Source organism: Loxodonta africana, chromosome 4 (genome assembly GCF_030014295.1).
Source record: "Loxodonta africana isolate mLoxAfr1 chromosome 4, mLoxAfr1.hap2, whole genome shotgun sequence".
NCBI classification, from domain to species: Eukaryota; Metazoa; Chordata; class Mammalia; order Proboscidea; family Elephantidae; genus Loxodonta; species Loxodonta africana.
In genome coordinates, this window is record NC_087345.1 from 143,409,571 (window position 1) to 143,553,749 (window position 144,179).

At 38.5% G+C, this 144,179-nt stretch overlaps 1 protein-coding gene and 2 pseudogenes across 2 annotated transcripts; 2 read left to right on the forward strand and 1 right to left on the reverse strand.

Moving 5' to 3' along the window:
• Positions 1 to 18,097: 18,097 nt before the first annotated feature.
• Positions 18,098 to 69,394, reverse strand: LOC100659993 (prostaglandin-E(2) 9-reductase-like). 2 transcript variants are annotated; one of them, XM_003410602.1, is made up of 9 exons: positions 69,311 to 69,394; positions 64,325 to 64,492; positions 62,456 to 62,572; positions 61,763 to 61,840; positions 57,879 to 58,001; positions 50,378 to 50,487; positions 49,566 to 49,731; positions 20,197 to 20,279; positions 18,098 to 18,140 (listed from the first exon to the last, which is right to left on the reverse strand). In XM_003410602.1, the coding sequence occupies exons 1-9, from the start codon at positions 69,392 to 69,394 to the stop codon at positions 18,098 to 18,100; spliced, it is 972 nt and encodes a 323-aa protein (XP_003410650.1). The 2 variants fall into 2 exon arrangements, with proteins under 2 accessions (XP_003410650.1, XP_010589071.1); XM_010590769.1 differs by lacking the exon at positions 61,763 to 61,840.
• LOC100660282 (ADP-ribosylation factor-like protein 2-binding protein) lies at positions 23,923 to 24,719 on the forward strand (annotated as a pseudogene).
• Positions 69,395 to 125,070: 55,676 nt separating the features above from the next.
• On the forward strand, positions 125,071 to 125,612 carry LOC100658770 (ADP-ribosylation factor-like protein 2-binding protein; annotated as a pseudogene).
• Positions 125,613 to 144,179: the final 18,567 nt, after the last annotated feature.

The following is a 144,179-nucleotide window of genomic DNA, read 5'->3' on the forward strand; positions in this document are numbered from 1 at the left end:
CTTGTCTTTTTATGTATGAGGTCTATTATTAGTTTTTTGAGGAACTGCCACAATGACTGTACCACTTTGCATTCCCACCAGCAATGGTTAAATTTCCTCACATCCTCGCTAATATTTTTTATTTTCTGTCTTGTTAATTTTAGCGATCCACTGGGAGTGGGATGGTATCTCATTTTGGTTTTGATTTCATCTAACTGATCGCTAATGAAATTGAGCATCTTTTTGTGTGTTTGATGGGCATTTGAATGTTCTCTTTGGTGAAGTGTCTATTCCAGCCCTTTGCCTATTTTATGATAGGGGTTTTTGTCCTTTTCTTGTTAACTTGTTGAAGTTTTATATATATTTTTGTTTTGAGGTTCTTATTGGATATATGGTTACTATTATTGTGGACATGTGTAATCTAGCTTTTCAATGCTGTTAGAGTTTGCTTTATGTGTTTTGACGCCCTGTCACTGAGTGCATAAAAATTTATTATGGTTATGTCCTCCTAGTATATTAACCCTTTAATCACCATACAGTGTCCTTCCTTATTCTTTGCAGTAGATTTAAATTTAAAGTCTAATTTGTCAGAAATTAATATTGCCACTCCTGCTGTTTTTTTATTGTCGTTTGCTTGATATTTTCTCTTTCCATCCTTTGAGTTTTAGTTTGTTTGTGTCTTTAAGTCTAAGGTGTGTCTCTCGTAAGCAGCATAAATATGGATAGTGTTTTTTTATCCGTTCTTTTTTCTCTTTATATCGCCTTGACTTCCTCTCCATATGAAAGGTCTATGACTACATTTTTTAGTCCCTCTTTATTGTTTTAGTGTTGTCATCTTTTACATAGTGATATTGCTGTTTTCCTGTTCTGAGCATTTTCTTATCTTGATTTATTTTTGTGATTTCCCTATCTGGGTTGATATCTGGTTGCTCTGTCCTGGGTTCTAGTCTTGAGTTGGTATCTGATGTTATTGATTTTCTAACTGGAGAGCTCCCTTTAGTATTTCTTGTAGTTTTTGATTGTTTTTTTTTTTTTTTCAAAATCCCTAAACTTCTGTGTAACTGGAAATGCCCTAATTTTGCTATCATATTTGAGAGACACAGTTTTGCTGGATATAATATAATTCTTGGCTGGCAATCTTTTTCTTCAAAGCTTTATATATATCATCCCTTTGCCTTCTTGCCTGCATGGTTGCTGCTGAATAGTCCGAGCTTAGTCTTATTGATTCTCCTTTGTAGGTGATTTTTTTTTAACCCTACCTGATCTTAAAATTCTTTTTTTATTTTGGAAAGTTTGATTAACATCATTTTATATATAACCTTGTAGATGGGAAAATTAAAATGATAATCTTTATTTTAATTTCTGCTTTTGATTCTTTATTGAGAGTCAGAGTCTTGAAAATAACTCATGAACCATTTGTTTAAATTGTGTGCATGCCTGTGTACTGGTGTGTGTGTGTGTGGTATAAGATATTGAAAAGTTTCGAATGGTGCACCATTAAGATGGTACATCACCATTAGCAAAAAAAAAAAAAAAAGTTAGTATATGGAGGTTTCTAATCTAACAAATGATCGGTACATATTCAGTGAATATCTTCTAATAATTTAGGATAATGCGTGGTAGATCTGAAGAGAAAACTTACTAACCCAATATATTATGCATTACAGAACAATTAAGAATTTATTATTACAGAACAATTAAGAACTATTTTTAAAAAGAAAATTAGTCAAGCAGGGGCAATTCTCTTTGTACTCCATGGAATACTGTTTAACCTTGGCTACTCCTACATGCCATTAGATAAGAGCTGACTGGGGCAGTTGGAGAGTTGTCTTCCTGTCGCTCATATCTCAGGGAAAGCAGAAGAAAGAAAACAGGCTCTGCTTAGTCAGGACATTAACAGAAGATGGATGTCAACTGTCATTGCATGAAACTAAATGATAGCCACTTCATTCCTATCCTGGGATTTGGCACCTATGCATCAGAGAGGTAAGGAGAGGGGTCTTCGAGTTGAAGATTCAAATGAGAACAGCCCCAGGGTGAGTGGGAGCTGACCTGGTTGTCACATCCCCAGTTCCTGTGTGATTCTGGGGGACTCACTGGGGTCTCAGTTTCACCAGGCTACAGCTATCCCATGGATAAAGTGAGGTGAACAGGCTTCACTCAGTGCTTCTGGGCCTGATGTGTGGTCAGCTACAGATCATTCTGGGGAAATACCCTAAACTTCTGCGAATCTCTAAATGTCCAATTTTTGCCATCATCACTTTCAGTGAAGGACAAAACATCCAGAAAGGAGCTCAATAAAGACATGGAAGATCTAAATGCCACAATCAACCAACTTGACCTCATAGACATATATAAAACACTCCACCCAATCTAAGATGCAGCAATTGGTCTCAACCCAACTGGAGCAAAGGAAAATGAAGAACACCAAGGCCACACGACAACTAAGAGCCCAAGAGACAGAAAGGGCCACATGAACCAGAGACCTACATCATCCTGAGACCAGAAGAACTAGGTGGTGCCCGGCCACAATCAATGACTGCCCTGACAGGGAGCACAGCAGAGGACCCCTGAGGGAGCAGGAGATCAGTGGGATGCAGACCCCAAATTCTCATAAAAAGACCAAACTTAATGGTCTGACTGAGACTAGAGGAATCCCGGCGGCCATGCTCCCCAGACCTACTGTTGACACAGGACAGGAACCATCCCCGAAGACAACTCATCAGACATGAAAGGGACTGGTCAGCGGGTGGGAGAGAGATGCTGATGAAGAGTGAGCTAATTATATCAGGTGGACACTTGAGATTGTGTTGGCAACTCTTGTCTGGAGGGGGGATGGGAGGATAGAGAGAGAGGGAAGCAGGCAAAATTGTCAAGAAAGGAGAGACTGAAAGGGCTGACTCAAGAGGGGGAGAGTAAGTGGGAGTAGGGAGTGAGATGTATGTAAACTTGTATGTGACAGACTGGATTTGTAAACGTTCACTTGAAGTTTAATAAAAGTTATAAAAAAAAAAAAAAAAAACACTCCACCCAACAGCAGACAAGTGTACTTTCTTTTACAATGCTCTTGGAACATTCTCCAGAATAGACCACATATCAGGTTATAAAGCAAGGCTTAAGAGAATCTAAAACATTGAAATATTACAAAGTATCTTATCTGACCATAAAGCCATAAAAGTAGAAATCAATAACAGAAAAAGCAGGAAAAAGAAATCAAACACTTGGAAACTGAACAACACTTTGCTCAAAAACTACTGGGTTATAGAAGAAATTAAGGACAGAATTAAGAAATTCAAAGTACCCAGTGAGAATGAAAACACTTCCTATCAGAAACTTTGGGACATAGCTAAGGAAGTCCTCGATTTATAGCAATAAATGCACACATCCAAAAAGAAGAAAGGGCCACAATCAAAGAATTATCCATAAATTTGAACAAGTAGAAAGAGAGCAGCAAAAGAAATCCTCAGGCACCAGAAAAAGGCAAATATAAAAATTAGAGCAGAATTAAATGAGATCCCAGTACCCAGTGCCATCAATTAAATGAGATAGAGTACAGAAAAACAAATCAAAGAGTTAACAATACCAAAAGCTGGTTCTTTGAAAAGATCAACAATATCGATAAACCACTGGCCAAGCTGACAAAAGAAAAAAAGTATAGGAAGTGAATAATCTGAATAAGAGATGAGATGGGTGATATCACGGTATCAATTGTTCTACCAGTGCCATGCTGTTTTGACAACTGCAGCAGTATACACTGGTAGTGTGAGGGCTCCCACTTTGCTCTGTTTTAGTAATGCTTTACTTATTCTTTTCCATATGAAGGTGGCAATTTGTTTCTCCATCTCATTAAAAAATGCCTTTGGAATTAGTATCAGGATTGCATTGTATCTATAGATTACTTTGGGTAGAATAGGCATTTTCACAATGTTGAGTCTTCCTATCCATGACGAATCCAACTGATTTTTGAATGTTTATCTTGTATCCTAATACTCTGCTGAACTCTTCTATTAGTTCCAGTAGTTTTCTCGTGGATTCTTTAGGGTTTTCTGTGATTAAGACCGTTATCACCTGCAAATAGAGATACTTTTACTTCATCCTTACCAATTTGGATGCCCTTTATTTCTTTTTGTAGCCTAATTGCTCTGGCTAGGTTATCCAACCCAACGTTGAATAAGAGTGGTGATAAAGAGCATCCTTGTTTGGTTCCCATTGTCAAGGGGAATGCTTTCAGACTCTCTCCATTTGGGATGAAGTTGGCCATTGGCTTTGCATAAATGCCCTTTATTATTTTGAGGAATTTCCCTTCTATTCCTATTTGGCTGAGAGTTTTTATCATGAATAGGTATTGAACTTTGTCAAATGTCTTTTCTTTATCAATTGATAAGATCATGTAGTTCTTGTCCTTCGTTTTATTTATATGATGGATGATATTGATTGTTTTTCTAATGTTGAACCATCCCTGCATGCCTGGTATGAATCCCACTTGGTAATGGTGAATTATACTTTTTGATATGTTTTTGAATTCCATTGGCTATAATTTTGTTGAGGAGTTTTGTCTCTAAGTTCATGAGGGATATTGGTGTGTGTGTGTGTGTGTGTGTGTGTGTGTTTTGTGGTGTCTTTACCTGGTATTGGTTTCAGGGTTACAGTGGCTTCATAGAATGAGTCTGGGAGTATTTCATCCTTTTCTATGTTCTGAAATATCTTTAGTGGTAGTGGTGTTAACTCATCTCTGAAAAGTTTGGTAGAATTCTCCAGTAAAGCTGTCAGGGCCCAGGCTCTTTTCTTGGGTGTTTTTTAATTATCTTTTTCATCTCCTCTTTTGTTATAGCTTAATTTAGTTGTCCTGTCTCTGTTTGTGTTGCTTAGGTAAGTAGTTTGTTTCTAGAAACTTGTCCATTTCCTTTAGGTTTTAAAATTTGTTAGATTACAATTCTTTATAGTAATCTGATATTATTCTATTAATTTCATTTGGGTCTGTTGTGATATCTCCCATTTCTTATTTGGGTTGTTTGCTTCCTCTCCTTCTCTTCTGTCTTTTTAATAACCTCTTGGTTTCGTCATGTATGATGTTCTTGACATCATTCCACAAATCATCTGGTCTTTGGTCATTAATGTTCAATGTCTCAACTCTATTCTAAAGATGCTCTCTAAACCCAGGTGGGACATACTCAAGGTCATACACTGGCTCTCGTGGACTTGTTCTAATTTTCTTCAGTTTAAACTTGACTTGCATATGAGTAATTGATGATCTGTAGTTCATTTGATTCCTGTGTATTCCACTTGCTGTGATCCATGAGTATAATCACTGTTTATATTGGTGAAAAAAGGTATTTGCAATGAAGAAGTCCTTGGTCTTGCAAAATTCAGTCATGAGATCTCCAATATTGTTTCTATCACCAAGGCCATATTTTCCAACTACCAATCCTTCTTCTTTGTTTCCAACTTTTGCATTCAAATCACCAGTAGTTATCAGTACATCCTGCCTGCCTATTCTATCAATTACAGAATGCATAATTTGGGAAAAATCTTCAATTTCTTCATTTTTGGCCTTAGTGGTTGGTGCATAAATTTGAATAATGTAATGGTTGTATTAACTGATCTTCCTTCTACACATATGGATATTATCTTCTCACTGGCCTCAAAGATTGCTGTGCATCATGTCTCCTTGATGGGAGGAAAGATTTCTTGCCTTATAGAGCTATACAGAGTAATCCCTCCCATTGCAATCAGTCTCAACACAAGGCACCTGCCAGGTAGTGCGCTTGGCTGCTGAGGTTCATCTCTTCTGACAAGCTATGACATTGATGGAAACAGGAAGAAAATCTAATGCCCAGAGTAATCTGTAACTGACCACACATCAGACCCAGAAGCACTGAGTAAAGCCTGTCTACCTTCTCACTTAATCCATCGAATAGCTGTAGCTGTAGCTGTGAAACTGAGACTCCAGTGAGTCCCCCAGAGTCACACAGGAAATGGAGATGTGACAATCCAGGTTGGCTTCCACTCACCCTGGGGCTATTCTCATTTGACTGTTCGACCCCAAGACCCCTATCCTTACCTCTTTTGGTGCGTAGGTGCCAATCCCAGGACAGAAATGAAGTGGACATCATTTAGTTTCACATAATGACATTGGTCATCCATCTTCTGTCAGTTTCCTGACTAAGCAGAGCCTGTTTTCTTTCCTTTGCTTTCCTTGAGACATGAGCAACATGAAGGCACCTCTCCACCTGCCCCAGTCAGCTGTAATCTGCTGGCTTGTAGGAGTGACCAAGGTTAAAGCAGTATTCCATAGAGTACAAACAGAATTGTCTCTGCTTGACTAATATTATTTTCAAAAGTAATTCTTAATTGATCTATAATGATATATTCTTAATTGTTCTATAATGATTAATATCTTGGGTTAGTAAGGTTTCTCTTCAGAGCTATCACACAGTATCTTAAATTATTAGAAGACATTTGCTGAATAAGTGTTGACCATTTGTTAGATTAGAGATCTGCTTATAGTAACACTTTTTTTTTTGCTGATGGTGAATCCCTTTATTGATCGTGCATCATTCAAAACGTTTCAATATCTTAGACCACACACACACCAGTACACACATGCACACCATTTAAACAAATGGTCCAGGAGCTATTTTCAAGACATCAACCCTGTATAAAGAATCAAAAGCAGAAGTTAAAAGAAAATTATCATTTTAATTTTCCCATCTACAAAGTTATATTTCTTTCTGCTTTCTTTATTCTGCAATAAGAATATCCAGTCTTGGTAAACCTTCAACAACAAAAAAAAAAGGAAGTCTAGCATGGTGCTTTCTGAATTATAAATGATTAATATCATTTTGCATTCTGGAGTATAAGTGATTAACAACATTTGCAATATGCAACCAGAGCCCTAGAGTTTTTTAATCTTTCACCCAGTTACATAGCTTCTAGAAAAGTATCATAAAGTAGCCAAAATGAAGACAAATATTGTGTGTAACTTATGATCTTGCTTTGCAGTATTCACAAAAGAAAAAAACTGGAATCAACTGAAATTACTATGAATTTGGGGGAATGCTCTGATGCACTGATATAAGGGAATATCAAGAAGACAATAAAAATGAAAAACATAAATATTGTATCCAGGAAGAATTTAAAAATATAGAATGAAAAGATATTATTGTGTTGATGAGAAAAACAGAGCATGGGCTGGAGGCAAAGCAAGATGACACAGTAGTCAGACACTTCCGGTCTTGTAAGGTATCTCAATGGGCCTATACGCTGGTATTTAATAGAATGCATTATGGTTTCATGGGGGAAGCTAACGCTAAGGACTCTGTCCTTTTGTAGCAGACTATAAGCAAGTCTGTTCCCCTCTCCCGAGTGTGAGCAGTCTCATAGTTGTCACACTATAGTCATTTTGACCCATGTAATCCTTTGTAACTAGCTACAAATATGTCTCAGGGTCAAAGGTTAGGTGTTGAAGTCTAGCACACTCAGCAAAGACATGCTAGGAGCTCTGGGCCGAGGGAAGACTGCCTCTCCCAACATCTCCCCTAGAGCCTACTTTTTGCTTTCAACCAATATCAATTTTTATATCACAATAAGAAAAAATTGATGCCACACTTAATCTGCCACAGAAGATGAGAAGAAAGGGAATTTTGAAATTCCTTCTCTCAAGAAATAATATAGGAAACATTATCTCTTTCAAAAGCTTGAATATATTTCATTTATATCTATCTCAGTTTTGTTACCTTCATGAGAGTTTTGTACTTTTCCTTATATAGACCCTGTACAGTCTGTTTCTAATTCATTCATTTTTTGAATGCTAATTTAGAAGGCATTGTGGTTTTAATTTCAAATTTCAATTGTTCATTGCTAGTAAACAGAAAAACAAGCGACTTCTGTATATTAATCTTTTATCCTGCAACCTTGTTATCATTATTTTGAAGTTCTAGGGATATGTTTGTGAAGTCTTTGGTGTTTTACACGCAGGTAATATATATTTTTTTTTTAATCAAGTCATCTGTGAAAAGTTTCATTTCTTGTTTTCCAATTGTATACCTTTCTTAAAAATTATTTAGTTTTAAAAAATTTTATTGTGTAACAAATTTTATTTGTTATATAATAATATAACAAATTTTATTTGTTATATAAAATTTTATTTTATATAACAAATCACTTGCCATCTGAATTTTTTTTCAGTGTACAATTCAGTGACATTAATTCCACTCACCATCTTGTGCAACCGTTACCAGTATCCATTTTTAAATGTTTGTCATCACCCTAAATAGAAACTCAGTACCTTTTAAGTAGTAACTCCCCATTTTCAACTTTCTCCAGGCCATGGTAACCGCTACCGAACTTTAGTCTCTATTTTTTTTTTTTTGCCTCTCTCTTTCTCTCTCTCTCTCTATTTTATGTCGGAAACCCTGGTGGTGTAGTGGTTAAGTGCTACAGCTGTTAACTAAAAGGTCAGCAGTTCGAATCTGCCAGGCGCTCCTTGGAAACTCTACGGGGCAGTTCTACTCTGCCCTATAGGGTTACTATGAGTCAGAATCGACTCGACGGCAGTGGGTCTATATATTTTATACAAGTGGTATCATATAATATTAATCCTTTGGTATCTCACTTATTTCACACAACATAATATTTTCAAGGTTCGTCCATGTCTTAGCCTATATCAGAACTCAATTTCTCTTTGTGGCTGAATAATATTCCATTGTATGTTTATGCTGCCTTTTATTTATCCATTCATTTGTTGTGGGCATCTAGGTTGTTTCCATCTTTTTGCTATTGTGAACTATGCTGCAATGAACACGGGTGTGCATATGTCTATTCATGTGATGACTCTTATTTCTCTAGGATATATTCCCAGAGGTGGGATTGCTGGATCATATGGTATTTCTATTTCTAGCTTTCAAAGGAAGAGCAATATCGTCTTCCAAAATGGTTGTATCATTTTGCACTCCCACCAGCAGTGCATAAGAGTTCCGTTCTCCTCACAGCCTCTCTAACATTTGTTATTTCCTGTTTTATTGACTCATGCCAGTAATGCTGGGGTGAGATTGTATCTCATTGTGGTTTTGATTTGCATTTCTCTAAAGGCTAGTGATCCCAAGCATTTCCTCATGTATCTGTTGGCCACTTGAATGTCTTTTTTGGTGAAGTGTCTGTTCATTTCCTTTGCCCATTCTTTAATTGGATTATTTGTCTTTTTGTTGTAGAGGTGTTGGATTTTCTTATAGATTTTAGAGATTAGACCTTTGTCTGATTTATAACAGCCAATTTTTTTTTTTTTTTCCCAGCCTGTAGGCTCTCTTTTTGGTGAAGTCTTTTGATGAGCATAAGTGTTTAATTTTTAGAAGATTCCAGTTATCTAGCTTATCCTCTGGAGCTTGTGTGTTGTTAGTTGTGGTTTGTATCCTGTTAATGCTGTGTGTTAGGGCCTCTAGTGTTGATCTTATTTTTTCTTCTATGAAATTCATAGTTTTTGGCTTTATATTTGGGTCTTTGATCCATCTTGAATTAGTTTTTGTGTATGGTGTGAGGTATGCATCCTGTTTCATTTTTTTGCAGATGGACATCCAATTTTGCCAGCACCATTTGTTAAAAAGACTGCCTTTTTCCATTTGATGGACTTTGGACTCTTGTCAAAGATCAGGTGACCATAGGTGGATGGATTTACATCTGGGTTCTGTTCCATTGGTCAATGTATCTGTCGTTGCACCAGTACAAGTCTGTTTAGACTATTGTAGCTGTATAATAGATTCTGAGATCAGGTAGTGTGAATCCTCCTACTTACTTCTTCTTCTTAAATAGTTCTTTATTTGGGGCTTCTTCCCTTTCCATATAAATTAATGATAATTTTTTCCATCTCTTTAAAGAATGTTGTTGGTACTTGGAACAGAATTGCATTGTATTTGTACATGACTTTGGATAGATTGTCATTTTCACAATGTTGAGTCTACCTATCCATTAGCATGGTATGTTTTTCCATTTATGTAGATCTCTTTGGGTTTCCTGCAGTAGTGTTCTGTAGTTTTCTTTGTATGGGTCTTTTACATCCCTAGTTAGATTTATTCCAAAGTATTTAATTTTGGGGGTGCTGTTATAAATTGTATTGTTTTCCTGATTTTCTTTTTATCGTTCTCTCTATTTGTGTACAGGAATCCAACTGATTTTTGACTGTTTATATTGTATCCTGTTACTCTGCCAAATACTTCTATTAGTTCCAGTAGTTTTCTCGTGGAGTCTTTTGGGCTTTCTATGTATAGTGTCATATCATTTGCAAATAGGGAGAGTTTAACTTCTTCATTACCAATTTGGATGCCCTTTATTTCTTTTACCTGCATTATTGCTCTAGCTAGGACTTTCTGCACAATGTTAAATAAGAGGGGTGATAAAGGGCATCATTGTCTTGTTCCTGTTCTCAGGAGGAATGTTTTCGGCCCCTCTCCATTAAGAATGATGTTGGCCATTGGTTTTGCATAGATGCCATTTATTATGTTGAGAAATTTTCCTTATATAGCTATTTTATTGAGAGTTTTTATCAGGAATGCATATTGGACTTTCTCGAATGCCTTTTCTGCATCAATTGAGATGATCATGCAAATCTTTCATTTTATTTATGTGTTGGATTATGTTGAGTGATTTTCTAATGTTCAACCATCCTTGCATACTAGCATGAATCCTACTTGGTTGTGGTTTATTATTTTTTTAATATGATGCTGAATTCTATTGGCTAGGATTTTGTTGAGAATTTTTGCATCTATATTCATGAGAGATGCTGGTCTGTAATTTTCTTTTTTTGTGGTGTCTTTGCATGGTTTTGATATCAGGGTTATGCTGGCTTCATAGAAGGAATTTGGAAGTATCACTTCCTTTTCTGTGTTCTGAAATAGTTTGAGTAGTACTTGCATAAGCTCTTCTCTGAATATTTGGTAGAATTCTCTAGGGGAGCCATCTGGGTCAGGGCTTTTTTTGTTGTTGTTGGAAGTTTTTTTTAATTACTTTTTCAACCTCTTTTCTTGTTATGGATCTGTTCAGATTTTCAACATCATTTTGTGTTAGTTTGGGTAGGTAGTGTGTTTCTAGAAATTTGTCCATTTTCTTTAGCTTTTCAAATTTTTTGGAGTATAGTTTTTCATAATACTGTTATGATCCTTTTTATTTCAGCTGGGTCTGTTGTAATATCCCCCATTTTATTTCTTATTTGCGTTATTTGCATCCTCTCCTGTTTTTCTTTTGTCAATTTGGCCAGTGGTTTGTCGATTTTATTGATGCTTTCAAAGAACCAACTTTTGGTTTTGTTGATTCTTTCTATTGTTTTTCTATTCTCTATTTCATTTATTTCTGCTCTGATCTTTATTATTTCCTTTCTTGTGGTGGCTGTCGGCTTCTTTTGCTGTTCCCTATTAGTTCAAGTTGTGTAGTTAATATTTTGATTTTATCCCTTTCTTTGTTGATATGGGCATCTATTGTTGTAAACTGACCTCTGAGCACTGCCTTTGCTGTATACCAAAGGTTTGGTATGATGTGTTTTCATTCCCATTTGATTCTAGGAATTTATTTTAACTTCTCTGATTTTTTCTATTACCCAGTGGTTTTTAAGCAGGGTGTTGATCAGTTTCCATGTAATTTTTTTTTCTTGCTCTCTTGTTGTTAATTTCTACTTTGATGGCATTGTGGTCAGAGAAGATACTTTGAATTATTTCAGTGTTTTGGATTTTGTTGAGAGTCACCTGTTGTCAAAGATGTGGTCTATTCTGGAGAAAGTCCATGCAGGTTGGAAAGAATATGTGCTTTCCACCTGTTGGGGGGAGTGTTCTATATATGTCTATGAGGTCAAGTTTGCCAGTTGTGCCCTTTAGCTCTTCTGTATCTTTGTTGACTTTCTTTCTAGATGTTCTGTCCTTCACTGAGTGTGGTGTGTTGACATCTCTTACTACTATTTTGGCACTGTCAATTTCTCTTTTCAGTGCTGTTAGAGTTTATTTTATGTATTTTGGAACCCTGTCATTGGGTGCATAGATGTTTATCATGATTAAGTTTTCATGGTGGATCGTCCCTTTAATCATTATATAGTGCCCTTATTTGTCCTTTGTGGTGGGTTTTGTTTTAAAGTCTATTTTATCTGAGATTAGTGTTGCCACTCCTGCTCTTTTTTGGTAGCTCTTTACTTGACATATTTTTTCCATCCTCTGATTTTTAATAAATTTATCTTTGTTTCTAAGGTGTGTCTCTTGTAGACAGCATATCCATGAATCCTATTTTTTTTTTTAATCCATCTGTCACTCTTTGTCTCTTTATGGGTGTGTTTAGGACACTTACATTTAGTGTACAGGAAAAAAATGCCAAAATAAATTCACAACTAAAAATCATAGAAAAACAACAATTAGACGTTCAAAAGGGAAAGATCCTTCATGTCCTTCCAGTTTCTGTTAGTTCCAAGTGTTCCTTGGCTTGTGCTAGCAAACTCCAATCTCTACCTCCTTCTTCACATGGCCAGTGCCTTTTTTGTGTGTTGTTTCTTTTCTTAAAGGAACACTTGTCATATTGGATTAGGGTCCACTCTACTCCAGTATGAGCTAAAGTTAAGTAATTACATCTGCAAAGACCCTATTTCTAAATATGGTGCCCTTCACAGGAACTGAGGGTTAGGATTTCGACAGCATTTGGGGGACACAATTCAGCCCATAATATGAATCAAGGGCATGAAGGGGGAGAAAAGTAAGTTATTTCATTGGTTAATTTTTCATCCCAAGCCTCGAAGAGGAGCAAATCCTCTGAAGAGCCTTCCCATCATGCCCTCATTTTCTCTTTCTTCCCTCCATAAATGTGAAAATGGACTGTGGTAAGTTGGGGTGGGAGGCTTTTTTGGTCCCCCAGGTATTTCAAGACTCTGGCAAAATAAGTAGGGGAATCAGCCTATATAATATATGCCCTTTAAACATTTTAGAAAGGAGATGGCCAGAGCGGTAATTTTCAGTTTTTCCCAACAATATGTCATGCTCATATTTGGCATGGTCAGATTTTGAAGTTCAAGCTGAAGTGCAGACCACATGGTCTACAGGTGCCATGAAAACACTGCTGTGGTGTCATGGATTGAATTATGTTCCCCAAGAAATGTGTGTATCAATTTGGCTGGGGTATGATTCCCAGTATTGTGTGATTGTCCACCATTTTGTCATATGGTGTGATTTTCCTGTGTGTTTTGAATCCTACCTCTATGATGTTAATGATGGGGGATGGGAAGCAGTTGTGTTAGTGAGGCAGGACTCAATCTCCAAGATTTGATTGTATCTTGAGGCAATCTCTTTTGAGATATAAAAGAGAGAAACAAGCAGAGAGACAGGGGGATCTCATAACACCAAGAAAGCAGTGCCAGGATCAGAGCACATCCTTTGGACCCAGAGTCCCTGCGCAAAGAAGTTCCCAGTCCAGGGGAAGATCGATGAGAAGGCCAACAGAGAGAGAGAAGACATTCCCTTGGAGCTGACAGCCTGAATTTGGATTTCTACCCTACTTTACTGTGAGAAAATAAACTTCTCCTTGTTAAAGCCATTTACTTTTGGTATTTCTGTTATACCAGCACTAGATGACTCAGACAGAGGGTAAGTATTTTAATTTCAGGAGTCATACCTGAGTCTGAGTGCATTCCTGAATCAGGGGCATTTAGGATTGTACTCTTAGATATGATTCTTTTATCCACAAAGGCCATATGAGCTTGAGAAATTAATTGTCTATGACTTAGAACCCTCGCCACATGGATTCCCTAATAATATTTTGAAGAAATGTGGACATCACCAGCTCCCTATTCCCCATTAAAGTATTTAGCCACCTCACTATCCACCTCACCTTTCTTCTGCTTCAAAAGAGGTTTAAAGTCACTTAAGTTTTCAAGTCATTTAGGTCTGTGCCAGGTAGGTGAATGCATGTCTTCCAGATTAAGATGGCATTGTTATTGGTTTTGTTATTATGTGTTGTTGAGTCGATTTCAATTCACAAGGACACCACGAGAGAGGAGTAGAACTACCCTATTGAGTTTTCTAGGTTGTAATTTTTATGGGAGCTGATCACCAAGTCTTTCTCCTGTGGAGCCTCTGGTTGGATTTAGATCATCTGCCTTTCGGTTACCTGCCGAATGCTTAACCATTGCACCGCCAGGCATCCTTAAGATGGCATTAGGCTACTCTATTTGTTTTGGAGCAATTTCCTAACAAATTACTAGAAACTGAGCACTTAAAACAAGAAATTCATTCTCTGACAGTTCTGGAGGCTGGAAATCTGAATTCAGGCTGTTGGCAGGACCATGCTGTCTCTGAAGGCTCTAAGGGCAGTGACTTCCTTGTGTATTGCAGTTTTTGGTAGCCTCAAGTGTTGCTAGGCTTGTGACAGCACCCCACCAAAGTCTGCCTTGCTGTCACATAGCTGTCTTCTCTCTGTGCCTCTGTGTCTGTTTCTCTTCTCTTCCTTTTCTAAGGACACCACTCATAAAGAGATAAGTGCACACCACAGTGACATCACCTGAACTAATTACATCACAATGACCATATTTCCAAATAATGTCACATCCACTGGTCGTGGAGTTAGGACGTTAACGTATCATTTTGGGGGGAAAAACAATTAACCCAAAACAGTAGCAAACTTTGATAAATACTCCCCTGACTCTTCATTTGCACTGTGGTGTTGGCAAAAAGTATTGAATATACCATGGACTTCCAAAGAGTGAAGAGAGGATTTTTAGAATAAATACAATCAGAATGCTTCTTAGAAGCAAGGATGGTAAAACTTTGGCTTACTTACTTTAAACGTATCATCAGGATAGGCCAATCACTAGAAAAGGACATCATGGTTGGCAGAGTGTCAGCAAAAAGGAGAGAATCATCAGTGAGATGGAATGACACAATACTCAAATTAATGGACTCAAATATAGCAACAATCATGAATATGGTACAGGGCTGTGCTACACTGCATTCTGATACTCATAAGGTCACCGTGAATCAGAGCCAGCTTGATGGCACTGTTATAGATGGAATTGTGTCTCCCCAAAATGTGTGTCAATTTGGCTAGGCCATGATTCCCAGTATTGTGTGATTGTCCACCATTTTGCCATCTGCTGTGATTATCCTATGTGTTGTAAAACCTGCCTCTATGATGTTAATGAGGCAGGATTAGAGGCAGTTATGTTAATGAGGCAGGACTTAATTTACAGGATTAGGTTGTATTTTTGGTCAACCTCTTCTAAGATACAATAGAAAGAAGCTAGCAGAGAGACAAGGGGACCTCATACCACCAAGAATGAAGAACCAGGAGGGGAACATAAACTTTGGACTGGGATCTCTGTTCTGAGAAGCTCCTAGACTAAGGGAAGATTGATGACAAGGACCTTTGCCCAGAGCCAACAGAGAATGAAAGTCTTCCACTGGAGCTGGCACCCTGAATTTGGACTTCTAGCCTCCTAAACTGTGAGAGAATAAATTTCTGTTTGTTAAAGCCATCCACTTGTGGTATTCCTGTTATAGCAGCACTAAAAACCCAGTGCCGTCAAGTTGATTCTGACTCATAGTGACCCTATAGGACAGAGTAGAACTGCCCCATAGAGTTTCCAAGGAGCAGATTCAAACTGCTGACCCTTTGGTTAGCAGCCATAGCTCTAGCCGCACTAGATAACTAAAAACAGGCACCTAACAACAAGTTTTCATTAGGGAGAATAACGAGTCATGGATAATGGTGATGTTTTATCCTCATGCAACAAACAAAGGTTCATAGCTAATTGTTTAAAAGAATATCAGTGAAATTTTCTCTGGAACAAATATAATTTTACTTGATTAAGAAACAGTCATCTATACATACGGCAACCTTGAAGAGCACAGACATCAGGTTGAGGAGGTGGATGTTCTGTGAAGTTTCCTATAATTCCCAGTGCAATTATATTGGTTGTCTGAGTGGTATCTTTCCTGTTAATGCTCTCTTTATTAGTTTCCTTCTTATTTCTGTCTTACTTCCTTATCCCTTTTCTGGTGTTTTCTGTTATTATCTCTTGAATAAACTACTTCACTTAAATTTTCATCTCTGGGTGTGCTTCTGGGAGAACCCAAACTAAGACAAACATTTTTACAGCAACTGGAGACACTGACAAGAGGACTATAGCCTAGGTGATACTATTGTATTCTTGAGTGTCATAATGGTATTGTGGTTATGTCTTTGCTCTAGGGAGATTCTGAAGCATATAGAGGCAAAGTGTGATTTTGTAACTCATTTTCTGGTAGCTTATCAGGAAAATGGAGAGAAAAAATATAGCAACATATTTACAAGGGTAAATCAAAGCGAAGACTATATGGCCATTCATATCAGTCTGCTTTCAACGTTCTGAAAAATTTGAAATATTTCAAAATAAAAAGTTGGGAAAAGATGCAAAAGTTTCTGTGGGTATTGAGGTGAACACAAAATTTACTTGTAAGGGGGGAAAAAAAAGAAAAATAGAGCTGGCATCCTGTCCACAGTCACATGGCCAAAAAAAGAGAAAAGCATGGGAAGCAGTGAAGGAGCATGCAGGTACCTCTGCATCTATATATATATTTGGGGGGGAGGGGTGGAAATTTCTTGAACATAGCCAATTTTAAGCCTGAAGTGACTCAATTAACTAACTGGGCTGGCTAAGCCTGAATTGGCCTGATTGAGCTTTACACTGTGGAGCAGAAATGGGTGCTCATGAAGAAGGGTAATAGAGGCAGAAGAGCTAAGAGTGACAGCCCTGCACAAAGAAAAGAGACTGAATAGTGAAAACAGTTATATAAGAGTGAATCCTAAATATTTGGGCCTATTTTGTGATCAGTTCTGAATTTGTCTGACAGGATAGCCTCTTGAATCTTACATCTTCTCCTTATCTCTTTTCTGCTTTAATTAGACCTCAACTCATGCATCTGGATCTTTCCCAGGGGAGCAACTAAAGATGGGTTTTAATTGACTAAAACAACGTCCAATGGCCTTAGAAAGCCCAGGTGATGTGACAGACAATTGTGATCATGAGAAGAAGTAACAGTTACAACCTTAAGTATTGAGAAGTATATCCCGGTCCTGAACAAGTGAGTGTCTCTAAGGACATTGTCCCAAGTTTTCAACAAAGTGTCTGACATAAAAATTCAGTTCTTAATGATTAGATGATTAAATTTGCACCCTAAAGTTATGGAAGATAAATGTACATTTTTGTGAAATGTGCTCCTCTTAATAAATTTTGTTAGCATTATGCTATTTTGTATACACTGCTCTTAAAGGATGCTTGAAAATATAAGAGAATTGGATTTACTAACTGTATTAGCTATTTTATTATTCATTTTATGTACAATATTGAAATGCTTAGGACCATTTTGTGTTTTGTATCAGACAGTCAAATATATCAAATTAATAGTATTTCTCACAGCCTAAGATAATTTAAGAAATAACAGTGTTAAATGTTCAGGGAATTCAATCTGTCAGTGGTTTCTTTGTTATCCTGCACTCGTGAGTTCTAACCATCCAAGCTGGCTGGTTCCTTTCTCGCCTCCCTAGCCAACTCTGCGACAGTAATCTCTTGTTCTCAGTTTCCTGGAGCTCTGATCCTCTGCACCGCTCAGTGGGAGCCCCTGTGTTGTTGATCATTATTTTGATATGTGCCTCACCTTTCCAGCTATATGCAGTGAGTTTTCCTGGACCTCAAAGTGTTAACAAAGGAATCACTGACTGACACATACCTGCCCATTATTACTTTTCTAGAAGCTGAAAATTCCTCCCTCAGGACCATCTCAGGAATGTCTATAAAATAGTTTTCAACTTTCTCTCACTGCCTCCAAACCTCTAGGCCAATCAGAGTTTTTGGCCTCAAAGAGACAAGGAAATAAAGTATGTAAGCAATGGAGACCAGAATTGATAAGAATCTTTAGGGGGAAATTTTTTTTTATTCTTTTTTCACAAAAAGACAAGAATTTAGTGCCTTTCCTTGATGAACTACGAACACAACTCTACCTGAGTGTGTATTGCTAAGCAGCGTGGATTCAACCAGAGGTGTGCCTCTCATCCCCAGCAACTGAGACATTTCTTGCATCCTATCCACATGCAGGAGCTTCTGAAAGGAGTCTCTACAAAAGCCTTCTCTTTAATATTCTTCAGAAAATGGATAATTAGGATGGCCAATACCACTAGAATGAAAAAGAAAATATATAACGTAGACTGAAAGACTCTTTCAATAACATCAGAGGTTTCTAAGAAGCTGGCATTAGTATGAAAGTTAAACATTTTATTTCCTGGCTGCTTGTAAAGTCTGCCTTTCACACCTTCATAAGCATGACTTTATTATAAGTGTTTTTAGAAAATAATAAATAATTAAACAATTAAAATTATATTCCCATGCTTGGAACTTAACACACAGATAGAAATCTACAAATATATTGCCCTCCCTTAGCTACACGGGACACTGGTGGTATAGTGGTTAAGAGTTAGGCTGCTAATCAAAAAGTTGGCAGTTCGAATTCACTAGGCACTCTTTGGAAACTCTACGGGGCAGTTATACTCTGTCCTGGAGGGTTGCTATGAGTCAGAATTGACTGGCGGGCAATGGCTTTGGTTTTTGTTTTTTGCTACATAGGGTCACTATGAGTCGGAACTGACTCCGCGGCAGTGGGTTTTTTTTTTTAATCAACAAAGAGATGTCCCGTGTGTTTTCGTTTGAATTCTCAGGAAACGCAGAAACTGATTCTCCCTTGTTTGGAACAGGGGTAAGTCCAGGTTTATGCTTAACACTAATAAAAATTTTAGAGCGATACAGATTGTTGATAGCAATTTTACTCTACTTCACTAATTCATTCATTTCCTACCACATGTCACCTATTGCATTATTCAGAAATGGGTACAATGACATATAGAACGTATGGTACCATCTCCAAGGAGCTTCCTACATAGTGAGACCTCTCTGTATACTAACAACAGAAAGTATAAAGTGATAGAAAATGATTAATTATAATTAAAATATTTAATTAATGATTAGAATTACTGATTGCTTCCCACTTTCTTTGGCATTTTTTTCCCCTAATTTTCAGTACCTTAATACAAATAAATATTACGAGTCAAATAAATATTACCAGTCCTAATAATATACCTACTCATTTTTGAGTACTAATGTTGTGTCATTGTGCTAGTCCCTTTTCACACATGATCACATTATTCCTATTATGACTGAAAATCCCTACAACAGAGGGAAACACTCCCTGGCTTTCTCTCATTTGGAGTTAATGCCCTTTCTCAGAATCCTATAATTTATGGCACGTAGGAACAGTAAAGAATTTTGTTGGCTAAAAATGATCTCCAACATTGAGGTTTTGCTTCCACACTCTTTCTTTGGTTTTAATCTCCGTTCTCTTAACCTTCTTCATCCTTTTCATTGACAGTTCCATATTTCAGAAATCAAAGTCATGGGTTCTTATCCAAAGGCCATTCTTTGAGGACATATGTTTAGGATTTGGGTCCTGAACAAACACTGGGTGAAATGGTGGGCACAAATTTGAAAACTATTAAGACCTAAAATTTACAAGGTCTAATGGAGGTGATGGAAACCTCTGGATTGGAACAGAGGGTTTCTGGAGATGCCTTTGATTGAGCAGGCTTGAGGAACTGAGCAGGTTTGGGGAAACAAAACGACAAAAACCGTTTTGGACACATTTCATTAAGTGATATCTCTAATATCTGAAGTTTATGTAAAGTAGTTTGTTGTAGAGGTGAGAGGCATACGAAAAACAAAACAAAAACGAAAACCAGTGCCATAGAGTAGATTCCGACTCATAGCAACCCTATACAACAGAGTAGAACTGCTCCACAGGGTTTCCAAGGAGCACCTGAGATTCAAAGAGCCAAGCTTTTGGTTAGCAGCCATAGCTCATAATCACTACACCACCATGAGCCTACATGGAAGAGGTAAAATCATCAATGATGTTGGGTTTCTGTGGAAAGTATACAGAGTGAAGAGAGCAGAGTGTGGGTGAATGTTCAAGATGTCCTCAAAGCATTTTGCTGATTCAATGAAAGAAACTTTAGAGTAAGCCCAGCCTGAGAGTTTTGGGTAAGCTCATGTCTCCTGAAACTGGCCACTATCTTTCTGGTATTGATGTAAATTTTAACAGCTCTCCTACTTTCCTCAGCTGACAATTAATTGAAGCAAATATCTTTACCAACAATATTGACTATTCAGGGAACAATACTTACAATTCAGCAGTAATATAGCGAACATTGCGGTTTAGGCCATCGAGGAGTCTCATGTCTTCTGAAGTCAACTGGAATTCAAAAACCTATCAAGAGAGAAAAAATTTTTTTAATTACTTTTAGATTATATAATTCCCAGTCTTGGAAAGTCCAGGTAAATCATCAGTATAACCAACCATATGGCTGGGTACAAAAATCAATGAACTAAAGCCACTGCATTTTCCTAATACTAACAAACACCAGTTAAAAACTAAAAGAGAAGAAAAGATTTCATTTATACTAGCCTAGTGAGAAGTGTCAATGACTCTAGACTTATTGTGCTAGATGGTGGGAAATTAATCTGAAAAAATATCAGGTGCCTTCCAACTCAGTGAAATTTCTAGGGGTCCAGTGCTGTGGGGCAAGTCAAGGTACTCCTTCTCAAGTGAAGAATAAGTTGTTACATACAACAGAAAAGGAGGCACAATGCCTGGTGGGTCTCTGCATTTTGGAGACAATTTATCCCTTATTTGGGTGTGCTACTCCAGCCTATTTATCAAGTGATTCAAAAAGCTGCTAATTTTGAGTGGGGCCCTGAAGAACAGAAGGATCTGCCACATGGTCAGGCTGCTATGCAAGGTGCTCTGCCAAGCGGGCCATAGGATCTGGCTGATCCAATAGTTCCTGATGTGTCAGGGCAGTCCCCTATTAGTGAATCACTAATTTTAGAGCAGAGCTCTGCCATCTTCTGCAGATAACTACTCTCCTTTTGAGAAATAGCTTTTGTCTTATTATCATGAATTGTGTCCCCCCAAAAATTGTATGGTTGTCCTTCATTCTGTGATTATAATTTTATGTTAAGAGGATTAGGGTGGGATTGTGACACCACCCTTACTCAGGTCACCTCCCTGATCCAATATAAAGGGAGTTTCTCTGGGGTGTGGCCTGCACCACTTTTATCTCTCAAGAAGTAAAAGGAAAGGGAAGCAAGTAGAGAGTTGGGGACCTCATACCACCAAGAAAGCAGCACCAGGAGCAGAGTGCGTCCTTTGAACCCAGGGTCCCTGCACCTGAGAACCTCCTCAACCAGGAGAAGATGGAGGAGAAGGACCTTCCTCTAGAGCCAAAAGAGAGAGAAAGCCTTCCCCTGGGGCTGACCCCCTGAATTTGGACTCCTGACCGACTAGACTGTGAGAAAATAAATTTCTTTTTGTTAAAGCCATCCACTTGTGGTATTTCTTTTATGGCAGCACTAGATGACTAAGACATCTTGTTCTGAGCCACAGTAGAGACTGAATGCTTAACCATGGACCATCAAGTCACCATGTGGCCTGTCTTAGGCTCGATTCTGTGGAGGAGAAAAAACGGTGAACTGTATATATATGTAACAGAGAGGTTTATTTCAAGGAAATGGCTCACACAGTTGTGGAGGCTAGCGAGTCCCAAATATGTGGGTCAGTGGCAGGTTGGAGGCTTCTCATAACTCACAATGCTATAATGGCTGGTAAACCCAAAATCTGCAGATCAGATGGCAGGCTGCTGCCTCAGGTCCCAAGAAATGGAGGCCAGGGAATGATGAGTTGGATGTAGGATCCAGAGAGGGTGAACTTTGCTGGAACATTTATATATATATTGGATGCAGGCACCCCTCTCAAAACTCCCCTTCCAACTCGTTACTTGCTCACAACAGATAACATTACAGATGATGATTACATCATATGGGCAGAATCACTGAGAATCACAGACCAGCCAAGCTGACACATAATCTTAACCATCTACATGACCTGAACTATCCACAATGAACTAAATGTTGTTTGACCCACAGAGTCATAAAATCTTATGTCCACCTCAGCATTCCATCATTAAATGAGGTAGTATATAGGAGATCAGGCTCAAGCAAGACCTGAAAGCACAAATACGTGGCATGAGGAAGTGGATGAAAGCTTCATCATCTCCAGCCCTGTCATATTACCTTCCTTCTCCCTCTCTGCACCTAAGGCCTCATGAGGAGTTCCTTATGATTAGTTGACTGAGGAAGAGAATTCTTATGCCTGGTTTATAAATGGTTCTGCAAGATACGCAGGCACCACTCAAAAGTGGACAGTGCCAGCTCTGTAGACCCTTCCTTGGGCGTTCCTGAAGGACAGTGGTGAAGGGGAATCCCCCCAGTGGGCAGAACTGCCAGCAGTGTACTTGGTTGTCATTTTGCTTGGAAGGACAGGTAGCCAGATGTGCAATTGTATACTGATTCCTGGGCTGTGGTTTGGCTGGATGGTCATGGACTTGGAAGAAGCATGATTGGGAAATTGTTGACAAGGAGGTGTGGGGAAGAGCCATGTGGATATACCTCTCTGAATGGGGCAAAGAAGTGAAAATGTTTGCGTCTCATGTGAATGTTCACTGTCCTAGTTATCTAGTGCTGCTATAACAGTAACATCGCAAGTGGATGCCTTTAAGGAACAGAAATTTATTTTCTCACAGTCTAGGAGAATAGAAAGTCTAAATTCAGGGTGCTAGCTCCAGGGGAAGACTTTCTCTGTTGGCTCTGGGGGAAGGTCATTGTCATCAATCTCCCCCTGGTCTAGGAGCTCCTCAGCCCAGAGACCCTGAGCCAAAGGACACCCCATTCTCCTGGCTTCCCTCAGGGTTCTTCATTTTTGGCGATAGGAGGTCCACCTGTCTCTCTGCTGGATTCTGTCTTTTATATCTCAAAAGAGATTGACTCAAGATACAACTTAATCTTGTGGTTGAGTTCTGCCTCATTAACATAACTGCCTCTAATACCACCTCATTAACAGGATAAAGGTAGGATTTACAACATATAAGAAAATCACATCAGATGATGAAATGGTGGACATTCACACAATACTGGGAATCATGGACTAACCAAGTTGACACTCATTTTTGGAGGACACAATTCAATCCATTACACTCACCAAAGAGTAGCCTCAGCAGAGGGGGATTTTATTAATCAAGTGTATAATATGATATATTCTGGGGGTACCAGTCAGCCTCTTCTTCCAGCCAATCTTCTCATTGCCCAATGAGATCATGAAAGAAGTGGTCATGATGGAAGGGATGGAGGTTATGCATGGGGCTCAGTAACATGGACTTCACTCACCAAGGCCAACCTGGCTACAGTCACTACTGAGTGCCCAATCTACCAGCAGCACAGGCCAACACTGAGTCCCTGATATGACACTACTGCTAAAGGCAATCATCCAGCAACCTGGTGGCAGGTTGATTACACTAGATGGCTTCCATCACAGAAAGGGCAGCATTTTGTTCTTACTGGAATAGACATTTACTCTGGATATGGAAACGCCTTTCCTGCATGCAGTGCTTCTGCCAAAATTACCAACTGTGGACTTACAGAATGCCTTATGCCCCACCATCATTCCCACACAGCATTGCTTTGAATCAAGGAACTCACTTCACAGCAAATGAAGTTCAGCAATTGGCCCTTGTTCATGGAATTCACCAGTCTCACTACATTCTCCATTATCCTGAATCAGCTGGTTGGTAGAACAATGTAGTGGTCTTCTAAAGACACAATTACAGGGAGGAGCACACAGAGTGGCCTGGATGGGCATGAAGGCCCCACTGGTGTGTGGCCACAGCCCAAGTAGCCTGAGGCCTCAGTGGTAGGGTCTCCTCCAGGCTGTCCACTGTGCACTTGATGCCAGTTGGAGCAGTGTGAAGTGGAGTGGAGGCTGGGCCCAGGCTGCCAGTGGGGTGGGAGACCAACAGGCTAGCTAGTCCAAGGCAGTAGCTGCAGCAGTGATGATGAATGTCTTAGAGGAAGAGAGCTCCCTGTTGCCCATTTCTTCTGCCTCTGGTGCAGAATTTGATGCTGTGGTTGGATATTTAGAGGACATTATCGTGGATGACGAGTTCTACTTACTACAGAGAAATTTCATGGACAAATACTACCAGGAGTTAGAAGACACAGAAGAGAATAAACTCACCTACATGCCTATTTTTAATGAATATAGTTCTTTGGTAGAAAAGTATATCGAAGAAGAACTGCTGGGGCAGATCCCTGGATTTAACATGTCAGCTTTCACAACAACATTACAGCACCATAAAGAGGAAGTGGCTGGTGACATATTCGACATACTGCTCACATTTATGGATTTTCTGGCTTTTAAAGAAATGTTTCTGGACTAAGAAAGCTGGGGACTAGATTTAAGCAGTGGTTTAGTGGTGACTTTGTTGTTCAAATCATCTTCTAGGCCAGCTTCCCAGAACAACCTGCAGCACTAGTTTGTACTTCCAGGCTATGGGATCCTGGTGGACAACACCAGCCCAAAAGACTGGGAGAGGGTAATGATGACAGGAGAATTTATCTTGGAAAGACTGACTCTGTTGCTGTCTTCTGCTGCTCTTCATTAATGTTAAGTATTGATGGGTCAACAAGAACATTATTTGACCCTCCTGGGACCTTTCTCCTGAAACACCTTTTTATATTCAGTAACCGTACTGCTCCTTCCAGAGTAGACACCTCTCAGGTATTCTGAGTCAGACCCCTCTGGATCAAGACCATGTCCAGTATCCCACGTGGATGCTCCTTTCCTTACAACAGTTGGTGTGTCAACAATGTAAAGCAAACCCATCATCATAAACCCGCTTTGTTCCAGCTAGCTTTGCAGGAATTTGTATACACACAGCTCTCTGACTTGGGTCCATTTTCAGTCCTGCAGCCTCAGTGGACCAGCTCTATGGGTTTTTGACTGTTTGGAAGCTTGTATGTAGGCTGTTATTCAAACCAATTAACTGTCTTGAAATTTCTGAAGCTGGTATTAACACAGCCAGTCTTGGCCTGGGATTGAACTGAGAAACTGTCCTTTACCTAAAGCTACATGTGAAAATCACCTCCCAGTCCTGTATTTGTACTCCTTTTGTCATTCTCTTCTGCTAGTCCTGGTGTAGTCCCACTATCATTTCTAAGCTCCTTTTAAGCATTATTTTGGAAAAATATTTTTGTAGATGAATAATCAGGCTCAATTAGTGGATCTACTCTCGGAGAGTCCATGATTATCCACTTAAGATCAAAGTATTATATGCTATGCTTCTTAGCTGTTAGTGCTATGAAGGCAAAAATGGATTCTGCATTGCTGTTCCTATTTTCCTGGGCACCAATGAATGTATGCTATGCAAGAAGTAGACTACATGTATCCTTTTAATATAGCATGTTAAGTCCTGGCCTAGCTCAGCATGAGTGGGAGGTAGCAAATGGCTTTAATGGTCGTGTTTGGCTCTGGGTTAGTCCAATGCTTGCTGTAACATTTCCAACCAGAAAACATGTACATCCCATCTCTAGAAAGAAAAAACAGTAGTTTAATATCCAATGTCTACATTTGATTTTTTTTTAATAAAAATAAGAATCTGTTTAAAAAAAAAAAAAACACCATTTCAGCACCAGATAGGTGGCAATGTCTTGCAGGGTTGGGGCAATGTTCTCCAGGTGGCTGTATATGCTCTAAATCAGTGTCCAATATGTGGTGTTGTTTCTCCTGTAGCCAGGAGTCATGAGTCCAGGGACTAGGGGTTGGAAATGGGAGTGGTACCAAGCACTATTATTACCCCTAGTGACCCACTCACAAAATTTTTGCTTTCTGTCTCTGTGACTCTATGCTTCATGGGTCTAGGAGTCTTGCTTCCAAAGGGAGAAATGCTCCCACCTGGAAACACAACACTGATTCCATTGAACTGGAAGTTAAGCATGCCTTCTGGCCACTTTAGGCTCCTCATGTTTCTGCATCAACAGGCAAAGAAGGGAGTTAATGTATTGCCTGGTGTGATTGATCCTGATGACCATGGGAAAATCGGATTGATATTACCTAATGGAGGTAATGAAGGATATGTTTGGAATACAGGATATCCCTTAGGACACCTCTTAGTACCGTGCTCTGCGATTAATATCAATGGAAAAATACATTCTGACATGACTACTAAGTGCATAGACTCTTCTGGAATGAATGTTTAGGTCATCCTGCCAGGCAAAGAACCACAACCAACTGAGGTACTTGCTGAGGGCAAAAGAAATATGGAATGGTGGCAAAAGAAAAAAAAAAATTTTTTTTAAGAAGGTACTTCTAAATACCAGCTACAACCACATGAGCAGTTAAAGAAACAAGGACTATAATAATTTTTAGTATTTCTTCCTTTTTTTCTTATACTTGTGTGTGTGTGTGTGTGTGTGTGTGTATACACGGAGCCCTGGTGACACAGTGGTTAAGAACTTGGCTGATAACCAAAAGGTTGGCAGTTCGAATCCACCAGCCACTCCTTGAAAACCCTATAGCACAGTTCTACCCTGTCCTATAGGGCCACTCTGTGTCGGAATCGACTCGATGGCAATGGGTAATATACACACACACATATGTCTGTGTGTGTGCATACATACCTATCTATCTCTACCTCTATTTCTATCTTTATCTCTATCTGTATCTTTATCGCTATCTCAGGCTATCTCAGGCTATCATCTAAATCTATATAAATCTACCTAAAAAATCTGCCTAAAAAATCTACCTATCTATCTGTCTATCTATCTATCTATCTATCTATCTATCTATAATCTATCTATCTATCTATCTATCTATCTATCTATCTATCTATCTATCTATCTATCTATCTATCTATCTATCTATCAGTTGGTAATGTAGAGGGTGAGTGAAAAAAAGGAAGACCCTCAAGATGATGGATTGACACAGTGGCTATAACAATGGGCTCAAGCATAGAACAATTGTGAGGATGCCCAGGAATGGGAGGTGTTTTGTTCTATTGCACATAGGGTTCCTATGAGTAGGAACCAATACGACGGCAGCTACCAACAACAACATATCTATGTATATATATTCGTTTAGTTCCCTTCCTTATTCCATTATTTATTATAAGATATAAACAGGGCTAGTGAGTTTCTGGACATATGCATGTTGGTGGTAACATATTAGGCACAAGTATGACTTTATAACTGTCTTGCTTTAGAGATTTTTTAAGGTTTAAGGTGATGTGTACAGGTGCCAAGTTGACGGGTGGGGGGTGTTCACTGTTAATGGTTAAGTTTACTTGTCAACTTGGCTAGGCCATGATTCTCAGTAGTTTGGCAGATTATATAATCACCCTCTATTTTGTGATCTTATTTGAGCAGCCAATCAGTTGAAAGAGGAGTTTCCTTGAGGGTGTGGCCTGCAACCAATATATATAGATTTTCTGGCAAAGCACACTGGATCCTACATCTGACTTACCATCCTCTGACCTCTGGTTCTTGGGACATGAGCCAGAGCCAGCCATCTGATTTTGGATTTACCAGCTCCTGCAGCCCTGTGAGCCAGCAGCCTACCTCCTGACCTGTAGATTTTGGTTCGACAGCCCCTGCGACCACAAGAGTCAGGAGAAGCCTCCAGCCTGCTGTTTATGCAGGATTTGGGACTTGCCAGCCTCCACAACTGCATGAGCTATTTCCTTGAAATGAATTTCTCTCTATGTATTGACATGTATATGCTTCACTGGGTTCCTCTAGAAAACACAGCCTAAGACAGGTGGTGTCTGTAGGAGCCTGACGTAACTCTCTCTGGGTCCTGGAGAATCATACATTCATCTATGGCATCAAAGGGCACCACAAACAAAATTAAGAAGAAAATGAGGAGCTCACAGGTAAAACTAGCTAAACATGTATGGAAATAAGTCATCATAAATGAGAATCTATAAGCAACAGCAAAATAAACCCACTAGGATTATTAATACTGGCATTTGTAGACTGTAAAATAACTGTGATGCTATATTTAAGAAATAGTCACACACAAAACTATATAATGATTAAGAAAATTATTTTTAAAATTATACAAAATTTTTATACATAAAATTTGATATTAAAAACACTAAAGACAGCTTTATTACTATATTAGAAGTGACCTGCAAACTCATAAAAAGAAATTCATAATCATTAACCCTTAGAGAGATTCAAATCAAAACTACAATGAGAAATCATCTCAACCCTGCAAAAATGCCACCATTAAAACAGATAAATAGAACAACAAATGCTGGCAGAGATTTGGGGGACTGAAACCCTTAACCACTGCTGGTTCAATTGTAAAATGACACAATCACTATGGAAAATGGTATGGCTCTTTCTCAAAAAGGTAGAAATAGAAATGCTTTATGATGCAGCAATCCCACTCCTAGGTATATTCTCCAAAGATCTAATAAAAGAGACAAGGACAAACATATGCACACATATGTTCAATACAGCAGTATTCACAATAGCAAAAAGGTGGAAATAACCTAACTGCCCAACAATGGATAAACAAAATGTGGTACATACATACAATGGAATACTACACAGCCATAAAGAATAATGATGCGTCCTCTTATATCTTATATCATAGATGAATATGGAGGACATTATGCTGATTGATATAAGCCAATCACAAAGGCAAATGTGGTATAATTACTTTTTAGAAGAAGTCAAGGATAGATATATAGAGAGAGAGAAAGAGACCAATGCTCATTGGTGGTTACCAGGGATGAGTGGAGAAGGGGATAACAGGAAGCACTCTCAAGACAGTAGACACTTGTTATTTTTGGTGATGGTAAAGATAGCATCAAATGTGGGTGAAGTGCACACAGCTTGACAAAGATAAATGATGTCACTGAAGTGCACAAGAGAAAAGGATGTTTTTGGTAAAGGATATGACAAATAGGTTTTTGCAACAACACCAACAACAACCAAAATATATGAGTGTGGTTACACAAATATGTATATAGGCATATACATGTATGAGCGTGAATATGTGAGTGCATATGTATGTGTGCACAGATAGACATATCTATGGGCATATGTAGATACAGGTGTGTGTGCATGAATGTATATTCATGTATATGATAAACTACATAGAGGGCACAGTTATGGATACTCCTTAGATATAACCAAACACTTCATAAAATTAGTTTTCTCAGTTTGAAGCCTTAGGACCATAGTCTCGTGGGTTAGCTTAGTTAATTGGCATAATACAAGTTAGAGAGTGTTTGTTCTACACCCCAACATGGTGAGTATTGTCTTGGGTCTGAAAAGCTAGTAAGCAACCACCTAAGTTACATCTATTGGTCTCTACTTATATGGAACAAAAGAGAAGGAAACTAAAGACTCATAGAAATAACTAGTCTATAGGCCTAATAGCCTGTATAAACCATGGCCTCATCTAAGCTGTGACCAGAAATCGATGTTTGCTGGCTACCACTACCGACAGTTATGATCAGGGCCAGAATAGCAGGATCCTGATAGAAGGGGAGAGAATATGGAAAAGAACTCAAGTTCTTCAAAAGTCCAGACTTACCGGACCAATTGAGACTAAAAGACTCCCCAAGACTATAACCCTGAGATACTCTTTAAATTTTAAACTGAAATTATCCCTTGAGGTCACCTTTTAGCTAAATAACTGGGTTATAAAATAAAGAATACCACCCATAAGTAATGAGCTGTTTTTGAAAATATCTATAGGAGATCACATGGTCAAAAGTTACTTTAAAGCAAAGATGAGAACCATAAGGGGACAGGGAAACTAGAGTACTGGAAATGGTACACCAGAGCAGAATGAATGACAATGACACATCGTGAAAATCTCTCCAATATAAGTGAGTAATCTGTGTAAAAATTGTTAAATGGGAATCTAATTTGCTGTGTATACTTCCACCTTATATACAATAAAATATTATTTAAAAAATAATATATTAGACACAGAGGAAGAGAAGTTAGTCAACTGGAATATAGAGCTGAAGAATTTATCCAAAATATCATAAAAATAAACCAACGGATGGAAAAATAAAAGAGGCTGAGAGACATAGAGGGTAGAGTGTAAGGTTCTAGCTCATGTCTATTCAGAATTACAGAAAGTGGAGAGAGATTGAATGGTAGAGAGGAAACATTCCAAAATAACTTTAGACGGTCTATAAGGTATTAAAAACACCCATCAAAATATTCAAGAGCTTAATGAATATAAGGCAAAACAAAATGACAAAAACATTATTAACCATTTCTAGAAACTGCAGAACTATAAAGACAATTAGAAGATCTTAAAAGAAATTGGAGTAGAAACAAAGGAGCTATTATTCAAAGATGATTGGGATATTTATGTAGAGGATGCAGAGGAATCTAGAAGTAATTTTCTTTAAATATACGATATATTTTTGTAAATTTAATTGATATGTTTGGATTCCTAATTCCATCAATTAACACTTAGAATATGAAAAAACAGGAAGCAGGGCCAAGACAGGGGAGTAGTCAGATGCTTCTTGTGGTCCTTCTTACAACAAAGACCAGAAAACACAAGTGAAACAATTATATATGACAATTTAGGAGCCCTGAACACCAAAGGCAAAGTTGAGGAACTAGACCGAGCGGCAGGGGGAGGGAGAGATGGTTCAGCAGCAGCAAGGAGTTGCCAGACCTGACCCGGAGTGAACCAGCACCCTGCAGGCCAATTCCACTGGCACAAGCACGGTGAGAAAAGCGGTGGCATTCAGGATGGGTTTTCCACTTCAAGAGAGACTGAGCTGCAGAGAGTTCACTCATGTCTCCAGAATCAGCGAAAAATGGTGCTCTCCACAAAAGGTAAGTACTTGCATCTAATCTACCGCACGGACTAAAAACACCCCTTTGGAAAAAACTCTCTCCCATTTAACTGACCCCTGCCCACTCGGACCTGGTCCAGAGCCAGCCTAAGTGATAGCTATTTTCCCTGGGCTGGAAGTAGGACCTCTCAAGTTCTCTGTGCCATTCTTCTAGCCTTGGACAGGGAACAAATTAACAAATGTGGAGAAAATAATCTACTGGCTCCCCTAAGATGGGAACTCAGGAAGAAACAGCTCCTTTGCCTAGGCATAGGAATAAGCGGTACACAGGCTTTGAATGCCTTTCACCTTTGCATAGACCTGTGTGGGCCCATTTTAACAGCTTATGCCCTCATTAGCACAGTACAACAGGGTATATACCTGAAGTCTAACTTCAACTGTTTTAGCTGTATGGTGGAGAGGTAGGTTTGTAACATTTGACACCACTCTGCCTAATTAAGCAGGGTCCTCACCTACCCACATCAGATGCCTGAGGACTGGTGGCTTCACCCACGCCACCTAGCCACCCTCGACAGGGGTCCAAGGATAAGTGGTGCCTCCCAGCCCTTACAGCCAACAGCACTGGGTGCCCATAGTCCGGCTGTAAAACCCAGCCACCAAGGCACTCCAGAGAACATGGATATGGTTTTCTCATGGACACTCACGGGTGATTGTCAGTCCCCTGTCTTGCTCAGTGTATGACCCTCTACTGCAGCCAGATACCTGTGCCTACATCAATCACCACTGTTCATCTAGGTGAGAGCCTGCACCACACACTTGGTGACCAAATGCCTAGACACTTTAGCTGAATCCATACAAGAAAAGTAAACAGACTCATGAGCTCATATACTTAGTAACAGCTCTAACCACCTGGTGACAAGATGTCAAAACTTTAAAGGTATCAATGATCTAACTAGCTCACTTGAGCAGCCTATTTGGGCATATCAAAATAAAACAAAACCAAAGGCTAGGACACAGTAAGCAAACATAAAATAAATAAATACAGCAACTTATTGATGGCTCAGAGACCAAAGTCAATATCAAATCACATAAAGAAGTAGACCATGATGACTTCAGCAAGCTTCCGAAACAAAAAATCAAGAAATATTCCAGATGAAAAGAACTTCCTGGAACTACCAAAGGTAGAATACAAAACATTAATATACAGAACTGTTCAAGGGATCAGGAAGCAGATCAGGCAAAACATAGAACAAGCCAAGAAATACATAGACATAGCATTACAAGAACTTAAGAAGATTAGAGAAGGGCGTAATGACAAATTTAATATGCTGCAAGAATCCATAGAGAGACAGCAAACAGAAATTCAGAAAATTCAATAAATTTTCAGAATTAGACAACACAATAGAAAGTTAGAGGAGTAGAACTGAGGCAATGGAAATTAGAATTAGTGAGATTGAAGATAAAGCATTCGACACCAAAATATTTGAGGAAAAGTTAGATAAAAGAATTTTAAAAAATGAAGAAACCCTAAGAATTATGTGGGAGTATATCAATTATTCAAGAGAAATAACCTATGAATGATTGGAGTACCAGAACAGTGGAGGATAACAAAAAACACAGAGAAAATTGTTGGAGGTCGGTTGGCAGAAAACTTCCCTGATATCGTGAAAGATGAGAAGATATCTATCTAATATGCTCATTGAACCCCACACAAGGTAGATTTCAAAAGAAATTCACAAAGATATAATCAAACTTGCCAAAACCAAAGACAGAGAATTTTATCAGCAGCTAGGGATAAACAAAAACTCACCTACAAAGGAGAGTCAATAAGACTAAACTCACACTACTCAGCATTAAACGTGCAGGTAAGAAGACTATGGGATGACATACATACAGCCTTGAAGGAAAAAAATTGCCGGCCAAGAATTATATATCCAGGAAAACTGTCTCTCAAATATGATGGCAAAATTAGGATATTTCCAGAAAAACAGAAGTTTAGGACTTTGCAAAAATCAAACGAAAATTACAAGAAATACTAAAGGAGTCCTCCGGTTAGAAAATCAGTAACATCAGATAACAACCTAAGACTAGAACACAGGACAGACCAACAAGATATCAATCCAGATAAGGAAATCACAAAAATAAACTGAAGCAAAAACACTCAAAACAGGGAAACAGAGACATCATTATATACAAGATGATAATATTGAATCAAAAAAGAGGGACTAAAACATGTAGCCATAGATCTTTCATATGGAAAGGAAGTAAAGGCGAAATAAAGAAATACAGGTTTGGTTTAAACTTAGAAAAATAGAGGTAAATTTTTAGGTGATCACAAAGGAAACTAACAGTCCTACACATAAAAATAAAAAAAAACATAAAAACATAATGACTTTGCAAATACAAAAGCAACAACAATGAAAAAGAAGAAAGACAATATAATAAAGAAACACTACTCAGCACTGAAAATTAAGTGGAAAATAGAAACAGTCAACAACACAAAAAAGACATCAAAATGACAGCACTAAACTCATACCTATCAATAATTACACTCAATGTAAATGGACTAAATGCACCAATAAAGAGACAGAGAGTGGTAGAACGGATTAAAAAACATGACTTGTCTATATACTGCCTACAATAGAAACATCTTAGACTTAAAGACACAAACAAACTAAAGCTCAAAGGATGGAAAAAAAAATACATCAAGCAAACAACAATAAAAAAAGAGCAGGAGTGGCAATATCAATTTCTGACAAAACAGACTTTAAAGAAAAATCCACCACAAAGGATAAAAAAGGACACTATATAATGATTAAAGGATCAATATACCAAGAGAATATAACCATAATAAATATTTACACACCCAATGACAGGGCTCCAAAATACATAAAACAAACTCTAACAGCACTGAAAAGCAAGATAGACAGCTCCACAATAACAGTAGGTTACTTTTGGTAAAGGACAGGACATCCGGAAAAAATCTCAACAAAGACACAGAAGATCTGAATGCCACAATCAACCAACTTAAAGTTACAGATATATAGAGAACACACCACCCAACAAAAGCCAAATCTGCTTTCTTTTGCAATGCACATGGAACATTCACTAGAATAGACCACATATTAGATCATAAAGCAAGACTTAACAGAATCCAAAGCATTGAAATATTACAAAGCATCTTTTCAGACCATAAACCCATAAAAGTAGAAATCAATTTCAGAAAAAGCAAGGAAAAAAAATCAATCATATGGAAACTGAACAACACCTTGCTCAAATACTACTTGGTTATAGAAGAAATTAAGGACAGAATAAAGAAATTCATACAATCTAATAAGAATGAAAATGCTTTCTACTAGAACCTTTGAGACACAACAAAAGCAGTGCTCAGAGGTCAATTTATAACAATAACTGCACACCTCCAAAAAGAAGAAAAGGCCAAAATCAAAGAATTATCCCTAAGACTTGAACAAATAGGAAGTGAGCAGCAAAAGAAGCCCTTGGGCACCAGAAAAAAGTAAATAATAAAAATTAGAGAAGAATTAAATGAAGTAGAGAACAGACAAACAACTGAAAGTGTTAAGACCAAAAGCTGATTCTTTGAAAAGATCAATCATTGGCCAAAATGACAAAAAGAAAAACAGGAGAGGAAGCAAATAACCTGAATAAGAAATGAGATGGGCGATATCACAACAGACCCAACTGAAATTAAAAAGCCCTGGCCCTGATGGCTTCACTGAAGAATTCTACCAAATTTTCAGGGAAGAGTTAACACCACTACTACTAAAGGTATCTCAGAGCATAGAAAAGGATGAAATACTCCCGAACTCATTCTATGAAGCCACCATATCCCTGATACCAAAACCAGGTAAAGGCACAAGAAGAAAAGAAAATTACAGACCTATATCCCTCATGAATTTAGACACAAAAATCATCAACAAGATTCTAGCCAACAGAATTCAACAACATACAAAAAAATACCTCTAACCAAGTGGGATTCATACCAGGTATGCAGGGGTGGTCTAACATTATAAAAATAATTAATGTAATTTTCATATACATAAAACAAAAGACAAGAACCACGTGATCTTATCAATTCATGCAGAATTCTTGCACCCTTATCAATTCATGCACCCATTCTTGATAAAAACTGTCAGCAAAATAGGAATAGAAAGGAAATTCCTAAACATAAAAAAGGGCATTTATACAAAGTCAACAGCCAATCCTAACCCTAAGACTAATGGAGAGAGTCTGAAAGCATTTCCTTTGAGAACGGGAACCTGACAGGGACGCGCTTTATCACCACTCTTATTCGACATTGTGCTGGAGGTCCTAGCCAGAGCAGTTAGGCTAGAAAAGTAAATCTAGGGAATCCCAATTGGAAAGGAAAAAGTGAAAGTATCTCTATTTACAGATGATATGATCTCACACGCAGAACCGTAAAGAACCCACAAAAAAACACCTCGAACAAATAGAAAAGTTCAGCAAAGTATCAGCAAGATAAACACACAAAAGTCAGTTGGATTCCTCTACACGAACAAAGAGAACTTTGAAGAGGAAATCCCCAAATCAATACCATATACTAAAGCCTCCAAGAAAATAAAATACTTAGGAATAAATCTAGCCAGAGACATAAAAGACCTATAAAAAGAGAACAAAAAGACACTACTGCAAGAAACTGCAAGAGACCTACCTAAGTGGAAAAACACACCTTGCTCGTGAATAGGAAGACTGAACATTGTGAAAATGTCTATTCTATCCAAAGCAATCTATAGATACAATGCAATGCCAATCCAAATTCCAAAGGCATTTTTTGATGAGATGGAGAAAAAAATCATGAACTCAATATGGAAAGGGAAGAGGCCCAGATAATTAAAGCATTACAGAAAAAGAACAAAATAGGAGTTCTCACACTACCTGAGTTTAAAACCTATGAAAACCCCACAGAAGTTAAAACATCAGTTACTGGTACAAGTGATACATAGAACAAAGGAATAGAATTGAGAATCCAGACATAAATTCAACCACCTATGAACAGCTGATATTTGGCAAAGGCCCATAGTCAGTTAAATATGGAAAAGACAGTCCCTTTAACAAATTGTGTTGGCATAATTGGATATCTAACTGCAAAAAAATTAAACAAGACCCATATCTCACACCATGAACAAAAACTAATTCAAAATGGATCAAAGACCTAAATATAAAATCTAAATCGATAAAGATCATGGAAGAAAAAATAGGGACAACATTAGGAGCCCTAATACATGGCATAAACAGTATATAAAACATTACTAACAATGCAGAAGAAAAACTAGATAACTGGGAGCTCCTAAAAGTCAAACACCTATGCTCACCCAAAGACTTCACCAAAAGAATAAAAAGATTACCTACAGACTGGGAAAAAGTTTTTAGCTACGACATTTCTGATCAGAGACTGATCTCTAAAATCTACATGACACTACTACATGATACATGATTGCCAAAATGGGCAAAGGATACAAACAGGCACTTCAGTAAACAAGACATTCAGGTAGCTAACAAATACATAAGGAAATGTTCGTGATCATTAGCCATTAGAGAAATGCAAATCAAAACTACGAGATGCCATCTCAGTCCAACAATGCTGGCATTAATCCAAAACACAAAATAATAAATTTTGGAGAGGTTGTGGAGAGACTGGGACACTTATACACTGCTGGTGGGGATGTAAAACGGTACAACCACTTTGGAAATCAATTTGGTGCTTTCTTAAAAAACTGGAAATAGAACTACCATACGTTCCAGCAACTCCACTCCTTGGAATATATCCCAGAGAAATAAGAGCCTATACATGAACGGATATACGCACACCCATGTTCATTGCAGCACTGTTTACAATAGCAAAAAGATGGAAGCAACCAAGGTGCACATCAACGGATGAATGGATAAATAAATTATGGCTTATTCACACAATGGAATACTACCCATCGTTAAAGAACAATGATGTATCTGTGAAACATTTCATAACATGGAGGAACCTGGAAGGCATCATGCTGAGTGAAATTTGTCAGTTGCAACGGGATGAATATCGTATAAGACCACTGTTATAAGAACTAGAGAAATAGTTTAAACAGAGAAGAAAATATTCTTTGGTGGTTACAAGAGGGGAGAGGTAGGGAGGGAGGGAGAGGGGCTTTCACTAATTAGACAGTAGATAAGAACTGTTTTAGGTGAAGGGAAAGACAACACATAATACAGGAGAGGTCAGCACAATTGGACTAAACCAAAAGCAAGGAAGTTTCCTAAATAAACTGAATGCTTCAAAAGCCAGTGTAGCAAGGGTGTGGGTTTGGCGACTATGGTTTCAAGGGACAGCTAAATCAATTGGCATAACAAAATCTATTAAGAAAACATTCTGCAGCCCACTTTGGAGAGTGGCATCCGGGGTCTTAAACGCGGGCAAGTGGCCATCTAAGATGCATCAATTGGGCTCAACCTACCTGGAGCAAAGGAGAATGAAGAACACCAAAGACACAAGGTAGTTATGAGCCAAAGAGACAGAAAGGGCCACATAAACCAGAGACTACATCGACCTGAGACCAGAAGAACTAGATGGTTCCCAGCTACAACCTATGACTGCCCTGACAGGGAACACAACAGAGAACCCCTGAGGGAGCAGGAAAGCAGTGGGATGCAGGCCTCAAATTCTCATAAAAAGACCAGAATTAATGGTCTGACTGAGACTAAAAGGACCCCAGAGGTCATGGTCCCCAGACCTGTTAGGCCAAGACAGGAACCATTCCCAAAGCCAACTCTTCAGACAGGGATTGGACTGGACTATGGGATAGAAAATGATTTTCGTGAAGAGTGAGCTTCTTGGATCAAGTAGACACATAAGACTATGTAGGCATCTTCTGTCTGGAGGGGAAATGAGAGGGCAGAGGGGTCAGAAGCTGGCCAAATGGACATGAAAATAGAGGGTGGAGGAAGGAGTGTGCTGTCTCACTAGGGGGAGAGCAACTAGGAGTATATAGCCAGGTGTATATAAGTTTTTGAATGAGAGGGTGACTTGATTTGTAAACTTTCTTTGAAAGCACAATAAAAATTAAAAAATAAAACACCATGGTTTGGGTCAGGCACACTTTAGTCTTCAAGGTGACATCTTTGCTTTTCAACACTTTAAAGAGATCTTTTGCAGCAGATTTGTCCAATGCAATAAATCGTTTTACTTCCTGACTGCTGCTTCCATGGGTGTTGACCGTGGATCCAAGTAAAATGAAGTCCTCGTCAACTTCAATCTTTTCCTTGTTTTTCATGATGTTGCTTATTGGTCCATTTGTGAGGATTTCTGTTTTCTTTATGTTGATTTATAATCCATTTTCTTTATGTTGAGTTATAATCCATACTGAAGGCTGTGGCCTTTGATCTTCATCAGTAAGTGTTTCAAGTTCTCTTCACAGTCAGCAAGCAAGGTTGTGTAATCTATATAACAGAGGTTGGTAATGAGTCTTCCTCCAATCTTGATGCCCCGGCTTTCTTCTTCATATAGTCCAGCTTCTCACATTATTTGCTCAACATACAGATTAAACAGGTATGGTAAAGGGTACAACCCTGACGCACACCTTTCCTGACTTTAAACCACCCAGTATCCCCTTGGACTGTTCGAACGAATGACTTTTGAATCCATGTACAGGTTCCTCATAAGCAGAATTAAGTGTTCTGGAATTCCCATTCTTCTCAATGTTAGCTATAATTTATTATGACCTACTCAGTCGAGTGCCTTTGCATAGTCAATAAAACACAGGTAAACATCTTTCTGGTATTCTCTGCCTTTAGCCAAGATCCATCTGACATCAGGAATGATATCCCTGGCTCCACATCCTCTTCTGAATCCGGCTTGAAGTGTAAGTAGGTAAAATAAGGTTAGAAAAAGTTTGATATTACTTTAATGTGAACCTGCTCCTGCCCTGTTTCCATTCAGTTTCATTCCTATTTCAAGGAATATATCCTATGGATGCTCTGCTCTGTGTGCACCAGCATATACATACAAGAACATTCCTCTCAGGATTATTCAAATGCCAAAAACAAATAGACAAACTATTAAGTAACAAAAATTGCCCCAACAGTATTTGAATAAATTTTTACGTATTCATGAAATGGGAGACTATGAAGAAGTAAAAATGAGCAAACTGGGCCAACATGGCACCATAGAAACACCACGTTGTCCCCAAATAGGAAAGACCCGAAAAACTAAGTAAAACAGAGACAATCATCACTCTTGCAACCCTAAATGTCAATTGAAGAGATAAAGAACTCAGCCAAGCACTGAATGGAATAAGAAACTTACAGAGACAGAGAGTGAGGAGAGATACATGCAGAGCTTCCTTATCAGCTAAAGCAGTACAGATTCACCATCTTGGACTCCTGTCGGAGATCAATGGACATGGATCATGGGAAAGCAACTTCACAGAGCTCCCAGCAGGAGACAGGGTAACCAGCAAAACACACTTTTTAGCCCCTTATCCTCTCCCTGCTGCTCTACCTCCACACTTCCTGGCTAATAGCAGTGGCTCCACCAGCTGAGAAGCTCATTGTTCATGCTGCTTGGATTCACCCCACCCACATCAGAGATCAGCGGACAGGGAGTTCAGGAAAGCAGCTTCACAAAGTTCCCAGCAGGAGACAGAGCACACAGTAACCAGTGATATCTGCTTTCATAGCCCCCACTCTTCTTCCCCCCTCCCAGCCTCCCCTGCTTCCTGCCAGCCACAGTCTCTTAACCTGGAGGCAACTGTTTCTGACTCAGGCTGCTTGAATTCACCCTGCCCACACTGCTCAGCTACCTGAATGCCATTTGTCTGTTGCTATTTCTTTTGGTTTCTTCTGTGCCTCCTACTACCTCCCTGCCCACTTTCTCTTGAACACATGGCTCCACATGCCATCTTTGTTTGAAAGGCTGTGAAGTGCCGCTAAACTGAGGAACCACTCCCCCAGCCCAAGACACCATGCCGGTGGGATCACTGGGACTTTTCCTTTTTTTTTTTTTTTTTTGCTTTGTTTTGTTTTGTTTTGCTTTGTTGTGTTCTGTTTTGTTTGTTTTCTTTTCACGGCTTGGGAGCCCCTTCTGGCTGGGCTGCACTGCATGGCTTAGGAGCCACTTCCACAGTTGGTGAGATCTCTGGCGGGGGCATCCCTTTTTTTCCTTCTTCTTTCTTTCTTTTTTTTTTCTCTTTCTCTTTTTTCCTTTCTGTCTTTCTTCGGTTCTCATCTCTCTATACTTACCTTCTCTTCCTGTCTCTTGAATACCTATCACTGCATGACACCTATACCCCCTTTAGTCAGGCTATACTATACTGTGCAGACTGGAAGCCACTCTCTGGCCTTAGTTGCCAAAATGGTAGGACACCTGGAGGCTTTTTTCTTTTCTTTCTTTTTTCTTCTTTTCAAATATTAATCTAGTTACTTTTTTTCTTTTTCCATTTCTTGGTTTCTCATCTCTCCACTCCAACATCAAGCTTCCTTAGCACTCTTTTTTTGTTTGTCTTTGGTTCCTGGTTCTGTCTCCACTCTCTCATCTTTCCCATACCCATATTAGCTCCACATATCACAACCTACCCCCCCTTCCTGCCTACCTGCACCATGTGCTGAACATCACACCCCCGAGCAGCATTAACATGGACTCCTGGAACACCCTGTTGGCCCTAGTGTGTGCCACAAACAACCCAACCCAGAGCCCCTCCCCTCCAGCTGGACCTGCCGTGCTACAATGTAGCCGAGCTGCTGAACCTGCCCATTGGACAAGGAGGTGAAAAGTATGACCACAGACAAGCAAAGAATGCACAGCCCATCTGCTCAGACATAACTAAATAAAACAAAAAGGCAGGACGAAACAGATCTGCAAGCAATAAATGAAGAAAATAACCACTAAATGTCCCAGAGACAGCAGACAATATCAAAAAAAAAAACAAAAAAAAAAACCGACAGAATGGTTCCAGTAGGCATCCAAAATAAAACACCAGATGATTTCCCAGTAGAGCAAAAGACACCAGAACTACCTGACAGGGAATTCAAATCCCTAATATTCACAGCTAACCAAGAGCTGAGGCCAAAAGCAGACAAAAGTGAGGAAAAAGTAGACAAATATATGGAATAGGCAGAAAAATTCATGGCAAATGCAGACCAAAATATGGAAGAATTCAGGAAAATAATACAGAAGCAAAATGCCAAAACAAATTCACAGCTAGAAATCATACAAAAAAAAAAACTAGAAATCCAAAATATAAACAACAAGATTTCAGAAATGGACACACTCATAGAAGGGCTGAGGAGCAGGTTTGAAATGATGGAAGACAGGATCAGCAAAATAGAAGACAAACACTTGGATACAATTCTGTTTGAGGAAAAATCAGAAAAAAGAATGAAGAAAGATGTGGAAACCCTGAGAATTATGTGGGGTACAATCAAAAGCAATAATTTGCAAGTGGTCGGAGTTCCAGAACAGGGGAGAAAACGGAAAACACAGAGAGGACCATTGAAGAGTTGCAGACAGAAAACTTCCCTAATATCATGAAAGAAGAAAAGCTGAGCATCCAAGAACCTCAACAAACGCCATATAGATAGACTGCAAAAGAAAATAACCAAGGCATATCATAATCACATTTGCTAAAACCAAAGACAAAGAAAAAGTCCTGAGAGCAGCTCAAGAAAAACAAAAAGTGACATACAAAGGAGAAACAATATGACTAAGTCCTGATTACTTGGCAGAAACCATGCAGGCAAGAAGGCAATCGGATGACATATATAAAACCTTGAAAGAAAGAAAAGAACTGCCAACCAAGAATAATATATCTTGCAAAACTCTTGTTCAAGTATGGTGGTGAAATTAGGACATTTACAGATAAACAGAAATTAAAGAAATATGTAAAAGCCAAACCAAACTTACAAGAATTATCAAAGGGAGTCCTTTGGTCTGAGAACTAACAACATCAAACCATAGCCTGAATCTAGGATGCAAGATTGTACCAGCAAGATATCAACCTAGGAAATGAACTCTCAAAGACTATTCGAAACCAAAAAAAATACAACAGGGAATCAGAGAGGTTAATCTGTAAATGACAACAATGTCAGAATAATAAAAGAGGGAATAAATTGTATAAGTATAAAACTTTCCAATGGAGAGGAAGGCAAGGTGATACCTGGTAATAATAGACTAGTTCAAACCTAGGAAGATAGGGGAAAATTTCAAGGTAACCACAAAGAAAGTTAACAAACCTACTCATCAAAATAAAGAAGAAAAACATAAAGTCTCAATAAAAACAAAATCTACAAGCACAAAAGAAATGAAAAGGAAATCCACAAACAAAAGGAACTCAGCACAGGAGAGTAGGAGGAACAAAGAAAATGTCAGAAAAAAAAAAAAAGAAGTACAGAATGATAGCAATAAACTCATACCTATCAATAATTACACTAAATGTAAATGGCCTAAATGCACACATAAGGTGACAGAGTGACAGAATGGAAGAAAAAACAGGATCCATCAATATGCTATCTACAAGAGACACACCTTGGAAACAAAGATGTAAATTTCTTAAAAATCAAATGATTAAAAAAATATATCAAGCAAACAACTTCCAAAAAAGAGTAGCAGTGGTAATACTAACCTCAGATAAAATAGACTTTAAAACAAAATCCACCATAAAAGACAAAGAAGGGCACTGTACAATGATTAAAGGAGTGATCCACCATGAAGACTTAACCATAATAAACATCTACGCATCCAATGACAGGGCTTCAAAATATATAAAACAAATTCTAATAGCACTGAAAAGAGAAATTGACAATTCCACAGTGATACTAGGAGACTTCAACATACCACTCTCAGTAAAGGACAGCACATCTAGAAAGAAACTCAACAAGGTTACAGAACAGCTAAAGGGCACAATCAACCAACTTGACCTCATAGACCTTTACAGAACACTCCACCTAACAGCTGCAAAGTACGTTCTTTTCCAAGGCACATGGAAGGTTGTCCAGAACAGATCACATCTTAGGCCACAGAGCAACCCTCAACAAAATCCAAAACACTGAAATAATACAAAGTACCTTCCCTGACCACAGTGCCATCAAAGTAGAAATTAACAACAGGAAGAGTAAGAAAAAAAATAACCAATTACATGGAAACTGAATAACGCCCTGCTTAAAAACCACTGGGTAATAGAAGAAATCAGAGATGGGATCAAAATATTCCCAGAATCAAATGAGAATGAGAACACATTATACCCAAACCTTTGGGACACAGCAAAGGCAGCCCTCAGAGGTCAATTTATAGCAATAGATGCACACATCAACAAAGAATAGAGAGACAAAATCAAAACTTTAGCTACACAACTTGAACACATAGAGAACAGCAAAAGAAACCCATAGGCACAAGTAGAAAGGAAATAGTAAAGATCAGAGCAGAAATAAATGAAATAGCAAATAGAAAAACAATAGAAAGAATCAACAAAAACCAAAAGGTGGTTCTTTGAAAGGATCAACGAAATCAAAAAACCACTGGCCATATTGACAAAAGAAAAACAGGAGAGAACGCAAATAAGAAATGAAATGTGGGATATTACAATAGACCCAGATGAAATAAAAAAGATCATAACAGTATTATGAAAATCTATACTCCAACAAATTTGAAAAACTAGAGGAAACGGACAAGTTCTAGAAACACACTACCTACCCAAACTAGCACAAAATGATGTTGAAAATCTGAACAGACTCGTAACAAGAGAAGACACTGAAAAGGTTAAAAAAAAAAAAAACTCACAACAAAAAAAAGTCCTGGCCCAGATGGCTTCCCTGGAGAATTATACCAAACATTCAGAGAAGAGCTTACACCAGTACTACTCAAACCATCTCAGAAGGTAGAACAGGTAACAATACTTCTAAATTCATTCTATGAAGCCAGCATAACCCTGATGCCAAAACCAGGCAAAGATAACGCAGAAAAACAAAATTACAGACCAATATCTCTCATGAATACAGATGCAAAAAATCTCAACAAAATTCTAGCCAATAAAATTCAGGATCATATCAAAAAAATAATATACTATGACCAAGCAGGATTCATACCAGCTATGTGAGGATGGTTGAATGTTAGAAAACCAATCAACATAATCCACCACATAAATAAAAGGAGAGAAAAGAATCACATGATCATCTCAATTAACGCAGGAAAGGCATTTGACAAAGTCCAGCTCCCATTCCTGATAAAAACCTTCAATAAAATATGTATAGAAGGGAAGTTTCTCAACATAATAAAGGACATCTATGCGAAACCAACGGCCAACTTTTTTTTTTAATGCAAAACCAATGGCCAATGTCGTTCTTAATGGTGAGCGGCTGAAAATATTCCTCTGAAGAACGGGAACAAGACAACTATGCCCTTTATCACCACTCCTATTTAACATTGTGTTGGAAGTCCTAGCTACAGCAATAAGGCAAGGAAAATAAATGAGGGTATCCAAATTGGTAATGAAGAAGTTAAACTGTCCCTATTTGCAGATGATTTGATACTACACATAGAAAACCCAAAAGACTCCTCGAAAAAACTACTGGAACTAATAGATTCAGCAGAATAGCAAGATACAAGATCAACACAGAAAAATCAGTTGGTTTCCTATACAGCAATAGAGAGAATGATGAAAAGGAAATCAGGAAAACAATACCATTCATAATAGCCCTAAAAAAATAAAATAGGAAAATCTAACCAGTGATGTAAAAGACCTATACAAAGAAAACTACAAAACACTACTGCAAGACACCAAAAGAGATATACATAAATGGAAAAACAAACCATGCTCATGGATAGGTAAACTCAACATGGTGAAAATGACAATTTGACCCAAAGCGATTTACGAATACAATGCAATCCCAATCCAAATACCAGCAACATTCTTTAAAGAGATGGAAAAAATTATCATTAACTTCATACGGAAAGGGATGTTTACTGATAGGAAGTTTACTGATAAGTAAAGCACTATTGAAGAAGAAGAATAAAGTAGGAGGACTCTCACTACTTGATCTCAGAATGTACTATATGCTATGGTAGTCAAAACAGCCTGTTATAGGTACAATGACAGATACATTGACCAATGGTAAAGAATTGAGAACCCCAGATGTAAAAATCCATCCACCTATGGTCACCTGATGTTTGACAAGGGCCAAAATTCCATCAAATGGGGAAAAGACAGTCTTTTTAACAAGTGGTACTAGCAACACTGGATGTCCATCTCCAAAAAAAAAAAAAATGAAATACGACCAAACCTCACACCATTTACAAAAACTAATTCAAACTGGATCAAAGACCTAAATATAAAGCCAAAAACTATGAAGTTTGTAGAAGAAAAAATAGGATCAACGCTAGAGGTCCTAATACATGGCATTAACAGGATATAAACCACAACTAACAACACACAAACTTCAGAAGATAAGCTAGACAAATGGGATCTTCTAAAAATTAAACACTTATGCTCATCAAAAGACTTCACCAAAAAAAAAGGAAAAAGAGAACCTACTGAATAGGAAAGATTTTTTTATTATTACAAATCAGACAAAGGTCTAATCTCTAAAATCTACAAGAAAATGCAATACCTCTACAACAAAAAGACAAATAATCCAATTAAAGAATGGACAAAGGAAATAAAGAGACACTTTACCAAAGAAGACATTTAAGTGGCCAACAGACAAATAAAAAAATGCCCATGATCACTAGCCATTAGAGAAATGCAAATCAAAACCACAACAATATACCATCTCACCCAGGCATTACTGGCATGAATTAAAAAAAAAAAAAAGAACAAGAAATAACAAATGTTGGGGAGGCTACAGGGAGATCAGAACTCTTAAGCACCGCTTGTGGGAATGCAAAATGATACAACCATTTTGAAAAATGACATGTTGCTTCCTTAGAAAGCCAGAAATAGAAACACCATATGGTCCAGCAATCCCACTCCTAAGACTATATCTTACAGAAATGAGAGCCATCATAGGTATAGACATATGCACACCCTTGTTAATTGCAGCACTGTCTACAATAGCAAAAAGATGGAAACAACCTAGATGCCCATTAACAGATGAATGGATAATCAAACTGTGGTACATACACACAATTAAGTATTACTCGATGATAAGAACAACGATGAAACTGTGAAGCATCTCATAACATGGATGAATCTGGAGGGCATTATGCTTAGTGAAATAAGTTAATCACAAAAGGACAAATATTATATGAGACCACTACTGTAAAAACTCATGAGAAGATTTACATACAAAAAGAAATAATCTTTGATGGTTACAACGGAGGGAATGGGTGGGGATGGAAAAACACTAAATAGACAATAGATAAGTGGTAACTTTGGTGAAGGCTAAGACAGTACACAATACTGGGGAAGCCAGCACAGCTTGTACAAGGCAAGGTCATAGAAGTTCCACAGACACATCCAAACTCCCTGAGGGACAGAATTGCTGGGCCGAGGGCTGTGGGGACCATGGTCTCGAGGAATATCTAGCTCAGTTGGCATAACATAGTTTATAAAGAAAACGTTCTACATTATACTTTGGTGAGTAGTGTATGGGGTCTTAAAAGCCTGTGAGTGGATACTCTACTGGTCTCACCCCTGCGGAAGAAAGAAGAAAACTAAAGATATAAGGGAAAGATTAGTCCAAAAGACTAATGGACCACATCTACCATGGCCTCTACCAGACTGAGCCCAGTACAACTAGATGGTGCCCAGCTACCACCACTGACTGCTCTGACAAGGATCACAATAGGGGGTCTTGGGCAGAGCTGGAGAAAAATGTAGAACAAAATTCGAACTCAAAAAGAAAGACCAGATTTGCTGGCCTGACAGAGACTGGAGAAACCCTGAGAGTATGGCCCTGGGACACCCTTTCAGCTCACTAATGAAGTCAATCCTGAGGTTCACCCTCTAGCCAAAGACTGGACAGGTCCATAAAACAAAATGAGACTGAAGAGGCACACCATCCCAGGGACAGGGACTAGGAGGCAGGAGGGGACAGGAAAGCTGGTAATAGGGAACCCAAGGTTGGAAAGGGCGAGTGTTGACATTGTTAACCAATGTCATAGAACAATGTGTGTACCAACTGTTTAATGAGAAACTAGTTTGTTCTGTAAGCCTTCACTTAAAGTACAACAAAAAAATTTTAAAAAAGGAATAAAAAGCCCAGATGTAGACCCAAATACATAAGATGCATTTGGGACATAATAGGTAGCATTTCAATTCAGCATGGAAAAGTGGATTATTTAAAATGGTGGTATTGCAACTGAGGAACCATTTTGGGATTTCAAAAAAAAAAAAGTCAGTTTACATCTCATACCTTACACCAGAAAAAATTCCAAACAAACCAGGCTTAAATATTTAAAATGAAACTCAAAAAGTAACCAAAATAAAAATTACATGCATATCCAAGAATATGCACGTGGGTGTAAAAAAAAAAAAAAAAATAGAACTACAGCTGCACGCATCACCGGAATGAATCTCACAAACTTAATGTCAGTTAAATGAAGCAAGTTACGGAGAAATGCAGTGAGAACCCATTTGCATAACGTTTTAAAACAGGCAGATTGATATTAAGTGATGTACTCTTCAGTGGCAAAACTACGAAAACAGTGAAAGGAACAACTGATTATTATAGAGTTAGAAGAATGGATACCCCCATCGAGAGAGAAATGATCAGTGAGCTTCAGACTGTGTGCAATTTCATAACCTGAATGGTCCTCAAATATTCAGCTTATAGTTTTAACTATGGATAACATTTTATATACTCTTGTGTTTGTGATTCAGTTCACGTCTTAGAAAACAGTGCCAAGAAAGCTGACTCAATGACACCATTCCCACACTGACAGCAAGCACCTGCTTAACTTTGAAAGTGTGTATGTTCTCATATTAAAGTTAAAACTTGTGTCTTTGAAATCAACATTTAAAAGTAATATTATGCCAGTCTCTGTGGTTTGCAGTAGTTTTTTAAGAGCATATATACCTTTATATGTAGGGTGTGAAGAACTTTTAAAAACTGAGGGGCCGATAGGTCTAGTTGAGGAGATATCAGAACTAAAATTAAGCACTCCATTCAGAAAATTGAGGATTTTACTTCTTCACTACTGATAACCATTAGTCTTCTGTTAACGTTGTCATTTGAAAAACAAAGCTCATTCGTGTTTCTTATGTTAGGACTGTCCCTACGACACTCAGTGAGTGCTAAAATAAATTAGAGCCTATAGGTAAACATGTTGCCTTAACCACCTTGAAGAATTTCCCCAGTAAGTGCCTACACGTTATCTCTTTTCTCTCAGCTAAATAAGCAGTTTCTTTACAGTTTCGTAACTAATCATCGGGGCCTTGGTAGTACAGTGGTTAAAGCTTAGACTGCTAACCAAAAGGTCTGCAGTTTGAATCCACCAGCTGCTCCTTGGAAACTCTATGGGGCAGTTCTACTCTGTACTACAGGGTCGCAGGATTTGGAATTGACTTGTCAGCAATGGGTTTGGTTTTGGTTTTTTAACTAATGGTCAGTTCTATATCCAAGGATTCCACTTAAGCTGGCCCAGCTGCAATTATACCACTAACTTCTATAACACTAAACATTCATGTCAGAATTGTTTATACTTTTCATTTAAGAAATATTGCCTTAGTTAAAATGTATCAAGTATTAAAGATGTGTGTTAGACTAGAAACTGATATAAAGCAAAGCGTCACAGTTAATTGCCACCCTTGTAAATCTCACCTCCTTTCCTGCCATTGCTTTGAATGTGAAGTTGTTATCTGTACTTACTCTACTTGTTAAATAATTTCTGTTTTGCCTGTAAACCAAAAACAAACAAACAAAACCAGTTGCCTTCGAGTTGATTCCAACTCATAGTGACCCTATGGGAAAGAGTAGAACTGCCTCATAGAGTTTCCAAGGAGTGCCTGTTGGATTTGAACTGCTAACCTTTTTGGTTAGCAGCCTTAGCACTTAACCACTACACCACAAGGGTTTCCATTTTGCCTGTAAGGCACAGCATTCCATTATCAGCAAATTGAAGTCATGCTCTCTCATGGTTCATTCCTTCAATAAATTATATTTGTCTAAATATCAAATTACAGTGTTGGTCCAGTGACTTCATGTGGACAGTAGGGAATATCTGGAAAGCCACACATGAAAAGACCAAGAGAGATTGGTATGGAGAGGCAGACTGGGTGACTGGGGGACTGAGGAACAGATTGGAACTCAGGAACATATCGTTAATGTGATATAAATTAAAAAAAAAATTTTTTTATAAACCAGACAATAACATTGCCCCAGGAATAGGGTCTCTTTTTGTAGGCACTCAGGGAGGAAGAGATTGTCATCAGGTCCTTGGTCCTCACAATTCAGAGACCCACCAGGTTAGATAAGGATCATCCATTGCATCTGGTTAGGTGGACACATGAGGAGAGAGAGACTCAGAGCCTTCAACTGGTTCCTGGCAAAAGAACCCCAGAGTACTGGAGACTGATAAAATCACCTAATCCAATTACCTCTTTTTAGACATAAAGAAAATGAGATGCTTCATGCACAGGGTTGCAGGGTAAATTGCAGGGAAGGCTAGAGTCCAATTCTCTTAATTTTTGCCCAATCCTTTCCCAGCCAGCCTCTCTTGTTGTTGAACAAGGAGAAAAACTCTAACTAATGCACATAAAGCATATGTGCATGGGTAATATCAGAGACATCGAAAGGGTCCTAAGATGTCTTGAACCTTATATTAAAGGTTAGGACTTAGCTCCCCAGGTGCCCACAGCCCTGCCCATCACCTGCATGTTCTCTTTGATTCTCTTCTCATTGTAACTCTTGGCCAGGGCCACAACCCCGCGCTGTAGTTGGTAGCGAAGAGCAATCAGAGCCGGGGTTCGCTTGTGTTTTTTTGCCAGTGCACCTAGAACTGGATCATCCAAGAGAACAGGGGAGCTCTGGTCCACCCTGGAAGGAAATGCAGAAATGCTGAACACATGAGGCTGTATTTTCAATTTGTCAAGAGTCTTCCAAAACAGACTAAGGTGGTCCCCTCTTGCCTAGTGGTTCTACATATATGGTCTCTGGACCAGCATCATCTGCATCACCCGGGAACTTGATAGAAATGCATTCTCTCTCAGGCGGCACTCCCCCTCTGCCCAGCCCGCACTGCAACATTTGTCTTCTTAAGCAAACTGACATTTCAGAGGAGAAAAGATTTCAAAGACCTTTTAACGAATCTCTGATAAACTGGCTGAAATGGCATGGACTTCTGGGGCTCACTTTGCTCTTCTTGGACTGTACTAACCCTGATACTCCCCCACCCCCTTTTTTTTGAACATGCCCAGTACACACTGTGTAAGCTGTGTATTCCCTTATCTGTGAATAATTGATCAAATGTGGTATCGTTTTTAACTTTGTTTCTCCATTCTCTGAAATTCTTTTATGTTGATTATCTATAACTACAAATACAATGTAAAAGCATTGGGCTGGGTAATGGGATTATAAAGAAGCATTTCTGCAGTTTCTCTCCCCCAGAAAATAGGATCTAGTATAAATAAAAATGTTTCCTCCATACTGGTGTTTTTGATAAATCCCCCATTATCCTCATTACCATTTCTTATTTCGGGAAGATCCCAGAGCACTGTAGGCAACCAGAACAATGTCTTTTGACTTGCAGAAATCCAGAAGTTTGCTCTGGTTGAGATAAGGATGACATTCCACCTGTAGAATATCAAGGCAGAAATGGGTCAGATTACATGAAAAAATGATATTAAAATATAAAGGACATGATAAAAGTCAAAGCAGCTGGATAAAAACTCTGTAAAGTTGTATTTGAACTAGACATACCAACATGAACTAATGGTTAAAAAAAAATTTTTTTTCTCTCTTTGTCACTGAAAGAGTCAAAAACAATGATCTTCCATAGAAGAAGTACCTCTATTGCCAGTTATTGGCTACTAAATGCCATTACCTGCCACAAGGAGAGAAGAGTAATTTTGGATCTGAGTGAGGAAAACAACTTTTTAGCTCTGGACATCAAATTGTGCCAGAAATCATGAAAGTACTCAGAGATTTACGAGTATATGTTCAAAGGATAAAGAAAACAGTTTGAAGGGGAGATTTGAACATAAAAAGGAATAAGAACTAACACTGCTTCTAACACACTGAATAAATAATCTCTAAATCCATATGAATGAGAGACAGAGAGGTAGAGAGAGATAGAAAAAAAAACTTGTCACTACTGAAGATGATTATTGCAGTAATTGCTTTCTTTGAATGTTGATAGGAAACCCTCGTGGCGTGGTGGTTAAGAGCTACAGCTGCTAACAAAAAGGTCAGCAGTTTGAATCTACCAGGTGGTCCTTGGAAACTCTATGGGGCAGTTCTACTTTGTCACATAGGGTCACTATAAGTCAGAATCAACTTGATGAGAAAGAGTTTTTTGTTTTTTTTTAATATTGATAATAAAGGGTAAGAATTACATATTTAGTCTGTCTTATGAGAAATAATTGTAGTTTATCATGAGTTAGTAGGTAATATTCCAGTTTTATAGAAAAAAGTCTGATAAGAAAAGTATAAAGAATGAGAAATATAGAAAATAATAATTTACGAATCCCATCAAAATAACTGATTTAGGCAAAAATCATCCCTGGTTACTAAACCCTTAAGCATAAATTTCTTGAAGAAATTTCTTTGACATGAATAAATCAACCAACATATTACTAGCTAATTGCAAAAGAGAAAATATGTGATTACAAAGAAGAGATCTGGCTACCACCTGCTTAACCAAGTGCTGAAATGAAACATCACTAATGATGGGACTATTTGTCAACACATGCCTCCTAAACCCATTTCCACTGAGTCAGTTCTGACTCATAGTGACCCTACAGGACAGAGTAGAACTGCCCCATTGGGTTTCCAAGGAGTGACTGGTGGATTTGAACTGCTGGCCTTTTTGGTTAGCAACAGAGCTCTTAACCATTGTGCCACCACGGCTCCGTGTGCTTCCTGGAAAAAAAAAAAAAACAAACTACTGCTGTAGAGTTTATTTGGCTCATAGCTACCCTATAGGACAGAGTAGAACTGCCCAATAGGCTACCAAGTAGTGGCTGGTGGATTCAAATTGCTGATCTTTTGTTAGCAAACAAATGCTTAAGTCACTGCACCACCAGTGTTCCAGCAACTTAATGAAATTTTCTTGACAAAAATGTTTAACCTGAATCTAATAAAGTCTTCCACCACATGTCTGTCAGTTTGCCGTACCATGGTGGCTTAAGTGTTGCTGTGATGCTGGAAGCTATGCCACTGGTATTTCAAATACTAGCAGCATCACCCATGGTGGGCATGTTTCAGTAGAGCTACTAGACTAAGACTAGGAAGAAAGATCTGGAAGTCTACTTTTGAAAAAATTGGCCAGTGAAACCTTATGAATACCAGTGAAATACTGTCCAGTATGGTGCAGAAAGAAGAGACCATCAGGTTCGAAGGCACTCAAAATACAAATGGGGGAGGCATGCCTTCTCAAACTAGAGTTGACCTTTGGATAGAGTAGAGCTTTCGGGACTTCCATTTGCTATGGTAGCAAGTCCACCTCAAAATGAGAACAAATTCCTGCAAATATCCATTAATAATCAAACATGGAACAAATGAAGTATGAATCTAAGAAATCTGGAAGTCATAAAAATGAAATGGACCACATAAAGATCAATACCTTAGGCATTAGTGAGCTGAAATGGACTGGTATTGGCCATTTTGAATCAGACAATCATATGGTCAACTACGCCAGAATGACAAATTGAAGAGAAATGGTGTGGCAGTTATCACCAAAAAGAACATTTTAAGATCTATCCTGAAGTGCAAAACAGTCAGTGATAGGATAATATCCATATACTGACAAGGAAGACCATTTAATGAGACTATTATTCAAATTTACGTACCAACCACTAAGGCCAAAGATGAGGAAATTGAAGATTTTTACTAATTTTGGTAGTTTGAAATTGAACAAACATGCAATCAAGATGCATTGATAATTACTGGTGATCAGAATTCAAAAGTTGGAAACAAGGAAGAAGGATTGATAGTTGGAAAATAGGGCCTTGGCGATACAAATAAAGTCAGAAATCTTATCATAGAATTTTTCAAGACCAAGGATGTCTTCATTACAAAAATCTTTTTTCACCAACATAAACGGTGACTGTACCTGTGGACTTCATTGAATGGAAAACACAGGAATCAAATTGACTATATCTATGGAAAGAAAAGATGGAGAAGCTCAATGTCATCAGTCAGAAAAAAGCAAGGGGTTGACTGTGGAACAGACCATCAATTGCTCATGTGCAAGTTCAAGTTGAAGATGAAGAAAATTAGAGCTAATCCACTAGAGCCAAAACACGCCCTGGAGTAAATCCCACCTCGATTTAGAGACCACCTCGAGAGCAGATATGACGCATTAAAAGCTAATGATTGAAGACCAGATGAGTTGTGGAATGACTTCAAGAACATCATAGAAAAAAAAAGTAAAAGGTCATTAAAAAGACAGGAAAGAAAGAAAAGACTGGAACGGATGTCAGAAATTTACTCTTGAAAGTTGAGTAGCTAAAGTGAACAGAAGAAATGGTGACCACTATTATAAAAACTCATGAAAAGGTTTACACACAGAAAGAAACAATCTGATGGTTACAAGGGAGGGGAAGGGTGGAGAGGAAAAAACACTAGAGAGATGACAGATAAGGGTAACTTTGGGGAAGGGTAAGACAGAACACAATACTGGGGTAGTCAGCACAACGTGACCAAGGCAAATACATAGTAGCTTAATAGACACATCCAAACTTCCTTAGGGATCAGCTCCTGGACTGAGGGCTGAAGACCATTGTCTTGGGGGATATCTAGCTCAACTGGCATAACACAGTTTATAAAGAAAATGTTCTACGTCGTACTTTGGTGAGTAGAGTCTGGGGTCTTAAAAGCTTGTGAATGGCCATCTAAGATACGTCCACTGGTCCCACCCCTTTTGAAGCAAGGGAAAATGAAGAAAACCAAAGACACACGGGAAAGATTACTCCAAAGGTCTAACGAACCACAGTTACCACAACCTCCACCAGACTGAGCCTAGCACAACTAGAAGGTGTGTGGCTTCCAGTACTGACTGCTCTAACGGGGATCACAATGAAAGGCCTGGACAGAGCCGGTGATAAATGTAGAACAAAATTACAAAAAAAGACAAGACTTTCTGGTTTGACAGAGACTGGAAAAACCCCAAGAGTATGGAACCCAGACACCCTGTTAACTCAGTACTGAAGTCAGTTCTGAGGTTCACAGTTTAGCCAAAGACTAGACAGGTTCATAAAACAAACAATTATAAATGTAGCTCAACTGTGTATATGGGACTAAATGGGCACACCAGCCCAGCGGCAAGGACAAGGAGGCAGGAGGAGTCAGAAAAGCTGGACAAATGGAAATGGGGAACCCAAGGTCAAGAAAGGGAGAGTGTGGACGCATTCATGGGGTTGGCAACCAATGTCACAAAGCAAAATGTGTATTAAATTGTTTAATGAGAAACTAATTTGCTCTGTAAACCTTCATCTAAAGCACTATTAAAAAAAAAAAAGGAAGGCAAAAGGTCATTAAAGAGACGGGAAAGAAAGAAAAGACTAAAATGGTTGTCAGAAGAGGCTCTGAAACTTGCCTTCAACATAGAGTTGCAAAAGCAAACCGAAGAAATGATGGAGTAAAAGAGCTGAAAAGAAGATTTCAGAGTGCAGCTTGAGAAGACAAAGTGGAGTATTATAATGAAATGTGCAATGATCTGGAGTTAGAAAACTAAAGTGGAAGAACATATTTGGCATTTCTCAAGCTGAAAGAACTGAAGACAAAGTTTAAGTCTTGAACTGCAATATTGAAGGTGTCTATGGAGAAAAATATTGAATGAAGCTGGAAGAATCAAAAGAAGATGGAAAGAATACACAGAGTCACTGTACCAAAAGGAACTGGAGGAAGTTGAACCAATTCCTGGAGGCAGCATGTGATCAAGAGCTGGTGGTGCTGAAGGAAGAAGTCCAATCTGCACTGAAGGCATTGGCTAAAACAAGGCTCCAGGAATTGACAGAGTACCAATTGAGATGTTTCAACAAATGTATGCAACACTGGAGGTCTATGTTGCATAACCTGGAAGACAGCTTAAGGCCACCTGACTGGAAGAGATCCATATTTGTGCTCATTCCAAAGAAAGGTGATCCAACAGAAGCAGAAATTATTGAACAATATCACTGATAACACACATAAGTAAAATGTTGCTGAAGATCATCCAAAAACAGTTGCAGCAGTACATTGACAGGGAACTGCCAGAAGTTCAAGCTGCGGTCAGAAGAGGCCATGGAATGTGGGATAACATTGCTGATCTCAGATGGATTGTGGCTGGAAGCAGAAGATACCAGAAAGATGTTTACCTGTGTTTTATTATCTATGCAAAGGCATTTGACTGTGTGGATCATAACAAATTATGGGTAAAATTACAAGCAATGAGAATTCCAGAACACTGAATTGAGCTCATGAAGAACCTGGACATAGACCAAGGCACAGTCAGCCATTCAAAGAGAACAAGGGGATATTGCATAGGTTAAAGTCAACAAAGGTGTGCATCAGGATTGCAACATTTCACCACACCTATTCAACAATCTGTACGCTAAGCAAATAATCCAAAAAGCTGAACTATATGAAGAAGACTGTGGCATCAGGATTGGAGGAAGACTCATTAATAACCTCCATTATGCAAGTGACACAACCTTTCTTGCTGAAAGTGAAGAGGACTTGAAGTACTTACTGATGAAGATCAAAGACTACAGCTTTCAGTATGGATTGCACCTCAACATAAAGAAAACAAAAATCCTCACAACTGAACCGATAAACAACATCATGATAAATGCAGAAAACATTGAATTTCTCAAGGATGTCATTTCACTTGGATCTACAATCAACACAGGTGGAAGCATCAGTCAAGGAATCAAATGATGTATTGCATTGTGCAAATCTACTGCAAAAGACCTCTTTAAATTGTTAAAAAGCAAAGATGTCACTTTGAGGAGTAAGATGCACCTGACCCCATCATGGTATATTCAATTACCTCATATGCATGCAAAAGTTGGACAATGAAAAAGGAAGCCCAAAAAAGAATTGACACCTTGGAATTATGGTGTTGGTGAAGAAGAATGAATATAACATGGACTGCCCGAAGAATGAACAAATTTGTCCTGGAAGAAGTACAGCTAGAATGCTCTTTAGAAGCAAGGATGGGGAGACTTTGTCACATGTACTTTGGGCATGTTGTCAGGAGGGCCAAGTCCCTGAAGAAGGACATCATGCTTTCTAGAGTAGAGGGTCAGTGAAAATGAAGAAGACCCTCAGTGAGATGGATTGACTGAGTGGCTGCAATAATGAGATCAAACATATCAATGATCACGAGGATGGCACAGGAATGGGCAGTGTTTCCTTCTGTTGTACACAGGGTCACTAGGAGTCGGAAATGACTTGCCAACACCTAACAACAATAATAATAAAGTCTTCACCCTAACTTCCAGTTTACAGAAACTGGGACTAGAGAAACAAGTTATCTAATGTCACAAGACAATAATCTGATAAATCCAGAATATTTGATAATAACCCATTTGGATACTATGGGATGCAAAAGAGCTGAGTGACTGTTGCAGATTAAAAGAGCTTGAGAAATATAACAAAAAGTAATATGAGTCACAATTGAATCCCAGTTAAAACAAAAGATGTATAAAAGTTTCATGGGGATAAAATGAGGAAGTTTGAATATGGACTGGATATTAGATGATATTAGAAAATTATCATTAAATTGCTTAGATGTAGTAATGAAATGTGAGCTTCTCTGAGAATATCTTCATCCTTATAAGATACATGCTGAGGTATTGTTATGGACTGAATTGTCTCCCCCCAAAATAAGTTGTTTTTTTTTTTAAATAAGTGTTGAGATCCTAAAGGCTGCACTTGCAGATATGACCTTGTTTAGAAATAGGGGTTACCTTTTGTTGTGTTAATGAGGCAGCAACAGTGTAGGGAGGGTCCTAAACCTAATCATTTCTGAGATACAAAAAGTGAAAATAGACACAGACACACAAAGAGGGAAGAGGAAGGCAGATAACAGAGACAGATGTATCTACAGGACCAGGAACTTCAAGATTTACAGCAACTACTAGAAGCTGAAATAGATAAGGAAGGACCTCCCCCTAGAGGCATGACCTGAATTTCAACCTCCAGCCTCCTGAATGGTGAGAAAATAAATGTTCTTTATGGTTATGCACTTGTGATATTTCTGTTATAGCAGCACTAGGCAACAAAGACAAGTATGTAGGCAACCAGTATAACACCTACAACTCCTTTTGAAAATGTTTGGCAAAACAGAAATATGTATGCAAAAAAAACGGTAGAAGTCAAAGAGAACAAGACAAAGATTGAGTCAGTCCCTAACTCTACCCCAACAGATTGCTAAATGTTCCTTAGAGTTGATTTCCTCTACCTTTATCATAACTATAAACTAGTAACTTCATCCCTTTAACTTGAAGGACTTCAATAGTCTGTGGTTATTGTTTGTGCATGTGTGCTTCATAGGTCAAGAACACCTGAATTAAAAAAAAAAATTATTTTTTGAGATATCAAAAAAAAAAGAATTCAGGCATGCAAACCACACACAAACCTTAACACCTATCTGCTCCTTTCAACACTTTCCAGACAGAGGTTCTACTACTGTTAGGTGCCATCAAGTCAGTTCCAATTCATGGTGACTCTATGTACAAAGAATGAAACACTGCCCAGTCCTGCTCCATTCTCACAATAATTGCTATGCTAGAGCCCACTGTCGCAACCACTGTGTCAGTCCATCTTATTGAGGGTCTTCTTCTCTTTCCCTGACCTTCTACTTTACCAGCATGATGTCCTTCTCCAGTGACTGATTCTAGGGAGGTGTTACTCTCCAGAAACTTCTAATTCAAAAATGTAGATGAATAGAAGGGGAGGATATCAGACATAATTACAAAAAAAAAAAAAAATGTGAAGAAGGGAAAGCAGAAGCAGACCTGGTGGAATGAGGGCCTCACCTGGTTGCAGACAGGCTTGTACTTGAGCCCTGGCTTGTTCAGGATCATCTCCAGCTGCCTGCGGTTAAAGTTGGACACTCCAATGGATTTGACCAATCCTGCATCCTTGCACTTCTCCAGGGCCTGAGGGGGAATGGATTGTGAGGAAGAATTTGTGTGATCTGGCCATAGAACAAATGGAAGATAGAGCCCTGTTACCAGAAACAACTGTCTAGAAATGACCATGAAAGTGACTGGCTTTGATTATCTAAAAGAGCAAACATAATACAGAGAAAATTGGAAGAAGATGGTGATAACAAAAATAGAATTATTGTTTTATACTTAGGAAAATACGCAACAGTATGGCACACTGTCCTCAATTTTCTCTTCCCTTTCTCTGTGTCATATTCCAGTAAGGCTCTCCATGCTAATCTATCACAAGACCCCAAATCAGGGTCATGAATTTCTAAAGCCAACTGGACATATTCCCTTTCACCCAGCGGCAGCCTTAGACACAGTTGATTGATTTTTCCCATGAGGCATTTTTTTCAAATGGCTTTTAAACACTGATCTCTCTTGAGTCTCTTCTTACTTCCCAGGTTACCCCCTTGCTAGAGTCTCAATTTCCTGGCCTCTAACCTTGAAGATTCCAGGGCTCAGTCCTCAGACCTCATTGCTTTTTTACCTCATCTCACTCCCAAGTGATCTGTTTATATTCATGGTTTTAAATTCTCTCTACATAACTAAGTCTCACAAATTGATATCTCTATCCTAGACTTAGACTTACCCCAATACCTATATATTAATAGACTTCCAGATCTAACTACTAACTTATCATCTCTATAGATGTCTGATCAGGCATTGCAAACTGAACATGCCAAAAGCTGAAATTCTAGTCTCCCTCCCGACCTGTTTCTCCTGCAGTCTTCATCTCACTCAAAGCAAACACCACCAGCAATTTGTTCAGGACAAGGACCTCAAACTCAAACTAGTGTTCTCTTAGTTTCACACACCTCATCCAATCCATCAAAGCATCATGCCACCTCTTCTCTCAGAACAGATCCAGAAACCACCCATTTGTTATAACCTTCACACATTTATCCCATCATTTCTCATTTGGATTATTTCATGAACCTCCTCTCGAGCCTGTCTAAGTAACCCCTCTAGTTTATCATCCACACAGCATTTGGATGCATGTAGTCCAGTCCAGTAGAGCTTCCTGTGATGACAGAAATAGTGCATATCTACACTGTACCATAGGGTGACCACTAGCCACGGGTAGCTATCAAAACTTTGCTCTGTGAAAACAGCTTAAAGGAATGGGATTTCCTGCATGTATTGTATACAGAGGAGGACACTGAAAAACAGCTGTGCTGGGAGAGTCCCATTACGGGTAATAGACAAAGAGAGAATCTCTACCAGTTTTGCAACATTTTGTTTAATGTTTACTTCCTGGACCTTTCTAACTAACCCCTCTAGTTTATCATCCACACAGCATTTGGATACATGGTATCCAGTAGAGCTTCCTGTGATGACAGAAATAGTACATATCTACACTGTACAATAGGATGACCACTATAGCTATTGAGCTATTGAAACATGTGACTGAGGAGCTGAATTTTAAATTTTACAATTTTTAATTAATTTAAAGACTCACACTTGGCTAGTGTTCAACCTATCAGTGCAAATATAGAGTGGTCCTTCTATAAAGTAAACTCCTTTAATGGCTTTCAAGCTCATGCTGAATCAAAGCCAAAGTCATTCTTATAAGGCCTGCCATATTCTGACCTCCTTTGTCCTCTGAGCTCACCTCTTCCCACTCTTTTCTCTTCCAGCTTTAGGAGAGACCTTGGTGTTCCTTGGACACAAAAGCACTCTACCTCATGAATGGCTTTTCACTTGCTGCCCTCTCTGCCCAGATACTCTTCCCCTGGAAATCCTATGGTTCACACCTTACTACAGACCGCAGTTCAATAGTCCTTATATCAATAAAGCTTTCCCTTAGAAGTCTTTATTACCTAAATACTCACACCATCCACTCCCCCTAGAACACTCCTTTATTTTTTTCCATGGACTTAGTACCATCTGACAAATCATACAGTTACTTTTTCACTTTTTTATCTCTCTATGGTTATCTATTTTAGTCTCCTCTCACTTAGATATAAGATCTATGAGGGCAGGTACTTTTGCTTCACTAGGCCACACCACCTCTGATGACAATAGTTTCTTCATACATTTTTTTATTAATAGATGAATAGCATAATCCTAAATCCATATAAGGTAGGAAAAGATAGCAAGGTTGTCAAAATGCCCCCAGCTAGATTCCCGAAGGAAGTAGGGTGAGAAATGTAAAATATAAATTAATGTTAATTTATCAAACAACACACCAGATTGTAAGTTGAGCACCAGGCAGGGAGTCAGAGCCATGAGGAAATCTATGGGGAAGATCTTATTTCCTGCCATGACAGGTGAAGAGAGTCATTTGCCAGATCTGAGCATGGGGCACTAGAGGGAGAGTGAGGTATTGGAAGTTACCGAGTCAACATCACATGTTGTTCTGATTGATTAGGCCTATTAATAAAAGTCTGCGCCAGAGGTGATGCTGCTACCTAGTTTACAGTAATAGATACTCCAAGATCCACATTTGTTAAGCAAAACAAGATATTTTAGAAAAATTTATTTTCAGACCCTCAAAGCCTGTGAGAAACCCTGGTGGGATAGTGGTTAAGTGCTACGGCTGCTAACCAAAAGGTCGGGAGTTTGAATCCTACGGGTGCTCTTTGGAAACTCTATGGGGGAGTTCCACTCTGCCCTATAGGGTCACTATAAGTTGGAATCAACTCGACAGTGGGTTTTGGGTTATTCAAAGCCTGTGAGAAAGGCCATGAAAGTTACATATATCTTACTCTCCTTTCCTGGGGAGCTTTAGGGTGGAGATAGGACTATACTTGATGTTCCAAATATCTACACTCTTCTAAATTTTTCTCCCATCAGTCTTGAGAGCACATGAATAGAAAAAAAAAAAAATGGTTATACCAGTATAGCTTCAAATTTATCATTCAATTTCCTGTACCCTTCTAGACCAGATAGAAAAATTTTCCCCTTTCATTCTCCAAGAGTAGCTTTATTGACTTTCTGTGCCAATAGCCTTGGAATTGTGTCAACTTCCTTTCAGAAGGAAGGTCACACTCTGGTATAATCAGGAAAGTGCTATTTAAGGAATAAAGCACCAAGAGAACTTTGAGATCATTTGTCCAATTCCTGATGCTAAAGAGGAGAAAAGTGAGGTCAAGGATACATATGTACGTTCTTAAGTTAACACAGGTGCAGAATGTGTATGAAGCTCCCCCTCTCCTGGAATTCTTATTATCAAGAATTGAATTGTGTCCCCCCAAAATATCTGTCAACTTAGCTGGGCCATAATTCTGGGCATTGTGTGATTGTCCACCATTTTATATGAATTTCATATATGCTGTAAATCCCATCACTATGATGTAATAAAATGGATTAGCAGAAATTATACTGATGAGGTCTATAAGATTAGGTAGTGTCTTAAGCCAATCTCCTTTGAGATATAAAAAAGAGAAGTGAGCAGAGAGACATGGGGACCTCATACCACAAAGGAAGCAGTGCCAGGATCAGAGCGCATCCTTTGGACCTGAGGTGCCTCTGCTGAGATGCTCCCAGTCCAAGGGAAGACTGATGTATCACAAGGACCTTCCTCCAGAGGCGACAGACAGAGGAAGCCTTCCCCTGGAGCTGGTGCCCTGAATTCGGACTACCAGCCTATTGGACTGTGAGAGAACACACTTCTCTTTGTTAAAGCCATCCAGTTGTGATATTTCTATTATAGCAGCACTAGGTGACTAAGACACTCATATTTGCTTTGTCCTCCAAGCACTTACCTCCCATGTGGCACAGAGATCCACTGTGTCGAACATTGATTTTCCATGTTCATCTGTTGGTAGTATCTCCTCCCCTGGCTGGAATAAAAGTCATTAGTGTGATGTCACAAAATACTGTCTGCCCCCCTAGCCATGCTGTGTGGTACATCTAGGGCTGGGACACTAAGCCTGCATGAGGAAGATACAGGAAATCTCCAGATACTAATATTTCCAAAATGTTTTGTGCATAGAGTTGTAAAGAACGCCTTTTAAAAGACAAGCTTCCCATAATCTATTATCTACTGTACATCTATTATACCTCACTTTTTTATGTATTAATGTGGACTCATATTTGATTTATGTTACTTCTGTCTGCCCAGGATATTTTGTTTTTTACTCAAATGACTCTCTTTCACCTGAAAAGGCAATAAGTAACATGTTCTTCATTTTCATAACAATGAATTGCAATATAAACCCAGAGTGAACTCTAACTGTACAATCAGAGTTCCTTATCCTTCTAAACACACAATGGTCCAAGAGTAGGCACATGAACCAAACAGGGTGAATAAGGAATCATGAATTATTATTTTGGATCCTTCCCCAGTATAATAACCCACTTGCCCTCCTATGAAAAACTGAATTCAACCATCCATGCAAGATGATGTTCATACTGACAGTGAAAGTGGCATAGGTTTCACTATGCAGATTTCTTACCTTTAGAGCTACTGGGAAGTGAATAATGTAGAGATCAACATAGTCCAGCTGAAGTTTTTTCAGTGACTTTTCCAAGGCTGGCCGAACCAACTCTGGTCGAAGGAAAGTGGCCCAAAGCTGCAGTGATCAAGAAGGAAATTGTGTTAGATTAATACTCTAAGCAGTTCAATGAAGAGGTATAGAAACAGGAGACATATGGATTGTGTTCGGCAAATTCAAAGCTGAATTTTGTTTGCCAACATCATTGATGTTAAACTAAACTTGGGTCACTAATGTAGTCAGAACAAATATGAACCTGGACTGTAATCAGTAGGAGTAGATGTAATCTTTAGGTTTTATTCAGACTCTTAGTCATTTATTATGCTACTTTAAAATATGTGGGTTTCATTTTGAAACAAAATAGAAAAAAATGATCAATATAGCTAAATGAGATGGAAATTTTGCCCTATGAAAACAGCTTAAAGGAATGGGATTTCTTGCATGTGTTGAATACAGTGGAGGACACTGAAAAACAGCTGAGCTGGAAGGGTTCCACTACAGGTAATAGACAAAGAGGGGATCTCTACCCATTTTGCAACAGTTTGTTTAATGTTCACCTCCTGGAAAGTTATTGTCTTGCTTCTCCTAATGTTTACTTTTCTACTGGTTGAAAACTAGATGTCACAGGGGTAAAAACTGCCTTTCTTTTGGGGTTCCCTTTTACCTACTCTACTCACATAAACCCTGGTGGCGTAGTGGTTAAGTGCTACAGCTGCTAACCAAAGCTTTGGCAGTTCGAATCCACCAGGTGCTCCTTGGAAACTCTATAGGGCAGTTCTACTCCGTCCTATAGGGTCGCTATGAGTCGGAATCGACTCGAGGGCACTGGGTTGGGTGGACTCACATAAACACCATTATGAGTTTGAATGTATTGTCAGTACATCTACTGAACAGTAGAAGGAAGTGACTCAAGAGATAATTATCATTATCAAGTAACAATTATGCCCATCAACTGAATTATGTTTAATAGAGAATACAAAACAGTTTCACAAACTTCTTATGATTCTATCCTCAATTCAACCCTATGATGAAAGAATTAGTATCTCTTTCGTGTTTTTTTTTTTTTTCGTGTCGATAACTGAAGGAAAAAAAATATTTTTAATATGTTAATACGTGCTGGGCACAATTCAGGCAGTGCCCAGGTTACAAAAGTCTGACTTAGGTACAATTTGCACTTGCCCTTTAATGCTAGGTAAATTTGTCTTCACTTTGAAACAACTGAACCAACCCCTACTTGCAACAAGTTCTTCATCACAGTCACCTTCACTTGTTGCGTGTGCAGCTTTCAAATCATTGTAAAACCTTCGAGCCTTTTCTTGCACTAACGTAAGTCTACATAAGAACCGTAAGTACCTGTCCCAGCTGCCTACAAATTCTTAATGCCACCTTCAGGAATGCACCTCATTAGCAACCTAAGGATTGCCTATATCTTGTTTAATACTGCCATAGCTTTCTTATATTATTCTGGGTATGGACAAAGGTGAGGCCTGAGATTCAAAATGTTAAGAAATTTTACATGTCACACTGATAATAAGAAAAGCTGTAATTTGATCATAGATCTGTGTGACTCTATCATTCATGCAAAATCACAGTTGCTTTAGGCTGAGGCTCAGAAAATGAAATACTTCAAAGACATAAAAGTTAAACATAGCAATGATTAGAAAGCCATCACCTCTCTCTTCTTTTGATACTAGTTTTATCAAGTAAATATGTGTGAATGAAAGTGTAGAAATAAGCATAAGTCACCAAACCACTCAACCAATCATTTAACCAATTTCCAGACACAATCACTTCATAAATATGCACACACGCACACCATGTACACAGCACCTTTGAAGTGAAGAATATGTCTTCTCTCTTTACAATGCCACCAGCTATCTTGCTTCGGATGGCTCGTCCAACTTCCTCTTCATTTTGGTACACGTAAGCTGAGTCAATATGACGAAAGCCAGCATCAATAGCTAATTTGGTTGCCTCCTCAGCTTCACTCTTAGGCACCTAACGAAAAACAAAAAACCATATTCAGGGACCTACTCAACTGAGAGGTAGTTGGTGCCACAAGCACTGCCCTTCACCAGAATGAACCATTCCCTCATGTCTTGTGTTAGTTCTGCATGTAAGGTACCCATTGGTTTGCTTGGAACTTTTCGATTTTTAGAAATGAAGTTGGGCATCCCAGGAAACCCTTCAGAAGCTTTTCACTGGCATTGGAACTCTCAAGGCCACACCTAGTCAGGGTTTCACTAAAGAACTTACAGTAAATGGTTGTTTTCATGGGCATGATTTATTACAGTGAAGTAACACAAAGCAAAACCAGCAAAGGGACACGGTGTATGGTGGGAAGTACAGAGGATACCATGGAGGACTTCCAAGTGTTTCTAGTGGAGTCACACAGAATACACTCGATTCCTCCAGGGTGGAATTTTGACAACACATGAGGAATGTTGTCTGATGGGAAGCCCATTAGAGGCTCAATGCCCAAGCTTTTTACTGGGGGCTAGTCACATAGGTACTGTCTCTCTACACATACCAAAAAGCCAGACACCCAGAAGGAAAGCAGCTATTCATGCATAACTTCATTGTGCAAATAGTTTACACACAAACACCCTTATTAAGCAGAGAATGATGAGATCCCTCCTGAAATCCTATTTCTGGATGCCAGTCAGGGCCAACCTAGAAAGCAAAACATTCTATGGATAGTCCAAACCAAAACCAAAACCACTGCCGTCGAGTTGATTCTGATTCAGAGTGACCCTATGGATAGTACTCTACTGTTAATCCTTTTTGTAAGGTCCACTTACAAAAGGATTGTATACCCAAACCCAAAAAACCCATTACCTTCAAGGCGATTCCAACTCATATCTATTTGTATACAAGAGCTAAATAGTGGGTGTAAAATGTGTAGTCTAGAGGCGAGGCCAAGATGGCGGAATAGTCAGAGGCTTCCTGGTGTCCGTCTTACAACCATGAACAGAAAAAATAAGTGAATCAATTATATATGACAATCTAGGAGCCCTGTTCATCAAAAACAAAGCTGAAGAGTCAGACTGAGTGGTGGGGGGAAGGAGAGATAATTGAAAAGCAGTGAAGTGCCAGTCACAAGCTTGCTGGCACACGTAGACTGAGGCCAGCAATAGCATTTAGGGCACACCTCACCACAGTGGGTGAGGCTGGGCGGCTGCGAGTCTGCTCAAGCCTCTGGAGCTGGGTGGAAGCGGTGGTGGATGAACAAAAGTTAAATGCAAGCGTCTAACCTACTGTTTGAGGTCAAAATAATGCCTCCACCTACAGGAGTTTCACAGAGAAGTGATTTTTTTCCCCTCACCCATCCCCCACCCTGCTCTGCTCTGACACCAGTTCAGCAGTATTCAACAGCTGTCACCCTTCTTAAGCCAGAACTCAGGGCTACCCACTCCTGAACAAGTCTCCTGGCTTTAACAACAACAACAACAAAACATGCTCCACCTATTAGCAGCTGGTATTTGACAAAGGCCCAAAGTTCACTAAATGGGGAAAAGATAACAAATGGTGCTGGCATAACTGGAAATCCATATGTTAAAAAAAAAAGAGACTCCTATCTTGTACCATGCACAAAAACTAACTCAAAATGGATCAAAGATGTAAATATAAAATGTAAAATGATAAAGATTATGGAAGAAAAAATAAGGACAATGTTAGGAGCACTAAAACTTGGCATAAACAGAATATAAAACATAACTAACAATGCACGAACACCAGAAGAGAATTTAGATAACTGAGAGTTCCTAAAAATCACACACTTACGCTCATCAAAAGATTTCACCAGAAGAGTAAAAAGGCAATCTTCAGGCTGAGAAAAAAATTTTGGCTACGATGTGTCAGATCAGGGTCTAATCCTAAAGTCTACAAGATACTGCAAAACCTCAATAACAAAAAGACAAATAATCCAATTAAAAATGCGCAAAGGATATGAACAAGCACTTCACCTAAGGAGGCTTTTGGGTGGCTAAAAAATACATAAGGAAATCTTCATGATCATTAGCCATTAGAGAAATGCAAATCAAAGCTAAAATGAGATACCATCTCACCCCAACAAGGGTAGCATTAATCCAAAAAACACAAAATAATAAATGTTGGAGAGGTTGTGGAGAGACTGGAACACTTATGCACTCTGCTTGTGAGGGACTATAAAATGGTACAAACACTTTGGAAAACAATTTGGCACTTCCTTAAAATGCTAGAAATAGAAGTACCATATGATCGAGCAATCCCACTCCTAGGAATATATCCTGGAGAAATAAGAGCCATAACACAGATGTAGGTACATCCATGTTCATTGCAGCGTTGCTCACAATACCAAAAAGATGGAAACAACCTAGGAGCCCATCAACAGATAAATGGATAAACAAATTATGGTACATACACACAATAGAATACTATGCAATGATAAAGAACACTGATGAATCCACAAAACATCTCACAACATGTATCAATCTGGAGGGCATTATGCTGAGTGAAATTATTCAGTGACAAAATGACAAAAGCTATATGAGACCACGATTATAAAAACTTAAGAAAAAGTTTAAACTCAGAAAAAATTATTCTTTGATAGTTACGAGGGCGGGGAGGGAGGAGAGGAATTCACTAACTAGACGGTAGACAAGAAACATGTTCAGTGAAGGGAAGGACAAAACACAATACAAGGTAAGTCAGCACAATTGGACCAAAGTAAATGCTAAAAAGTTTCCTGAACACAACCGAACACTTTCAGGGCCTGAGTAGCTAGGCTGGAGCCTGGGGGCCATAGTTTTGGGGGACATCTAGGTCAATTGGCATAACAAAGTTTATTAAGAAAATGTTCTGCATCCCACTTTCGGGAGTGGCATCTGAGGTCTTAAATGCTTGCACACACCCATCTAAGATACATCCATTGGTCCCATCCCACTTGGAACAAAGGAGAATGAAGAAAACCAGTGACAGAAGAAAAATATTAGCCTAAGAGACTAAAGGACCACATAAACCAGAGACTCCATCATCCTGAGACAAGAAGAACTAGATGGTGCCTGTGGACCACCGGGGACTGCCCTGAGAGGAAACACAACAGAAAGCCCCTGATGGAGCAGGAGAAAAGTGTGGAGCTGAACTCAAATTCACTAAAAAGACCAGACTTAATGGTCTGACAGACACTGGAGGAATCCCCAAAACTATGGCACCCAGACTCTCTGTTAACCCAGAACTGAAACCATTTCTGAAGCCCAATCCTCAGATAAAGATTAGACAGGACTCTAAAACAAATAATACGTATGAGGAGTGTGCTTCTTAGTTCAATCAGATACAGGAGAACAAATGGGCAGCTCCTGTCCAGAGGCAGGTTGAGAAGGCAAGAAGAAATGGGAACTAGTTGAATGGACACAGGGAACCAGGGTTGGAAAGGGGGAATATGCTGTCCTATTGTGGGGATTGTAACTAATGTCATAAAACAATATGTGTATAAATCTTTGTAGGAGCAATTAATTTGAGCTGTAAACTTTTGCCTAAAACACAATAAAAAAAAAGTGTGTAGTCTAGAATATGGATCCATACATAAGAAAGAAACTGTAGTTTTAAGAGATTAGTAAAGTAGGTGTCTTCCCTGAAAGCCAAGGCCAATTAAATTAGGAAAGATGTGATAATAGTGAAATGTGAAATTATTGGTTTGTTTACTAAAAATTGGACACCGATTTTAGAGTGCCCTTGATAAAGGAAAAAAAGAAAAATGAAACAAAATGTTTTTGATGTCTTTTTAAGTATTTAAGAAGCATTGTTTCTCAACCTAATCGTTGGGAACTAGATATCCAGTCCTTACTGCCTTCTGAGGGACCCCAGCCATGCTCCTTCCTTGGGTGTACCAACAGGAGGAAGTTACCATGTCTGAAGCCTCAGGGCTGTCCTTGAACCTTATCTCCCTCACCTTCCTTGCACTACAAAGCAGACAATACCTGTCACTTGTCCTTCATAAAATTTCTTGAATATTTCCTTCTGTATTACATATGAGAAAAATGAGACCCAAAAGTTCAGTCACTAGTCCATTGTCACAAAGCTAAGTGGCCTGAAAGACAAATTTAGAATGCAAATTATCTGGCTTCTAGTCTAGTGACTTGTTCCCTTTGCTCCCTCTTCTACGAGGGGACACACTCTACTTATTTGCTTCAAATCTAATGTACCTTAACAAGGACCGGGAATTGAAGATTTGGTCTTTTAAGATTGTAGCATTTCCCATAAAAAGTTGTTATCTTTCCTTCTAGGATGAGTTTCTCAGCAGTGAGAGACATATAAGGGAAACGAGGTTCAGTCCAGTGCACCATTTGTTGCCTGGTGCTCAGCACCAAAATGCAAATTATCTCCCACAATTCCTATGCAGCTTCATTTCCAGGACCTTTACCTCAAAGATTGGTGTGTATCATGTCTCCTTGGTAGGAGGAAAGATTTCTTGGATTATAGAACTGTGCACAGAAACCCCTCCCATTGCATTCAGTCTCAGTGCAAGGTAGATAGCAGGCGGTGTTCTTGACTGCTAGGTTCACCTCTTCTGACAAGCTGTGACATCTAAGGAAACAGGAGGAAAAACTAATGTCCAGAATAAACTGTAGATTACCACACATCAGACCTAGAAGCACTGAGTGAAGCCTGTCTACCTTCTTACTTTATCCAAGGAATATCTATAGCCTGGTAAAACTGAGACCCCAGTGAGTCCCCCAGAGTCACCCAGGAACTGGGAATCTGACAACCCAGGTTGGCTCCCACTCATCCTGGGGCTGTTTTCTGTTGAATCTTCAATTCCAATGCCCCTATCCTTACCTCTTCTGGTGCATAGGTGCCCAATCCCAGGACAGGGATGAAGTGACCATCATTTAGTTTCACACATTGATGTTTGAGATCCATCTTCTGTCACTGTACTGACTAAGCAGAGCCTGTTTTCTTTCCTCTGCTTTTCCCCAGAGATACGAGCTACAGGAAGGCAACAGTCCAACTTCCAAGGTCCACTGTTATTTAAAGGCATGTGGGAGTGGCCAAAGTTAAAGCATTATTCCATTGAGTGAGGCAGAATCAACGCCATGGCAATGGGTTTGGTTTTTTTGGTTTTTATGGAGTAGAAACAGAATTGCCCCTGCATGACTAATTGCTTTTTTTCAAAGAGAATTCTTAATTGTTCTATGATGATAAATTCTTAATTATTCTATAATAATTAATATCTCTGAGGTCTTAAATGCTTGCACACACCCATCTAAGATACATCCATTGGTCCCATCCCACTTGGAACAAAGGAGAATGAAGAAAATCAATGAAAGTCACTGTACTGACTAAGCAGAGCCTGTTTTCTTTCCTCTGCTTTTCCCCAGAGATATGAGCTACAGGAAAGCAACAGTCCAACTTCCAAGGTCCACTGTTATTTAAAGGCATGTAGGAGGGGCCAAAGTTAAAGCATTATTCTCTTCAGATATAACACAGATTATACTAAATTATTGCAAGATATTCACTGAATAAGTATTGACAATTTGTTAGACTAGAAACCTCATATGCTAACTCTTTTGTGTTTTGCTGATGGTGTTGCCCCTTCTTAATGGCGCACCATTAGAAACATTTAAATACCTTAGACTACACACACACACCACATGCACACACACACACGCACACAATTTAAACGAAGGATTTGTGAGCTGTTTTCAAAACATTGACTCTTTAAAAGGAACCAAAAGCAGAAATTAAAGGAAAAATTATCATCTTATTTTTCCATCTACAAAGTTATATTTGTTTCTGCTTTCTTTATTCAGCAATAAAAATATCCAGAATTCGCAATGCTTCAACTGAAAAAGGCAGTCTGGAATGGTTCTTTCTGAATTATAAATAATTAATGTCATTTTGCCTCTTGGAGTATAAATGATTAACATCATTTTGCAATATGCAACCAGAGCCCTACCCAAAAACCGAAAAAACAAAGACTTGGTTCATATCTCTAACCCAGTTACACAGCTTCTAGAAAAGTACCATAAAGTAGCCAAAAATGAAGACAAATATTGTATAGAACTTATGATCTTCCTCTTCAGTATTCACTAAAGAAAAACACTGGGATCAACTGAAATTGCTATGAATATTGGGGAATGCTAGGATGCACTGATACAAGGGAATATCATGAAGCCATTAAAAATTAAAGATATATAGTATTTAAGAAGAAGGGAAAGACAACACATAAGACAGGGGAGTTCAGCAAAACTGGACTATGTGAAAAAGCAAAGAGGTTTCCTGAATACAACCAGACACTTCGAAGGCCAGAGTAGCAGGGCTGGGGGTCTGGGGACCATGGTTTCAGGGGACATTTAGGTCAGTTGGCATAACAAGATGTATTAAGAACGTTCTGCATCCCACCTTGATGACTGGCATATGAGGTCTTAAATGTTAGCAAGTGGCCATCTAAGATGCACCAATTGGTCTCAAACCACCTGGAGCAAAGGAGAATGAAGAACACCAAAGGAACAAGATTAATATGAGCCCAAGAGACAGAAAGGGCCACATAAACCAGAGACTCCAGCCTCAAACTGGAAGAACCAGATGGTACCCAGCTACCACCAATGACTGCCCTGACAGGAAACACAACAGAGAATCCCTGATGGAGCAGAACAGTGGGATGCAGACCTCAAATTCTCATAAGAAGCCAGGACTTAATGGTCTGACTGAGACTGGAGGGACCCCAGAGGTCATGGCCCCTAGACCCTCCGTTAGCCCAAGACTGGAAACATATCTGAAGCCAACTATTCACACACGGACTGGACTGAACTATAAAATGGAAAATGATACCAGTGAGGAGTGAGCTTCTTGGTTCAAGCAGACACAGGAGACTTTGTGGGCGGCTTCTGTGTGGAGGCCAGATGAGAAGGCAGAGCAGGACAGGAGCTGGTTGAATGACACGGGGAATACTGGGTGGAGAGGAAGAATGTGCTGTCACATTAGGGGAAGAGCAGCTAGGGGTACATAGCAAGGTGTGTATAAATTTTCAGAGGAGAGACTGAGGATTTGTAAACTTTCACTTAAAGCATTATAAAATAAAAAAAAGAAAAAGAAATCAAAGGATGTATTACATTGGGCAAATTGGCTGCAAAAGACTTCTTTAAAATGTTGAAAATCAAAGATGTCACCTTGAAAACTGAGGTTCACCAGACCCAAGCCATGGTATTTTCAATCTCCTCATATGCATGGGAAAGCTGGACAACAAACAAGGAAGACTGAAGAATTGATGCCCTTGAATTGTGGTATTGGCAAAGAATATTGAATATACTATGGACATCCAAAAGAACAAACAAATTTGTCTTGAAAGAAGTAAAACAGGATGATCCTTAGAAGCAAGAATGGTGAGGCTTTGTCTCACATCCTTCGGACATGTTATCAGAAGGTATCAGTCCATGGAGAAGGACATGAGGCTTTGTAAAGCAGACAGTCAGCAAAAAAAAGGAAGACCTTCAACAAAGCGGATTGGCACAGTGGCGACAACAACGGGCTAGAGCATAGCAACAACTGTGGGGGTGGCGCAGGGCCAGGCAGTGTTTCGTTCTGTTGTGCACAGTATCACCAGAAGTCAGAACCAACTCGACAGCACCTAACAACAACAATAGAGGAATTTGGTACTCTTGCAGGGTACAATGTCAACAAATAAAATTGCTTGGGTTTTTATACACTTGCAATGAGAAATCTGAAAAAGAAATTAAGGAAATGAGTCCACTCACAGTAGCATTCAAGAGAATAAAATACTTAGGAATAAATGTAGCCAGAGATATGATGGACGTATACAATGAAAATTATAAAACACTGCTAGAAAAGATTAAAGAAGATGTAAATAAATGGAAAGATGCTCCATGTTTAAGGACTGGATGATTTACTATTGTTAAGATGTCAATACTATTCAATGTAATCTATAGATTCAACGCAATCCGAATCAAAATTTCATCAGCCTTTTTTACAGAAATGGAAAAACCAATCTTCAACTTTATGTGGAATTTTAAGACTCCATATAGTTAAAGCAATGTTGAAAAAGAAATACAAGATAGGAGGACTCACTCTTCCCGATCTGAAAACATATTATACAGCTACAGTAATCAAACAGCCTGGTACTGGTTAAAAATAGGCATATAGACCAATGGAATGGAATTCAGAGCCCAAATATAAACCTACAAAACCATGGTCAAATAATTTTGATAAGGCTGCTGAGTCCATTCGATGGGAAAGTAGAGTCTCTTCAAAAATGGTGTTGTGAAAATTGGATTTTCAGGTACAGTGAAATAAAACAGGATCCATGCCTCACACCATGTACAAAAGTAAATTCAAAATCAATTAAGGACATAAATGTGTGAACTTAAACCCTAAAATTATCAGAAAAAATGCAGAGGCAAGATGATTAGGCCTAGCTTTTAGCAATGAGTTATCTAACACAGTTTAAAAAAAAAAAAAACACAAAGAACAAAATAGAAAAAGGAAAAGAAAAAAAAAGTGGAACCTTATAAAAATTAAAACTCTTTGTTCATGAAAAGACTTTACAAAAGAAGTGAAAAGACAAGCTATCAAAGGAGAGTATATCTTGGAAACCATACAGCCAATAAGAAGCTAATAACCAAAATATATATAAAACTTCAACAGCTTAAAAACAAAAAACAACAATTATAAAATAGGCAAAGGGCTGGAATAGACAATTCAACAAAGAGGACATTCAAATGGCCACCAAACACACAAAAAGATGCTCAATTTTCATTAGACATCAGTTAGATGCAAATCAAAACCACAGTAAGATGCCATTGAACTCCTACTGGATTGCAAAAAATTAACAAGAGAGAAAAAAAAAATGTTAGCAAGGATGTGAGGAAATTGGAATCCTTAACCAATGCTGGTGGGAATGCAAAATGGTACAGCCATTTTGGGAAACAGGGTGGCAGATCATCAAAAAACGAATAAAAGACCTCACATATAAAAAGACAAGAACAGGCAACTGTATAGAGACCAAAGTTTATTTGATGTTCTTAGGGGTGGGTGGGAGGGGAAAAGGCAGGTATTGCATATGTAGCACTGAGTTTTGGTTTACTGTAATGGTAAAATCACATTGCTTAAAGGTATGTTTACACAGCTGATTAATTGCTATTGATAAGTTGTATACCTGCAAAAAAGTTATGTGACAGATATATTTACAAGGACAAAAAAAAAACAGTAACTATTGAGGCTATTGTGTAAGACCATACACCTTATGAAATTTGGTTCCTCAGTTTGGAGGTTTCAGGTCATGGTATCAAGGGCCATCAGAGTTAATTGGCCTAATAACATGTTTAAGGATTCTGTTCTACCTCCTAGTTCATCTCATAGTGCTTGAGGTCTTAAAAGCTTGCAGGTGGCCATCCAAGGCCCAACAATTGGTCTCTATTTGTCTAAGCAACAGAGGAAGGGTTCAGAAATAGGAGGAAGAAATAAAATCTGTTAACTGCCTCCATGAACAACTGCCTCCTTTGCCATGAGACCAGAAGAACTGGATGGTGCTTGGCTATCATCACTGAATATTTTGATCAAAAGTTCCATGGAAGAATCTTGATCAAAAATGAGGGGCAGGGGATGCAGAACAGATTTTCAAATTCTCATGGAAATCCAGTCTTTATGGAGCCATGGAGGCTGGATGAAACCCTGAAACTATTGCCCTGAGAATATTAAACCTTAAACAAAAATATCCCATGAAGTCTTTTTAAAACTAAATAACTGTTTCACTTAACTAGTGAAGAATATCTGCCTTGAAGATTATGCTCTTCCAAGATCTATCCCTATGGGATCAAACTGACAACAGATAATTGAAAGATCAGACAAGAATCGTAAAGGAGAGATGAGTTTATTTTAATGGGGCAGGAAAAACTCAGGAAAGGAGGGAGAGAATGGTTGCACAACTCCAAGAATGTAATCAATGTCACTGAATTTTATGTAGAAATTGTTGGGTAGGTATATATTTTGCTGTATACACAAAATAATAATAAAATAAATTATACAAAAATTAAAAATACATAAATGGAGAAAAAAATCCTAAGAGGTGTAAGTAGACTCTGTGCAGCTCGCTCCCTCCCACCATGAAAAACAATTCTGGAATACTACCATTAACCCCGACACTGTCACGCCAGAGAATCGGTTCTGCAGGGTGCTGGTTCCTGTCTAGTCAGGTCCAGCAAATCCTCACTGCTTCAGAACCTTCTCTCCCTCCACCTGCTGCTCAATCCAATTTCTTAACTTTGCCTTTGATATTAGGGATCCTAGCTTGTCGTATATATAATCGGCTCACTTGTATTTTCAAGTCTTTGTTGTAAGAAGGACTACTGGAAGCACCTGACTGCTCTCCCAACTTGGACTCACCTCCCCAGACTTTGGTTTCATGACTGCTGCTTCCTTGGGTGTGGAATGGGGATCCAAGTAAAATGAAATCCTTATCAACCTCAATATTTTCTCCATTTATCATGGTGTGGCTTAATGGTCCAGTTGTGAGGATGTTTGTTTCTTTATGTTGAGGTGTAATCCATAGTGAAGGCTGTGGTCTTTGATCTTCATAAGTAAGTGCTTCAAGTCCTCTTCACTTTCGGCAAGCAAGATTGTGTCATCTGCATATCTCAGGTTGTTAAAAAGTCTTCCTCCAATCCTGATGCCACGTTCTTCATATAGTCCAACCTCTCAGATTATTTGCTCAGCACACAGATTGAATAGGTATGGTGAAAGGATACAACCCTGATGCACATCTTTCCTGACAGTAAATCATGCAGTATTCCCTTGTTCTGTTCAAATGACTGCCTCTGGATCTGTGTGCAGATTCCTCAAGAGCAGAATTAAGTGTTCCAGAATTCCCATTCTCCCCAGTGTTATCCATAATTTGTTCTGAACCACACAGTCCAATGTCTTAGCACAGTCAATAAAACATAGTTAAACTTCTTTCTGATATTCTCTGTTTTCAGACACGATCCATCTGACATCAGCAATGATATCCCAGGTTCAATGTCCTCTCCCAAATCCAGCTTGAATTTCTGGCAGTTCCCTGTTGATATACTACTGTAGCCACTTTTGAATGATCTTCACAAAATTTTGCTTGCATGTGATATTAATGCTATTTTTCGATAATTTTCTCATTCAGTTTGATCACCTTTCTTGGGAATAGGCACAAATATGGATCTCTTCCAGTCAGTTGGCCAGGTAGCTATCTTCCAAATTTTGTGGCATAGATGAGTAACCACTTCCAGTGCTGCATTCGTTTGTTGAAACATCTTGATTGGTATCCCATAAATTCCTGGAGCCTTGTTTTTCACGAATGCCTTCAGTGCAGCTTGGACTTCTTCCTTCAGGACCGTCACTTCCTGATCATATGTTACCTCCTGAAATGGTAGAATGTTGACCAATTCTTTTTGATATAGTGACTCTGTATTCCTTCCATCTTCTTATGATGCTTCCTGCGTTGTATAATATTTTACCTATAGAATCCTTCAGTATTGCAGTTCAAGGCTTAAATTTTTTCTTCGGTTCTTTCAGCTTGAGAAATGCTGAGGGCATTCTTCTCTTTTGGTTTTCTACCTCCAGGTCTTTGCACATATCATAATAATACTTTGTCTTCTGAAGCTGCCCTTTGAAATCTTCTGTTCAGCTCTATTACTTCATCATTTATTTCTTTTGCTTTAGCTGCTTGATGTTCAAGAGCAAGTTTCAGAGTCTCTTCTGACATCCATTTAGGTCTTTTCCTTTTCTTCTGTCTTTTTAATGACCTCTTGCTTACTTCATGTCTGATGTTCTTGATGTCATTCTACAAGTCATCTGGTGTTTGGTCATTAATGTTCAATGTGTCAAATCTATTTTTAAGATGGTCTCTAAATCCGGGTGGGATATACTCAAGGTCATACATTGGCTCTCATACACTTGCTCTAGTTTTCTTCAATTTAAACTTAACTTGCATTTGAGTAATTGATGGTCTGTAGTTCCTTTGCATCCTGTGTATTCCACCTGGCATGGTCCATGTATGTAGTTGCTGTTTATGTTGGTGGAAAAAAGGTATTTGCAATGAAGAAGTCGTTGGTCTTGCAAAATTCAGTTATGAGATCTCCAGCATCATTTCTATCACCAAGGCCATATTTTCCAACTATCAATCCTTCCTCTTTGTTTCCAACATTCACATTCAAATCACCAGTAATTATCAGTACATCCTGATCGCAAGTTCAATCAATTTCGGAATGCAGAATTTGGTAAAAATCTTCAATTTCTTCATCTTTGGCCTTAGTGGTTGGTGCATAAATTTGAATAATGGCTGTAATAACTGGTCTTCCTTGTAGGCATATGGATATTATCTTCTCATTGACCTCAAAGATTGCTGTTCATCATGTCTCCTTGATTGGAGGAAAGATTTCTTGGTTTATAGAAGTATACAGAGAAACCTCTTATTGCAATCATTCTCAACACAAGGCAGCTGCCACGTAGTGTGCCTGACTGCTGAGGTTCATCTCTTCTGACAAGCTATGACTTTGATGGAAACAGGAAGAAAATCTAAAGCTCAGGATAATCTGTAGCTGATGACACATTGGACCCAGAAGCACTGAGTGAAGACTGTCCACCTTCTCACTTTATCCATGGAATAGTTGTAGCCTGGTGAAACTGAGACCCCAGTGAGTCCCCCAGAGTCACACAGGAACTGGGGATGTGACAACCCAGGTAGGCTCCTACTCACCCTGGGGCTGTTCTCATTTGAATCTTCATCTCTAAGACCCCTATCATTACTACTGCTGATGCATAGGTGCCAAATCCTAGGATAGGAATGAGTTTCACACAATGACATTTGACATCCACCTTCTGTCAGTTTCCTGACTAAGCAGAGCCTGTTTTCCTTCCTCTGCTTTCCCTGAGATATGAGCAACAGGAGAGCAACTCTCCATCTGCCCATGTCAACTCTTATCTAATGCCATGTAGGACTACCCAAGATTAAAGCAGTATTCCATGGAGTACAAACAGAATTGTCCCTGTTTGACTAATTTTATTTTCAAAGGTAATTTTTAATTTTTCTGAAATGATAAATTCTTAATTGTTCTATAATGATTAATATCTTGGGTTAGTAAATTTTCTCTTCAGATCTACCACACATTATCCTAAGTTATTAGAAAACATTCACTTAGTACGTACTGATCATTTGTTAGATTAGGAAACTCCTTACAGTAACTCTCTTTTTTTTTTGCTGATGGTGAATCCGCTTCTTGATCGTGCACTATTCGAAACATTTCAGTATCTTAGACCACACACACACACCCCAGTACATGTACATGCAAACAATTTAAACAAATGGTCCATGAGCTATTTTCAAGACGTCAACTCTCAATAAAGTATCAAAAGCGGAAATTAAAAGAAAAATTATCGTTTTAATTTTCCTATCTACAAAGTTATATTTCTTTCTGCTTTCTTTGTGCTGCAATAAGAATATCCAGTCTTAGCAAGGCTTCAACAAGCAAAAAAGAAGCCTAGCATGGTGCTTTCTGAATTATAAATGATTAACATCATTTACTTCCTAGAGTGTAAATGATTAACATCATTTTGCAATATGCAACCAGAGCCCTAGAGTTTTTTTTATCTTTTACCCAGTTACATAGCTTCTAGAAAAATATCATAAAGTAGCCAAAAATGAAGACAAATATTGTATAGAACTTATGATCTTGCTCTGCAGTATTCATAAAAGAAAAAAACTGGAATGAACTGAAATTTCCAGGAATTTGTGGGAACACTAGGATTACCGATGTAAGGGAATATCATGAAGCCATTAAAAATGAAAAATATAAATATTGTATTTAAGAAGAATTTAAAAATGTAGATCAAGAGGATATTAATGTGTTGATTAGAAAAGCACAGTATGGGCTGGAGGTGGGGCCAAGATGCTGGTGTAGTCAGACGCTTCCAGCAATCCCTCTTACAATGAAGACCCACCCCAAAAAGTGAAATGATTATATATATAACAAGCTAGGGGCCCTGAACATCAAAGGCATGGTTAGGAAATCGGATTGAGTGGGAGGGGGAGGGAGACATGATTCGGAAGCAGCAAGTAGTTGCCGGACCTTATTCGGTGGGAACCAGTGGCCCTCAGGCACAAACTGCTGGAGCAACAGTGGGGGTGGGTACTGGCAGTAGTGTTCAGGATGCAGTTTCCTGAGGGAGAGATAGCAAGCAGCAGGGTTTACTCACACCTCTGGAACAAGCTAAATACTTGTGTTTATTTCACTGAGCCCACAGGCCCCAAGCAGGTTTCAGTGACTGTCAATTTCCCTGGGCCTGAGATAGATCCTGCCGTGCACCTGAGCCATTCTCCTGGCCTTGGAGAAGGAATAAATTAACAATTGGGGGAAAAGATAATCTGACAGCTCCATTAAGCTTGGGGGCTCAGGAAAAAGTGGCTCCTGTCCAGGCAAAAATGGTCCACAGACTTTGAATACCTTTCACCCCTGCATGGACCTGTGAGGGACAATTTCAGGAGATTAGGCCTTTGTTTGCAGGCTGCAACTGTGTTTGTATTTGAGATGTGGCTTCAACTGTTTCAGCTGTGTGGTGGCGAGGTGAATTTTTGAAGTTTGACATTGCTTCGCATATTAAGCAGGGTCCTCACCTACCCACATCAGTGGCCTGAGGACTGCCAACATCATCTAGCCACCTGGGACAGGAGTCCAAAGATAATTGGTGCCTCCTAGTCATTACAACCATATGCACTGGGTGCGCATGGTCTGGGTGCAGAACCCCCCCACCTGTGTGCTGTAGGGAACAGGCATGCGCTTTCCTCACAGACACACAGAGGGTGTTTCTCAGCCCCCTGTCTTGTTCAGAGTGTGACCTCCTGCTGCAACCAGATACCTGTTCCTATACCAATCACCCCTGCCCCTCTAAGACTGTAGGACACACCCTGTACCACACACTTGATGACCAACTATATGGACACCTCAGCTGAATCCATACAAGAAAAGCAAATGAACTCCTAGACTAATATACAGGTATCAGCTCTAGCCATCTGCTGACAGGACATTAGAGAGTCAAAGGTGAAAATAAGCTCACTCAAGAAGCCTATTTGGGCATATCAAAACAAAACAAAGCAAAAAGCTAGGATACAGTAAGCAAACATAAAATAAGTTAGTGCAATAATTTATAGATGGCTTGAAGAGAACAGTCAATAACCAATCACATAAAGAAATAGACCACAATTGCTTCAACAAGCTCTCAAAAAAAGAATCAAGAAATCTTTTGGATGAAGGTGTATTCCTGGAATTACCAGATGTAGATTTCAAAAGATTAAAACACAGAATTCTTCAAGAGATCAGGAAGAAAATCAGGCAAAATGCAGAACAAGCTAAGGGACACACAGAAAAAGTAGTTGAAGAAATTAAAAAGGTTAGTCAAGAATATAATGAAAAATTTAATAGGTTGCAAAAATCCATAGAGACACAGCAATCAGAAATACAGAAAATTAGAAATAAAATTACAGAATTAGACAATTCAGTAGAAACTCAGAAGAGTAGTATTGAGGAAGTAGAAGGCAGAATTAGTGGGAATGAAGATAAAACACTTGGCACCAATATATTCAAAGAAAAATCAAATAAAAGAATTTTTAAAAATGAAGATACGCTAAGAATTATGTGGGACTCTATCAAGAGAAATAACCTATGAATGATTGGATTACCAGAACAGGGAGGGATAACAGAAAATAGAGTGAATTGTTGAAGATCTGTTGAAAGAAAACTTCACTTATACTGTGAAAGACAAGAAGATATCTACCCAAGATGCTCATCGAACTCCAGATAAGGTAGATTTCAAAAGGAAGTCACTAAGACATATCATAATCAAATTTGCCAAAACCAAAGATAAAGAGAGAATTTTAAGAGTGGCTAGGGATAAACAAAAAGTCACCTACAAAAGACAGGCCATAAGAGTAAGCTCAGACTACTCGGTATAAACCATGCAGGTAAGAAGGAAATGGGACTTATATAAGCATTGAAGGGAAAAAAAAACTGCCAGCCAGGAATCATATACCCAGTAAAACAGTCTCTCAAATATTAAAGCAAAATTAGGACTTTTTCAGATAAACAGAAGTTTAGGGAATTTGTAAAAACCAAACTAAAACTACAAGAAATACTAAAGGAATACTAAAGGAAGCTCTCTGGACAGGAAATTATTACTAGCAGTATCAACAAAAGACTAGAACACAGGAGAGTGCAACCAGATGTCAACACAGACAGGGAAATCACAAAACTAAAGCAAGTTTAAAAAATGCTTAAAACAGGAAACAGAGATGGCATTATATAAAAGATGACGACATTATAAAGAGGGACTGAAAAATATAGTTACAGATGTTTCATATGGACAGGAAGACAAGGCAATACAAAGAAATAAAAGTGTTTTAAACTAAGAAAAATGAGAGTAAATATTAAGGTAACCACAAAGACTAACAATCCACATCAAAATAAAATACAAGAAAAACATAAAGACTCAGCAAAAACAAATACAACAACAATGAATAAGAGGAAAAGACAATATGTAAAGATAAAATCTCAGCACAAAAATTAAATGGAACAAAGAACCTCTTAACAGCACACAAAAAAAGACATCAAAATGACAGCACTAAACTCATAAAAACATACCTATCCATAATTACGCTGAATGTAAATGGACTAAAGGCACCAATAAAGAGACAAAGAGTGGCAGAATGGGTTAAAAAAAAAAAACTGCCTATATGGTGCCTACAGGAGACACACCTTAGACTTAAAAACAAGAGCAAAATAAAATTCAAATGATGGGAAAAAATACTTCAAGCGAACAACAATCTAAAAAGAGCAGGAATGGCAATATTAATTTCTGACAAGTTAGACTTTAAAGTTAAATCCACCACAAAGGCTAAAGAAGGGCATTATATAATGATAAATGGGACAGTGTAACAGGAGGATATAACCATATTAAATATTTATGCACTCAGTGACAGGGCTTCAAGGTACATAAAAGAAACTCTAACATCATTGAAAAGTAAGATAGACATCTCCACAATAATAGTAGGAGACTTCAACACACCATTTTTGGAGGACTGAACATCCAGAAAGAAGCTCAATAAAGACACAGATCTAAATGCCACAATCAACTAACTTGACCTCGTAGACATACACAGAACACTCCAGTGAACAGCAGCCAAGTAAAGTTTCTTTTCCAACACACATGAAATATTCTGTAGAATAAATGACGTATTAGATCATAAAGCAAGCCTTAACAGAATCTAAAACATCAAAATATTACAAAGCATCTTCTCTGACAATAAAGCCATAAAACTAGAAATCAATAACAGAAAAAGTAGGGAAAAGAAATCAAACACTTGGAAACTGAACAACACCCTGCTAAAAAATGACTGGGTTATAAAAGAAATTAAGGATAGAATAAAGCAATTCATAGAATCTAATAAGAATGAAAACACTTCCTAGCAGAACCTCTGGGACACAGATAACACAGTGCTCAGAGGTCAATTTATAGCAATAAATGAACACATCCAAAAAGAAGAAAGGGCCAAAATCAAAGAATTACCCCTACAAATTGAACAAATGGAAAGAGAGCAACAAAAGAAACCCTCAGGCACCAGAACAAAGCAAATAATAAAAATTAGAGCACAATTAAATGAAATAGGGAACAGAAAAACAATTAAAGAATTAACAAGATCAAAAACTGCTTCTTTGAAAAAATTAACAAAATTAATAAACCATTGGCCGAACTGACAAAAGAGAAACATGGGGAGGAGGCAAATAACCCAAACATGAAATGAGATGGGCAATATCACAAGAGACCCAAATGAAATAAAAGAATCATATCAGATTACTACGAAAAATTGTACTCTAACAAATTTGAAAACCTAGAAGAAATAAGTGAATTTCTAGAAACACACTACCTACCTAAACTTACACAGAGGTAGAACAACTAAATAAACCCATAACAAAAGAAGAGATTGAAAAGGTAATTAAAAAACTCACAACAACAACAACAAAAGCCCTGGCCCTGAGAGCTTCACTGGAGAGTTCTACCAAACTTTCAGAAAACAGTTAACACCACAATTACTAAACGTATTTCAGAGCACAGAGAAGGATGGAATACTCCCAAACTCATTCCATGAAGACAGCATATCCCTGATAAAAAACCAGATAAAGACACCAAAAAACCAAAAAATTTACATACCTGTTTCCCTCATGAACTTAAAACCAAAAAAAAAACACCAAACCGAGTGCCGTCGAGTCAATTCCGACTCATAGCAACCCTATAGGATAAGGTAGAACTGCTCCATTGAGTTTCCAAGGAGTGCCTGGTGGATCTGAACTGCCGACCTTTGGCTAGCAGCCGTAGCACTTAACCACTGGGCCACCAGGGTTTCCCTCATGAACTTAGACGCAAAATTCTCAACAAAACTCTAGCCAATAGAATTCAACAACATGTCAAAAAAAAAATTAACCATGACCAAGTGGTATTCATACCCGGTATGCAGGTATGTTTCAACATTAGAAAAACAATCGATGTAATCCATCATATAAATAAAACAAAAGGCAAAAAATACATGATCTTATCAATTGATGCAGAAAAGGTAATTAAGAAAGTCCAACACTCATTCATGATAAAAACTCTCCAAAAAAAAAAAAGAACAAAAGGGAAAATCCTCAACATAATGAAGGCAATTTATACAAAAGCCAACACTATAAAGAAGGGGGATTCCAGAACACTTAATTGTGCTCATTAGGAACATTTACATAGATCAAGAGGCAGTTGTTCAGACATAACAAGGGGATACTGATTGGTTTAATGTCAGGAAAGGTGTGTGTCAGGGTTATGTTCTTTCACCATACCTATTCAATCTGTATGCTGAGCAAATAATAAGAGAAGCTGGACTATATAAAGAAGAATGGGGCATCAGAATTGGAGGAAGACTCATTAAAAACCTGCGTTATGCAGGTGACACAACCTTGCTTGCTCAAAGTGAAGAGGACTTGAAGCACTTACTAATGAAGATCAAAGACCACAGCCTTCAGTATTGATTGCAACTCAACATAAAGAAAATAAAAATCCTCATAACTGGACCAATAAGCAACATCATGATAAATGGAGAAAAGATTGAAGTTGTCCAGGATTTCGTTTTACATGGATCCACAATCAACAGCCATGGAAGCAGCAGTCAAGAAATCAAAAGACACATTGCATTGGGTAAATCTGCTGCAAAGGACCTCTTTAACGTGTTGAAGCTCAAAGATGTCACCTTGAAGACTAAGGTGTGCCTGACCCAAGCCATGGCATTTTCAATTGCACCTTATGCATGTGAAAGCTGGACAATGAATAAGGAAGACCAAAGAAGAATTGATGCCTTTGAATTTTGGTGTCGGCAAAGAATATTGAATATACCATGGACTGTGAAAAGAACAAACAAATCTGTCTCAGAAGAAGTACGATCGGAATGCTCCTTAGAAGCAAGGATGGCGAGACTGCATCTTACATACTTTGGACAATTATGAGGAGGGATCAGTCCCTGGAGAAGGACATCATGTTTGGCAGAGTGCAGGGTCAGCGGAAAAGAGGAAGACCCTCAACGAGGTGTATTGCCACAGTGGCTGCAACGATGAGCTCAAGCATAACAAGACTGTAAGGATGGCTCAGGACTGGGCAGTGTTTTGTCCTGTTGTGCATAGGGTCGCTATGAGTAGGAATTGACTCGACAGCACCTAACAACAACAACAATAATACAAAAGCCAACAGCCACCATCATCCTAATGGAGAGAGTCTGAAAGCATTCAACTTGAAATCAGAAACCAGACAAGAATGCCCTTTATCACTACTCTTATTCAACACTGTGCTGGAGGTCCTAGCCAGAGCAATTGGGCTAGATAAAGAAAAAAAGTGCAACTAGATTGATAAAAAAGAAGTAGAAGTATATCTAATTGCAGATGACATGATCTTATACAGAGAAAACCCTAAAGAATCCTCAAGAAAAACTACTGAAACTAATAGAAGATTTCAGCAGAGTATCAGGATACAAGGTAAAGGTACAAAAATTGGTTGGATCCCTCTACGCCAACAAAGAGAACATTGAAGAGGAAATCACCAAATCAATACCATTTACAGTAGCCCCCAAGAAGATAAAATACTTAGGAATAAATCTTACCAGAGACATAAAAGACCTATACAAAGAAATCTACAAGACACTACTGCAAGAAACCAAAAGAAATCTACATGAATTGAAAAAAACATACCTTGCTCATGGATAGGAAGATTCAACATTGTAAAAATGCTTATTCTACCAAAAGCAATCTATAGATACAATGCAATTCTAATGCAAATTCTAAAGACATTTTTTAATGAGATAGAGAAACAAATCACTAACTTCATACAGAAGCAAAAGAGGCCCAGGATAAGTAAAGCATTACTAAGAAAGAAGAACAAAGTGGGAGGCCTCGTAATATCTGATTTTAGAATCTATTATACTGCCAAAGTAGTCAAACAGCCTAGTACTGGTACAATAACAGATACAAAGACCAATGGAACAGAACTGAGAATCCAGACATATATATATCCACATATGCGCAGCTGATATTTGACAAAGGCCCAAAGTCAGTTAAATGGGGGAAAGACCATCTTTTTCACAAATGGTGCTGGCATAACTGGATATCCATCTGCAAAACAATGAAACAAGACCCATACCTCACACCATGCACAAAAACTAACTCAAAATGGATCAAAGACCTAAATATAAAACCTAAAATGATAAAGACCATGGAAGAAAAAAATAGGGACAACTCTAGAAGCCAGAATACGTGGCATAAACAGTATACAAATCACTACTAAGAATGCACAAACACCAGAAGAGAAACGAGATAACTGGGAGCTCCTAAAAATCAAACACCTATGCTCATGCAAAGACTTCACCAAAAGAGTAAAAAGGTTACCTACAGACTGGGAAAAAGTTTTTAGCTATGACATTTCCAATCAGCGTCTGATCTCTAAACCTATATGAAACAGCAAAAACTCAACAAAATGACAAATAACCCAATTTAAAAAATGGGCAAAGGATATGAACATGCACTTCACGAAAGCCATGCTCCTGGCCTTGGAGAAGGAATAAATTCACAACTCTCGGAAAAGATAATTTGTCAGCTCCACTAACCAGGGGAGCTCAGGACAGAAGTGGCTCCTGTTCGGGCATAAATGGTCCATGGACTTTGAATATCTTTTCCCCCCGCATGGACCTGTGTGGGCCTATTTCAGGAAATTAGGCCCTTATTGGCAGACTGCAAATATTTCAGCTGTGCAGTGGAGAGGTAGGTGTTTGATATTTGACACCACTTTGCCTATTAAATGCATCCTCACCTACCCACATCAGGGGCCTGAGGACTGGTGGCTCCACTCAGGTCACCTAGCCACCCACAACATGGGTCCAAGGATAACTGGTGCCTCCTAGTCCTTACAATCAAAAGCATTGGGTGCCCATGGTCTGTCTGCAGAACCCACCCACCTGTATGCTCTAGGGAATAGGGACCTGCTTTCCTCAGAGACACTTGGGGCACAGTTGTCAGGCCCCTGCCTTGTTCAGAGCATGACCTCCTGCTGCAACCAGATACTGATACCTACACCAAACATCCATGCCCCTCTAAGACTGTAGGACAGAGCCTGTACCACACACTTGATCAGCTACCTGGACACCTGAGCTGAATCCACACAATAAAAGTGAATGGACTCACAAGCTCATATACTTGATAACAGCTCTAGACATCTGGTGACAGGACGTTAGAGCTCCAAGGGGAAAATAATCAAGCTAGCTCACTCAAGCAACCCATTTGGGCATATCAAAACAAAACAAAGCAAGAAGCTATGATACATAAGCAAACAAAATAAAATAATACAATAACTTATAGATGGCTCTGATACAACAGTCAATACCAAACTACATAAAGAAACAGACCATGATCACTTCAACAAGCTCTCAAAACAAGGAATCAAGAGATCTTCTGGATGAAGGTGCCTTCCTGGAATTACCAGATGCAGAATACAAAAGATTAATATACAGAACTCTTCAAGACAAAAGGAAGGAGATCAGGCAATACGCAGAACAGACCATGGAACACACAGATAAAGCAGTTGAAGAAATTAAAAAAGGTTGTTCAAGAACATAATGAAAAATTTAATAAGCTGCAAGAATCCATAGAGGGATAGCATTCAGAAATTCAGAAGATTAACAATAAAATTACAGAATTAGACAACTGAATACAAAGTCAGAGGAGCAGAATTGAGCAATTGGAAGGCAGAATTGGTGAGCTTGAAGATAAAGCACTTGGTACCAATATATTTGAAGAAAAGTTAGATAAAAGAATTTTTAAAAAATTAAGAAACCTTAAGGATCATGTGGGACTCTATCAAGAGAAATAACCTATGAGTGATTGGAGTACTAGAACAGGGAGCAATAACAGAATTTACAGAGAGAATTGTTGAAGATTTGTTGGCGGAATACTTTCCTGACATCGAGGAAGATGAGATGATATCAATCCAAGGTGCTCATTGAACTCCACATAAGGTAGATCTGAAAAGAAAGTCACCAAGAAATATTATAATCAAACTTGCCAAATCCAAAGATAAAGCGAGAATTTTAGGGGCAGCTGGGGTAAAAGAAAAGTCACCTACAAAGAGAGTCAATAAGAATAAGCTTGGCCCACTTTTTTTTTTTTTTTTTTTTTTTTTACTGGGCAGGAACCATGCCAGCAAGAAGGCAATGGGATGACTTATATAAAGCTTTGAAGGAAAAAAATTGCCAGCCAAGAATCATATATCCAGAAAAACTGCCTCTCAAATATGAAGGTTAAATTAAAACATTTCCAGATAACCAGAAGTTTAGGGAATTTGTAAAAACCAGATGAAAACTACAAGAAATACTGAAGGAAGTTCTTTGGTTAGAGAATCAATAATATCAGATATCAACCCAAGACTAGAACACTGGACAGAGCAAACAGATGTCAACCCAGACAGGGAAATCACAAAAATAAATCAAGATAAAAAAAATGCTCAAAACAGGGAAACAGCTGTTATTATGTAAAAGAAGGCAACAATAAAACAATAAAGAGGGCCTAATCATAGATCTTTCATATGGAGAGGAAGACAAGGTGATATAAAGAAATAAAAGTTAGTTTTAAACATAGAAAAATAGATGTAAATATTAAGGTAACTACAAAGGAGGCTAACTATTCTACTCATCAAAATAAAATACAATAAAAAAAGCAGACTCAGCAGAAATAAAATCAACAACAACAAATAAAAGGACAAGACAATATATACAGGTAAACCACTCAGTACAAAAAAATAACTGGGAAAAAAGAACTGTCAAAAACACACAAAAAAAGACATCAAAATGACAACACTGAACTCATACCTATCCATAATCACCTGAACATAAAGGGACTAAATGCACAAATAGAGAGACAGAAACTGGCAGAATGGACAAAAAAAAAACATGATCCATTTATGTGCTGCCTACAGGAGACACACCTTACACTTAGAGAAACAAACTAAAACTCAAAGGATGGTAAAAGAAAATATCAAACAAACAACAATCAAAAAAGAGCAGGAGTGGCAATATTAATTTCTGACAAAAGAGGCTTTAAAGTTTAATCCACCAAAAAAGATAAGGAAGGACACTATATAATGATTAAAGGGACAATATACCAGGAGGATGTAACCATATTAAATATCTGCACCTAAGGAAAGGGTTGCAAGATACATAAAACAAAATCTAGCAGCATTGAAAAGTGATATAGACAGCTCCACAATTATAGTAGGAGACTTCAACACACCACTTTCAGTGAAGGACAGGACATGCGGAAAGAAGTTCAATAAAGACACAGAAGATATAAATGCCGCAATCAACCAACTTGATCTTATAGAAATACATAGAATACTCCATCAGCAGCCAAGTATACTTTCTTTTCTGGAGCACATGAAACATTCTCTAGAAGAGACCACATATTAGGTCATAAAGCAAGCCTTAGCAGAATCCAAAACATTGAAATATTACAAAGCATCATCTCTGAACATAAGGCCATAAAAGTAGAAATCAGTAACAGAAAAAGCAGGGAAAAGAAATCAAACACTTGAAAACTGAACAACATCCTGCTCAAAAAAAGACTGGGTTATAGAAGACATGAAGGATGGAATAAAGAAATTCATAGAATTCAATGAGAATGAAAACACTTCCTATCAGAACTTTTGGGGCACAGTGAAAGCAGTGCTCAGAGGTCAATTTATATCAATAAATGCATACGTCCAAAAAGAAGAAAGGGCCAAAATCAAAGAATTATCCCTACAACTTGAACAAATAGAAAGAAGCGAAAGAAACCTGCAGGCAGTACAAGAAAGCAAATAATAAAAAATTAGGGCAGAACTAAATGAAATAGAAAACAGAAAAACAATTGAAAAAGCTAACAAGACCAAAAGCTCATTCTCTGAAAAATTAATAAAATTGATAAACCATCGGCTAAACTGACAGAAGAAAAACAGGAGAGGAAGAAAATCCAAATAAAAAATGAGATGGGTGATATTACGACAGACGCAATTGAAATTAAAAGAATCATATCGGATTACTACAAAAAAATGTAGGTAGCTAGAAACACACTAGCTACCTGAACTAACTCAAATAGAGGTAGAACAACTGAATAGACCCATAACAAAAGAAGAAATAGAAAAGGTAATCAAAAAACTCCCAACCAAAAAAAGCCCTGGCCCGGACGGCTTCACTGCAGAGTTCTACCAAACTTTCAGAGAAGAGTTAACACCACTACTACTAAAGGTATTTCAGAGCATAGAAAAGGATGGGTTACTACCAAACTCATTCTATGAAGCAAGCATATCCCTGATAACAAAACCAGGTAGATACACCACAAAAAAAGAAAATTACAAACCTATATCCCTCACAAATTTAGATGCAAAAATCCTCATCAAAATTCCAGCCAATAGAATCCAACAACATATCAAAAAAATAATTCACCATGACCAAGAGGGATTCATACCAGGTATGCAGGGATGGTTCAACATTAGAAAAACAATTAATGTAATCCATCATATAAATAAAACAAAAGACAAGAACCACATGATTTTATCGATGAATGCAGAAAAGGCAGTTGAAAAAGTTTAACACTCATTCACGATAAAAACACTTAGCAAAATAGGAATAGAAGGAAAATTCCTCAACATAATAAGGGGCATTTATACAAAGCCAATAGCCAACATCACCCTAAATGGAGAGTCTGAAAGCACTCCCCTCGAAATCAAGAACCAGACAAGAATGCCTTTTATCATTGCTCTTATTCAACATAGTGTTGGAGGACCTAGCCAGAGTAATTAGGCTAGATAAAGAAATAAAGGACATGCAGATCGATAAGGAAGAAGTAAAAGTATCTCCATTTGCAGATGACGTGGTCTTATACACAGAAAACCCTAAGGAATCCTCAACAAAACTACTGAAACTAATAGAAGAGTTCAGCAGAGTATCAGGATACAACATAAACATACAAAAATCAGTTGGATTCCTCTACACTAACAAAAGAAACATCAAAGAGGAAATCACGAAATGAATACAATTTACAGTAGATAAGAAGATAAAATACTTAGGAATAAATCTTACAGGAGATATAAAAGGCCAATACATAGAAAACTATAAGACACTACTGCAAGAAACCAAAAGAGACCTACATGAATTGAAAAAAACATACCTTGCTCGTGGATAGCAGGACTTAACATGTAAAATTATCTATTCTACCAAAAGCAATCTATAGATACAATGCAATTCTAATCCAAATTCCAACAACATTTTTTAATGAGATGGAGAAACAAATCACCAAATTCATATGGAAGGGAAAGAGGTCCCAGATAAGGAAAGCATTACTGAAAAAGAAGAACAAAGTGGGAGGCCTCACTCTACCTGATTTTAGAACCTATTATACCGCCACAGTAGTTAAAGCAGCCTGGTACTGGTACAACAGATACATGCACCAATGGAGCAGAATTGAGAATCCAGACACAAATCCATCCACATATGAAAAAAAAAACAGTCCACATATGAGCAGTTGATATTTGACAAAGGCCTAATGTCAGTTAAATGGGGAAAAAACAGTATTTTTAACAAATGGTTCTGACATAACTGGACGGATATCTGTCTGCAAAAAAAATGATACAAGACCCATACCTCACACCATGCACAAAAATAAACTCAAAATGGATCAAAGACCTAAATATAAAATCTAAGATGATAAAGATCATGGAAGAAAAAATAGGAACAATGCTAGGAGCCCTAACACACTGCATAAACAGTATACAAAACATTGCTAACAATACAGAAGAGAAACCAGATAACTGGAAGTTCCTAAAAATCAAACACCTATGGGTTTTACCCAAAAGGGTAAAAAGATTACCTACAGACTGGGAAAAAGTTTTTAGCTATGATATTTCTGATCAGTGTCTGATCTCTAAAATGTACATGATACTGCAAAAACTCAACTACAAAAAGACAAATAACCCAATTGAAAAATGCACAAAGGATACGAACAGGCACTTCACTAAAAAAGACATTCAGGTAGCTAAAAGGTATATGAAGAAATGCTCATGTCATTAGCCACTAGAGAAATGCAAATCAAAACTACAGTGAGATTCCATCTCACCCCAACAAGGCTGGCATTAATCCAAAAAACACATAATAGTAAATGTTGGATAGGTTGTGGACAGACTAGAACATTTATATGGTGCTGGTGGGAATGTAAAATGGTACAACCACTTTGGAAATTGGTTTGGTGCTTCCTTAAAAAATTAGAAATATATCTACCATAAGATCCAGCAACCCCACTCCTTGGAATATGTCCTAGAAAAATGAGTCTTTACATGAACAAATATGTGCACACTCACGTTCATTGCAGCACGGTTTACAATAGCAAAAAATGGAAGCAACCAAAGTGCCCATCAATGGAAGAATGGATAAATAAATTATGGTATATTCATACAATGGAATACTACCCATCGATAAAGAACAATGATGAATTGGTGAAACATTTCATAACATGGAGGAATCTGGAAGGTATTATGCTGAATGAAATTAGTTAGTTGCAAAAGGACAAATATTGTATGAGACCAGTATTATAGGAACTGGAGAAATACTTTAAACAGAGAAGAAAATATTCTTTGATGGTTACGAGAGAGGGGAAGGAGGGTGGGAGGGAGAGGGGTTTTCACTACTTAGATAGTAGATAAGAACTATTTTAGGTGAAGGGAAAGACAACACACAATACAGGAAAGGTCAGCACAGCTGGACTAAACCAAAAGCAAAGTAGTTTCCTGAATAAACTGAATGCTTTGAAGGCTAGCATAGCAGGGATGGGAGTTTGGGGACCATGGTTTCTGGGGACATCTAAGTCAATTGGCATAATAAAATCTATTAAGAAATCATTTTGCATCCCACTTTGGACAGTGGTGTCTGAGGTCTTAAATGCTGGCAACCGGCCATCTAATATTCATCAATTGGTCTCAGCCTACCTGGAGCAAAGGAGAATGAAGAACACCAAAGACAAGGTAATTATGAGCCCAAGAAACAGAAGGGGCCACATAAACCAGAGAATAAACTAGGCTGAGACCAGAAGAACTAGATGGTGTCTGGCTACAATTAATGACTGCCCTGACAGGAAATACAAGAGAGAACCCCTGAGGGAGCAGGAAAGCAGTGGGATGCAGACCTCAAATTCTCGCAAAAAGACCGGGCTTAATGCTCTGTCTTAGGCTAGAAGGACCCCAGTGGTCATGGTCCCCGGACCTTCTGTTAGCCCAGGACAGGAACCATTCCCAAAGCCAACTCTTCAGACGGGGATTGGACTGGACTATGGGATAGAAAATGGTACTGGTGAAGAATGAGCTTCTTGGATCAAGTAGACACATGAGACTATGTTGTAATCTCCTGTCTGAAGGGAAGATAAGAGGTTAGAGGGGGTCAGGAGCTGGCCCAATGTACAGAAAAAGAGAGAGTGGAGGTAAGGAGTGTACTGTCTCATTAGGGGGAGAGCAATTAGGGGTATATAGCAAGGTGTTTATAAATTTTTATATGAGAGTCTGACTTGTTTTGTAAACTTACACTTAAAACAAAATAAAAATTAAAAACAAAAACTGCACACGATAACTATGAGCCCAAGAGACAGAAAGGGCCACATGAACCAGAGACTTATATCATCCTGAGACCAGAAGAACTAGATGGTGCCCGGCCACAACCGATGACTGCCCTGACAGGGAATACAACAGAGAACCCCCGAGGGAGCAGGAGATCAGTGGGATGCAGAACCCAAAATTCTCATAAAAAGACCAGACTTAATGGTCTGACTGAGACTAGAGAAATCCCGGCGGTCATGGTCCCCAAACCTTCTGTTGGCCCAGGACAGGAACCATTCCCGAAGACAACTCATCAGACATGGAAGGGACTGGACAATGGGTAGGAGAGAGATGCTGATGAAGAGTGAGCTACTTGTATCAGGTGGACACTTGAGACTGTGTTGGCATCTCCTGTCTGGAGGGGAGATAGGAGGGTAGAGAGGGTTAGAAACTGGCAAAATTGTCACAAAAGGAGAGACTGGAAGGGCTGACTCATTAGGTGGAGAGTAAGTGGGAGTATGGAGTAAGGTGTATATAAGCTTATATGTGACAGACTGACTTGCTTTGTAAACATTCACTTAAAGCTCAATAAAAATTATTTAAAAAAAAAAAAACTGCCATGAGATACCATCTCACTCCAACAAAGCTGGCGTTAATCTTAAAAAACGCAAAATAATAAATGTGGGAGAGACTGGGGCACTTTTACACTGCTGATTGGAATGTATAATGGTACAATCACTTTGGAAATTGATTTGGCACTTCCTTAAAAAGCTAGAAATAGAACTATCATATGATCCAGCAATCCCACTCCTTGGAATATACCCTAGAGAAATAAGAGCTTTTACAGGAAGAGGTACATGCACACCCATGTTCACTGCAGCACTGTTTACAATAGCAAAAAGATGGAAGCAACCAAGGTGCCCATCAGTGAGCAAATGGATAAATTATGGTATATTCACAAAGTGGAATACTACGCATCGATAAAGAACAACGATGAATCCGGGAAACATTTCATAACATGGAGGAATCTAGAAGGCATTATACTGAGTGAAATTAGTCAGTTGCAAAAGGACAAATATTGTATGACAGCACTATTGTAGGAGCTAAAAAAATAGTTTAAACACAGAAGAAAATATTCTTTGATGGTTACTATGCTGGGGAGGGAGGGTGGGTGAGGGGTATTTACTCATTAGATAGTAGACAAGAACTATTTTAGGTGAAGGGAAAGTCAACACGCAATACAGGAGAGGTCAGCACAACTGGACCAAACCAAAAGCAAAGAAGTTTCCTGAATAAGCTGAATGCTTTGAAGGCTAGAATAGCAGAGACGAGGGTGTGGGGACCATGGTTTCAGGGGACATGTAGGTTAATTGGCATAATAAAATCTATTAAGAAACCATTCTGCATCCCACTTTGGTAAGTGCATCTTCGGTCTTAAATGCTAGCAATTGGCCATCTAAGATGCATTAATGGGTCTCAACCCACCTGGAGTAAAGGAGAAAGAAGAACACCAAAGTCAAAAGGTAATTATGAGCCCAAGTGACAGAAAAAAGTGACAGAAAGGGATACATAAATCGGAGACTACATCATCCTGAGATCAGAAGAAATAGATGGTGCTCGGCTACAACTGATGATTACCTTGACAGGGAACACAATAGAGAACCCCTGATGGAGCAGGAGAGCGGTGTGATGCACACTTCAAATTCTCATAAAAGGATCAGACTTATTGGTCTGACTGACTAGAGGGGTCCCAGATTTCATGGTCCCCAGACCTTCTTTGAGCCCAAGACTGGAACCATTCCCAAAGCCAATTCTTCAGACAGGGTTTGGACTGGACTATAAGATAGAAAATGATACTGGTGAGGAGTGAGCTTCTTGGCTCAAAGTAGGCACATGAGATTGTATGAGCAGCTCCAGTCTGGAGGGGAGATGAGAAGGCAGAGGGGGACAGAAGTTGGATGAATGGACCCCGGGGATACAGGGAGGAGAAAAATGGTGTGCTGTCTCATTAGGGGGAGAGAACTAGAAGTACATATGAAGGTGTATATAAATTTTTGTATGAGAGACTGACTTGATTTGTAAACTTTCACCTAAAGCACAATAAAAGTAAAAAAATTTAAAAAAGCAGAGCATGTATTGTACATACAGAATTATGTCATATGGTAGCATATGTGAATTAATGGGAGGGCAAAGCCCAAAACTATTAACAGCAATTTATCTGAATGTAGGACCATGTGAGATTTTTTATTCTCTTGTGGATACTGTCAAAGTTTCCTATAATTACTATGTATCACAGTTTTAGTTACAAAAATGTGTTTACTTGTAAAGACAGAATTATCTACCCTGGAAATACCGAATACAAGGGATTTTCTGGCACATGCCCACTGCTCTAAGCTTTTATCTCACACTACCTTTATTCACCTGACACAGACCTCACTTGCTGCTCTTCAGCCATAATTAAACATCTGATTATCACCTCTGATTTAATACAAAGTTTGAATTTCAGAATTCCCCTGGCATTGACCTAGGTTGGACTTCCTGGACAGTGTCACCATCTCTTTTCTCTGTTGAACTGAGAATTTTTTCAAAAGCCTCTCGATTTAAGGTTTGAACAGACTCCAGATCCTGGTGTCTCCCAACTGGCCTAGTTGGATATTCCAGAGTTGGTCAAAATCTCTGTTGAAATAGTCTGTCCTTAGGAGCAGAATTACCTGCTCCCCCACACCACACCTAGCAATTCTGTGACGTCTCTCAACAACCTTTAGTAGTCGCCTCTGCCTCTCTACTGATTTCCATGTGACTCCAATTTCCTACAGAGTACATCACAAGTAACTGTAGTGATTCTGTGTGCGGGGTGATCCATAGTTCTATAAGCAGGTGTCAGGAAGTGTTGTGGCTATTTCCTCATTTCTGTGTTTCTCCTCTGCCACGTATTTCAGAGACTCAATCCCCTCCTCTATCACTGCCATATTTTCAGGAGAAATGAAATCTTGGAGCAGGAAGTACAGACTGTCAGGGCCTAGAGGGCAATTTCAAGCACGGAATAAGTGAAAACATCAGATGACACCCATTTTATGATAATGACTAAAACCTCTACTGGAAATTTAAAGAAAATTCTCAGATTCTCAAAAGATAAATGCTTAAGGACTCATCTGTGACTAAAATGCATAGCAAACATCAGCTGGATATTCATCTAACCTGGGTTTCAGTGAAGGCAATTATACTATATGATTGTCCTGATCATCCCATTGTGCTACCTCTGATAGCTAGAAATGTTTTCCCTAGATAAATCAAACCAAAAAAAAAAAACTTCTAACCACAAATTCAGGTGGGTAAGAAGTAAGTTAGCATATCTTCAAGAGCCAAAGGTATTGAAGGAAGAAGCCCTAGTTGCACTGAATACATTGGTTAAAAACAATTCTCATGGAATTGACTGAATACCAAATAAGATATTTCACCAAATGGATAAAGCACTGGAGGTGGTCACTCATCTATGCCATGAAATCTAGAAGACAGCTAACTGGCCAGTCAACTGAAAGATCCATATTTGTGCCCATTCCAAAGAAAAGTGATCCAACAGAATGCAGAAATTATGGAACAATATTATTAATATTACAGTGAATTAAAAATTTGGCTGAACATGATTCAAAAATGGTTGTAGCAGTACACCGACAGTAAAGTACCAGAATTCAAGCCAGGTTCAGAAGAGGACATCAAGCATGAAATATTATCACTGATGTCAGATGGCTTAGTTGAATGCAGAAAACGAGAAGGATGTTTACCTGTGTTGTATTGACTATGCAAAGGCATTTGAATGTGTGGATCATAACAAATTATGGATAGCATTGTGAAGAATGGAAAATCCAGAACACTTGATTGTGCTCATGAGGAATTTGTATTTAGACCAAGAAGCAGTCATTTAAACAGAACAAGGGACTACCTCATGGTTTAAAGTTAAGAAAGGCACGTGTCAGGCCCGCATCATTTCACTACACTTGTTCAATCTGTATCCTGAGCAAGTATTCCATGAAGCTGGAGTATATGAAGACCAGGGCATCAGGATTGGAGGAAGTCTCATTAGCTACCTGAGATATGCAGATGACAAAACCCTGCTTGCTGAAAGTGAAGAGGACTTGAAGCATTTACTGATGAAGATCAAAGACCACAGCCTTCAGTATGGATTACACCTCAACGTAAAGAAAACAAAAATCCTCACAAGTGGACCAGGAGGCAACATCACGATAAAAAGAGAAAAGATTGAGGCTGTAAAGGATTTTATTTTCCTTAGATCCACAATTAACATCCATGGAAGCAGCAGTCAAGAAATCAAACATGTTACATTGGGCAAATGTGCTTTAATAGATGTCTTTAAAGTGTTGACAAGCCAAGATGTCACTTTAAGGACTAATGTGCACCTGACCCAAGCCATGGTATTTTCACCACCTTACAATGCATGTGAAACCTGGACAATGAATAAGGAAGACTGAAGAATGAAGCCTTTGAATTACTACGTTGGTGAAGAATATTGAATATACTATGGACTGCCAGAAGAACGCACAAATCTGTCTTGGAAAAAGTACAGCCAGAATGCTCATTAGAAGCAAGGATGGTGAAACTATGTCTTACATAATTTGGACATGTTATCAGAAGGGATCACTGCCTGGATAAGGACATCATGCTTGGTAAAGTAGAGAGTAGTGAAAAAGGGAGGAAGACCCTCAACAAGACAGATTGACACAGTGGTTGGAACAATGGGCTCAAGCATAATAATGATGGTGAGGATGGCCTACCGCTGCGCAGTGTTTCCTTCTGTTGTACATAGGGTTGCTCTGAGTCGGAACCGAATGGACAGCATCTAACAACAACAACAGTACTGTTGGAGCAAAAAAAATGCCACAAGTGGATGGCTTCAAAGGACAACAGAAATTTTTTTTTTACTAGTTGGAGGTTAAATGTTCAAATCAGGGTTTCAGCCATGTTAATTCTTTTCTAGGCCTCTCTGCTAGTTTCCTGTGTCTGCAGGGAATGCTCAGGGTTCCTTCACTTGTACAGTCTTCCCTACATGTCTTCTCCCTGTGTGTGTCTCTACGTCTATTCATTTTTTTTGTTATTTGCCTGTTTGTTGTATTTCTTTGGGGAGAAAACATGTATAATGGATTTACCTATTATTCTTAGGATTTTTTTCTCCATTCGTATCTTTTAAATTTTTTATAATTTATTTTGTTGTTATTAATTTGTATATACAACAAAATATACACCTATCCAACAATTTGTACATGTAAAATCCAGTGATATCGATAACATTCTTGGAGCTGTGCAACCTACCCTTAAGCTTTGTGATTTTACCATCACCGTAAACAGAAACTCAGTGCCACATTCTCTCTCTCCTTTTCTGAGTTGTTTCTGCCCCATTAACATAAACTCTTTCCCCTTTATGGTTATTATCTAATCTTTTAATCTTCTGTTGTCTATTTGATCCCACATAGATAGACCTTGGAAGACCATAATGCTCAAGGCAGACATTCTTCACTAGTTAAACCAAACAGTTGTTTAGTTTTAAGAAGACTTCAAGGGTTTTTTTTTTTTTTAAGGTTTAATACTCTCAGGGTAACAGTTTCAGGTTTTCATCCAGCCTCCATGGCTCCATAAAAACCGAATTCTATAAGAATTTGAAATTCTGTTCTGCAATCTAGCCTCCCTTTTGAGCAGGATTCTTCCATAGAATTTTTTATCAAAATGTTCAGTAATGATAGCCAAGTACCATCCATTTCTTCTGGTCTCATGGCAAAGGAGGCAGTTGCCATGGAGGCAGTTAGCAACACATTTTATTTCTTCCTATTTCTGAATCCTTACTCTGTTGCTCCAGACAAATAGAGAGAAATTGTTGTGCCTTGGATGGTTACCTGTAAGCTTTTAAGACCTCAAGCACTATGAAATGAACTAGGAGGTAGAACAGAATTCTTAAACATATTATTATGCCAAATAACTCCGATGTCCCGTGATACCATGACCTGAAACCTCCAAACCCAGGAATTAAATTCCATAAGGTGTATTTTTTTTTTTGTATGGTTGTACATAGCAGCCTCAGCAGCTACTCTTTTTTTTTTTATCCTTGTAAATATATCAATGTCACAACTTTTTGCAGGTGTACAACTTATTGATGCCAATTAATCAGCTGCGGAAACCTACCCTTAAGCCTTGTGATTTTACCATCACCGTAAACCGAAACAGTGCTACATATGCAATACCTGCATTTTTCCCTCCCACCGACCCCTAGTAGCCCCTAATAAACTTGGGCTCTATATATTTTCTGTTCTTGTCTTTTTATGTATGAGGTCTATTATTAGTTTTTTGAGGAACTGCCACCCTGTTTCCCAGAATGACTTCCTCACATCCTCGCTAATATTTATTTTCTGTCTTGTTAATTTTAGCAATCCAGTGGGAGTGTGATGGTATCTCATTTTGGTTTTGATTTCATCTAACTGATGGCTAATGAAATTGAGCATCTTTTCGTGTGTTTGACGGGCACTTGAATGTTCTCTTTGGTGAAGTGTCTACTCCAGCCCTTTGCCTATTTTAGAATAGGGTTATTTGTCCTTTTCTTGTTAAGTTGTTTAAGTTTTATACATATTTTTGTTATTAGGTTCTTATTGGATATTTTCATAGATGGTTACTATTATTGTGGACCTGTCTAACCTTGCTTTTCAATGCTGTTAGAGCTTGTTTTATGTGTTTTGACACCCTGTCACTGAGTGCATAAAAATTTATTATGGTTATGTCCTTCTTGTATATTAACCCTTTGATCATTATATAGTATCCTTCCTTATCCTTTGTGGTAGATTTAAATTTAAAGTCTAATTTGTCAGAAATTAATATTGCCACTTCTGCTTTTTTTTTATAGTCATTTGTCTGATATTTTCTTTTTCCATCTTTTGAGTTTTAGTCTCTTTGTGTCTTTAAGTCTAAAGTGTGTCTCTTATAGGCAACATAAATACGGATCATGTTTTTTTATCCACTCTTTTATCTCTTTATATCGCCTTGACTTCCTCTCCATATGAAAGATTTATGACTACATTTTTTAGTCCCTCTTTACTTTTTTAACGTTGTCATCTTTTACATAATGACATCTCTGTTTCTCTGTTTTGAGCATTTTTTTATCTTGATTTATTTTTGTGATTTCCCTATCTGGATTGCTATCTGATTGCTCTGTCCTGGGTTCTAGTCTTGAGTTGATATCTGATATTATTGATTTTCTAACCGGAAAATTCCTTTAATATTTCTTGTAGTTTTTTTTTTTTGCAAAATCCCTAAACTTCTGTGTAACTGGAAATTTCCTATGTTCGCCATCATATATAAGAGACAGTTTTGCTGGATATATAATTCTTGGTTGGCAATCTTTTTCTTAAGGCTTTATATATGTCATCCCTTCGCCTTCTTGCCTGCATGGTTGCTGCTGAATAGTCAGAGCTTAGTCTTGCTGACTCTCCTTTGTAGGGGATTTTTTTTTTTTTATCCCTACCCACACTTAAAATTCTTTTTTTATTTTGGAAAGTTTGACTAACATCATTTTATATATAACCTTGTAGATGGGAATGTTAAAATGATAATTTTTCTTTTAATTTCTGCTTTTGATTATTGAGTCAAAGTCTTGAAAATAACTCATGAACCATTTGTTTAAATTATATGCATGCCTGTGTACTGGTGTGTGTGTTATAAGATATTGAAAAGTTTCGAATGGTGCACCATTAAGAAGGTACGTCACTATTAACAAAAAAAAGAAAGTTAGTGTAAGGAGGTTTCTAATCGAACAAATGATCGGTACATATTCAGGGAATATCTTCTAACAATTTAAGATACTGTGTGGTAGATCTGAAGAGAAAACTTACTAAGCCAATATATTATTCGTTATAGAATAATTAACAATTTATTATTACAGAACAATTAAGAATTATCTTTAAAAATAAAATTAGGCAAGCAAGGACAGTTCTGTTTGTACTCCATGGAATAGTGCTTTAACCTTGGCTACTCCTACATGCCATTAGATAAGAGCTGACCAGGGCAGTTGGAGAGTTGCCTTCCTGTTGCTCATATTTCAGGGAAAGCAGAAGAAAGAAAACAGGCTCTGCTTAGTTAGGACATTGACAGAAGATGGATGTCAAATGTCATTGTGTGAAACTAAATGATAGCCACTTCATTCCTATCCTGGGATTTGGCACCTATGCATCAGAGAGGTAAGGATAGGGGTCTTGGAGTTGGAGACTCAAATGAGAACAGCCCCAGGGTAAGTGGGAGCCAACCTGGCTGTCACATCCCCAGTTCCTGTGTGACTCTGGGGGACTCACTGGGGTCTCAGTTTCACCAGGCTACAGCTATTCCATGGATAAAGTGAGGTGAACAGGCTTCACTCAGTGCTTCTGGGCCTGATGTGTGGTCAGCTACGGATCATTCTGGAGAAATTCCCTAAACTTCTGCATTATCTCTAAATGTCCAATTTTGCCATCATCACTTTCAGTGAAGGACAAAACATCCAGAAAGGAGCTCAATAAAGACATGGAAGATCTAAATGCCACAATCAACCAACTTGACCTCATAGACATATATAAAACACTCCACCCAACAGCAGACAAGTGTACTTTCTTTTACAATGTTCATGAAACATTCTCCAGAATAGACCGCATATCAGGTCATAAACCAAGCTTAAGAGAATCCAAAACATTGAAATATTACAAAGTATCTTCTGTGACCATAAAGCCATAAAAGTAGAAATCAATCACAGAAAAAGCAGGAAAAAGAAATCAAATACTTGGAAACTGAACAACACCTTGCTCAAAAACTACTGGGTTATAGAAGAAATTAAGGAGAGAATTAAGAAATTCAAAGTGCCCAATGAGAATGAAAACACTTCCTATCAGAACCTTTGGGACATAGCTAATGAAGCGCTCAGAGGTTGATTTATAGCAATAAATGCACACATCCAAAAAGAAGAAAGGGCCACAATCAAAGAATTATCCCTAAACTTGAACAAGTAGAAAGAGAGCAACAGAAGAAATCCTTGGGCACCAGAAAAAAGTAAATATTAAAAATTAGAGCAGAATTAAATGAGATGTTGTTGTTGTTGTTAGGTGCCATCGAGTCCACTCTGACTCATAGCGACCCTATACAACAGAACGAAACACTGCCCGGACCTGCGCCATCCTTATAATCGTTGTTATGCTTGAGCTCATTGTTGCAGTCACTGTGGCAATCCACCTTGTTGAGGGTCTTCCTCTTTTCTGTTGGCCCTGTACTCTGCCAAGCATGATGTCCTTCTCCAGGGACTGATCCCTCCTGACAACATGTCCAAAGCATGTAAGATGCAGTCTCACCATCCTTGCTTCTAAGGAGCATTCTGGCCGCACTTCTTCCAAGACAGATTTGTTTGTTCTTTTGGTGGTCCTTGGTATATTCAACATCCTTCACCAACACCACAATTCAAAGGCGTCAACTCTTCTGTCTTCCTTATTCATTGTCCAGCTTTCACATGCATATGATGTGATTGAAAATACCATGGCTTGGGTCAGGGGCACCTTAGTCTTCAGGGTGACATCTTTGCGCTTCAACACTTTGAAGAGGTCCTTTGCAGCAGATTTGCCCAATGCAATGAGTCTTTTGATTTCTAGACTTTTTTTTGCTTCCATAGCTGTTGATTGTGGATCCAAGTAAAATGAAATCCTTGACAACTTGAATCTTTTCTCCATTTATGATGATGTTGCTCATTGGTCCAGTTGTGAGGATTTTTGTTTTCTTTATGAAGAGTACAGAAAAACAATTGAAAGAGTTAACACCAAGAAAAGCTGGTTCTTTGAAAAGATCAACAAAATCGATCAACCACTGGCCAAACTGACAAAAGAAAAAAAGTATCTAAACAAAAAAGTATAGGAGGTGAATAATCCAAATAAGAAATGAGATGGGCAATATCACAGTATCAGTTGTTCTACCAGTGCCACGCTGTTTTGACTACTGCAGCAGTATAATATGTTCTAAAATCAGGTAGTGTGAAGCCTCCCACTTTGTTCTGTTTTAGTAATGCTTACTTATCCCTTTCCATATGAAGGTGGTGAGTTTTTTCTCCATCTCATTAAAAAATGCCTTTGGAAATAGTATCAGGATTGCATTGTATCTATAGGTCACTTCTGGTAGAATAGACATTTTCACAATGTTGAGTCTATCCATGAGGAATCCAACTGATTTTTTGTATGTTTATCTTGTATCCTAATACTCTGCTGAACTCTTCTATTAGTTCCAGTAGTTTTCTTGTGGATTCTTTAGGGTTTTCTGTGATTAAGATCATACCCAGAAAGATCATATCACCTGCAAATAGAGATACTTTTACTTCATCCTTGCCAATTTGGATGTCCTTTATTTCTTTTTTAGCCTAATTGCTCTTGCTAGGACCTCCAACACAACATTGAATAAGAGTGGTGATAAAGGGCATCCTTGTCTGGTTCCCGTTGTCCAAGGGAATGCTTTCAGACTCTCTCCATTTAGGATGATGTTGGCTGTTGGCTTTGTATAAATGCCCTTTATTATTTTGAGGAATTTTCCTTCTATTCCTATTTTGCTGAGAGTTTTTATCATGAATGGGTATTGAACTTTTGTCAAATGCCTTTTCTGTATCAATTGATAAGAACATGTGTTTCTTGTCTTTTATTTATATAATGAATGATATTGATTGTTTTTCTAATGTTGAACCATCCATGTGTACCTGGTATGAATCCCACTTGATCATGGTGAATTACAGTTTTTGATATGTATTTGAATTCCACTGGCTAGAATTTTGCTGAGGATTTTTGCCTCTAAGTTCATGAGGGATATTGGTGTTTTGTTTTGTTTTGTTTTGTGGTGTCTTTACCTGCTATTGGTATCAGGGTTATGATGACTTCATAGAATAAGTCTGGGAGTATTTCATCCTTTTCTATGCTCTGAAATATCTTTAGTAGTAGTGGTATTAACTCATCTCTGAAAGTTTGGTAGAATTCTTCAGTGAAGCTGTCAGGGCCAGGGCTTTTTTCTTTGTAGTTTTTAAATTATCGTTTCCATCTCTTCTTTTCTTATCAGTTAGTTTACTTGTTCTGTCTCTGTTTGTGTTAGTTTAGGTAAGTAGTATGTTTCTAGAAATTTGTCCATTTCCTCTAGGCTTTCAAATTTGTAAAAGAACAATTCTTCATAGTAATATGATATTCTTCTTTTACTTTCAGTTGGGTCTGTTGTGATATCTCCCATTTCTTATTTGGTTCCTTTTCTTCTCTTCTGTCTTTTAATGACCTCTTGCTTTCATCATGTATGATGTTCTTGACATCATTCCAGAAGTCATCTGGTCTTTGGTCATTAATGTTCAATGCTTCAAATCTATTCTAAAGATGGTCTCAAAACGCAGGTGGGATATACTCAAGGTCATACATTGGCTCTGTGGACTTGCTCTAATGTTCTTCAGCTTAAACTTAACCTGCATATGAGTAAATGATGGTCTGTAGTTCATTTGATTCCTGTGTATTCCACTTGGTGTGGTCCATGAGTATAGTCGCTGTTTATATTGGTGAAAAAAAGGTATTTGCAATGAAGAAGTCATTGGTCTTGCAGAATTCAGTCATGAGATCTCTGACATTGTTTCTATCACCAAGGTGATATTTTCTAACTACCGATCCTTTTTTCTGTCTCCAACTTTCGCATTTGAATCACCAGGAGTTATCAGTACATCCTGACTGCGTATTCTATCCATTACAGAATGCATAATTTGGGAAAAATCTTCAATTTCTTCATTTTTGGCCTTAGTGGTTGGTGCATAAATTTGAATAATGATCATATTAATTGGTCTTCCTTGTACACATATAGTTATTATCCTCTCACTGGCCTCAAAGATTGCTGTGCATCACGTCTCCTTGATGGGAGGAAAGATTTCTTGCTTTATAGAACTATACAGAGTAATCCCTCCCATTGCAATCAGTCTCAACACAAGGCACCTACCAGGTAGTGAGCTTGGCTGCTGAGGTTCATCTCTTCTGACAAGCTATGACATTGATGGAAACAGGAAGAAAATCTAATGCCCAGAATAATCTGTAACTGACCACACATCAGACCCAGAAGCACTGAGTAAAGCCTGTCTACCTTCTCATTTAATCCATCGAATAGCTGTAGCTGTAGCTGTGAAACTGAGACTCCAGTGAGTCCCCCAGAGTTAACAGGAAGTGGGGATATGACTACCCAGGTTGGCTCCCACTCACCGTGGGACTGTACTCATTTGAATCTTCAACCCCAAGACCCCTATCCTTACCTCTGTTGGTGCATAGTTGCCAAATACCAGGACAGGAATGAAGCGGACATCATTTAGTTTCACACAATAATATTTGACATCCATCTTCTGTCAGTTTCCTGACTAAGCAGAGCCTGTTTTCCTCTCTCTGCTTTCCCTGAGATATGAGCAACATGAAGGAAACTCTCCAACTGCCCCTAGGCAACTGTTATCTACTGGTATGTATGAGTGACCAAGGTTAAAGCAGTATTCCATGGAGTACAAACGGAGTTGTCCCTGCTTGACTGATATTATTTTCAAAGATAATTCTTAATTGATCTATAATGATAAATTCTTGATTGTTCTATAATGATTAATATCTTGGGTTAGTAAGGTTTCTCTTCAGATCTATCACACAGTATCCTAAATTATTAGAATATATTTGCTGAATAAGTGTTGACCATTTGTTAGATTAGAGATGTCCTTATAGTAACTCTTTTTTTTCTTTTTTGCTGATGGTGAATCCCTTTATTGATCATGCACCATTTGAAACATTTCAATATCTTAGACCACACACATACACCAGTATGTGCACATGTACACCATTTAAACAAATGGTCCAGGAGCTATTGTCAAGACAACAACTCTCTATAAAGAATCAAAAGCAAAAGTTAAAAGAAAATGATCATTTTAATTTACCCATCTACAAAGTTGTATTTCTTTCTGCTTTCTTTACTCTGCAATAAGAATATCCAGTCTTAGCAGGGCTTCAACAAGCAAAAAGGAAGTCTAGCATGGTGCTTTCTGAATTATAAATAATTAATATCATTTGCAATATGCAAACAGAGCCCTAGATTTTTTTTTATCTTTCACCCACTTACATAGCTTCTAGAGAAGTATCATAAAGTAGCCAAAAATGAAGACAAATATTGTATATAACTTATGATCTTACTCTGCAGTATTTGCAATACAAAAAAAACTGGAATCAACTGAAATTGTTATGAATTTGGGGGAATGCTATGATGCACTGATATAAGGGAATATCAAGAAGTCACTAAAATGAAACACAACAATATTATATTTAGGAAGAATTTAAAAATATAGTACAAAAAGATATTAATGTGCTGATTAGAAAAGCAGAATATAGGCTGGAGGCAGGGCCAAGATGACAGAGTAGTCAGATGCTTCCAGTGATCCCTTTTACAACAAAGACCCGAAAAAACAAGTGAAACAATTATATATATGACAAGCTAGGAGCCCTGAACATCAAAGGCAAAACTAGGAAATCAGACTGAGTGACATGGGGAGGAAGAGCTGATTCAGAAGCAGCAAAGAGTTGTGGGACCTGACTTGGCAGGAACCTGCACCCCTCAGGCACAAACCACTGGAGCAACAGCAGTGGGGCTGGAGGTAGTGTTCAGGATGCAGTTTCCTCAGGGAGAGACAGCGAGCTGCACGGTCTACTCACACCTCCAGAACTAGAGAAGAACAGTGCTCTCAGCAAATGCTAAGTACCTGCATTTATTTTACTGTGCCTCCAGGCCCCAAGCTGGCTTCAGTGGCTGTTGATTTCACTGGGGCTGAGATAGGTCATGTCGCAAGCTCTAAGGCATTCTCTCAGCCCTGAGGAAGAAATAACTTAACAATTGGTGGTAAAGATAATCTGCTAGCTCCACTAACCTGGCGAGCTCAGGCCAGAAGCAGCTCCTGTCCAGGCACATATGGTCTGTGGACTTTGAATACCTTTCACCCATGCGTGGACCTGTGTGGGCCCGTTTAGGAGATTAGGCCCTTGCTGGCAGACAGCAGCTGTGTTTGTGCTTGAGATCTGATTTCAACTGTTTCACATGTGTGGGGGAGAGGTTGAGTTTTGATGTTTGCCACTGCTTTGCCTATCAAACAAGATCCTCACCTACCCACATAAGTGGCCTGAGGACTGATGGCTCCACCGACATCATCTAGCCACCCACGACAGAGGTCCAAGGATAAGTGGTGCCTCCCAGTCCTTACAACCAAAAGCATTGGGTGCCCATGGTCTGGCTCCAGAACCCACCCACCTGTGCGATCTGGGGAACAGAGACATACTCCCTTCACAGATACCTGGGAATGGTTGTCAGCCCCCTGCCTTGTTTACAGTGCTGCAACCAGATATATGTGCCTGCACAAATCACTCCTGCCCCTCTAAGACTGCAGGACAGAGCCTGTACCACACACTTGATAACCAACTACCTGGACACTTGAGCTGAATCCATACAAGAAAAATGAATGGACTTCTAGGCTCATATCCCTGGTAACAGCTCTGTCCATCTGGTGACAGGACATTAGACCTTCAAAGGTGCAAATAATCAAGCTAGCTTACTCAAGCAGCCTTTTTGGGCATATCAAAACAAAACAAAAAAAGAAGCTAGGGTAAAGTAAGTAAACATAAAATAAATTAATGCAATAACTTATAGATGGCTCAGAGACAACAGTCAATATCAAATCACATAAAGAAGGAGGTCACATTCACTTCAGCTAGCTCTCAAAACAAATAATCAAGGAGTCTTTTGGATGAAGATGTCTTCCTGGAATTACCAGATGTAGAATACAAAAGATTTATACACAGAACTCTTCAAGACATCAGGAAGGACGTCAGACAAAATGCAGAACAAGCCAAAGAACACACAGATAAAGCAGTGGAGGAAATTAAGAAGGTTATTCAAGAGCACAATGACAAAATTAATACACTCAAGAATCCACAGAGAGACAGCAATCAGAAATTCAGAAAATTAACAATAAAATTACAGAATTAGACAACTCAGTTTTTTTTTTTTTTTAGTAGAAAGTCAGAGGAGCAGAATTAAGGAAATGGAATGCAGAATTAGTGAGATTAAAGATAAAACACGGCACCAATATCATAAGGAAAAATCAGGTAAAAGAATTTTTTTTAAATGAAGAAACCCTAAAATCCACGTGGAATTCTATCGCGAAAAATAACCTAAGAGTAATTGGAGTACCAGAACAGGGAGGGAAAACAGCAAATACAGAGATAATTGTTGAAGATTTGTTGGCAGAAAACTTCCCTGATACTGTGAAAGATGAGAAGATATCTATCCAAGATGCTCATCAAACCCTACATAAGGTACACCTCCAAAGAAAGTCACCAAGACATGTTATAATCAAACTTGCCAAAATGAAAAATAAAAAGAGAATTTTAAGTGCAGCTAGGGATAAATGAAAAGTCATCTACAAAGGACAGTCAATAAGAATAAGCATGGACTACTTGGCAGAAACCATGCAGTCAAGAAGGCAGTGGGATGACTTATAAAAAGCATTGAAGGAAAAAAATTGCCAGCCAAGAATCATATATCCAGCAAAACTGTCTCTCAAATATGAAGGCAAAATTAGGACATTTCCAGATAAAGTTCAGGGAATTTGTAAAAACCAAACCAAAACTACAATAAATACTAAAGGAAGTTCTCCAGTCAGAAAATCAATAATATCAGATATTAACCCAAGACTAGAACATAGGAGAAAGCAACCATATATCAACCCAGATAGGGAAATCATAAAAACAAATCAAGTTTAAAAAAAAAAAAATGCTCAAACAGGGAAACAGATGTCATTATGGAAAAGATGACAACAGTAAAACAATAAAGAGGGACTAAAAAATGTAGTCATAGATCTAGCCAAGGCAAAATAAAGAAATATAAGTTTGGTTTAAACTTAGAAAAATAGGGGTAAATGATAAGGTAACCCCAAAGGAGACTAACAATCCTACACAAGAAAAACAAGAAAGAAATGCATAAAGACTGAGCAAAAACAAAATGAACAACAATGAATAAGAGGAAAAGACAATATATAAAGATAAACTCAGCACAAAAAAGTAAGTGGAAAAAAGAAACTGTCACGGCTTTCGGGATTTTCTCTAGATCCTTACTTTTGGAGAGCCTAACTATGATGTCTTTTGGTATAGATCTCTTTGAGTTTATCTTGTGTGGGGTTCTTTGAGCTTCTTGGGTCTGTAAACTCATGTCCTTCACCAGAATGGGGACATTTTCTGTCATCATTTCTTCACATATTCTTTGTCCCCCTTTCTCTCTCTCACAACATTCTGGATTTCCCATGATGTGTATATTAGGTCTCTTGTTGTTGTCCCATAATTTCTTTTAACTGTGTTCAGCTTTCTTGAGCTTTGGTTCTTGTTGCTCTTCAGCCTCTGTATTTTTTACTCTATTATCATCTAATTCACTGATTCTTCTTCTGCCTTATTAAATTTGTTGTTAAATCATTCCATTGTGTTTCTCTTTTCTGTTATTGTCCCTTTCGGTTGCAGTATTTCTGTTTGGTTTCTTTTTATCTCTTTTTTTATCCTCACTGTACTCTTGCATTGCTTTCCTTATTTCTTTTGTGTCTTTATCTTTTCCCTTAACTTTAATCATGTTTAACATTGTTGTATTATATTTGTCCTTTTTTATTCATTATTGGAACTTGTATAGATGCAGTTTCACTCTTCAACATGCTCATTTGGATGGGCCATCGTTTCTCTTTTCTTTGTGTGTCACGTATTTTGTTTGGGGGGGTAGCATTGGAATTTTTTAGGGTGTTAGCTTTCTCAGTTCTCCACAGAATTTGCTGTTTTTACCCATACTATTTTCTGTGAAAAACTTAGAAGAATGGAGCGTTCATCCTTTCCTGGGGCCACCTCCATAGTTCGCAGTAGCTGGTGGTCTGCCTGGTTGGGGAGTGGAAAAGTAACAAACGGAGAAATAATTTTCCTGCTATATGCCACTTGTTGTTGATTCGTTGATTCCTGCCTGTCTGCAGTTTTCTGCTACTTTCTTCTGCTTCCCAATTCAGTGTCCCTCAAAGCAATGCACAGTTTCCTTGATTTATTTCATGCTGTTTTTTGAGGAGAGGTTTAAAATGGTGGTCTGTTCATGCCACCATTTTCTCAGAATCCCCTGTACCTATTCTGCTGTTTTTATATGACACCACTCAGAAGTGATTAGGTTTAGGACACTCCCTACTCCTGTATACCCTCTTTAACATAACTAAAGAAAACCATATTTCCAAACAGGGTCATAATTACAGGTTTAGGGGTAGAGCTTCAACATGATTTTGGGGGGAGATAATTCAATACATAACAGCCTCCTATCATCAGAAGAACCTTTTCTCATTCAACAGATGATGGGCATATTCTCTCAATAAGTGTCTAAAAGAAGTCAAAACATGAACATTAAACTTTGGCATTCAAGATCAATCAGATCAAGGACAGTTGGTAAGTGAACAGAATATTGATTGCAACTTATTTGCTCACAAGATTTTGAAGTTGCTCCAGAAAAAGTGGTTGTCTGTACCTTGGATCTCTAATCAATCCTGTGTGTTTTCCACATCAGGTAAGAACCCTTTACTTCATAGCACAATTGCCTAGACTGCAGAACTAGATTCAGTGGATCAGTTCAAGGCAGCTTATTACACAAGGCTCAACAAATGCCAGGGACTTTAGCATGGTGGCACTCTCCCCAAATCTTGTAAGGTATCTCAATGGGCCTACATGGCGGCATTGAATAGAATGTATTATGGATTCATGGGGGAAGCTAAAAGGCTAAGGGGTCTATCATTTGGTAGTAGACTGTAAGCAAGCCTCTTCTCCTCTCCTGAGTGTGAGCAGCCTCACAGTTGTCACACTGTAGTCATTTTGACCTGTGTAATTGCCTTTGTAACTAGTTACAAAAATGGCTCTGGGTCAGAGGTTAGGTGTTGAGGTCTGGCACACTCAGCAAGAACATGCTCCCAACACCTCCCCTAGAACCTACTCACTCAAACTATTTGCTTTCATCCAATATAAATTTTTGCATCATAATAAAAAAGCAATGCCACACTTAATCTACCACAGAAGAAGAGAAGAAAGGGAACTTTGAAATTCCTTCTCTCTAGAAATAAGTTAATACAGGAACCATTATCTCTTTCAAAAGCATGGAATAGTTTTCATTTATATAGATCTTAGTTTCAGAAATTTCTTGAGAGATTTGTAGTTTTCCTTATACAGATCCTGTACAGTTTTGTTTCTAAGTCATTCATATTTTGAATGCTAATTTAGAAGGCACTGTGGTTTTAAATTCAAATTTCAGTCATTCCTTGCTGGTCAACAGAAAAACAAGTGATGTCTGTATATTAATCTTTTATCCGGCAATCTTGTTATTATTATTTTGGAGTTCTAGGAATATGTTTGTGAAATCTTTAGTATTTTATACACATATAATCAAGTCATCTGTGAACAAAGAATTTTATTTCTTCTTTTCCAGTTGTATACCTTTCTTAAAAATTATTGTTTTAAAAAATTTTATTGTGCTAACATATATAACAAATCACCTGCCATCTGAATTTTTTTTCAGTGTACAGTTCAGTGACATTAATTACACTCACTATGTTGTGCAACCATCACCAGTATCCATTTTTAAATGTTTGTCACCACTGTAAGTAGAAACTCAGTACCTCTTAAGTAGTAACTCCCTATTTTCGTCTTTCTCCAGCCCACGGTACCCACTAACAAAGTTTAGTCTCTCTGTTTTTGCCTCTGTACATATTTTATACAAGTGGTATCATATTAGTCCCTTGGTGTCCCACCTATTTCACAGAGCATAATATTTTCAAGGTTCATCCATGTCTTAGCATATATCAGAACTTGATTTCTCTTTGTGGCTGAATAATATTCCTTGTATGTATATGCTGTCTTTTGTTTATCCATTCCTCTGTTGATGGGCATCTAGGTTGTTTCCATCTTTTTGCTGTTGTGACCAATGCTGCAATGAACACTTGTGTGCATATTTCTATTCATGTAATGACTCTTATTTCTCTAGGATATATTCCTAGGAGTGGGATTGCTGGATCATATTGTATTTCTATTTCTAGCTTTCTGAGGAAGCACCATATAGTTTTCCAAAATGGCTGTATCATTTTGCACTCCCACCAGCACTACATAAGTGTTCCATTCTCCCCACAGCCTCTCCAACATTTATTTCCTGTTTTGTTGATTTGTGCCAGTAATGCCAGGGGTGAGATGGTATCTCATTGTGGTTTTGATTTGCATTTCTGTAATGGTTAATGATCCCAACCATTTCCTCATGTGTCAATTGGACACTTGAATGTCTTCTTTGCTGAAGTGTCTGTTCTTTTCCTTTGCCCATTTTTTAATTGGATTCTTTGTCTTTTTGTTGTAGAGGAGTTTGATTTTCTTGTAGATTTTAGAGATTAGTCCTTTGTCTGATTTGTAATAGCCAAAATTTTTTTCCCAGTCTGTAGGTTCTCTTTTTACTCTTTTGGTGGTGTCTTTTGATGAGCATAAGTGTTTAATTTTTGGAAGATCCCAGTTATCCAGCTTACCCTCTGGGGTTAGTGTATTGTTGGTTGTGGTTTGTATTCTGTTAATGTCATGTATTAGGGCCCCCAGTGTTAATCCTATTTTTTCTTCTCTGAAATTCATAGTTTTTGGCTTTACATTTGGGCCTTTGATCCATTTTGAATTAGTTTTTGTATATGGTGTGAGGTATGAGTCCTGTTTCATTTTTTTGCAGTTGAACATCCAGTTTTCTCAGCACCATTTGTTAAAAAGGCTGTCTTTTCCCCATTTGATGGATTTTGGACCCTACAAGTTCAGGTGACTGTAGGTGGATGGATTTACATCTGGGTTCTCAATTCTGTTCCATTGGTCAATGTATCTGTCAATGTACTAGTGCTAGGCTGTTTTGACTACCATAGCTGTATAGAAGGTTCTGAGAAAAGGTAGTGCAAGTCCTCCTACTTTATTCTTCTTCTTAAATAGTGCTTTACTTATTCGGGGCTTCTTCCCTTTCCATATAAACTAATGATAATTTTTTCCATCTCTTTAAAGAATGTTTTTGGTATTTGGAACAGAATGCATTGTATTTGTACATGACTTTGGGTAGATTGTCACTTTCACAATGTTGAGTCTACCTATCCATTAGCATGGTATGTTTTTCCATTTATGTAGATCTCTTTGGGTTTCTTGCAGTAGTGTTCTGTAGTTTTCTTTGTATAGGTCTTTTACACCCCTAGTTAGATTTATTCCTACGTATTTTATTTTTTTAGGGGCTGTTATAAATGGTATTTTTTTTCCTGATTTTCTTCTTGTCATTCTCTCTATTTGTGTGCAGGTATCCAACTGATTTTTGACTGTCTTGTATCCTGCTGCTTGGCCAAATACTTTTATTAGTTCCAGTAGTTTTCTCGTGGAGTCTTTTGGGCTTTCTATGCATAGTATCATATCATTCTCAAACAGGGACAGTTTAACTTCTTCATTACCAATTTGGATGCCCTTTATTACTTTTTCCTGTGTTATTGCTCTAGCTAGGACTTCGTGCACAATGGTAAATAAGAGCAGTGATAAAAGGTATCCTCGTCTTGTTCCTGTCCTCAGTGGGAATGTTTTCAGCCTCTCTCCATTAAGAATAATGTTGGCCTTTGGTTTTCCATACATGCACTTTATTATGCTAAGAAATTTTCCTTCTATACCTATTTTATTGAGAGTTTTTATCAGGAATGGGTGCTGAACTTTGACGAATGCATTTTCTGAGTCTATTGAGATGACCATATGATTCTTTTCTTACATTTATTTATGTGTAGGATTATGTTGATCAATTTCCTAATGCTCAACCATCCTTGCATACCTAGTATGAACCCTACTTGGTTGTGGTGTATTTTTTTTTTATGATGCTGAATTCTATTGGCTAGAATTTTGTTGAAAATTTTTGCATCTGTACTCACGAGAGATATTGGTCTGTAATTTTCTTTTTTTGTGGTGTCTTTGCCTGGTTTTGGTATCAGAGTTATGCTGGCTTCATAGAATGAATTTTGAAGTATCGCTTCCTTTTCTGTGTTCTGAAATAGTTTGAGTAGTACTAGCGTAAGTTCTTCTCTGAATGTTTGGTAGAATTCTCGAGGGAAGCCATCTGGGCCAGGGGTTTTTCTGTTGTTGAGAGTTTTTTTAATTACCTTTTCAATCTCTTCTCTTATTATGGGTCTGTTCAGACTTTCAACATCACTTTGTGTTAGTTTGGGTAGGTAGTGTGTTTTCAGAGATTTGTCCATTTCCTCTAGCTTTTCAAATTTTTTGGAGTATAGTTTTTCATAATGCTGTTATGATCCTTTTTAACTCAGCTGGGTCTGTTGTAATATCGCCCATTTCATTTCTTATTTGGGTTATTTGCATCCTTTCCTATTTTTCGTTTGTCAATTTGGCCAGTGGTTTATCGATTTTTTCGATGCTTTCAAAGAACCAACTTTCAGGTTTGCTGATTCTTTCTATTGTTTTTCTATTCTCTATTTCATTTATTTCTGCTCTGATCTTTCTTATTTCCTTTCTTCTGGTGGCTGTGAGTTTCTTTTGCTATTCTCTATTTGTTTAAGTTGTGTAGCTAATGTTCTGATTTTGTCCCTTTCTTCTTTGTTGATGTGTGCATCTATTGCTATGAATTGACCTCTGAGCACTGCCTTTGCTGTGTCCCAAAGGTTTTGGTCTGATGTGTTTTCTTTCTCATTTGATTCTATGAATTTTTTGTTTCCTTCTCTGATTTCTTCTATTACCCAGTGGTTTTTAAGCAGAGTGTTATTCAATTTCCACGTAATTTTTTTTTTCCTTGTTCTTCTTGTTGTTAATTTCTACTTTGATGACATTGTGGTCAGAGAAGATACTTTGTATTATTTCAATGCTTTGGATTTTGTTGAGAGTCACTCTGTGGCCAAAGATGTGGTCTATTCTAGAGAATGTTCCATGTGCATTGGAAAAGGATGTGTACTTTGCAGCCGTTGGATGAACCATTCAATATACATCTATGAGGTCAAGTTGGTCAGTTGTGCCCTTTAGCTCTTCTGTATCTTTGTTGAGTTTCTTTCTGCATGTCCTGTCTTTTACTGAGTATGATGTGTTGACACCATCTACTATTATTTTGGCACTGTCAATTTCTCATGTCAGTGCTGTTAGAGTTTGTTTTATGTATTCTGGAGCCCTGTCATTGGGTGCATAGATGTTTATTATGATTAAGTCTTCATGACAGATTGACCCTTTAATCATTATAGAGTGCCCTTCTTTGTCCTTTAAGGTGGATTTTGTTTTAAAGTCTATTTTATCTGAGATTAGTATTGCCACTCCTGCTCTTTTTTAGTAGCTGTTTGCTTGATATATTTTTTCCATCCTTTGATTTTTAATAAATTTATGCCTTTGTTTCTAAGGTGTGTCTCTTGTAGACAGCATATCGATGGATCGTGTTTTTTAATCCTTTCTGTCATTCTCTGTCTCTTTATGGTACCTTTAGGCCATTTACATTCAGTGTACAGGAAAAAATGCCAAAATAAATTCACAACTAGAAATCATACAAAAACAGTTAGAAATCGAAAAGGGAAAGATCCTTCTTGTCTCTTCCATCATCTCCAAGTGTTCCTTGGCTTGTGCCAGCAAACTCCAATCTCTACCTCCTTCTTCACATGGCCAACATCTTTTTTCTTGTCTGTTTGTCTTATCTCTTCTCCTCTTCTTAAAGGGATACCTGTCGTATTGGATTAGGGTCTGCTCCACTCCAGTATGAGCTAATGCTAACTAATTACATCTGCAAAGACCCTATTTCTAGATAAGGTGACATTCACAGGAACTGAGGGTTAGGATTTTGACATTGTTTGGGGGACACAATTCAGCCCATAATGTGAATCAAGAGCATGAAAGGTAAGAAAAATAAGTCATTTCATTGGTTAATTTTTCACCCCAAGCCTCCAAGAGGAGCAAGTCTTCTGAAGAGCCTTCCCATCCTGCCTTCATTTTCTCTTTCTTCCCTCCATAAATGTGAAAATGGGTTGTGGTAAGTTGGGGTGGAGGGCTTTTTTGATCCCCCAGGTATTTCAAGACTCTGTTTGGCAAAATAAGCAGAGGAATCAGTCTATGTAAAATAAGCTCTTTAGATAGTCACTTTAAAAAGGAGAGATGGCTAGAGCAGTAATTTTTAGTTTTTCTCAACAATATGTCATGTTCTTACGTGCAATACTCTCCCAAGCATGCTCAGATTTTGAAGTTCAAGCTGAAGTGCAGACCACATGGACTACAGGTGCCATGAAAACACTGTGCTGGTGTCATGAATTGAATTATGTCCCCCAAGAAATGTGTGTCAATTTGGCTTGACCATGATTCCCAGCATTGTGTGATTGTCCACCATTTTGTCATATGGTGTGATATTCCTGTATGTTGTGAATCCTGCCTCTATGACACTAATGAGGGGATACGGGTAGCAGTTATGTCAGTAATGCAGAACTCAAGCTATGAGATTTGGTTGTGTCTTGAGGCAATCTCTTTTGAGATATAAAAGAGAGAAGCAAGCAGAGAGACAAGAAGACCTCATAACACCAAGGAAGCACTGCCAGGATCAGAGCACATCCTTTGGACCCAGAGTCCCTCTGCAGGGAAGTTCCCAGGCCAGGAGAAGATTGATGAGAAGGCCAACAGAGAGAGAGAAGACATTCCCTTGGAGCTGACGACCTGAATTTGAATTTCTAGCCTACTTTACTGTGAGAAAATAAACTTCTCTTTGTTAAAGCCACTTACTTTTGGACAGTGGCAGCACCGTAGCCCCTTTCTGGGGCGTCCCTGAAGGACAGTGGTGAAGGGAAATCCCCCCAGTGGGCAGAACTTCCAGCAGTGTACTTGGTTGCCATTTTGCTAGGAAGGACAGGTGGCCAGATATGCAATTGTATACTGTTCCCTGGGCTGCGGTTTGGCTGGATGGTCATGGACTTGGAAGGAACATGATTGGGAAACTGGTGACAAGGAAATTGGGGAAAGCCATGTGGATAAGCCTCTCTGAATGGGACAAAGAAATAAAGATGTCCGTGTCTCATGTGAATGTTCACTGTCCTAGTTACCTAGTGCCGTTATAACAATAATATCACAAGTGGATGCCTTTAAGAAACAGAAATTTATTTTCTCACGGTCTAGGAGAATAGAAGTCTGAATTCAGGATGCCAGCTCCAGGGGAGCTTTCCTTCTCTGTTGGCTCTGGGGAAAGGTCTTTGTCTTCAACCTCCCCCTGGTCTAAGCTTCTCAGCACGGGAGCCCTGAGTCCAAAGGATGCCCTATTCTCCTGGCTCCCCTAAGGGTTCTTCATTTTTAGTGGTAGGAGGTCCACCTGTCTCTCTGCTTGCTTCTCTCTTTAATATCTCAAAAGAGATTGATTCAAGATACAACCTAATCTTGTGGTTGAGTCTTGCCTTATTAACATAACTGCCTCTAATCTCGCCTCATTAACATGATAGAGGTAGGATTTACAACACAGGAAAATCACATCAGATGATGAAATGGTGGTCATTCACACAATACTGGGAATCATGGACTACCCAAGTTGACCCACATTTTTGGAGGACACAATTCAATCCATTACACTCACCAAAGGGTAGCCTCGGCAGAGGAGGATTTTATTAATCAAGTCTATAATGTGACGTATTCTGTGGGTACCAGTCAGCCTCTTCCTCCAGCCAATCTTCTCATTGCCCAATGGGATCATGAAAGAAGTGGCCATGATGGAAGTGATGGAGGTTATGCATGGGGCTCAGTAACATGGACTTCACTCACCAAGGCCAACCTGGCTACAGTCACTACTGAGTGCCCAATCTACCAGCAGCAGAGACCAACACTGAGTCCCCAAATGGCACTATTGCTAAAGGCAACCAGCCAGCAACCTAGTGGCAGGCTGATTACATTGGATGACTTCCATCAAGGAAAGGGCAGCATTTTGTTTTTTAACAGAGTAGATATTTACTCTGGATATGGATTTGCCTTCCCTGTACACAGTGCTTCTGCCAAAATTACCAACTGTGGACTTACAGGATGCCTTATGCCCCATCATCATTCCCACACAGCATTGCTTTGAATCAAAGAACTCACTTCACAGCAAATGAAGTTCAGCAATTGGCCCTTGCTCATGAAATTCACTGGTCTTACCATGTGGCTATGAAAAGAGGCAACAGTTACAAGCTTAAGTATTGGGACGTGTACCCTGGTGCTAATCAAGTGAGCATCTCAAGGACATTGTCCCAAGTTTTCAAAAAAGTGCCTGACATGAAAATTCAGTTCTTCGTGATTAGATGATTAAATTTGCACCCCTAAAATTATAGAAAATAGATGTACATTTTTGTGGAATGTGTTCCTGCTCACAGATTTTGTTAGCATAGTGCTATTTTGCATACACTGTTTTTAAAGAATGCTTAAAAATGTAAGAGAATTGGAATTACTAACAGTATTAGCTCTCTTATTAACGGTTTTACATAAAGTATTGAAATGTTTAGGACCATTTTGTGTTTTGTATTTGTAAGTCCACCTTGCATTCTGATTCAAACATTTCTGACAGCCAAACATTAATAGTATTTCTCACAGTCTAAAATAATTTAAGAAACACAGTGTTAAATGTTCAGAGAACTGAATCTGTCAGTTGTTTCTTTGTTATCCTGCACTCCTGAGTTCTAACCATCCAAGCTGGCTGGTTCCTCTCTCATCTTCCTAGCCATGCCTGTGACAGTAATCTCTTGTTCTCAATTTCCTGGAGTTCTGATCCTCTGCACTGCTCAGTGGAAGCCTTTCTGTTACTAGTCATTCTTTTGATATGTGCCTCACCTTTCCAGCTATATGCAGTGAGTTTTCCTGGACCTCAAAGCGTTAACTAAGGAATCATTGACTGATACATACCTGCCCATTATTACTTTTCTAGAAGCTGAAAATTCCTCCCTCAGCACCATCTCAGGAATGTCTGTAAAATAGTTCTTAACTTTCTCTCACTGCCTCCAAACTTCTAGGCCAATCAGAGTTTTTGGCCTGAAAGAGACAAGGAAATAAAATATGTAAGCAATAAAGACCAGAATTGATAAGAATCTTTAGAGGGACATTTTTTTTTAATTCTTTTTTAACAAAAAGACAAGAATTTAGTGCCTTTCCTTAATGAGCTATGGACACAATTCTAGCTGAGTATGAGTTGCTAAGCAGATTGGTGCTCTCATCCCCAGCAATTGAGATGTTTCTTGCATCCTAAAAAATTTTTTTTTTTTTTATCCATATGCAGGGGCTTCTGGAAGGAGTCTCTACAAAGGCCTTCTCTTTAATATTGTTCAGAAAATGGATAATTAGGGTGGCCAATACCACTAGAATGAGAAAGAAAAATATATAACGTAGATTGAAGGACTATTTCAATAACATCAGAGGTTTCTAAGAAGCTGGCATTAGTATGAAAGTTAAACATTTTATTTCCTGGCTGCTTGTGAAGTCTGCCTTTCATACCTTCATAAGCATGACTGTATTATAAATGTTTTTAGAAAATAATAACTAAACAATTAAAATTATATTTTCATGCTTGGAAATTAACACACAGATGAAAATCTACAAATACATTTCCCTCCCTTAGCTGCATGGAAACACTGGTGGTACGGTGCTTAAGAGTTAGGCTGCTAACAAAAAGGTTGGCAGTTCGAATTCACCAGGCACTCTTTGAAAACTCTCTGGGGCAGTTATACTCTGTCCTGTAGGGTTGCCGTGAGTTGGAATTGACTGGATGGCAATGGCTTTGGTTTTTGTTTTTGTTTTTTTTGCTACACCTATCAACAAAGCAAAGAGATGTCCTGTGTGTTTTCAACTGGATTCTCAGCAAAAGCAGAAACTGATTCTGCTTTGTTTTGAACAGGGTTAACTCCAGGTTCATGCTTAACGCTAAGAATATTTTAGAGTGATACAGATTGTTGATAGCAATTTCACTCCAGTTTTTCTAATTCATTCATTTCCTACGACATGTCACCTATTGCATTATTCAGAAAAGAATACAATGACATATAGAACATACGGGACCATCTCCAAGGACCTTCCTACATAATGAGATCCCTGTGTATAATAACAACAGAAAGTATAAAGTGATAGAAAATGATTAATGATAATTAAAATATTAAGTAATGATTAGAATTACTGATTGCTTCCCACTTTCTCTTTGCATCATTTCTGTTTTTTTCCTAATTTTCAGTATACTAATAAAAATATTACCAATGATAGTAATATACCCACCCATTTTTGAGTACTAACGTTGTATCATTGTGCTAGTCCCTTTTCGCACATGATAATTTTATTTCTATTATGAGTGAAAATCTCTATAGCAGGGGAAACACGACCTGGCTTTCCCTGGTTTATTAGGAGTGCCCTTTCTCAAAGCTCTATAATTTACAGAATGTAGGAATAGTAAATAATTTTGTTGGCTAAAAATGGTCTCCAACATTGAGGTTTTCTTTCCACACTCTTTCTTTCGTTTTAATCTCTCTTCCCTTAACCTTCTTTATCCTTTGCATTGAGAGCTCCATATTTCAGAAAATCAAAGCCACAGGTTCTTATCTATAGGCCCTTCTTTCACGGGGTAAGTGCAGTATTTGGGTCCTGAAAATACACCAGGTGAAAAGGTGGGCAAAAATTTGAAAACTAATAAGACCTAAAATTTATAAGGTCTAATGGAGGTGATGGAAACCTTGGTGGCATAGTGGTTAAGTGCTGCGGCTGCTAACCAAGCGGTTGGCAGTTCAAATCTACCAGGCGCTCCTTGGAAACTCTATGGGGCAGTTCTACTCTGTCCTATGGGGTCTCTATGAGTCGGAAACGACTCAATGGCAGTGGGTAATGGAGGTGGTGAAAATCTCTGGATTGGAACAGAGGGTTGCTGAAGATGCGTTTGATTGAGCAGGTTTGAGGAATTGAGCAGGTTTGGGGGAACGCAATGACAAAAACAGTTTTGGACACGTTTCATTAAGTGATATCTCTAATATCCAACGTATATGTAAAGTACTTTGTTGTAGAGATTAGAGGCCTACAAAAAAAGAAAAAGAAACACAAAAACAGGTGCCGTCACGTCGATTCTGACTCATAGCGACCCTATAGGACAGAGTAGAACTGCCCCACAGGGTTTCCAAGGAGCACCTGAGATTCAAACAGCTAAGCTTTTGATTAGCAGCCATAGCTCATAATCACTACACCACCAGGAGCCTACACGGAAGAGGTAAAATCATCAATGATGTTGGGTTTCTATGGAAAGTATACAGAGTGAAGAGAGCAGAGTGTGGGTGAATGTTCAAGATGTCCTCAAAGCATTTTGCTGATTCAGTGAAAGAAACTTTAGAGTAAGCCCAGCCTGAGAGTTTTGGGTAAGCTCATGTCTCCTAAAACTGGCCACTATCTTTCTGGTATTGACGTAAATTTTAACAGCTCTCCTACTTTCCTCAGCTGAAAATTAATTGAAGCAAATATCTTTACCAACAATATTGACTATTCAGGGAACAATACTTACAATTCAGCAGTAACATAGCAAACATTGCGGTTTAGGCCATCGAGGAGTTTCATGTCTTCTGAAGTCAACTGGAATTCAAAAACCTATCAAGAGAGAAAAAAAATTTTAAATTACTTTTAGATTATATAATTCCCAGTCTTGGAAATTCCAAGCAAATCTTCAGTATAACCAACCATATGGCTGGGTACAAAAATCAATGAACTAAAGTCAGTGCATTTTCCTAATACTAACAAACACCAGTTAAAAACTAAAAAAGAAAAGATTCCATTTATACTAGCCTACTTTTTTTTTTTTTAGTGAGAAGTATCAATGACTCTAGACTTATTGGTAAGATATTTGCATGCTAGATGGTGGGAAATTAATCTGATAAAATATCAGGTGCCTTCCAACTCAGTGAAATTTCTAGGGGTCCAGTGCTGTGGGGCAAGTCAAGGTACTCCTTCTCAAGTGAAGAATAAGTTGTTACATACAACAGAAAAGGAGGCACAATGCCTGGTGGGTCTCTGCATTTTGGAGGCAACCTATCCCTTATTTGGGTGTGCTACTCCAGCCTATTTATCAAGCGATTCAAAAAGCTGCTAATTTTGAGTGGGGCCCTGAAGAACAGAAGGATCTGCCACATGGTCAGGCTGCTATGCAAGGTGCTCTGCCAAGTGGGCCATAGGATCTGGCTGATCCAATAGTTCCTGATGTGTCAGTGGCAGTCCCCTATTAGTGAATCACTAATTTTAGAGCAGAGCTCTGCCATCTTCTGCAGATAACTACTCTCCTTTTGAGAAATAGCTTTTGTCTTGTTATCATGTATTGAATTGTGTCCCCCCAAAAATATGTCAGCTTGGTTAGTCCATGATTCCCAGTATTGTATGGTTGTCCTCCATTCTGTGATTATAATTTTATGTTAAGAGGATTAGGGTGGGATTGTGACACCACCCTTACTCAGGTCACCTCCCTGATCCAGTATAAAGGGAGTTTCTCTGGGGTGTGGTCTGCACCACTTTTATCTTTCAAGAAGTAAAAGGAAAGGGAAGCAAGTAGAGAGTTGGGGACCTCATACCACCAAGAAAGCAGCACCAGGAGCAGAGTGCGTCCTTTGAACCCAGGGTCCCTGCACCTGAGAAGCTCCTCAACCAGGGGAAGATGGAGGACAAGGACCTTCCTCCAAAGCCAAAAGAGAGAGAAAGCCTTCCCCTGGGGCTGACCCCCTGAATTTGGACTCCTGACCTACTCGACTGTGAGAAAATAAATTTCTTTTTGTTAAAGCCATCCACTTGTGGTATTTCTTTTATGGCAGCACTAGATGACTAAGACATCTTGTTCTGAGCCACAGTAGAGACTGAATGCTTAACCATGGACCATCAAGTCACCATGTGGCCTGTCTTAGGCTCGATTCTGTGGAGGAGAAAAAACGGTGAACTGTATATATACATATAACAGAGAGATTTATTTCAAGGAAATGGCTCAAACAGTTGTGGAGGCTAGCGAGTCCCAAATATGTGGGTCAGTGGCAGGTTGGAGGCTTCTCATAACTCACGATGCCATAATGGCTGGTAAACCCAAAATCTGCAGGTCAGATGGCAGGCTGCTGCCTCAGGCCCCAAGAACTGGAGGGCAGAGAATGATGAGTTGGATGTAGGATCCAGAGAGGGTGAACTTTGCCAAAACATTTATATATATATTGGATGCAGGCACCCCTCTCAAAACTCCCCTTCCAACTCATTACTTGCTCACAACAGATAACATTATGGATAATGATTACATCATATCTGCAGAATCACTGAGAATCACAGACCAGCCAAGTTGACACATAATCTTAACCATCTACATGACCTGAACTATCCATCATGAACTGAATGTTGTCTGACCCACAGAATCATAAAATCTTATGTCCACCTCAGCATCCCATAAGCAAGACCTGAAAGCACAAATACATGACATGAGGAAGTGGATGAAAGCTTCATCATCTCCAGTCCTGTCACATTACCTTCCTTCACCCAATCTGCACTTAAGGCCTTATTAGGAGTTCCTTATGATTAGTTCACTGTGGAAGAGAATTCTTGTGCCTGGTTTATAAATGGTTCTGCAAGATATGCAGGCACCACTCAAAAGTGGACAGTGGCAGCACCGTAGCCCCTTTCTGGGGCATCCCTGAAGGACAGTGGTGAAGGGAAATCCCCCCAGTGGGCAGAACTTCCAGCAGTGTACTTGGTTGCCATTTTGCTAGGAAGGACAGGTGGCCAGATATGCAATTGTATACTGTTCCCTGGGCTGCGGTTTGGCTGGATGGTCATGGACTTGGAAGGAACATGATTGGGAAACTGGTGACAAGGAAATTGGGGAAAGCCATGTGGATAAGCCTCTCTGAATGGGACAAAGAAATAAAGATGTCCGTGTCTCATGTGAATGTTCACTGTCCTAGTTACCTAGTGCCGTTATAACAATAATATCACAAGTGGATGCCTTTAAGAAACAGAAATTTATTTTCTCACGGTCTAGGAGAATAGAAGTCTGAATTCAGGATGCCAGCTCCAGGGGAGCTTTCCTTCTCTGTTGGCTCTGGGGAAAGGTCTTTGTCTTCAATCTCTCCCTGGTCTAAGCTTCTCAGCACGGGAGCCCTGAGTCCAAAGGATGCCCTATTCTCCTGGCTCCCCTAAGGGTTCTTCATTTTTGGTGGTAGGAGGTCCACCTGTCTCTCTGCTTGCTTCTCTCTTTAATATCTCAAAAGAGATTGATTCAATATACAACCTAATCTTGTGGTTGAGTCTTGCCTTATTAACATAACTGCCTCTAATCTCGCCTCATTAACATGATAGAGGTAGGATTTACAACACAGGAAAATCACATCAGATGATGAAATGGTGGTCATTCACACAATACTGGGAATCATGGACTACCCAAGTTGACCCACATTTTTGGAGGACACAATTCAATCCATTACACTCACCAAAGGGTAGCCTCGGCAGAGGAGGATTTTATTAATCAAGTCTATAATGTGACGTATTCTGTGGGTACCAGTCAGCCTCTTCCTCCAGCCAATCTTCTCATTGCCCAATGGGATCATGAAAGAAGTGGCCATGATGGAAGTGATGGAGGTTATGCATGGGGCTCAGTAACATGGACTTCACTCACCAAGGCCAACCTGGCTACAGTCACTACTGAGTGCCCAATCTACCAGCAGCAGAGACCAACACTGAGTCCCCAAATGGCACTATTGCTAAAGGCAACCAGCCAGCAACCTAGTGGCAGGCTGATTACATTGGATGACTTCCATCAAGGAAAGGGCAGCATTTTGTTTTTTAACAGAGTAGATATTTACTCTGGATATGGATTTGCCTTCCCTGTACACAGTGCTTCTGCCAAAATTACCAACTGTGGACTTACAGGATGCCTTATGCCCCATCATCATTCCCACACAGCATTGCTTTGAATCAAAGAACTCACTTCACAGCAAATGAAGTTCAGCAATTGGCCCTTGCTCTTGAAATTCACTGGTCTTACTATGTTCCCCATTATCCTGAATCAGCTGGCTTGATAAAAGAATGTAGTGGTCTTCTAAAGACACAATCACAGGGAGATGCACACAAGTGGCCTGGCTGGGCGTGAAGGTCCCAGTAGTGTGTGTATGGCCACAGCCCATGTAACCTGAGGCCTCAGTGGAGAGGCACTTGATGCCAGTTCGAACATTGTGAAGTGGAATGGAGGCCTTACCCAGCTGCGGGCGGGTAGGAGGCCAACAGGCCAGCTAGCCCAAGGCAGTGGATGCACTGTCGGTGACGGATGTCATAGAGGAAGAGAGCTTTGCACTGTCTATTTCTTGTACCTCTGATGCAGAATTTGATGCTGTGGTTGTATATTTAGAGGATATTTTCATGGATGACAAACTCCAGTTACTACAGAGAAATTTCATGGACAAGTACTACCAGGAGTTTGAAGACACAGAAAAGAATAAACTCACCTACATGCCTATTTTTAATGAATATAGTTCTTTGGTTACTGGGTTGGTGGAGTTCTTTGGTAGAAAAGTATATAAAAGAAAAACTGCTGGAGCGGATCCCTGAATTCAACATGGTAGCTTTCACAACAACATTACAGCACCATAATTTGATGTGGCTGGTGACATATTTGACATGCTGCTCACATTTACGTATTTTCTGGCTTTTAAAGAAACGTCTATGGACTAAGAAGGCCAGGAACTAGATTTAACCAGTGGTTTAGTGGTGACTTCATTGTGCAAACCATCTTCCATGCCAGCTTCCCAGAACAACCTGCAGCACTAGGTCCCACCTCCAGGCTATGGGATCCTTGTGGACATCACCAACCCAATAGACTGTGAGAGGCTAATGGTGACAGGAGAATATATCTTGGAAAGACTGACTCTGTTGCTGTCTTCTGCCACTCTTCATTAATGTTAAGTATTTATGGGTGAAAAAGAACATTACTTGACTCTCCCGGGGCATTTCTGCTGAAACACCTTCTTGTATTCAATAACCCTAGCACTCCTTCCAGAGTAGACACCTCTCAGGTATTCTGAGTCAGGCTCCTCTGGAGACCATGTCCAGTATCCCACCTGGGGGCCCCTTTCCTCACAACTGTTGATGTGTGAACAGCGTAGAGCAACCCACCATCATAAACCCACTCTGTCCCAGCTACCTTTACAGGAACTTGTACACACACACCTCTCTCACTTGAGTCAATATTCAGTCCTTCAGCCTCAGCGGCCCAACTGTATGGGTTTTTGACTGTTTGGAAGCTTGTATGTAGGGTGTTATTCAAGCCAGTTGCCTGTCTTCAGATTTCTGAAGCTGCTATTAACACAGCTAGTCTTGGCCTGGGATTCAGCTGAGAAACTGTCCTTTACCTAAAGCTACATATGAAAGTCACCTCCCAGTCTTGTATTTGTGGTCCTTTTATCATTTTCTTCTGCTAGTCCCAATGTAGTCCCACTATTTCTAAGCTCCTTTTAAGCATTATTTTGGAAAATATTTTTATAGATGAATACTCGGGCTCAACTAGTAGATCTAATCTTGGAGAGTCCATGATTACCCACTTAAAGATCAAAGTATTATAGGCTATGTGCTTTTTAGTTGTTAGTACTATGAAGGCAAAAATGCTTTCTACATTGGTGTTTCTATTTTCCCAGGTGCCAATGAATGTATGCTGTGCTGGAAGTAGACTACATGTATCCTTTTCATATAGTATGTTAAGTGTGCTTGTGTAGGTTTGAGTAAAGTCCTTTCTGTTTGTTAGGTTGTCTGTTGGGGTGGGGTTCACTTTAGGAAAAGCCATGACTCTGCAACTGCTTCTTCATGTAAAAATCACTCCTACAAAGATGGTGTTCCTGGCCTAGCTCAGCTTGAGTAAAAAAAAAAAAAAGTAGGAGGTAGCAAATGACTTTAATTGTCATGTCTGGCTCTGGAAAAGTCAAATGCTTGCTGTAACATTACCAACCAGAAAACATGTACATCACAACTTTAGAAAGAAAAAAACAGTAGTTTAATATCCAATGTGTACCTTTGATTTTTTTTTTCCTAAAATAAAAATAAGAATCTGTTAAAAAAAAAAAACAAACCAAAAAAAGACACCATTACAACACCAGATAGGTGGCAATATCTTGCAGGGTTGGGGCAATGTTCTCCAGATGGCTGTATATGCTCTAAACCAGTGCCCAATATATGATGTTGTTTCTCTTGTAGCCAGGATTCATGAGTCCAGGAACCAAGGGTTGGAAATGGGAGTGGCACCACTCACTATTACCCCTAGTGACCCACTTGCAAAATTTTTGCTTTCTGTCTCTGTGACCCTATGCTTCATGGGTCTAGATGGCTTACTTCCAAAGGCAGAAATGTTCCCACCTGCAAACACAACATTGATTCCACTGAACTGGAAGTTAAGCATGCTGTCTGGCCACTTTAGGCTCCTCTTCCTTCTGGATCAACAGGCAAAGAAGGGAGTTACTCTATTGCCTGGTGTGATTAATCCTGATAACCAAGGGAAAATTGGATTTATATTACATAATGGAGGTAAAGAAGAGTATGTCTGGAATACAGGATATCCCTTAGGACATCTCTTAGTATTACTGTGCCCTGTGACCAACGTCAATGGAAAAGTACATTCCGACATGACTTCTAAGGGCATAGACCCTTCAGGAATGAAGGTTTGGGTCATCCTGCCAGGCAAAGAACCACAACCAGCTGAGGTACTTGTTGAGGACAAAAGGTGTATGGAATGGCAGTGAAAAAGGTACTTCTAAATACCAGCTACAACCACGTGAGCAGTTGTAGAAACAAGGGCTATGACAGTTTTTAGTATTTCTTCCTTGTTTTCTTATACTTTTGTGTGTGTGTGTGTGTTGCTTGGTAATGTAGAGGGTCAATGAAAAAGAGGAAGACCCTCGCGAAGATGGATTGACACAGTGCCTGCGACAATGGGCTCAAGCATAGCAACAATTGTGAGGATGCGCAGGCGAGCGCAGTGTTCCGTTCTGTTATACATAGGGTTTCTATGGGTCAGAACCAACATGACAGCAGGTATCAACAACAACACATGTATATATCAAAAATATTTGCTTAGTTCCCTCCCTTATTCCATTACTTATTATAAATTATAAAATATAAACAGGGCTAGTGTGTTTTTGGATGTATGCATGTTGGTTGTAACATATTAGGTACAAGTATGACTTTATAATTGTCTTGCTTTAGAGATTTTTAAAGGTTTAAGGTTATGTGCATAGGTGCCAAGTTGATGAGGGTTGGGGGGTTAACTGTGATGGTTAAAGTTACTTGCCAACTTGGCTCGGCCATGATTCTCAGTGGTTTGGTAGTTATTATATAATCACCTTCCCTTTTGTGATCTAATCTGAGTAGCCCATCAGTTGAAAGGAGTTTCCTTGAGGGTGTGGCCTACATCCAATACATATAGATGTTCTGGCAAAGCTCAGCCTCTCTGGATCCTATATCTGACTCATCTTCCTCTGACCTCCAGTTTTTGGGACATAAGCCAGAGCCAGCCACCTGATTTTGGATTTATCAGCTCCTGCAGCCCTGTGAGCCAGCAGCCTACCTCTTGACCTGTAGATTTTGGTTTGACAGCCCCCGGAACCACAGGAGTTAGGAGAAGCTGCCAGCCTGCTGCATATTCAAGGATTCGGGACTTGCCAACCTCCACAACTGCATGAGCTATTTCCTTGAAATGAATCTCTCTATATATATTTACATATATATGCTTCACTGGGTTCCTCTAGAGAACACAGCCTAAGACAGGTGGTGTCTTTAGGAGCCTGACATAACTCTTTCTGGGTTCTAGAGAATCACATATTCACCTATGATGTCAAAGGGCACCACAAACAAAATTAAGAACAAAATGAGGAGCTCACAGGTAAAACTAGCTAAACATGTATGGAAATAATTCATCATAAATGAGAATCTATAAGAGACAGCAAAACAAACCCACTAGGATTATTAATATTGGCAGTCGTAGACTCTAAAATAACTGTGTTGCTATATTTAAGAAATATTTACGCAAGAAACTATATAATGATTAAGAAAATTATTAAAATAATTATACAAAATTTTTATACATTAAAATTTGGAATTAAAAACATAAATACAGTTTTATTACTATAAGTGGCCAAGAAACTCATGAGAAGAAATGCATAATCATTAACCATTTGAGAGATGCACATCAAAACTACAATGAGATACCATCTCACCCCTGCAAAAATGCCACCATCAAAACAGACAAACAGAAAACAACAAATGCTGACAAAGATTTGGGTGACTGAAACCCTTAGCCACTGCTGGTCCAATTTCAAAATGATATAACCACTATGGAAAATGGTATGGCACTTTCTCAAAAAGGTAGAAAGAGAAATACTTTATGATGCAGCAATCCCGCTCCTAGGTATATTCTCCAGAGAGCTAATAAAAGAGACATGGACAGACATATGCACACATATGTTCAATACAGCAATATTCACAATAGCAAAAAGGTGGAAATAACCTAACTACTGAACAATGGATAAATGGATAAACAAAATGTGGTACATACATAGAGTAGAATACTACACAGCCATAAAGAATAATGGTGAGTCCTCTTATACCTTGGATGAATATGGAGGACATTATGCTGAGCAACATAAGCCAATCACAAAGGCAAATATGGTATAATTACTTTTTAGAAGAAGACAATAACTACATTTAGACAGAAAGAGACCAATGTTCATTGGTGGTTACCAGGGATGGGTGGAGAAGGGGATAACAGGAAGCACTCTCAAGACAGTAGACACTTGTTATTTTTGGTGATGGTAAGGAGAGCATCAAATGTGGGAGAAATGCACACAGCTTGACAAAGGTAAATGATGTCACTGAAGTGCATAAGAGAAAAGGATGTTTTTGGTGAAGGATATGACAAATATATTTTTGCAACAACACCAGCAACAACCAAAATATATGAGTATAGTTACACAAATATGTATATAGGCATATATGTGTATGAGCATAAATATCTGAGTGCATATGTATGTGTGCACAGACAGATATATCTATGGGCATATGTGCATATAGGTATGTGTGTACATAAATGTATATTCATGTATATAATAAACCACTTAGAGGACACAGTTACAGATACTCCTTAGACATAACCAAACCCTTTGCAAAATTAGTTTTCTCAGTTTGAAGGCTTAGGACCATAGTTTTGTGGGATAGCTTAGTTAATTGGCATAATACACGTTATAAGGTGTTTGTTTTACATCCCAACAAGGTGAGTAGTGTATGGGGTCTGAAAAGCTAGTGAGCAACCATCTGAGATTCATCTATTGGTCTCTACTTATCTGGAACAAAAGAGAAGAAGGAAACCAAAGGCTCATAGAAATAATTAGTCTACAGGCCTAAGAGCCTATATGAACCACGGCCTCATTTAAGCTGTGACTAGAACTCCATGGTTGCTGGCTACCACTACCAACAGTTCTGATCAGGGCCACAATAGCAGGATCCTGATAGAAGGGGAGAAAATGTGGAAAAGAACTCAAGTTTTTAAAAAGTCCAGACTTACTGGACCAGTTGAGACTAGAAGTCCCCAAGACTATCACCCCGAAATACTCTAAATTTTAAACTGAAATTATGCTTTGCAGTCATCTTTTATCCAAGTAACAGATTGGGTTATAAAATAAAGAATACCACCCATAAGTGATGAATTCCTTTTAAAAATATCTATATGAGATCAAATGCTCAAAAGTTACTCTGAAGCAAAGATGAGACAGCAAGGGGACAAGGAAACTAAAGTACTGGAAATGAAATTGTTAAATGGAAATCCAATTTGCTGCATACACTTCCAGCTTATACACACTAAAATATTATTTAAAAAATAATAGACACAGAGGAAGAGACAATAAGTCAACTGGAACATAGAGCTGAAGAATTTATCCAAAATATCATAAAAATAAGGCAACGGGTGGAAAATAAAAGAGGCTGAGAGACATAGAAGGTAGAGTGTAGCTCATGCCTAACCAGAGTTACAGAAAGTAAAGAGAGACTGAATGGTAGAGAGGAAACATTCAAAATAACTTTGGACTGTCTATAAGGTATTAAAAACACCCAACAAAATATTCAAGAACTTAATGAATATAAGATAAAACAAAATGACAAAAACATCATTAACTATTTCTAGAAACTGCAGAACAATAAAGACAAAAAAAAGATCTTAAAAGAAACAAAGGAGATATTATTCAATGATTAGGATATATATGTAGAAGAGGGGAATCCAGAGGTAATTTTTCTTTGTAAAATATATTTTAGTAAATTTAATTGATATGTTTGGATACCTAATCCCATCAATTAACACTTAAAGAATATGGAAAAAACAGGAGGTGGAGCCAAGATGGAGGAGTAGTCAGACTGGAAAAAACAAGTGAATCAATTATATACGACAATCTAGGAGCCCTGAACTTCAAAGGCAAAGTTGAAGAATCAGACTGAGTGGCAGGGGGAGGGAGAGATGGTTCAGAAGCAGCAAGTAGTTGCCAGATGTGACCTGGTGCCAACCAGCACCCTACAGGAGGATTCTGCTAGAGCAAGCATGGTAAAACAAGCAGTGGCATTCAGAATGCATTTTCCACTTCAGGACAGACTGAGCTGCAGAGAGTTCGCTCATGCCTCCACAATTAGCAAAAAGCAGCAAAAGATAAGTACTTGTATCTGATCTACTGCATGGACCAAAAACCACCCCTCTGGGAAAAAAATCCCTCCCATTTAACTGACCCCTGCCCGCTCTGACTGGGTCCAGAGCCAGCTTGAGTGATAGCTGCTTTCCCTGGGCTGGAAGTAGGACCTCCTGAGCTCCCTGAGCCTTCCTCCCAGCCTTGGAGAAGGAATAAATTAACAAATGTGGAAAAAATAATCAACCAACTCCCCTAAGCTGGAAATTCAGGGCAGAAACAGCTCCTTTGCCTAGGCACAGTCATAAGTGGTACATGGACTTTGAATGCTTTTCACCTGTGCATACACATGTGTAGGCCCATTTCAACAGCTTATGTCCTCATTAGCACGGTACAGCAGGGTATATATCTGAAGCCTAAGTTCAACTGTTTTAGCTACATGGTGGAGAGGTAGATTTGTGAAGTTTGACACCACTCTGCCTATTATGCAGGGTCCTCACCTACCCACATCAGAGGTCTGAGGACTGGTGGCTTCACTCACACCACCTAGCCACCCTCGACAGAGGTCCAAGGATAAGTGGTGCCTCCCAGTCCTTACAGCCAAGAGCACTGGGTGCCCATAGTCTGGCTTCAAAACCTAACCACCTAGGCACTCTAGGGAACATGGACATGGCTTCCTCACAGAAATGGGAGATTGTTGGTCCCCTGTCTTGCTCAGCACATGACCCCCTACTGCAGCCAGGTACCTGTGCCTACACCAATCACCACTGCTAATCTAGGTGAGAGCCTGCACCACACACTTGGTGACCAACTGCCTTAGCTGAATCCATACAAGAAAAGTAAACAGGCTCCAGGGCTCATGTACTTTAGTAACACCTCTAACCACCTGGTGACAGGACGTCAAACTTTCAAAGGAGTCAATGATGCAAACTAGCTCACTTAAGCAACCTATTTGGGCATATCAAAATAAAACAAAACAAGAAGCTAGGACACAGTAACCAAACATAAAAAAAAAATTAATACACTAACTTATTGATGGCTCAGAGACAACAGTCAATACCAAATCACATAAAGAGGTAGACCATGATGGCTTTAGCAAGCTCCCAAAACAAAGAATCAAGAAGTATTCCAGATGAAGAGAAATTCCTGGAGCTATATAGTATACCAGAGGTAGAATAAAAAACATTAATATACAGAACTGCTCAAGGGATCAGGAAGCAGATCAGGCAAAACACAGGACAAGCCAAGGAATACACATAGCATTACAAGAACTTAAGAAGACTGGAGAAAATATAATGACAAATTTAATACGCTGCAAGAATCCATAGAGAGCAAACAGAAATTCAGAAGATTAACAATAAAATTTCAGAATTAGACAACTCAATAGGAAGTCAGAGGAGTAGAATTGAGGTAATGGAAGTAAGAATTAGTGAGACTGAAAATAAAGCACTTAACACCAACATATTTGAGGAAAAGTTAGATAAAAGAATTTTTAAAAAATGAAGAAACCCTAAGAATTGTGTGGGACTGTATCAAGAAAAATAATCTATGAGTGATTGGAGTACCAGAACAGTGGAGGATAACAAAAAATACAGAGAGAATTGTTGAAGATCTGTTGGCAGAGAACTTCCCTGATATCATGAAAGATGAAAAGATGTCTATCCAAGATGCACATTGAATCCCACACAAGGTAGAATTCAAAAGAAAGTCACCAAAACATATAACCAAACTTCCCAAAACCAAAGATAGAGAATTTTAACAGCAGCTAGGGATAAACAAAAAGTCACCTACAAAGCAGCATCAAAAAGAATAAACTCAGACTACTCAGCATTAACCATGCAAGCAAGAAGACAATGGAATGACATACATATAGGCTTGAAGGAAAAAAACTGCCAACCAAGAATTATATATCCAGGAAAACTGTCTCTCAAATATGTCGGCAAAATTAGGACATTTCCAGAAAAACAGAGGTTTAGGACTTTGCAAAAACCAAAGCAAAACTACAAGAAATACTAAAGGGAGTCCTCCAGTTAGAAAATCAATAACATCAGATAATAACCCAAGACTAGAATGCAGGACAGACCAACAAGACATCGACCTGGATAGAGAAATCACAAAAATAAATCAAAGCAAAAACACTCAAAAAAGAGAAACAGAGATGTCTTTATTTAAAAGATGACAATATTGAATCAAAAAAGAGGGATTAAAAAATGTAGTCATTGATTTTCATATGGAGAGGAAGTCCAGGTGATATAAAGAAATACAGGTTTCGCTTAAACTTAGAAATATAGGGGTAATAGTAAGGTGACCACAAAGGAAACTAACAATCCTGCACATAAAAATAAAAAACATAAAGAGTCAGCAAATACAAAAGCAACAACAATGAAAAAGAAGAAAAGAATATAACTGGAAAAAAAAACTGTCAACAACACACAAAAAAGACATCAAAATGACAGCACTAAACTCATACCTATGAATAACTACACTGAACGTAAATGGACTAAATGCACCAATAGAGACAAGGAGTAGTAGAATGGATAAAAAACGTGACTCATCTATATACTGCCTACAATAAACACACCTTAAACTTAAAGACACAAACTAAAACTCAAATGATTGAAAAAATATATCAAGCAAACAACAATGAAAAAAGAGCAGAAATGGAAATATTAATTTCTGACAAAATAAACTTTAAAGAAAAATCCACCACAAAGGATAAGGAAGGACACTATATAATGATTAAAGGATCAATACACCAGAAGAATATAACCATTATAAATATTTACACACCCAATTACAGGGCTCCAAAATACATAAAACGAACTCTAACAGCATTGAAAAGCGAGTTAGATAGCTCCGCAATAATCATAGAAGACTTTTGGTGAACGACAGAACATCCAGAAAGAAGCTCAAAAAAGACACAAAAGATCTAAATGCCATAGTCAACCAACTTGATGTCACAGACATATATGGAACACACCTCCCAACAGCAGCCAACTATGCTTTCTTTTCCAATACACATGGAACATTCTCCAGAATAGACCACATATTACGTCATAAAGCAAGCCTTAAGACAGTCCAAAACATCGAAATATTACAAAGCATCTTTTCAGACCATAAAACCGTAAAAGTAGAAACCAATATCAGAAAAATCAGGGAAAAAAAATCAAACATATGGAAACTGAACAACACCTAACTCAAAAAATACTGAGCTATAGAAGAAATTAAGGATTCATAGAATCAAATGAGAATGAAAACTCTTCCTACCAAAACCCTTGGGATACAAGAAAAGCAGTACTCAGAGCTCAATTTATAGCAATAAATGCACACATCCAAAAAGAAGAAAGGGCCAAAATCAAAGAATTATCCCTAAAACTCAAACAAGTAGGAAGTGAGCAGCAAAAGAAGCCCTCAGGCAAAAGAAAGCAAATTAAAAAAATCAGAGTGAAAATAGAGAACAGTAAAATAATTGAAAGAGTTAACAAGACCAAAACCTGGTTCTTTGAAAAGATCAACCATTGGCCAAATAACAAAACAAAAACAGGAGAGGAAGCCAGTAACCTGAATAAGAAATGAGATGGGCAATATCACAACAGACCCAACAGAAATTAAAAGAATCATAACAGAATACTATAAAAAATTGTACTCTAACAAATTTGAAAACTAGAGAAAAAGGACAATTTTCTAGAAACACACTACCTACCTCAACTAACACAAACAGAGACAGAACAACTAAATAAACCTATAAGAAAAGAAGAGATTGAAAAGATAATTAAAAAAAACTCTCAACAACAACAAAAAAAAAGCCCTGGCCCTGATGGCTTCACTGGAGAATTCTATCAAATATTCAGGGAAGAGTTAACACCACTACTACTAAAGGTATTTCAGAGTATAGAAAAGGATGAAATACTCCCAAACTCATTCATGAAGCCAGCACGTCCCTGATACCAAAACCAAGGTAAAGATATGACAAAAAAAGAAAACCACAGACCTATATCCCTCATGAGCATAGATGCAAAAATCCTCAACAAAATTCTAGCCAATAGAATTCAACAACATATCAAAAAAATAATTCACCACAACCAAGTGGGATTTATACCAGGTATGCAGGGATGGTTCAACACTAGAAAAACAATTAATGTGATCCACCATATAAATAAAACAAAAGACAAGAACCACATGATTTTATCATTGGATGCAGAAAAGGCATTTGACACAATTCAACAGCCATTCATGATAAAAAAAAAAAACTCTCAGCAAAATAGGAATAGAAGGGAAATTCCTAAACGTAAAAAGGGGCATTTATACAAAGCTTACATCCAACCATCCAACCGTAACCCTAAGCCTAATGGAGAGAGTCTGAAAGTCTTCCTTTTGAGAATGGGACCCCGACAAGAATCCCCTTTATCACCACTCTTATTCAACATTGTGCTGGAGGTCCTAGCCAGAACAATCAGGCTAGAAAAAGAAATAAAGGGCATCCAAATTGGTAAGGAAGAAGCATAAGTATCTCTATTTACAGATGATTATCATCTTATACACAGAACCCTAAAGAATCTACAAGAAAACAACTGAAACTAATAGAAAAGTTCAGCAAAGTATCAGGATACAAGATAAACACACAAAAAACAATCGGATTCCTCTACACCAACAAAAAGAACTTCGAAGAAGAAATTGCCAAATCAATACCATATACAATAGCCTCCAAGAAAGTAAAATACTTAGGAATATACCTAGCCAGAGACATAAAAGACCTATAGAAAGAAAACTACAAGACACTACTGCAAGAAAACAAAAGAAACCTACGTAAGTGGAAAAACATAACCCTGCTCAGGAAGAAGAAGACTCAACATTGTGAAAATGTCTATTCTACAACGATCTATAGATACAATGCAATGTCGATCCAAATTCCAAAGGCATTTTTAATAAGATGGAGAAAAAAGTCACGAACTTGATATAGAAAGGGAAGAGGCCCCAAATAAGTAAAGCATTACTGAAAAAGAACAAAGTGGGAGCCCTCACACTGACTGATTTTAGAACCTATTATACCCCCACAGTAGATAAAACAGCCTGGTACTGGTACAACAACTGATACATAGACCAATGGAACAAAATTGAGAATCCAGGCATAAACTCAACCACCTATGAACAGCTGATATTTGGCAAAGGCCCACAGTCAGTTAAATGGGGAAGAGACAGTCTCTTTAACAAATTGTGCTGGCATAACTGGATATCCATCTGCAAAAAAGATGAAGCAAGACCCATACCTTACACCATGCAAAAAGACTAACTCAAAATGGATCAAAGACCTAAATACAAAATCTAAAAAGATAAAGATCATGAAAGAAAAAATAGGGACAATGCTAGGAGCCCTAATACATGGCATAAATAGTATACAAAACATTACTAAGAATGCACAAAGACCAGAAGAGAAACTAGATAATTGGGAGCTCATAAAAACCAAAACTTAGGCTCATCCAAAGACTTCACCAAAAGAGTAAAAGACAACCTACAGACTAAGAAAAAAATTGGGGGTAGGACAAATCTGATCAGAATCTAATCACTAAAATCTACAAGATACACAAAACCTCAACAACAAAAAGACAACCCAAATTAAAATATGGGCAAAGGATATGAACAGGTACTTCACCAAAGAAGATTTTCAGGCCACTAACAGATACATGAGGAAATACTCACGATCATTAGCAATTAGAGAAATGCAAATCAATACTACAATGAGATACCATCTCACTCCAACAAGGCTGGCATTAATCCAAAAAACACAAAATAATAAATGTTGGAGAGGTTGTGGAGAGACTGGAACACTTATACACTGCTGGTGGAAATGTCAAACGGTACAACCACGTTGGAAATCAATTTGGCAATTCTTTAAAAAGCTAGAAATAGAACTACCATACAATCCAGCAATCCCACTCCTTCGAATATAGCCTAGAGAAATAACAGCCCTCACACGAACAGGTATATACACACCCATGTTCACTGCAGCACTGTTTATAATAGCAAAAAGATGAAAAAAACTAAGGTGCCCAGCAATGGATGAAGGGATAAGAAAATTACGGTATATTCACACAAAGGAATACTACGTAACAAAAAAAAAAAAAATGATAAATTTGTGAAACGTCTCATAACATGGAGGAATTTGGAAGACATTATGATGAGTGAAATTAGCCAGTCACAAAAGGGCAAATATTGTATGAGACTACTATTATAAGAACTCAAGAAAAGGTTTAAACACAGAAAAAAAATACTTGGATGGTGATGACGGTGGGGAGGGAGAGAAGGCTTATTCACTAATGAGGAAAAAAAAACGAGAAGAAGACAAGAATTAATTTAGGTGAAGGGAAGGGCAACACACAATACAGGGGAAGTCAGTACAACTGGAATAAACCAAAAGCTAGGAAGTTTCCTGAATACAACCAAACACTTCGAGAGACAGAGTAGCAGGGGCAAGGGTCTAGGGACCATGGTTTCAGGGACGTCTAGGTCAATTGGCATAACAAAGTGTATTAAAAAAATGTCCTGCATCCCACTTTGGTGAGTGACATCTGAGGTCTTAAAAGCTAGCAAGTGGCAATCTAAGATGCATCAATTGATCTCAACCCACTTGGAGCAAAGGAGAATGAAGAACACCATAAAAAAAAAAAAATAGACACAAGGAAAATATGAGACCCAGAGACAGAAAGGGCCACATAAACCAGAGACTACATCAGCCTGAGACCAGAAGAACTAGATGGTACCCAGCTACCACCAATGACTGCCCTTTCAGGAAACACAACAGAGAATCCCTGATGGAGCAGGAGAACAGTAGGATGCAGACCTAAAATTCCAGTAAAAAGACCAGACTTAATGGTCTGACTGAGACTGGAGGGACCCCAGAGGTCATGGGCCCCAGTTTCTCTGTTAGCCCAAAACTAAAACCATTCCGGACCCAACTCTTCAGACAAAGAGTAGAAACTGGACTGTAAGACATGAAATGATACGGGTGAGGAATGTGATTCTTAGCTTAATTAGACACATGAGACTCCGTGGTTAGCTCTTGTCTGGAGGCAAGATGAGAAAGCAGAGGTGTACAAAAGCTAACTGAATGGACACAGAAAATACAGGGTGGAGAGGAGGAGTGTGCTGTCACATTATAGGGAGAGGTAATAGGGTCACATAACAACGTGTGCATCAGTTTTTGTATAAGAAATTGACATGAAGTGTAAACTTCCGCTTAAAGCACAATAAAAAAAAGAATATAAAAAAAAAACATTTTAAAGAGATAGTTTAAGACAGGGATTCTCCAAATATTAACGGGATTTTGTTCAAAGGACTAAGGAATTAGATTTAAAAGGCTCCCACTAGCTAATGTTAGGACAATTTAGGCATCAAAAGGACTGTCAGCAATGGGTAAAATATTGAATCAAATAAATCCGTAAATATACAGTAATACTCAGAGATCGTGAAAGAGAGGATAGATAGATAAATAGATAGAACATGCAAATATGTCTGTATTTAGCCATTGATGAATTAAAGTAATGGATATTCATTGCAGCATTTTTTTTCAAGTTTTCTATACATTTGTAAAAGTTCTAAATAAAAAGCTAGAAAAAATTTATCAATAGAGTATCAAAATTATTAGCCATCTAAATAAATCTAACAAAATATGAAAATGTTTTTATGGAGAATAATGAAAAATATGAGATAACAAAATTAAAATTTTTTAAATTTATTTACAATTTGTAGATGGAGTCAAGATGGCAGAATGGGCAGATGCTTTCGTCGAGCCCTCTTTCCAACAAAGACCTGAAAAAACAAGTGAATCGAGTATATTTATGGCAAGCTAGGAGCCCTGGACATTCAAAGGCAACCTTAGAAAACGAACTGAGGGGCAGGGGAAGGGAGAGACGTTTCAGAAGTGGAGAGGAGTTACTGGACCTGAATCGCTGGGAGCCCTCAGGCACCATTCCTGGGAGCAGCAGCAGCGGCCTGGTACTAGGGTTCGGCCGCAGTTTCCTCAGGGAGAAGCAGCCAACCATACACCCTATGCACACCTCCAGAACCAAAGAAGGGCACTCTTGGCAAAAGCTAAATACCTGTGTATATTTCACTGTGCCCTCACACCCCCAAGCTGGCTCCAGTGGCTGACCTCCCTGGGCCTGAGATAGGCCTTGCTGAGCACCTACAGCCATCATCCTGGCCATGGTGAAGGAATAAATTTGCAATTGGGGAAAAAGATAATTTGCCGGCTCCACTAACTGGGGGAGCTCAGGACAGAAGCGGCTCCTATCCAGGCATAAGTGGTTCGTGGACTTTGAGTGCCTTTCCCCTCTGCATGTACCTGTGTGGGCCTATTTCAGGAGAATAGGCCCTTACTGGCGGACTCCAACTGTTTCAGCTGTGTGGCAGAAAGTTGGATGTTTGATGTTTGATATTGCTTTGCCTGTTAAACAGGGTCCTTACCTACCCATAACAGGGGTCTAAGGACTGGTAGCTCCCCTCAGGTCATCCAGCCACCTGTGATAGGGGTCCAAGGATAACTGGTACCTCCCAGTCCTTACAACCAGAAACATTGGGTGCCCATGGTTCATCTGCAGAACCCACCCACCTATACACTCTAGGAAACAGGGACACACTTTCCTCAGAGACATATGGGGGATGATTCTCAGTCCCCTGCCTTGTTCAGAGTGTGACCCCATGCTGCAACCAGGTACCAGTACCTACACCAATCACCCCTGCCCCTCTAAGACTGTAGGACAGAGCCTGTACCACACACTTTGATGATCAGCTACCTGGACACTTGAGCTGAATTCATACAAGAAAAGTGGATGGACTCCTAGACTGATATACATGATAACAGCTCTAGACCTCTGGAGACAGGATGTCAGAGCTCCAAAGGCAAAAATAATCAAGGTAGCTCATTCAAGCAACCCATTCGGGCATATCAAAACAAAACAAACCAAGAAACTACGACACAGTAAGCAAACATAAACTAACAACTTATAGATGGCTCGGAGACAATAGTCGATATAAAGTAATATAAAGAAACAGACCATGATTGCCTCAACAAGCTCTCAAGACAAAGAATCAAGAGTTCTTCTGGATGAAAGTGCACTCCTGGAATTACCAGAGCCAGAATACAAAAGATTAATATATAGAACCATTCGAGACATCGGGAAGGAAATGAGGCAATATGCAGAACAAGCCAAAGGACACACAGATAAAGCAATTGAAGAAATTAAAAAGATTCCTCAGGAAAATAATGAAAAATTTAATAAGCTGCAAGAATCCATAGAGGGACAGCATTCAGAAATTCAGAAGATTAACAATAAAATTGCAGAAGTAGACAACTCAGTAGAAAGGCAGAGAAGCAGATTTGAGCAAGTGGAAGGCAGACTTTCTGAACTTGGAGATAAAGCATTTGGCACTTACATATTTGAAGAAAAATCAGATAAAAGAATTTAAAAAAATGAAGAAAGCTTAAGAATCATGTGGGACTGTATCAAGAGAAATAACCTATGAGTGATTGGAGTACCAGAACAGGGAGAGATAACAGAAAATACAGAGAGAATTGTTGAAGGTTTGTTGGCAGAAAACTTCCCTGATATCGTGAAAGAAGAGAAGATATCTATCCAAAATGCTCATCAAACTCCACATAAGGTAGATGTTAAAAGAAAGTCACCAAGACATAATCAAACTTGCCAAACCAAAGATAAACAGAGAATTTTTTTTATTAACTTTTATTGAGCTTCAAGTGAACATTTACAAATCAAGTCAGACTGTCACATATAAGTTTATATACATCTTACTCCTTACTCCCACTTGCTCTCCCCCTAATGAGTCAGCCCTTCCAATCTCTCCTTTCGTGACAATTTTGTCAGCTTCCAACTCTCTCTATCCTCCCATCCCCCCTCCAGACAGGAGATGCCAACACACTCTCAAGTGTCCACCTGATATCATTAGCTCACTCTTCATCAGCATCTCTCTCCCACCCACTGTCCAGTCCCTTTCATGTCTGATGAGTTGTCTTCAGGGATGGTTCCTGTCCTGTGCCAACAGAAGGTTTGGGGACCATGACCGCCGGGATTCCTCCCATCCCAGTCAGACCATTAAGTCTGGTCTTTTTATGAGAATTTGGGGTCTGCATCCCACTGATCTCCTGCTCCCTCAGGGGTTCTCTGTTGTGCTCCCTGTCAGGGCAGTCATTGATTGTGGCCGGGAACCAACTAGTTCTTCTGGTCTCAGGATGACGTAGGTCTCTGGTTCATAAACAAAGAATTTTAAGAGCAGCTAGGGATAAATGAACAGTCACCTACAAAGGAGAGCCAATAAGAATAAGCTCGGAGTACTCAGCAGAAACTGTGTAGGCAAGAAGGCAATGGGATGACGTATATAAAAATTGAAGAAAAAAATTGCCAACCAAGAATCATATATCCAGCAAAACTGACTCTCAAATATGAAGGTGAAATTAGGACATTTCGAGACAAACAGAAGTTTAGGGAATTTGTAAAAATCAAACCAAAACTGCAAGAAATACTAAAGGGAGTTTTTTGGTTAGAAAATCAATAATATCAGGTATCAGCCCAAGACTAGAACACTGGGGAGAGCAATCAGAAGTCAACACAGACAGGGAAATCAAAAAAACAAATCAAGATAAAACAAATGCTCAAAACACGGTAATAGTGATGTTATTATGTAAAAGAAGATGACATTAAAACAATAAAGAGGGACTTATGAGTCAGAATCGACTCGATGGCACTGGGTTTGGTTTTTTTTTTTTTGTTTAAGAAATGAAGTCATAGATTTTTCATATGGAGAGGAAGATAAGGCAATACAAAGAGAAAAAGTTAGGTTTAAATTTAGAAAAATAAGGGTAAATAATAAGGTAACCACAAAGGAGACAAACTATCCTACACATCAAAATAAAATACAAGAAAAAAATAGAGACTCAGCAGAAACAAAATCAACAACAATGAATATGAGGAAAGGACAACATATAAAGATAATTTACTCAGCACATAAAATTAAGTGGGAAAAAGAAACTGTCAACACACAAAAAAGACATCAAAATGATAGCACTAAATTCATACCTATCCATAATTATGCTGAATGAAAATGGACTAAATGCACCAATAAAGAGACAGAGAGTGGCAGAATGGATTAAAAAACAAGATTCGTCTATATGCTGCCTACAAGAGACACACCTTAGACTTGGAGACACAAACAAATTAAAACTCAAAGGATGGAAAAAAATATATCAAGCAAACAACAATCAAAAAAGTGCAGGAGTGGCAATACTAATTTCCACCCAACAGCAACCAAGTATACTTTCTTTTCTAGTGCACATGGAACATTCTCTAAAACAGACCACATATTAGGTCATAAAGCAAGCCTTAGCAGAATCCAAAACATTGAAATATTACAAAGCATCTTCTCTGACCATTAGGCCATAAAAGTGGAAATCAATAACAAGAAAAGCAGGGAAAAGAAATCAAACCCTTGGAAACTGAACAATACCCTGCTCAAAAATGATTGGATTATAGAAGACACTAAGGATGGAATAAAGAAATTCATAGACTCCAATGAGAGTGAAAACACTTCCTATAAGAACCTTTGGGACACAGCGAAAGCAGTGCTCAGAGGTCAGTTTATATCAATAAATGCACACATCCAAAAAGAAGAAAGGGTCAAAATCAAATAATTATCCCCACGATTTGAACAAATAGAAAGAGAACAACAATAGAAACCATCAGGCACCAGAAAAAAACAACTAATAAAAATTAGAGCAGAACTCGATGAAATAGAAAAATGATAGAATTACAAGACCAAAAGCTGGCTCTTTGAAAAAATTGACAAGATTGATAAACCATTGGCCAAACTGACAAAGGAAAAACAGGAGAGGAAGCAAATAACCTGAATAAGAAATGAGATAGGTGATATTAGAACAGACCCAACTGAAATTAAAAGAATCATATCACATTACTATGAAAAATTGTACTCTAACAAATTTGAAAACCTAGAAGACATGGATGAACTCCTAGAAACACACTACCTACCTCAACTAACACAAACAGAGGTAGAACAACTAAATAGGCCCATAACAAAAGAAGAGATTGAAAAGGTAATCAAAAAAATTCCAAACAAACTAACAAAAAAAAAAAAGCCCTGGCTCAGGCGGCTTCACTGCAGAGTTCTACCAAAGTTTCAGAGAAGAATTAACACCACTACTACTAAAAGGTATTTCAGAGCATAGGAAAGGATGGAATACTCCCAAACTCATTCTATGAAGCCACCATCTCCCTGATACCAAAACCAGGTAAAGACACCACAAAAAAAGAAAATTACAGACCTATGTCCCTCATGAACACAGATGGAAGTTCTAGCCAATAGAATTCAACAACATAGCAAAAAAATAATTCATCATGACCAAGTGGGATTCATGCCAGGTATGCAGGGATGGTTCAACATTAGAAAAGCAATAAACGTAATTAACATATAAAGAAAACAAAACACAAGAATCACATGATTTTATCCACGAATGCCAAAAAAGCATTTGACAAAGTTCAACACCCATTCATGATAAAAACTCTCAGCAAAATAGGAATAGAAGGGAAATTCCTCAACATAGTAAAGGGCATTTATACAAAGCCAACAGTCGACATCATTCTAAATGGAGAGAGCCTGAAAGCATTCCTCTTGAGGTCAGGAAGCAGACAAGGATGCCCTTTATCACCACTCTTATTC

Coding starts and splice junctions, on each gene's coding strand:
- LOC100659993 (XM_003410602.1), bottom strand. CDS start 69,394: ATGGATCTCAAACATCAATGTGTGAAACTAAATGATGGTCACTTCATC. Junction 61,841..62,455: donor ACTTCCCAGTAGCTCTAAAG/GTAAGAAATCTG, acceptor CTTTTATTCCAG/CCAGGGGAGGAGATACTACC. Junction 18,141..20,196: donor CGCTATATTACTGCTGAATT/GTAAGTATTGTT, acceptor TTTTCATTCTAG/TGGTATTGGCCATCCTAATT.